General features: G+C 47.9%; 2 protein-coding genes across 2 annotated transcripts; both read right to left on the bottom strand.

Moving 5' to 3' along the window:
- Positions 1–23,029: 23,029 nt before the first annotated feature.
- On the bottom strand, positions 23,030–84,963 carry LOC132578240 (solute carrier family 22 member 13-like). Its single transcript, XM_060248151.1, has 10 exons — positions 84,604–84,963; positions 80,581–80,684; positions 79,611–79,765; positions 77,131–77,299; positions 74,573–74,693; positions 69,365–69,459; positions 64,075–64,289; positions 62,234–62,342; positions 59,345–59,554; positions 23,030–23,105 (listed from the first exon to the last, which is right to left on the bottom strand). Coding segments are annotated over exons 1-10 (1,539 nt in total). The 3' UTR covers positions 23,030–23,104.
- Positions 84,964–94,459: 9,496 nt separating this feature from the next.
- Positions 94,460–139,550, bottom strand: LOC132578239 (solute carrier family 22 member 13-like). Its single transcript, XM_060248150.1, has 10 exons — positions 139,119–139,550; positions 132,188–132,291; positions 127,145–127,299; positions 120,424–120,592; positions 113,003–113,123; positions 109,333–109,427; positions 105,414–105,628; positions 103,362–103,470; positions 98,587–98,796; positions 94,460–94,870 (listed from the first exon to the last, which is right to left on the bottom strand). The coding sequence occupies exons 1-10, from the start codon at positions 139,500–139,502 to the stop codon at positions 94,774–94,776; spliced, it is 1,659 nt and encodes a 552-aa protein (XP_060104133.1). The 5' UTR covers positions 139,503–139,550; the 3' UTR covers positions 94,460–94,773.
- Between the last annotated feature and the right edge of the window lie 3,911 nt (positions 139,551–143,461).

The following is a 143,461-nucleotide window of genomic DNA, read 5'->3' as shown; positions in this document are numbered from 1 at the left end:
CAACATAAGATGTGTCTTGGGGAAAGATCATTTAGGGGACAGACAGCTCTGAGTTGGGTGTGTGACTTCAATGCCATAGAGTCCATCTCCCAAAGCAGCCGTTTTCTCCAGTGAACTGATCTCTGTCATCTGGAGATCCGTTGTAATCCCAGGGGACCTCCAGCCACAGCCAGGAACAGATCTTAAACATGTATATATCTCATTTCAGTCTCAGCACATTCAACCTGTTCTCCCCCCCCCCCCCATCACATGCTGCTGCGGCTGGATACATATGGACCCTGTCTTTTGAAGCATCATCACTCAGGCTTCCATTCACCTCTGCCCCTCATCCTCCTTTGCCTCAGGTTCTGCCTGGCAGCAAGGCCCAGTTTCAGCCCAACATAGGTCACTATGGCAACACTGCCTCTAAGGCTCCAGGCCTAGGATTTCACAGAAGAGTTTGAATCCAGAGATCAGTTGCACTAGAGAAAATGGCTGCTTCGGAAGGTGGACTCTACAGCATTGTACCCCACTGAGGGCCCTCCCCAAATACTGTCTTCTCCAGGCTCCACCCCACCCTCCCAAAAAAAATCCTCCAAGAATTCCCATCCTGAAGCTGGCAGCCCTAAGTGAGATGTTCTGTTTTTCTTCAACGCCATATTTTTGCTCCTCCCTGCCAATTCACAATTTTGATACACTGAAGTCGGTCATTGTTTCTGCCCCTATTGAGGAGGTTCAGTGGCTTAAGAATCGCATCAAGGCAGAGAGAGTCAACAGGTACAGCTTTTCCTCACCCCAATGTGAACTACACATGTTGTATTTCCTTTTGCCCCCTGTTAAAAGGCACAGAGTCTTTATGGGGGGAAACAAATGGCAGCTTGACCTGGTAGGGTGCATGACTGGTAAGGTGCTTGAAATGGGAGGGTTTAACTACAAATTATATTTTTTCCTCTATCCCCCTCCCCCAGGGTTGCCAAGTCCCCCCGGCCTCCAGCAGGAGACTTGTTTCACATGCTCTGTGCGTGTGTGGCACGATGTCATCGCTCTGGCAAAGCGATGTCACCCGCAAGCGATGTCATCGCTCTGGCAAAGTCACACGTCGGCTGCTCTTGGTATTTCCGGGAAAACTGTATAGTTTTCCTGGACACTCTAGCGTTTCGGGAGGGAAAAAAGCTATGGTACCTATTGTACCATAGAGTTTTCCTCTCCCAAATTGCTAGAGCATCCGGGAAAACCATAGAGTTTTCCCGGAAACACCTAGAGCAGCCAGTGATGTCAGGGGAGGCTGCCCCCACCAGCCCAATGTGGGCCTGCAGGTTGGGAACCTCCCAGGCGGGAGAACCACCGCCCCGTCTGGGGACTTGACAGCCCTACCCCTACCCCCCGCCACACAGGCCATCCTGAGGATCAGATGTGCACTTTAAGCTTCCTGCTTGGAAGTCGATTCTCAAACTTGCAAGGGCTGATTCAGAGTAAGATCATGACACACACACACATAAAGGGGGGATGCCAGCCTCCAGGTGGGACCTGGGGATCTCCTGGAATTATAGCTCATGCCCAGACTACAGAGCTCCAGTCCCTTGGAAAAAATAGATGATTTGGAGAGTGGATTTTATGGCATTGTGCCCCACTGAGGTCCCTGCTGACCCCAAACTCCATCCCCAAATCATCAGGAGTTTCCCAACCTGAGATATTTTAACTCTACCATCCCCATCACCTGCCAGGGACCAGGGGGAACCTGGCAATCCTGATTCCCAGGGCGTTTATGGCAGGGAAAAGCCCATCAGGAACTCATTTGCATATTAGGCCACACCCCTGACATCACCATTGTTTCGCGCAGGGCTTTTTTGTTGAAAACGCCCAGCAGGAACTCATTTGCACATTAGGCCACACCCCCTGACATCACCATTGTTTCACACAGGGCTTTTTGGGAAGAAAAAGCCCAGTAGCAACTAATTTGCATATTAGGCTACACCCCCTGATGTCACCATTGTTTCACACAGAGCTTTTTTGATAGAAAAAGCCCAGCAGGAACTCATTTGCACATTAGGCCACACCCCCTGATGTCACCATTGTTTCACGCAGGGCTTTTTTGGTAGAAAGAGCCAGGCAGGAACTCATTTGCACGTTAGGTCATACCCCCTGATGTCACCATTGTTTCACGCAGGGTTTTTTTGGTAGAAAGAGCCAGGCAGGAACTCATTTGCATGTTAGGTCATACCCCCTGACACCAAGCCAGCCGGAACTGAGTTCCTGTGCGTTCCTGCTCAAAAAAAGCCCTGCTGATTCCCAACCACAGCCTGAGAAATTCTTTGTGGTTTGGGGCTGAGGCCTGTGGAGGGGGAACTGGGAAAGGAGTTTTGCCTAGGCTCTATGGCAGGGGTGGCCAAACTGTGGCTTGAAATGCACAGGAACGCAATTCCAGCTGGCTTGGGGTCAGGAGATGTGGCCTAATATCCAAATGAGTCCCTGCTGGGCTTCTTCTACAAAAAGCCCCGTGTGGAACAATGGCGACGTCAGAGGGTGTGGCCTAATATGCAAATGAGTTCCTGTTGGGCTTCTCCTACAAGGAAGGCCCTGCCAGTAGCTCTCTCGCCAACTTTTGAAGCCGGTAGACTATGGTTGTCAGTTCTGAGTTAGGAAATACCTGGAGATTTGGGGAGTGCAGCCTGAGGAAGGTGGGGCTGGGTAAGGAGAGGAACTTCAATGAGGTGCAATGCCACAGAGTCCACCCTCCGAAGTGACCATTGTCTCCAGGGGAACTGATCTCTGCCACCTGGAGTTCAGTTGTCATTTCAAAAAATCTCTGGCCACCAACTGGAACTGGCAATGGCAACCCTAGAACAGGCCCACGATGATACAGTACATCACAGCAGATTTCTTTTTGAAGAGAGCTGCCAAATTATTTCAGGGAAGCTTGCGCTCATTGCTGGGGATTAAAATTCTGGTTTCAGGGAAATTTTGCTGACACTCTTTCTCTCTCTTCCGCTCACACCGCCAACAATAACTTCATTGTTTGTGTCATGGGCATAGCCTCATGCCTCAGGGAGCCATTTACGGCCAATGAACGGGAGCAGATATCCTCTCTTCAGGAACCACCACGGCCCATCAGGAACTGAAGTGCTCATGATGTCTTCCATCTTGGGGTTCAAATTCATGACTCTTTCTAGTAGCAAAACTCTCCTGCCAGGAAACCACTGGTGAAGGGACCTAAGATGGAACTCAAAAATCAAGGAACCAGCAGAAACGGCTTTTATGATCCGTGGCTGCGCATTACTTCAGAGAAGCCAAACCAGATGCTGAATTTATGATCTCCCAAGATATACAGTATTTTTTGCACCATAAGACTCACTTTCCCCCCCAAAAAAAGTGGAGGGAAAAGTGTGTGCGTCTTAAGGAGCGAATACTGCAAAAAATTCACACAAATGCCTCTAAATTCACACAAACGGCTCTAAAAACTAGGTGCGTCTTATGTTCAGGTGCGTCTTATGGAGCGAAAAATACGGTAAATTCGATAGCCTGCTCACCTTTTTCAGCAAGTCACACTTAAAAGAAAGGAAAGGCCCCCTGTGCAAGCACCAGTCGTTTCCGACACTGGGGTGACGTTGTTTTCACAGCAGACTTTGTACGGGGTGGTTTGCCATTGCCTTCCCCAGTCATCTACACTTTATTCCCAGCAAGCTGGGTACTCATTTTACCGACCTCAGAAGGATGGAAGGCTGAGTCAACCTTGAGCCGGCTACCTGAAAACCCTGCTTCCGCCAGGGATCGAACTCAGGTCGTGAGCAGAGAGTTCAGATCACAGTACTGCTGCTTTACCACTCTGCGCCACGGGGCCACTTAAAGCATCCAGATTTTAAAAAATCCAGACTCCACATGAGTTAGGGTTCAATCCAGGTCTCTTTTTTTTGGGGGGGGGGGGTAGAAAAAGCACAGCTGCTCATTTGCATATTAGGCCACACCTCCTAACACCAAGCCAATTGGAACTGCATTCCTGTGCGTTCCTGCTAAAAGAAAAAAAAAAAGCCAGGGTTCAATCATATAAGGCAGTGGTTCCCAACCTTTTTGGCCTCAGGGCCCCGACAGGGTGGGGACACCAAATTCGGCCTCCCCCCGCCCCTGCTGCGCCTCCTCCTCCCCATCCCCACACAAGATGCCTCCTCCTCTCCATCCCTTTCCATGACGCCTTCTCCTTCCTCCATTTGTACAAATTTAAGGCCGGGGATGGCGGCACTGAAGTGCCTTCCCGGCTCTTTAAAGGCCGGCTCCTCCTTCCCTCCCCCCCGCCGATCACCTGATCAGTGGGGAAACCATGGCAGCAGCATGAGCGACGTGCTAACAAAGCCGCGCTGCCCTTGCCTCCTTCCCACCTCCTTCCTGAGCGTGGGAAGGAGGCAGGGATAGCGTGGCTTTTGCAGCTGGTCGCTCATGCTGCTGCCACGGTTTCCCCACCGATCAGGTGATCAGCGGGGGGAGGAGGGATTGGCATTTAAAGAGCCAGAGAGGCATTTCACCGCCATCTTCCCCAGCCATGAAGCGCCATGAAGTCAGTTGTTTTGAAAGTATCTTTGCAGGGGTCATTCCGTAGAAAAAGAGGTGCCGGAGCTCATTGGCAGAACTCATTTGCATATACCACACACCCCTGACATCACCATAGAATCATAGAGTTGGAAGGGACCTCCAGGGTCATCTAGTCCAACCCCCTGCACAACGCAGGACGTTCACAAACACTTCCCCCCCCCAATTTACAGGATCCGCATTGCTATCAGATGGCCGTCCAGCCTCTGTTGAAAAACCTCCAAAGAAGGAGAGCCCGCCACCTCCCGAGGAACCAGAAGGCGTACTAAATTATGTCAGCTCAGCATCTATTTTAGTATGCTTCTGGAATGAGAGTTGTCATCATGAAAACTTCCTCCCATCATACTTTTTAAATGACTTTTTTCCTGTGTGGCCGCAGTGGCAGGAAGCAGATTGCCATCTGTCTGCATTATATGTTTTGGTTATTTCCCCATCTTTTGGTGGGGAAAAATATTAGAAAGTTTGTGAAATCTTCAAGTTCAGGAACATTCCCACAGGGTGGGGTTGAACAATGGAGCCCAGAAGCAAATTCTTCGGGGGAGGAGGTAAGAAAGAGAGAGCACAATAACATTTAGAGTTTCCAAAGCTTTGCTCCTGTGAGTTTCTGCCCCCAAATGAGGTCTGTATCTTTGTATAAAAACATTTCTATCATGGGTTTGAATGCATACATGATATAGGCCAGGGGTGGCCAAGGGTAGCTCTCCAGATGTTTTTTTGCCTACAACTCCCATCAGCCCCAGCCATTGGCCATGCTGGCTGGGGCTGATGGGAGTTGTAGGCAAAAAACATCTGGAGACCTACCCTTGGCCACCCCTGATGTAGGCAATAGGAGACTTAGGGTTGCCAGGGCTGTGTTGGAAAATACCTGGAAACCTTGGGATAAATCCAAGAGAGGGCACAATTTGGGGGTGGGAGGGGCCTCAGCATGGTACAATGCCATAGAATCCACCCTTCTAAGCCGCCATTTTCTCTGGGGGAGCTGATCTCTGCCAGCTGGAGATCAGTTGTAAAAGTGGGAGATCTCCAGGCCCCACCTGGAGGCTGGCAACCCTAATTAGGAAAACCATTCCACTCCTCCTCCTCCTCCTGCCTTTCTAAAATCAAAATCCCTGATGCCATTTGCATCCCATATTTTCCTCCAAAGACCTGCCTTGCTGGCCCTCAGCAAAATCCAACAGACCATGCACACCCATTGAGCACATTGGCTGGTCGCTGCTTTGTTCTTTTAGGCTGTGGTGAAGGAAGCGCGTGTGCCGTGCGCCGAGCCTGTCTCTCCGGTGGAATGCCTGGCCGTGCAGAAGAGCCCTCTGCCGTGTTTCTACTGCAAATACTGTGGGAAGAAATCAAGGTGAATAATGAAAGGCTGGCAGAACAAACACTGCCCCTAAAAAGGAGTTTTCAGCAAACAAAAATTGGTTCCGATTGAAAGAGCCGGTGGGGGAAGCCGAAAGCGCTATCAATTTGCAGCCAACTCAAGGCAACTCCGTAGAGTTTTCAAGGCTAGAGATGTTCATGAAAGATTATTTGGGTTAGCAGAGTGCATAAGCCACTTAACGATGCGGAGTTGATCCGGTTCGTGTGTGCTGACGACAAAGTCACAGACAGAGCCTCTTTTATCTTTGCAAAAAGCGTATAGGAGTCCTTTACGGTAAGGAATTCTATTCTAGGCAGAAGAGAGCAAAGACAGGATTCTAATCCAACCTCACTAGCTAGATAGAAATGCAACAGACGTTTCCTGCCCTCATAGTGCCAAGATGGAGAAAGCTAGTATAGCGTGGCAAGAAGATGTCAGACTGGAAGGAAAGTTCCCCGAGAGTAGTAGGGTTGCCAAGTCCCCTGTGTTCTCCAGTGTTCACCTATTGTACCATAGGGTTTTCCCTCCCAAAGCATCCGAGAAGACCGTAGAGTTTTCCTGGAAATGCCTAGAGCGACTGCGAGCAACATCGCTGGCGTGATGATGTCACTTCCAGGTGATGTCATCGCACCAACAATGTTGGGGGAAGTCCCCCCTGCTGGCCCAATGTGGGCCGGCGGGTTGGGAACCTCCTGGGAGAGGGAAACCCCACTCGGACCGGGGGTTGGCAGCCCTAGAAAGTATCAATCTACACATCAAAGGAATAGCATCAGAGTAGTAGAAGGGGAGGAGTCCTGACCTATTTCTTTGACTCTCTATAGTCCCTCTCTGAAGTCTGAGGCTAAGAGACATTAGAACATAAGAACATAAGAGAAGCCATGTTGGATCAGGCCAAGGGCCCATCCAGTCCAACACTCTGTGTCACATAAGAACAGAAGAGAAGCCATGTTGGATCAGGCCAATGGCCTATCCAGTCCAACACTCTGTGTCACATAAGAACAGAAGAGAAGCCATGTTGGATCAGGCCAATGGCCCATCCAGTCCAACACTCTATGTCACATAAGAACAGAAGAGAAGCCATGTTGGATCAGGCCAATGGCCCATCCAGTCCAACACTCTGTGTCACATAAGAACAGAAGAGAAGCCATGTTGGATCAGGCCAATGGCCTATCCAGTCCAACACTCTGTGTCACATAAGAACAGAAGAGAAGCCATGTTGGATCAGGCCAATGGCCCATCCAGTCCAACACTCTGTGTCACATAAGAACAGAAGAGAAGCCATGTTGGATCAGGCCAATGGCCCATCCAGTCCAACACTCTGTGTCACATAAGAACAGAAGAGAAGCCATGTTGGATCAGGCCAATGGCCCATCCAGTCCAACACTCTGTGTCACATAAGAACAGAAGAGAAGCCATGTTGGATCAGGCCAATGGCCCATCTAGTCTGACACTCTGTGTCACATAAGAACAGAAGAGAAGCCATGTTGGATCAGGCCAATGGCCCATTCAGTCCAACACTCTGTGTCACATAAGAACATAAGGGAAGCCATGTTGGGTCAGGCCAATGGTCCATCCAGTCCAACACTCTGTGTCACATAAGAACAGAAGAGAAGCCATGTTGGATCAGGCCAATGGCCCATCTAGTCTGACACTCTGTGTCACATAAGAACAGAAGAGAAGCCATGTTGGATCAGGCCAATGGCCCATCCAGTCCAACACTCTGTGTCTCATAAGAACATAAGAGAAGCCATGTTGGATCAGGCCAATGGCCCATCCAGTCTGACACCCTGTTTCACACAGAGTGGCCAAAAACCCCCACTCCCAAGTACCGTCAGGAGGTTCATGAGTGGGGCTAGAAGCCCTTCCACTTTGCACCACCTCCCCCCCCCCCCAAGCACCAAGAATACAGAGCATCACTGCCCCAGTCAGAGAGTTTATTTATTTCCGTAGATTTCTAGGCCACCCTTTCCCATAGTGGGCTCAGGGCGGCTTCCAACACAACAAAACAATCAAACCAATTTAAAACAATTAAAACAGTTTAAACAGTTTAAAATTAAGACAAATAAGCCACAGCTCACATTAGGTCAGGCGGCATAGATGGTATAAACAGATCCATTAGGCTTACTTGTCCCAACTTAGGTGTTCAAATCCCGGCTATATTGGTTCCAAGGAATCACCGCAGTGCAATCAGTGCAGGGAGAGCCATTTACATGATAGGACGCCCGCCTGCCTGCCTCAGCCATAGGCCCGGCGGAACAGCTCTGTCTTACAGGCCCTCCGGAATGGTAGCAAATCCTGGAGGGTCCAAAGCTCCACCGGGAGCTGATTCCACCAGGTCGGGGCCAGGGCCGAAAAAGCCCTGGCCCTGGTCGAAGCAAGCCGGACATCCTTTGGGCCAGGGATGATCAGAAGATGTTGGCTGGCTGATGGTAGCGACCTCCAGGGCTCATATGGGGACAGACGGTCCCACAGGTATGCCTAGGGTTGCCAAGTCCAATTCAAGAAATATCGGGGGACTTTGGGGATGGAGCAAGGAGAGTTTGGGGGTGGAGCCAGGAGACATTAGGGGTGGAGCCAAGATCAAGGCTGTGACAAGCATAATTGAACTCCAAAGGGAGTTCTGGCCATCATATTTAAAGGGACAGCACACCTTTCAATTCCTTCCTTCCATAGGAAATAATGAAGGATAGGGGCACCTTCTTTGGGGGCTCATAGAATTGGACCCCCTGATCCAATCTTTTTGAAACTTGGGGGGTATTTTGGGAAGAAGCACTAGATGCTATACTGAAAATTTGGTGCCTCTACCCCAAAAAACAGCCCCTCCAGAGCCCCAGATACCCACGGATCAATTCTCCATGATTTTCTATGGGAATAAATCTCCATAGGGAATAATAGAGTTCCCAGCAGACATTTCCCTCCCCTCCCCCCGCTTGCTTATGACCCTGAAGCGGGGGGAGGGTCTCCAAACCGGGGGATCCCCTTACCCCACCTGGGGACTGGCCGGTGTAGTGTATCAGTAACAACATGGCCGCACAAGGCTTTGAATGTCAATAGTAAAACCTTAAAGCAGATCCGGTGCTCAGTTCCAGCAATACGCTGTGGCTAATAGCCGCTGATGGACCTCTGCTCCATATGCAAAGTCCTTCACTTCCAGCAGTTCAGAGGTGGCTTCCCGTTGTCTGCTTCTGCATTAGCGATCCTGGACTTCACTTCTCCCATCCAAATATGAACCAAGGCTGATCCTGCTTGGTTTCTGAGACTCGACACAATCAGCCTAACCTGGGCCATCCTGCTGCGTGGGTCATTTATCCCACTGCATAGGTATTTAGCCTGCCCCTCAGCAAACTGTTCCAGCCTAAGAAGTCTTCCTCCAATGGCCTTGGGCAGAAGAGCCGCCTAAGTAGGAGAAAATCTTCAGACTGACATGAATGACTCAAACTAGGGTTGCCAATCCCCAGGTGGGCAAAAAAATCAAAGGCACATAACCCACCGTAAAAACCAGCTTCTATTATTAAATTATACAAGGTCAACAAAAATAAACACAAATTCCACCATCATAAATTACAAAACAACCATAACTTTTAGTCCTTAACAGAAAAGGAAGCAATAGCACCAAGAGTCCTCCTTTTCATCCTATGGTAAAACTTCCCATCTCATTCCATGCAATCCTGGTGTAGTACTCCAGATGTTTAATGTCTGTCCAAAGATGCAGCCAATAATCCAAGTTTCCAAAAACAAGGTCGTACTGAACCCTTGTTTCGCGTGAGCTTCTTCAAGCTGCAACGGTCCTGAATAACATGAATAATATACAATGATACAATAAAACCATATGCACATAAGAACATAAGAGAAGCCATGTTAGATCAGGCCAATGGCCCATCCAGTCCAACACTCTGGGTCACATAAGAACATAAGAGAAGCCATGTTGGGTCAGGCCAATGGCCCATCCAGTCCAACACTTTGTGTCACATAAGAACATAAGAGAAGCCATGTTGGATCAGGCCAATGGCCCATCCAGTCCAACACTCTGTGTCTCATAAGAACATAAGAGAAGCCATGTTGGATCAGGCCAATGGCCCATCCAGTCCAACACTCTGTGTCACATAAGAACATAAGAGAAGCCATGTTGGATCAGGCCAATGGCCCATCCAGTCCAACACTCTGTGTCACGTAAGAACATAAGAGAAGCCATGTTGGATCAGGTCAATGGCCCATCCAGTCCAACACTCTGTGTCACACAGTGGCAAAAAAAAAAAAATTATATACATACATACACTGTGACTAATAGCCACTGATGGACCTCTGCTCCATATTTTTATTTAAACCCCTCTTGAAGGTGGCTATGCTTGTGGCCGCCACCACCTCCTGTGGCAGTGAATTCCACATGTTAATCACCCTTTGGGTGAAGAAGTACTTCCTTCTATCCATTTTAACCTGTCTGCTCAGCAATTTCATCGAATGCCCACGAGTTCTTGTGTTGTGAGAAAGGGAGAAAAGGACTTCTTTCTCTACTTTCTCCATCCCATGCATTATCTTGTAAACCTCTATCATAAGCCATAAAAACATTTTAAACCCTGAATAAAATCAACAAACCTCTTAGCAATTTCTCTTAAGTATTAGGCCAAACAGCCAGCATATTTGAAGGAACACCTACAAGGTGCTACAGTGCTAAATGGCTTATATGCAGCAGGTGCAACAATTCAAAAAGTTCCTTAAAGCTACAGAGCACCCAGCTACAGTAATGCTAAAAACTTATTATAACAAATATCCAAAGCACATGCCAATAAATTATTTTATAAACAGTATATTTTTATAAAAAACATGCCAAATCCCAATCACTATTTAGACCACGAGGAAACATCATCCCTAATTTAACATTGTCCCTAATCGTGTGGTAGATGCTCCTTTGGTGGAGCACTTCATTCAGATTAATCGTGATCCAGACTCTATGTTTTTGTGTACTTCTTAAGTTTCCAATGCGTTTGCAAGGTAGGATGGATTGTAGCAGATGGTTACATCAGCAGGAGATGCACGTGATCTTTAAATTTTGGCCCGAAATGTCCAACTGTACTGTTAGAGTTACATTTAACCTCACTCCCTAACATTTTGTGTTGTTCTTACGGCAGCCATTTTGTGGTTGGCTTCATCTCCTGCGGCAGCCATTTTGTGGTTGTGCCCTCCAGCCTGTGTCAGAATTCCAAAGAGGTTCAAAGAGGTCGGGAACCTCTCTGCTAGACGGTACACTCGTCGCCTTCCTGGCTGACGGGCCCTACGGGACCTTAGCCAATTCCGTAGGGCGTGTAAAACTGCCCTCTTTCGGCTAGCCTTTCAAGATGGAGCCTGAAATAAACATCATGCCATCACTAATACTAATAACTGAGATAGCAGCGAGTTGAGATTATTTTAGACTGTTTTTAGATTGTTTTAGATTATGTAAAATTTAATGGTAAACTGTAAATTAAATCGAATTGTATAACTGTTTTATTGTTGGTTTAACATGGCTCTTGCCATTCCTTGTAAGCCGCCCTGAGCCTGCCTCGGCGGGGAGGGCGGGGTATAAATAAAATTTTATTATTATTATTATTATTATTATTATTATTATGCCATGAGGTCTCACAGAATCCCTTGTCATCAATGTTCCTCATCAGTTGCATTACATGGAGTAAAGGATTTTTTTAAAAAAAATACTCTGGAGCTCAGGAAAACTTGTCCCATAAATCAATGCAAGCTTCTGAAAGGAAGTGGTAGAATACCATAGACACAAGGCCTAGATAGTCCCCATTTTTCCAGACAGTGTGGAATTAGAACCCTATGGCCAAGTGATCCTCCCTTGGGAGTATTGGGATATTTGGTTATCGTAGCAGAGTTTTCCCCAGTCATACTGATAAAGAGTGAAATACATAAAACTCCCAAGAAGTATATTGAAGGAGGGGGGAAGGGCGAACTTATATGTATTCAAGAAGGTCCAGTTTACATTGAGGGTGCAATCGAAAGGAAGGGAAAGAAGCCTAACCTAAAGAGTATTTTTCAGTATTTTTCTCAGGGCTTCTTCTCAGGCAGAAACTCCTTTGTATATTAGGCCACACCTCCCTGATGTAGCCAATCCTCCAGGAGCTTACAGGGCTCTTCGTACAGGGCCTACTGCAAGCTCCAAGAGGATTGGCTACATCAGGGGCCTGAGACCTAATATGCAAAGGAATTCCTGCTACAAAAAGAGCCCCGATTATCACAAATGGCCAGCTTGTCTGGCATCATGTGTGTGGGAGTATGAGGGCTTAGAGGGCATTGCATATGCAAGAGAGACCCGTGGAGATCTGTTTCAATGGAAGGCTATGTGAGAGGAGGGAGAGGACAATGAGGGAGACATCTCATTCTAGGAGACAACATCTATACACACTTAGTGATATAGCATTTCCTCCCCCCATGTTCTGGCATGCTCCAGCAATTACAGTCCATGAAAGTAAATAGAAGAAGCTAAAAAAGAGGGCTGATCTCTACCTGCTTAGTTTCCCTTTCTCCACATAGCTGTAACCTGAGAGTTTTGTTTTTCTTTGTGGGTTGGCAGTCGTCATGTACATCTACAACTGACAGTATTCTTTCTGCTGTATATTTGACAGCTTGCTCAACTACGCTGTCTTGCATGGCGCATTCTACTGTCAAGTCCACTATAAACTGCTTGCGAAAGGAGGGAGTCGAGAGGAAAAGACCAACATCAAACAGAAGCGCCAGCCGTGCCAAACGGCAGTGTTTCTCGGTCCGGGATTGGAACCCAAGACTCAAAACAACCCGACAGGAAAGATTCTGAGGAGAGAGAAAATTCAGCCGAGGCTTTGTCGCTTATCCTCAGAAGAGGGTCTGAGATCGGCTACGCAAACAAAGCGAATGGTCTCCCAGAACAAGCTCAGAATAAGTTGGCCGCCTTTGAAGGACGTGGCCGTTCCAGGGGATGCCGGCAGAAACCTCAGCAAATTTGGAACAAGCAAGAAGGTACCACAAGACAGTGCCCTGTTCCAACACAGCAGACCAGGTGGATTCACTCACCAGGTTCCTGGACACCACTCAATAGTTGAAACTTCTTGTACGGAAAAGAAGCAGAGACTCTTCCCCAAAGTTGCATTTCCAAAAGGAAGGAACTGTGTTTCATGTTGGTTTAAACCAGAGGGTGGGAAGGAAGACCTAGAAGTGATAGAAAATAGGGTGTCATCCATGGATCGGAAAATTCAAGGTTCTCAAGCGAGGAAATCACAGGGTGGCATCTCAGAAAAGGCCAAGACGTGCCAACTTGCCAACATGCTTCAACAGAAAGGAAGTATTCCCACCGTCTCGCCTTTAACACCAATCTCTGCCAAGCCTTTGGTGGTTGCTTCATCCCCCTTCTGCCTGAAAGCTCTCCAGACTGCCAAAACCACTCAAAGTGCAGGAACAGTCGTCGTATTACCTCATGGTTCTAACTTGGCAAAAGTCTCTTTCAAGGGTTACGGACTCAGTGGGCGTCCCTCTGGCGAGGAGGCATCCAAAGAAGGGAATGGAAAAGAGATTCTGCAAAACACAGAAGCCCTTCTCAAAGCCAGGATTAAGTTGCCTGTATTGACAAAAATGGACAGCGGACAGAACAGAAAGGCTCCCAAAGACAGTAAGGTGAACCCGTCAATCGCTCTTGTACCGGAAGAGTCCAAACAATTTGGTCATGTTGGCCCTAAACCGAAGCCCGAAATGGAGGACCACAAACCATTCCACACTAAGTCAGACGCTTTGGTATATCCAACCAAGCACAAAGATGAGGAAAGCAAGGAAACGAAAGGCCATATCAACTGGATATCAGCTTCTTACCCTGATTCTCTGGAGATGCCCGGTACGCCCAATCAACAAGGATTTTCAGGTCAACAGGTCAACAAGGATTTTCAGCTGGGCAAAAACAAGTCCCCTGGGAACATAGTGGAAAGCACACGCTTAGTAAGTCCTCAAGGACCTGGGAGACTACCTTGTCCTGAAACCCTCAGTGAGGAGGTCGAAAAGGAGAACGAAATGAACCCAGAGGGAAAAACAGAACTCTCTTGCACTCTATACTACAATCCTAATCAGGCCTCTAAGGATGCTAAACTAGAGGCTGAACCATCCGTCCTAGAAGGTATAGCGGAAGAAGATGGTCATTCAATATTCCGCTCACGAGCAGGTGACTCTAGAAACTTTCTACTGAGCAGTGACCCACAAAATGCCACTCTGTTTTGCCACCTAACATCATTGGCTAATAAAAGTCTAGAACCTGTCATGGTGCCCAACAAGAATGAAGATCTGCCAGGGCAGGCTAGCAGTGAAAACGCTTTTCATCTTCTGTCCCAGAGCGATACTGTTGAAGGCACTGTTGTTCAGGCTTCTGAGGTAAAGAAGACTGAGACGGTCAGCTCCGGAGAAGCCACAAATGGAACTGATAACCAACCAACAGGAAACGTGAATGTGAAGTACCAGAATCCTGATGGATCTACTCTACAGGACAACAAAGGGAAAGATATCCCAGGCGATTCTGCCAAAAAGCCACCGTTGAAGAAAGAAAGGAACCCCCTTGCTAGAGTTTTTGCTTCTAAAAATCAAAGAAGCTCACCCCAAAAGAAGCAAACAGGAACCAAGAACGTGAGCATGAAACAATCTGCCTTAGTTACGTTGTTTGGCTATTCTTCGGATAAAGACAAGAATAAAAAGGAACAGCCAAGAAAAACAACAACAAAGTCCTTAATGGGGAGCAGAAGTGGTGAAAAATGGTCGCAGGTCGAGAATTTCTCAAGCCCGCCGAACACAGAAGAAAATTCCCAAGTTGTTGTTCAGTCTGTGAATTCAGAAGCAACTCTATTGGATTTGGGGGGGAATTCTCAAAGCTGCTCAAGAGAAGAGCAGAGGGAAATTTCTTCTTCTCTGGTCAATACTAAGGTTTGTGGTACCAAAATACTTCCTGAGGCCCTGGACACAGATACTTCAAGCAGCGCTGCAGTGTTATCCGGAACAATGAACCTTGAAATTCCCACACCATCTGCTTCAAACAAGGCAGCTATACCACCTCACGATGCCGAATCTTCCGCATTTGCCAGTTTTCAAAATCCCTTTGCGACTACTGAGAAAATGCTCCAATCTTGTGAGAGTTCTTTGGCGGAAACACAGTCAATGGCGAATATTGCCTCCAGCGGAGATCTTCACAATGAACAATTGTCTAACCTGACCCATTTGGACAGTCAAGATTTAAAGCAAAAAACCAGAAACATTTCTTTTTCACGGGCTTCAAGCAAAGTGGATGCTCATTTCATTGACAGAGGCCATCAAGTTCCCGACATGCTTCTGTTTTCTGTGAAGAACAACAGATCGGTGAATACTCAAGACAGACCTCCTCAGTTCACCCCTGATTTGGACCTGGGAGGTCTGCAAACGAAATATAAACCTGACTGTGCTATGAGCTCTTCAGGTGAAAGTATTTTGCAGAGAAACACTTTGCACCAGTTATTAGAATGTGCCACTGATAGCCTTATTAATGAAGACAGTGTAGGAACAGGGGATGCTGGGATAGTTCAGCACAGTGACCAGCAAATGTACTTTCATGTCAGTGCAGATGATGCTTTTGCATTAGACCCCCATGATAACCAAGCCGCCATTGATAGTGACCCCTCTCGCAGAGAAAACTTACCCCTCCTGCAGCCATCCCTGCAGTGTATACCGGAGCTTCTCCAAGATACCATCCAAGGACAGGCTGAAAAAAGAATCGCTGCAGCAGAAAGATACCATAAAGAGCACGCGGCTGTGGAAGAAAGCCATGAATCGCCAGGAAGCATCAAGTTAACTCCAGATAGATCTCCTTCCCCCACAGTTATTGAAGAAGAAGACATTGGATTTATATCCTGCCCTATACCCTGAATCTCAGAGCGGCTCACAATCTCCTTTACCTTCCCCTCCCCCACAACAGACACCCTGTGAGGTAGATGAAGATATTGGATTTATATCCCGCCCTCCACTCCGAAGAGTCTCAGAGCGGCTCACAATCTCCTTTACCTCCCCCCCCCCCCACAACAGACACCCTGTGAGGTAGATGAAGATATTGGATTTATATCCCGCCCTCCACTCCGAAAAGTCTCAGAGCGGCTCACAATCTCCTTTACCTCCCCCCCCCCCCACAACAGACACCCTGTGAGGTAGATGAAGATATTGGATTTATATCCCGCCCTCCACTCCGAAAAGTCTCAGAGCGGTTCACAATCTCCTTTACCTCCCCCCCCCCCCACAACAGACACCCTGTGAGGTAGATGAAGATATTGGATTTATATCCCGCCCTCCACTCCGAAGAGTCTCAGAGCGGCTCACAATCTCCTTTACCTCCCCCCACCCCCACAACAGACACCCTGTGAGGTAGATGAAGATATTGGATTTATATCCCGCCCTCCACTCCAAAAAGTCTCAGAGCGGTTCACAATCTCCTTTACCTCCCCCCCCCCCACAACAGACACCCTGTGAGGTAGATGAAGATATTGGATTTATATCCTGCCCTCCACTCCGAAGAGTCTCAGAGCGGCTCACAATCTCCTTTACCTTCCTCCCCCACAACAGACACCCTGTGAGGTAGATGAAGATATTGGATTTATATCCCGCCCTCCACTCTGAAGAGTCTCAGAGCGGCTCACAATCTCCTTTACCTTCCTCCCCCACAACAGACACCCTGTGAGGTAGATGAAGATATTGGATTTATATCCCGCCCTCTACTCCGAAGAGTCTCAGAGCGGCTCACAATCTCCTTTCCCTTCCTCCCCCACAACAGACACCCTGTGAGGTAGATGAAGATATTGGATTTATATCCCGCCCTCCACTCTGAAGAGTCTCAGAGCGGCTCACAATCTCTTTTCCCTTCCTCCCCCACAACAGACACCCTGTGAGGTAGATGAAGATATTGGATTTACATCCCGCCCTCCACTCTGAAGAGTCTCAGAGGGGCTCACAATCTCCTTTCCCTTCCTCCCCCCCCCCCCACAACAGACACCCTGTGAGGTAGATGAAGATATTGGATTTATATCCCGCCCTCCACTCTGAAGAGTCTCAGAGCGGCTCACAATCTCCTTTCCCTTCTTCCCCCACAACAGACACCCTGTGAGGTAGATGAAAATATTGAATTTATATCCCGCCCTCCACTCTGAAAAGTCTCAGAGCGGCTCACAATCTCCTTTCCCTTCCTCCCCCACAACAGACACCCTGTGAGGTAGATGAAGATATTGGATTTACATCCCGCCCTCCACTCTGAAGAGTCTCAGAGCGGCTCACAATCTCCTTTCCCTTCCTCCCCCCCCCCCCACAACAGACACCCTGTGAGGTAGATGAAGATATTGGATTTACATCCCGCCCTCCACTCTGAAAAGTCTCAGAGGGGCTCACAATCTCCTTTCCCTTCCTCCCCCCCCCCACAACAGACCCCCTGTGAGGTAGATGAAGATATTGGATTTATAGTCTCAGAGCGGCTCACAATCTCCTTTCCCTTCTTCCCCCACAACAGACACCCTGTGAGGTAGATGAAAATATTGAATTTATATCCCGCCCTCCACTCCAAAGAGTCTCAGAGCGGCTCACAATCTCCTTTCCCTTCCTCCCCCACAACAGACACCCTGTGAGGTAGATGAAGATATTGGATTTATATCCCGCCCTCCACTCCAAAGAGTCTCAGAGCGGCTCACAATCTCCTTTCCCTTCCTCCCCCACAACAGACACCCTGTGAGGTAGATGAAAATATTGAATTTATATCCCGCCCTCCACTCCAAAGAGTCTCAGAGCGGCTCACAATCTCCTTTCCCTTCCTCCCCCACAACAGACTCCCTGTGAGGTAGATGAAGATATTGGATTTATATCCCGCCCTCCACTCCGAAGAGTCTCAGAGCGGCTCACAGTCTCCTTTACCTTCCTCCCCCACAACAGACACCCTGTGAGGTGGGTGGGGCTGAGAGAGTTCTCCCAGAAGCTGCTTTTTCAAAGACAACTCCTGCAAGAGCTATGGCTGACCTAAGGCCATTCTAGCAGCTGCAAGAGGAGGAGTGGGGGACAAACCCGGTTCTCCCAGATAAGAGTCCACACACTTAACCATTTCCCCAAACTGGAGACGTGATTAACCCCAGCAGTAGAATTCTAGCAGGAGCTCCTTTGCATATTAGGCCACGCACCGCTGATGTAACCAGTCCTCCTGGAGCTTACAAAAAAAGAGCCTTGTAAGCTCTTGGAGGATTGGCTACATCAGGTATGTGTGGCCTAATATGCAAAGGAGCTCCTGCTAGAATTCCACCCCTGCTTAACCTTAATCAACAACTTGAAAAATTTAATCTTGTGGGGAAAACACCATAAGATAAAAATTAGATTGTTAACAATCACCCAGCAAGTCACAAACACGCTTTTATCAATGACTTCACATCAGAAATTTATTAAACATATGGTAGGGGAACTTCACTTGACTGGAGAACCTATAGAATTTGAAAAATTAATAAACACACAGTGGAAAGATACCAGGCTGGATCCGCAGAACTGTGAGCATAGCAGAGTTCGTGGATTGGATCTTTATTGTTTTCCCTTCCATACTGTAGTTCCTGCACTTCTATAATCAACCACTCTTAACAGTCAAAGGATTCACAGTCTTGTGGTCTATGCTAGGAAGAAAGAAGCAGGACAAATGTCGCCTTTTTGCATGAGTAAAGGCAGGGGTGGCATTCTAGCAGGAGCTCCTTTGCATATTAGGCCACACACCCTTGACGTAGCCAATCCTCCAAGAGCTTACAAGGCACATTTTTGTAAGCTCTTGGAGGATTGGCTACATCGGGGTGTGTGGCCTAATATGCAAAGGAGCTCCTGCTAGAATTCCACCCGTGGCCACAGTGTAAAACAAGATGCTGGACTCAAAGTACAATTGATCTGATCCAGCAGGGCTCTTCCTACGTTGTTAGTTGCAGATACAGGTATGGAATGGATCCAGCCCATTATTACCCATTGTTTGTAACAACAATAAGGAACCTTAGAACAATCATGTACTCAATGATGAATCATAGAATCATAGAGTTGGAAGGGACCTCCAGGGTCACCTAGTCCAACCCCCTGCACAATGCAGGAAACTCACAAACACCTTCCCCTAAATTCACAGGATCTTCATCGCTGCCAGATGGCCATCTAGCCTCTGTTTAAAAACCTCCAAGGAAGGAGAGCCCACCACCTCCCGAGGAAGCCTGTTCCACTGAGGAATTGCTCTAACGCTCAGGAAGTTCTTCCTAATATTAAGCTGGAAACTCCTTAAAATTCCTAGTATGTCATTCCATTGTCTAGGATCATGTGACCAAGAAAACCATTGTCCCGTTGAGCTCAGTAGCAGACAGGCAGTGATTTTCTAGGGCTTCAAGTAGAGAAGGGCCTTTCCCAACATCTCTATAATTAGAGATCTTTTTTCTGGAAATGCCAGGAATTAAACATACACATACACATGAAGCCGCCTTATACCGAATCAAGCCACTAATTCACCAAGGTCTAGTCAGACTGGCAGTGGCTCCCCAGGGTTTCAGGCAGAGACAAATCTTTCGCATGATCTATGACCTGGCCTTTTCAAATGCAGAGGCCAAGGACTGATCTGAGGACCTTCTGCGTGCAAAGCAGATGCTCTACCACTGAACTATGGCCTTTGCAGGACTTGCTGCAGGGCCACACCTGCTAGTCCATCTACCCTAACATCACAGTCTTTCTCAGCCATGCATAGATCTGCCAGATTCCAGTTTGGTGCCAGTTTGGTGTAGTGGTTAAGTGTGTGAAGGAGAGCCCCTGAATAATTAATTAATAATTAATTATTTGTCATATTGAGTAAAAATATGCTTTGTCTTCAAACAGGAGTCTGTTGTAAAACTGCCATTAGGAGCACAGACAGCCTTCAGTGGGTGTGTGTTCACAGATGTGTATTAGGATAAGACAAAGGGGCCTCATTGAGAAGCCTCTTGCTGGAGCGGATAAAGGAAGGAGACGGGAGGAATGGAAAAGTACTAGAAGGAGTTGCAAGGGGGTGGGGAATGTTGAATCAGATAAGCCTGGGTGCCTGCCTGCTTGTTTTCGGTGTGAATAAAACTGGCTATATGTAGAATGATTTTAACTCAGTCATTTTAGGGGCCCATGCCCGACTGGGTTCTGCTTATGGTACCATAAAGTAAACCTCGCTTCAAACCAGTAAGTCTGTGCGGACCTCGTTATTTCTCTGCTTCATGTGTGGACTCTTATCTGGGAGAAGTGGGTTTGATTCCCCACTCCTCCACCTGCAGCTGCTGGAATGGCCTTGGGTCAGCCATAGCACTCGCAGGAGTTGTCCTTGAAAGAACCCTCTCAGCCCCACCCACCTCACAGGGTGTCTGTTGCGGGGGGAGAAGATATAGGTGATTGTAAGCTGCTCTGTGACTCTGATTCAGAGAGAAGGCAGAATATAAATCTGCAATCTTCTTCCTAGCCACTGACAAGGGGCCTGAGGGGGGTAAGATCCCCAGACCCAGGTTGGGAAACTCTTGGCAATTTGGGGATGGAGCATGAGAAGGATAGGGACCTCAGTGGGGCATAGGGTTGCCAGATCCTCTCTGACCACTGGTGGGAGAGGGGTGGAGATGGAGTTACCAGGTCCAAGTTGGGAAACTCTTGGAGATTTGGGACGGAGCCTAGAGAGAACAGGGGCCACAGCGAGGTACAATGGCATTTAGTGCCCCCTCCAAGGCATCCATTTTTTCCAGGGAACTGATCTCTCTAGTCTGGAGTAATTCCAGAGGATTTCCAACTGGAGGCTGTCATCCTTACTCTCCAGGGTCATTAGGAAGAGGTCTTTCGCACCACCTGCTTCCTGGTCCCTTTAACTTGAGATGCCCAAGGCTGACCCCTGACGAGACCTTCTGCATGTCAAACAGATGCTTTCCCCCGTTGCCAGCAGTTCCAAGACCCACCATGGACCCTTTGCCTTGTCATTTTTCCTCTTGTTCAACACTATCCATAAAGTAGCCACCAACTTGGCCTTGTTTATTCCAAGTACTTATATACCACCTTTAACATTACAAAGCCTTTTGGTTCCTCATCTTAGTAACTCGCTGGCATGCCTTCGCAATCTTCTGAAGTTCGCTGAAGAGCGCTGAACATCAAAAAGAAGGACCAGTGCTTGACTCAATACCACAGTCTTCGTCAAGAAATGGCCACCCTGACACTGCCTGCCTGGCAACCATTGTTTGAAGCCTGGAATGTTTAAGGGACAGTCTCTTAAACGGCTTCAGAGAAAATGCAGGAGGAAAGTCCTTCCCTGTGGTTCTCCTGCTGTAGACTTCTGTCCTTGATGAAATCGATTTTAAAAATGCAGGCGTTCAACAACAGGACAAAAACCTGAACTGCTCCTGTCACAATCCTGGTCCTAGTGAGGCCTATAGGCTCCAGAGAAGCCTGCCTAGAAGTATTACAGAAATTGTACATTTCCCAGGATCCCTTTTGTCCCTCTGATTGGGTGGCAATCTGTCCCTCTGATTGGGAGGGAAACTAGCCCAGAGAGTGGTGGGACCTGGGAGGAGCATAAAAGGCCAAGGCGCAGATAGGGTGCGTTCTCTCTGGGAAAGGCTGCAGGAGAGAAGGAAGCAGGAGAGATCCCTTACCCAAGGTGGCGAGTTTTGGTATCAGAGCAGGGAATGTCTAGCTAAACGCATCAGGGCTGCTATTTATTTGCACCAACCTTTACTGTGTTCATCTTCACTATAGCGCTAAATTTTATCACCCACATTGTTTTAGAGCACTAATAATAAACTTCTTTTTGTTGTTATTATGCCTGGGTTGTTATTATGCACCTGTCGCATCAACCATCACCAGTGGTCTGACCTAGCCTCAGATCGCAAAGCATGGAGGGACACCATCCACCAGGCTGTCTCTTCCTTTGAGAACGCACGCATAGCTGGTCTTGAGGACAAAAGGAGATTGAGGAAGAATCGCACTGCTACAGCACCAACCCCAAATCAGACTTTTCCCTGCAGCCACTGTGGCCGGATCTGCCTGTCCCGCATTGGTCTTGTCAGCCACCAGCGAGCCTGCAGCAGACGTGGACTATTGCACCCTTCTTAAATCTTCGTTCGCGAAGCCAAGCCGAGAGAGAGAGATGCCTGGGTCCTCATGTCTCCTTGGTCACAGTTAAGAGAATTTACTAATAAGGAAGACAGGGGTGGTTGTGTGCTCTGGGTTCTCCCATGTTGACCCTGACCAGAGTGGTGGCAGCCAGCAGAAGGCCCTCCTAGGCTCCTGCTGTGTGACAACTCCTAAGAAACCAAAGAGTTCGGACACAAAATTTGAACGTGGCCCTTCAGCACTCCAAGTGATAGGGGAAGCGTTAGGAAAAATGGTTGCTGGTAACCACGAGCCAGCTGTTTCTGTACAACCAAGGAGCTCGAGGTTCTTCCCCCCCTTCCCCGGCACCTGAAATTACGTCATCCCAATCCCCTGGATGTGGGTCATCCAGTTTAAGGGCACAACTCAAAGAACGCTCCAACTTTAAAAGGGGCCCCCAAAAACATCCAGTGGAAGTAGACTGCAGAGGACACTGCCAGCAGGCCTGGCTTTTATTGCCATGGATACCAAAGAAATACCACAGATTCTGCAACAGATTTTCACTTCTACCATGGTCTCCGGCACCTAGAAATAATTCGATGTGGAACGAAGCTCAAAATTATCCAGAAGATGATCGAACAATAGGAGGATGAATGTTATATTGTTTGATACAGAAGTAAATATTGTACTTGAATTAACTTGTAAAAAAGAAAAGAAAAAAACATGGTCACCCTGATTTTTCAGGGAGGGGTGGGTGAAAGAGGGCAGAAATTATAAATTGTTTGGGAAATAATGGGATTGGAGAGTTGCCCAGGGATGACCTGGGCTAATCCAGGCCAGCTGGGCTGTGCGTTTGCTTGTAAAATAACCAGGTCAGACATGGTTGGGAGATCTACCATTTGGTACAAGAGAATCAAAAAAGAGAGAACGTCATAACATTCGCCCATGACAGTTTTCCGTAGAAAACTGGATATTCCGAAATTCCTTCAACGCCAGGGGGATTTACTTTTGTTGCTACAGAAATGTACTCTTCATGGTTTCCCTAATCCAGTTTCTATCTTCCTCTTCCACTGGTCCATTTTCAAAGACATCATAGACTGTCTTGCTGGATCTAAAGAAAAGGAATATTATAAAATATCAGATAGGGCTCCCCCACCCCCAATATCCTTATCCTGCGATGGCATTTCATCAATGCAAGATTTCATATCTCCTCTTCCTTGGTTGTCTTTGGTGAGTGAAAACAGCCATCGAATGACCAAGGAACGGCACCGTTGCCTGATGAAAAAGAGTTGGTTCTTCTCTTTCGTGCCCCCACCCCCCACGTGTCGCAAATAAGCTTGTCCTCTTTGTGGCAACTGGGCTAGTAACAGTTACCCTTAGAAAAGAAACATGGCCAAGCAGTTGTGAACTCTAACAAAGCCTTTGAAGGAGAAGAGATTTGATTTGTACCCCACCCTTCACTTGGAGTCTCAGAAGGGCTTACAATCTCCTTTTCCCTTCCTCTACCCACAACAAGCACCCTGTGAGGTAGGTGGGGCTGAGAGAACTCGGAGAGAACTGTGGCTGACCCATGGTCACAATTCATGTGGAAGAGTGGGGAATCAAACCCAGTTCTGCTGGATTAGAGTCCACGCTCTTAACCATGACATCAGACTGGCTTTGTCAGCATCATTCCTCAACTGGTAATGCAAAGGTAGGGGTGTGTAATTTTTTTTAAAAATTCGTTATTTTCCAGTTATCGTCTATTGGACTCAGAAAAAAAATTTGGTACTTCCAAAAAAATCCCAGATCCCAATACTGGAATGGTATTCAGATTCAGGATTTTTCAGAAATCCCAAATGGGGGGCGGGGAAGGGTCTCCAATAAACCAAAGAAGGAAAATGCCTTTAAAAAAAAAAAAAAGGATCTTGGTCGAAAGTTTCCTCTAAGCTGCAAAATCTTGTGGCAAAAAGTCTACTTTGTGAGCTACTGGCATTGAAATTGTGAGCCACTGCATCAATTATTGTGAGCCACTGCATCAACTGAAATTGTGAGCCACTGCATCGAGAGCCAGTTTGGTGTAGTGGTTAAGTGTGCGGACTCTTATCTGGGAGAACAGGGTTTGATTCCCCACTCCTCCGCTTGCAGCTGCTGGAATGGCCTTGGGTCAGCCATAGATCTCCAAGAGCTGTCCTTGAAAGGGCAGCTGCTGTGAAAGCCCTCTCAGCCCCACCCACCTCACAGGGTGTTTGTTGTGGGGAGTGGGGAAGGTAAAGGAGATTGTGAGCCGCTCTGAGACTCTTTGGAGTGGAGGGTGGGATGTAAATCCAATATCTTCATCTACCTCACAGGGTGTCTGTTGTGGGGGAGGAAGGTAAAGGAGATTGTGAGCCGCTCTGAGACTCTTCGGAGTGGAGGGCGGGATATAAATCCAGTATCTTCATCTACCTCACAGGGTGTCTTCTGGGAGAGGAAGGTAAAGGAGATTGTGAGCCGCTCTGAGACTCTTCGGAGTGGAGGGCAGGATATAAATCCAATATCTTCATCTACCTCACAGAGTGTCTGTTGTGGGGGAGGAAGGGAAAGGAGATTGTGAGCCGCTCTGAGACTCTTCGGAGTGGAGGGCAGGATATAAATCCAATATCTTCATCTACCTCACAGAGTGTCTGTTGTGGGGGAGGAAGGGAAAGGAGATTGTGAGCCGCTCTGAGACTCTTTGGAGTGGAGGGCGGGATATTAATCCAATATCTTCTTCTTCTTCTTCAATTAGTGTGCTCTGGGGTCATCCTTCCTGAGCTAAGACAAAAATGTGTGAGCTGGAGGCTAAAAACGTGTGAGCTAGCTCACGCTAACTCAGTTTAGAGGGATTGCTGTCCTGGTGCTGGCTTGGCTTCTCTTGCTACCTACTTCAAACTGCAGTGCAGCGGACACCAGCTCCAGGACTTGCATGCTGTGGGGAGATTGCTCTTCGAGACATGCAAATCCTGGATGAGATGTCTTCTCCTGTGGCACAGTTTAAACCAGACTGTGGGAGGAGCCAGTTCCTGGAGCAGGGTGCTGTGGGAAAATTTCTCCCTGAGCCGTATAGATCCAGGCTGGCAGGGGTCGTTTGGTAGAAAAAAATAGGTGGTGGAACTCATTAGCATAACTCATTAAAATATGCTCTCCCCCCCCACCAGCCAAAAGCAACCTGACGCAAGAAAGGAGCGCCCCGGGCAAGCCTGGTCCCCCCACCCAGTCAAAAGGCCAGCAAGCCACCTGCCACCCAAAATCACATAAGACATGGAGAAATGGTGGTGCAGGCTTCTCCAAGGGTTAAAGACGGCTGCTGGGGTGTGGCAAAGCCCCTGGTGGCTGGCTGGTTGCCCGCTCTCCTGATCCAGGGATTGTTATGCAGCTGCACCTACTATTCAGTGGACAAGGCAGGTCAGGAGGAAGAGGGGGAACCCTCAGAAAGATTCAGGAGCTGCACTCCTGTTGAATCCAAGGCCTGCTGGCTGGGATGGTTTCTCGCACCACCCGGTTTAAACCTCTGTTTTAAACCTCTCCTCAGTTTAAACCTCTCCTCTGTTTTTGCAACTACTGGTAATTCCCAAATATATCCGGGATTTTTTTCAGGATTTTGTCTTGCTTTGAAAACCCAGATGCACTTGGGAAGCTGAAATTGACCTGAAAAATGCCAGGTGGACCCAAATGCATACTTCCAATCAGCAGCAGAGAGAGCCAGGCAAACCATCATGCTAAGTACCTCACAAGTATAAGTCCTTTGCTGGAGCTTCCTGGTGTGGAAAAGATGGGGATCCATGCTCCTTGCCCAGGGCGTTTTAAGAATTCTCTTCAGTTGACTGACGCCTCGATGAAGATGGAGTCGTGTCATCCGGAATATCCGTCGTGTCATCCTGAAGATCTTTGTTCTGTGTTTCATGAAGGAAGAAGCAGAGAAGTCCCCCAGCCAACGCAGTGCTGCCAAATACCATCATTGAAATCGCCGGGTAAAAATCATCCAGGATTTTGGCCAAGGGAGCGATGATGCCGCCAATTCTGGCAGACACGGAGCATAACCCTAAGCAGGTCTGCCTGATAAAGGAAACACATCACAGGAAGTTGTGGCTGAGACTAGGAGGGCATGCAGTTGTCAGTCCTCTCCAGGAATTGCCAGAAACTCTGTGGTTTTACCATAGAGTTTCAGGCAATTCCCAGAGAGGTGTGACATCACTTCCAGGTCTTCCCCCGGAAGTGACAATGTGGTATAGGCCTGACAGTCATTTCTTATTTAGAGGATGCCCAGGGGATCTGGCAACCATAGATGAGCATGCTGACACAAAAACACAGAGGCGGGGATTCAGGGGCTGGCCTTGCAATGGCTTTCCTCTTTCCTCGACGGTCGGGGACAAAGGGTGGCAATTGGGGATGAACTGTCCCAGAGACACATGCTTGATTGCGGAGTGCCTCAAGGGGCGGTACTCTCCCCGATGTTATTTAACATCTATATGCGCCCCCTTGCCCAGATTGCCCGAAGGTATGGGTTGGGTTGTCATCAGTATGCTGATGACACCCAGCTCTATCTACTTATGGACGGCCGGCCTGCCTGCGCCTCAGAAAATCTGGACCGGGCGTTACAGGCAGTGGCTAGGTGGCTTAGGCTGAGCGGGCTGAAGCTGAATCCGGTGAAGACAGAGGTCCTTTGCTTGGGTCGTTGTGGCCCGGGAAGGGAAATCCCCCTGCCAGATTTTGACGGGGCGCCGTTGACAGCGGCGCACAGGGTCAAAAGTTTGGGGGTACTATTGGAGCCTTCATTGACAATGGAGGCTCAGATAGCAGCCACTGCCAAGTCCGCATTTTTTCATCTTAGGCGGGCGAGGCAGTTGGCCCCTTTCCTGGAGCACGACGACCTAGCAATGGTGATTCATGCCACGGTCACCTCGAGGTTGGACTACTGTAATGCCCTCTACATGGGGATACCCCTGTGCCGAACCCAGAAACTGCAGTTAGTGCAGAATGCCGCTGCCCGGCTGTTACTAGGGCTCCCAAGATGGGAGCACATTCGGTCGGGGCTTCGGGATCTGCACTGGCTGCCAATAACATTCCGAGTCTGATACAAGGTGTTGGTCATTACCTTTAAAGCCCTATATGGCCTAGGACCTGCCTACCTTAGGGACCGTCTCTCCCCACACGTTCCCCAGAGAGTACTACGATCGGGCTCACAAAATCTGCTAGTAATCCCCGGGCCAAAGGAGGCCCGTCTTAAATCCACCAGGGATCGGGCCTTCTCGGTAACGGCGCCTTACTGGTGGAACCAGCTGCCGGAAGAGGTGAGGGCCCTGCGGGACCTAGGGCAGTTCCGCAGGGCCTGTAAAACAGTCCTCTTCCGGCTGGCCTACAACAACTAACTGACACTGAGAATTTCTGGATGGAATTAGAATGCATTTAACAGACCGCTGGTTTTTATGTCTTATGTTTTATTAATTTATTGTTTTAATCCTTACTATGTAAATGTTTTTAAGATAAACTTATGTAAGTTTATGTGTTGTGAGCCGCCCTGAGCCACTTCGGTGGGAAGGGCGGGATATAAGTCAAAATATAAATAAATAAATACATACATACACATTAAGGAGACATATCAGTCAAGAATATTTCTGAATTTGACCACACATGTCCAGAAATAATTGCCCCCTTCCTCTTTGCAGCTATCAATCTTTGTAGATGTTTTCCAAATTCCTGGGCTCAATGTAAGATTATAGTAATCCCAAAACTTGGGAAAGATCATAACCTTGTTAAGTAATAGTGCCCTATATTTCTGTTAAGTTATGACTATAGAATTTTAAATACAACGTTGGCATATAAAAAAAAAGATAACAGGGGTGTATATTGATCCTGACTGATCAGGCTTTATCCCATCACTCTATAATTGCAAATATTAGAAAAGCAATTCACTCCATTGATTTTGCTAAAAAATATATATATTTAAATTTTGTTCTTAGATGCTTGAAAAGGCCTTTGACCGGGTAGAACACCCTCACCTCTTGAAGAACTTGATTGATTTTGCTTCTGGTCAGTTCTTCATAGATTGGTCAAAAATAATCTATTTTAGAACCACTATGAGCCTGTTAAAAGAGCCCGGTGGCGCAGAATGGTAAAGCTGCAGTACTACAGTCTGAGCTTTTTGCTCACGACCTGAGTTCGATCCCGGCAGAAGTTGGGTTCAGGTAGCCAACTCCAGGTTGACTCAACCTTCCATCCTTCTGAGGTCGGTAAAATGAGTACCCAGCTTGCTGGGGGGAAAGTGTAGATGACTAGGGAAGGCAAGGGCAAACCACCCCGTAAAAAGTCTGCCGTGAAAACGTGAAAGCAACATCACCCCAGAGTTGAAAACGACCGGTGCTTGCACAGGGGTACTACCTACTACCTACCTTTGAGCCTGTTAATAAATAACACACTTTCCTCTCCAATTGTAGTAAACAGAAGAGTTAAGCAAGTCATATTTCCCTGCAGTTTAAGTCTACTTCCATGGTAGTGAAACTCCTTACATTGACATTTTTAAGACTTCATATTATGTGAAATTTTCCACAGTGGAGTTTTCCTCACCAGGTGCAAATGCAAAGTTTTTTTCCTTCTTACCCCACATTTTTTTTAATTCCCAGCTTTAGCAAGTTCCCCCCCCCCCCAAAAAAAAAACCCCAGGGTGAGAAGAAGAAAACTTTGGGTTTGCACCTGGTGTGGAAGAACCTACCATGTAAAATTTCATATAACAGGCAGCTTTAAAACTGTCGATGCAGCCAGTAAAATGAGAATGTGGAAAAGCCCCTTGCAAGATCAGCAAACATCGATTAACAGTTTTATTTATTTATTTCTGTTAATTTATAGTCCGCCCTTTCCCATGGTGGGCTCAGGGTGGATTCCAACATAGTAAACCATTAAAACTAACGATACGCAATCTCACAGATAAAAAGTAAAACCATCAAACAGTTAAAACAGATTAAAATAAAACAGTTAAGCCGCAGCTCAGAGTGAGTTCAAGGCCGCGTGGATGGCAGTTCAGTCATCGAAGGTGTGGACATATCACTTAACGCATTCTTGTCCCGGCCTAGGTGTCCAAAAGCATCAGCTGTATCAGCCCGATTTTAGGCAATCAGTGAAGGGAGGCCAATTTAGATGGATAAGGATAAGGACGCCCGCCCACCTCAGCCATAGGCCTGGCGGAACAGCTCCGTCTTACAGGCCCTCCGGAATGGTCACAAATCCGGTAGGGCCCGCACCACCACAGGGAGCTGATTTCACCAGGTCAGGGCCAGGCCCTGGTCAAGGCAAACTGGACGTCCCTTGGGCCAGGGATGGTCAGGAGATGTCGGCTGGTCGAGCGCAATGACCTCCGGGGCTCATATGGGGAGAGGCGGTCCCACAGGTATGCCGGTCCCAGGCCACGTAAGGCTTTAAATGTCAATACTTTATATAAGAGAACAAAAAACTTAAAGCTCAGGGGCTGGTTGCTTAGATGAATGGACCTTGCAATGGTTTAGGTAACACAAATATTCAATCTGTCGTGATGCCCCAGAGCTAAAATGGATTTTGAGTTGGCTTCTGGCCAATAGTGCTACTGCTGAAATTGTTGTAGAGCAGCCGTGTGTTGAGAACATTTCTATGGCTTAAAATGAGTTGATAGGAAAAGGATACATGGATACAACGACACTTTCCTAATTAACAATCTGAAGTCTGTAGGGGGTTTATACCAGGGGGGGGGGGGAATGTATCACCAGACATATCATCTTGGGCTTCAGCAGTGAGTAAGGTTTTCCAGGCTCCAGGTGGATATGCCAGACTCCAGGAAGGACCTGGAGATCCCACAGAATTGCATCTCATCTCCCAAAAAATGGAGGTCAATTCCTCTGGAGAAAATAGATGTCTGGGGGGGGGGGGGGTGGACTGCATAGCTGTGGTCTCTCTGTTCCCCAGGCACCATGCCCAAATATCTAGGAGTTTCTCTGCCTGGATCTGGGAACCCTAGCCCCCCACCATCCCCTGACAGTGGCCAGGGTGACCTGGCAACCCCACACCCAGGTAGTGGCTGGAGTTTTCCTAGTATTACAACTGTAATCTAGGCAACTGAGATCAGTTCACCTGGAGAAGATGGCCACTTTGGAAGGTAGATTGTATGGCATTATACCCCATCGAAGTTCCTCTTCTCCCGAAACCCCAACCTCTTCAGGCTCCGCTTCCAAAATCGTCAGGTATTTCCCTACCAGGTGCAGGTAGACCTAGCGGTGAGGGACTCAGGCTAAGTCATGTCTGGTTTGGAGGTGTGGCCAGGGCTCTTTTTCTAGCAGGAGCTCCTCTGCATATTAGGCCACACACCCCTGATGTAGCCAATCCTCCTGGAGCTTACAGTAGGCCCTGTACTAAGAGCCCTGTAAGGAATTCTAGCAGGACCTCCTTTGCATATTAGGCCACACACCCCTGATGTAGCCAATCCTCCTGGAGCTTACAGCAGGCCCTGTACGAAGAGCCCTGTAAGGAATTCTAGCAGGACCTCCTTTGCATATTAGGCCACACACCCCTGATGTAGCCAATCCTCCTGGAGCTTCCAGAAGGCCCTGTACTAAGAGCCCTGTAAGGAATTCTAGCAGGACCTCCTTTGCATATTAGGCCACACACCCCTGATGTAGCCAATCCTCCTGGAGCTTCCAGAAGGCTCTGTATGAAGAGCCCTGTAAGGAATTCTAGCAGGACCTCCTTTGCATATTAGGCCACACACCCCTGATGTAGCCAATCCTCCTGGAGCTTACAGTAGGCCCTGTACGAAGAGCTCTGTAAACTCTTGGAGGATTGGCTACCTCAGGGGGGCATGGCCTAATATGCAGAGGAGCTCCTGCTAGAAAAAGAGCCCTGGGTGTGGCCTTCATGCCTACAGCTTCTGCCCCGCCTCACCAGCCATATTCTGAGATGATGTCAACTGAAGCCAGAAGGAGACTCTCACCTGACAACTGTGGGAAATACCTCCACAGACCACACGTAGGTGGTTGAAAAGGAGGCTCCAAGAGAGGCCTTGTTGATAACAGCCAGGACGGTCACGACGATGGGGAGAGCTGTGCAAAGAGATTAGAGACATTAGAAAGGAAAGAAAGTGAAGATAAACAGGGCTTTTTTTTTTTTTTAGCAGGAGCTCCTTTGCATATTAGGCCACACACCCCTGATGTAGCCAATCCTCCAAGAGCTTACAGGGCTCTTAGCACAGGGCCTACTGTAAACTCCAGGAGGATTGGCTACATTGGGGTGTGTGGCCTAATATGCAAAGGAGTGCCTGCTATAGGGTTGCCAATCCCCAGTTGAGTATTGCACAAAACAAGGGGTCTCAGCGTTAAAGCAGTCAGACAGAAATCCGCTAGGTAACAATTTGATATTACACTCAAACAAATGCATATATTTTACGGCATTGCATGCAATCTTAAACCAGTGTGTGCAATTGCAGCATCACTTGTCTGTTGCTTCCCTCCAAAAAAATAAAGTCCATAACACGGTCAATAGCGCGTCCAGAAATCCTTTCCAATAGAGGGATCAGACAATCTTTACAGCCTTCATAAGACGCCCCTTCTAGATTCCAAGACGTTTCAATGCTGTCCTTCAGGCTGTTAAATGGAACCCGATCTCAATGGACTTCGCATACAAAAACAAAGTTCATAGCTTACAACCGTGAATCAATGGGTTCTCAACCAATAGGTTATCCATATATAACAGTTATTCTGTTCTTCCTTTTTCAGCTAGAATGCAGCAGCCAGCCTGTTAATGGGCCTCCCCTTATGGAAGCACATTCACCCTGTGCTGAAAACACTGCACTGGTTGTCCATCGCATACGGTGTTCGTTTCAAGGTGCTGGCTCTTACCTTTAAAGCCCTATAGGGCCAGGGGCCTGCATACCTTAGGGACTGCCTTTCCTCACATGTTCCCTGGAGAGCACTTCGGTCAGGCTCACAAAACCTGATGTCAATCCCTGACCTCAGAGGCCAGGCTCATGACGGCCAGAGCCAGGGCCTTCTCTGTTGTAGCTCCGAGCTGGTGGAATGAGCTCCCTGAGGAGATTAGGGCCCTGCGAGAGCTCACACAGTTCCGCAGGTCCTGCAAGACAGTGCTCTTCCACCAGGCATTTGTTAATTAAGATCACAGGCTACAACAGACTTTGAAACATCTGGACCGCCTCTAGCATGAACCTAAGATCTGTTTTTATACAGAACATCCAGCTGGAACAGCAAAATACTTAAACTTAATATAAGAAGAAGATATTGGATTTATATCCTGCCCTCCGCTCTGAATCTCAGAGCGGTCACAATCTCCTTTCTCTTCCTCCCCCACCACAGACACCCTGTGAGGTAGAAGAAGATATTGGATTTATATCCCGCCCTCTACTGTGGATCTCAGAGTCTCAGAGCGGTCACAATCTCCTTTACTTCCGCCCCTCCAACAACAGACACCCTGTGAGGTGGATGGGGCTGAGAGGACTCTCACAGCAGCTGCCCTTTCAAGGACAACTCCTACAAGAGCTATGGCTGACCCAAGGCCATTCCAGCAGCTGCAAGTGGAAGAGTGGGAAATCAAACCCGGTTCTTCCAGATAAAGAGTCCGCGCACTTAATCACGACACCAAACAGGCTCTAAAACAGAATAGGCAGCTATCCATTTTATTAAACCGATTACCATCTAAAGATCAAGAGCACCTGGAATGTTTTTTAATATTTTTATGGTTTTTATACCTTAATTGTATTTTTGTGTTTATATCTTAATTGTATTTTTTTGTGTTTCATGTTTATACACGACTATTTATCTCTTATTTATTTTTGTTTATTTTATTTTTGCCGGTGTCTAGTCCGCCCTTTCCCAGGTCGGGCTCAGGGCAGATTACAACATAATAAAATAATTAAAATCACATTATAAAACAATTAAATTGAAACAATTAAAACCATTAAAATAAAAAAAGGCAGCGTCCGTGTACAGATATGTACATCCTTCACAGACTGAAACTCAGGATGCGGTCAGAGCTGGGAGGCCGATTAGCTGGTGTGAGGACGCCCGCCTGCCTCAGCCAAAAGCCTGGCGGAAGAGCTCCGTTTTACAGGCCCTCCAGAATAGCAGTAAATCTGGTAGGGCCCGCATCTCCTTGGGGAGCTGATTCCACCAGGTTGGGGCCAGGACCGAAAAGGCCCTGGCCTTGGTCGAGGCAAGCCGGATGTCCTGTGTATGTAAGCCGCCCTGAGCCTGCTTTGGTAGGAAAGGCGGGATATAAATTTAAATAAATAAATAGAAACCCAGACCCCATTTCCTGCCCTGCCAACTATATCTTGAAGTACACCTAGCCCCTCCTTCCATCTACCTTGTACATTATAAATCTGAAAACGCTGAGACTGATTTCCCACTAACCTTCTGCCGCTCTCACTCTCCTTTTCTCCGCGGGGTTTCGATCAGATTTCACACTATCTGCCCGGGGGCTGCAACTCGCTCTGCCTCTTTTACGCAGCAAACGAGACCAGTTTCTGTTTGCCATGGGAAAAAGGCAAAGCAAGTTGCAGCCCTGGAGGCAGATAGTGTGAAATCTAACGGAAGCCCCGCTGAGAAGAGAAGCGTCAGAGCGGCATAGGGCGAGTGGGAAATCGATCAGACTCATTTTATCCTCCACAAACAGCCTGTGAGTTACGGTCAAAAGAGCACGAGGCTACTTCACGGCAGAGTGAGGATTTGCATCCAGATCTCTCAGATGCTAGTCAAGCTCTCTTAACTCCTACAACCACACTCTCGTAAGGTGCCCCACACCTGCCAAGGTTTGCATTTTACTTCAAAGGGGACTGTACTTTTGGGAACAGCAGGGATGATCAGGCACACGACTCCACCCAGGATAAGCCAACCAGCCTGGCATTTCTTCCTCCCCAGCCACTGCAGCAGAAAGATACAGGAGACCCGAGCCGGTATTTCAGCCACTCCGGACACCAGCTGGGTCATGTAGATGTCCAGGCCAAAATTCCCAACTTGATGGCTCATCCCATAGTACACCAGACTGTCCGCAAACCTGAGAGGAAAAAGCAAAATACGGTTTGGTCCTCCTGGAGGCATTCTTAGTACCCACTGGGGTTGCCAGCCTCCAGGTGGGGCTGGAGAACAAGCCAAAAGCACCGTGTGCAACAGACTCCTGAAGCAAAAAATAACACTTAAAGATGTATAACTCAATAAACGTTCCAGTTGTGAAATGTCCAGGGCCGGCACGTGGGAGTAGGCCAAGTAGGCAGTTGCCTAGGCCGCCACCTGGCCTAGGGATACCATGAGGTGCACCCTCTCCTCATGCGCCATGCCTTGGTGACGTCAGGGGGGCATGCCAGCAAGTGCTCTCAGAGCCCGATTGTAAGCAAAGCAGGGAAGTAGACCGGTTTTGCCTGTCGCTTTGCGTTTGAGAGAGTACTGTTACGTGTTGAAGCGATTCCACTTACAGTCGTCCCTTATGAATTCAAGATGCATATTATGGATTGGATTTCCACACTCCTTTGTTGACGCAAGTCGCATTTATTAAACGAAGTGAGACACTTGAGACATTTCACAACTGGAATGTTCATCGAGTTATACATCTTGAAGTGTTATTTTTGCTTCGGGAGTCCGCTGTGCACGGTGCTTTCGGCTTGTTCTCCAGCTCCACATCCCGTGAGACTCCTTTTCGGTTGCTTAACCTCCAGGTGGGGCCTGGAGATCTCCTGGAATTACAACTCATCTCCAGGTGACAGAGGTCAGTTCCCCTGGAGAAAAGGGACTCATTCGGAGGGCGAAGTCTCCAGCCTCCAGAAGCAATCTGGGGACCCCCCAAAATTACAGCTCATCTCCAAGGCTTCACAGATCAGTCCCCCTGTAGTAAATCAATGCTTTGGAGGGTGGACTCTATGGTATTATCTCTGCCCCACCCCCGTCATGGACTCTGCTGAGGGGCCTGTCCAGGAAGAACTGACAGGGTTAACAGACTTGGCAGAGCTGAGAGCAGGGCCATCTCACTGTGTAATTTATTGATTGCCGCCAGCTGGTGCTTCAGCTGATGAGGCAGAGACACCTCCCAGCTCACCACCTTGTCTTGAACGACATGACTTAGAGCTGAGACGGAAAGAGGCCAGATGAAGGGCAAGACAATCTCTCGGTCCTGAGTTTTAGCAGAAGCTAGGCTGGGGGGAAGAGCCCCACGGTGCAGAGTGGTAAAGCTGCAGTACTGCATTTGGAGCCCTCTGCTCACGATCTGAGTTCGATCCTAGCAGAAGCTGGTTCAGGTAGCCGGCTCGAGGTTGACTCAGCCTTCCATCCTTCCGAGGTCGGTAAAATGAGTCCCCGGCTTGCTGGAGGGAAAGTGTAGATGACCGGGGAAGGAGATGGCAAACCACCCCGTAAAAAGTCTGCCATGAAAACTGTGACGGAACCGGCCCGATTCTGCCTTCTGACCCGGTCCCGTCTGCTCCCTATGGAGTCGCCAACTCCTGGAGGGAGCTATTTCTCCTCCTGCCCCTTGGGCTCGCTGCCACCACCTGCTCAGTCCCGGGGTTCAGATTGAGAGGAACAGGACTCCCAATCCCCCTTTCCAGCTGTGAGGCCAGGCCTCAGGGTCCTCTGCCACCCTGCACTTGGGTTTCACAGAGACCTCAGCGCTTCTTTGGGGCACCCCTGGAGGATTGGCACCTTATCCAACTGCATGCCTTCCCCCTTCCCCAGGGCCCCCTTCTCAACACAGCGTGGTCCAAAGCGGTTTGGGGATCTATGTGGTCCAGAGTTTGACTGCCAGCATTTAAAACAGAAAAACTATTTATTTTAAAGAGAAAAATATATGGAAAGAAAAACAAAACAAAAACAGTTGCATCTACAAAATTAGCACAGCCCAGCACAGCACAGCAAACAGCATGACAAAGGAAAGGTGTTTATAAACGCTTTCTACTGTCCCTGGTCTACACTTGTCCTGTCTTGAGAATTACTTACTTGGTCTGCCTGCCTGGGGGCCCCCCAGGCAGGAGCCTCCATTGCTCACCACATGCTTGCTCGAGCGCTGGCTTCCAACTCCCCTTCTCTTCCTGCTAACACACATGCCAAGAACAAAAGCACTTCCTGCCTCTCTAGGAGATTTTCCCCCTAGCGTTGTTGGTTTGCCTCTGGAAGGGAGGGGGGGAGTGAGGGGAAGGCTACAAAGCCGGCTGAGGGATTTACTGACCCCTGCCAAATGAAGCACCACCACTGACTAAAATGGCGTTTCTCCACAAAAACGTTGTGAAAGCAACGTCACCCCAGAGTCGGAAACGACTGGTGCTTGCGCAGGGGACTACCTTTGCCTTTTTTTTTAGGCTGGGACACTGCCGACTGATTGGAAACTGTTGCATAAAGCTTCCACTTCAGACGACATGGAAGCAAGGAGCCCATTCGGTGATTTGCAGCCACTCCAGCTTCCGCGTTCCTTGACTCTGTTCCTGCTCTGTTTTCTCCGGTTACCTGACTTCTGGCTTGAACAACCTTGCTATTGGACCGTGATTTAGACTGAGGCTTTCGGTTCCCGCAACGCTCCCACAGTTCTGACACGGACTACTCTCGGACTACTCCCTTGCCGGCACCCCAGTGCGTGACATCCCCCCCAGCCTCCATCCCCAATTTCCAGGCATTTCTCAACCTAGATCTGACAACTTTGCTCCCCCATTCCCTGCCAGTGGTCGGGGGGAACGGGCAACCTTCAGCCTTATTGTACCCAACCCTAAGCACTATACCCCACTGAAGTCCCTCCCCTCCCCAAACTCCACCCCCAGACTCCACCTTCCGAAATCTCCTGGGATTTCCCTAACCAGAGCAGCCAATCCCAGAGTAATGAATCACTCACATTCGAACCCCTACAAAGCTTCATGAAGCGGGCCGAACTTCATGAGGGTCCTCAGGACTCTTTTGGTAGCAGGAGCTCCTTTGCATATTAGGCCACACGCCCCTGATGTAGCCAATCCTCCAAGAGCTTACAGGGCTCTTCGTACAGGGCCTACTGTAAGCTCCAGAAGGCTTGGCTACATCAGGGGTGTGTGGCCTAATATGCAAAAGGAGGTCCTGCTAGAATTCCTTACAGGGCTCTTAGCACAGGGCATGCGTTAAGCTCCAGGAGGATTGGCTACATCAGGGGGGTGTGGCCTAATATGCAAAGGAGGTCCTGCTAGAATTCCTTACAGGGCTCTTAGCACAGGGCATGCGTTAAGCTCCAGGAGGATTGGCTACATCAGGGGGGTGTGGCCTAATATGCAAAGGAGGTCCTGCTAGAATTCCTTACAGGGCTCTTCGTACAGGGCCTACTGTAAGCTCCAGGAGGATTGGCTACATCAGGGGGGTGTGGCCTAATATGCAAAGGAGGTCCTGCTAGAATTCCTTACAGGGCTCTTAGCACAGGGCATGCTTTAAGCTCCAGGAGGATTGGCTACATCAGGGGGGTGTGGCCTAATATGCAAAGGAGGTCCTGCTAGAATTCCTTACAGGGCTCTTAGCACAGGGCATGCGTTAAGCTCCAGGAGGATTGGCTACATCAGGGGGGTGTGGCCTAATATGCAAAGGAGGTCCTGCTAGAATTCCTTACAGGGCTCTTCGTACAGGGCCTACTGTAAGCTCCAGGAGGATTGGCTACATCAGGGGGGTGTGGCCTAATATGCAAAGGAGGTCCTGCTAGAATTCCTTACAGGGCTCTTAGCACAGGGCATGCGTTAAGCTCCAGGAGGATTGGCTACATCAGGGGGGTGTGGCCTAATATGCAAAAGGAGGTCCTGCTAGAATTCCTTACAGGGCTCTTAGCACAGGGCATGCGTTAAGCTCCAGGAGGATTGGCTACATCAGGGGGGTGTGGCCTAATATGCAAAGGAGGTCCTGCTAGAATTCCTTACAGGGCTCTTAGCACAGGGCATGCGTTAAGCTCCAGGAGGATTGGCTACATCAGGGGGGTGTGGCCTAATATGCAAAGGAGGTCCTGCTAGAATTCCTTACAGGGCTCTTCGTACAGGGCCTACTGTAAGCTCCAGGAGGATTGGCTACATCAGGGGGGTGTGGCCTAATATGCAAAGGAGGTCCTGCTAGAATTCCTTACAGGGCTCTTAGCACAGGGCATGCTTTAAGCTCCAGGAGGATTGGCTGCATCAGGGGTGTGTGGCCTAATAGGCAAAGGAGGTCCTGCTAGAATTCCTTACAGGGCTCTTCGTACAGGGCCTACTGGAAGCTCCAGGAGGACTGGCTACATCAGGGGTGTGTGGCCCAATATGCAAAGGAGGTCCTGCTAGAATTCCTTACAGGGCTCTTAGCACAGGTCCTGCTGTAAGCTCCAGAAGGCTTGGCTACATCAGGGGTGTGTGGCCTAATATGCAAAAGGAGTTCCTGCTACAAAAAAAAGAAAAAGCCCTGAGGGTCCTTACAGATACCAACATCAAGAACAGTTATGACAGTGTCCCTTTCACAGACCGGCATGGCAGTTGTGGGTTGCTACTGACCTCTTGCCATCTACGTGACTTACCAGACCCAGGCCATGATCAAAGTAATTTTCCTCAGATGCGGCATCCTGAAAATATCCAGGACGCTTCCAGATTTGGCATTCTTTTGGGAAGACAGCTTCGAAATTTACAAAACGAGAGAGAAAGAAAACGTCAGCCACAAACTGAAAGCGTGCGATGCAGGCCTAGCAGAAGCATTCGTACTATTGCCCTCGGCATATTTTGCTGAAGAGTTTGTTTAAGAACTTGTCTTTGCTCCTGGATTCACTGAAACGATGCTCCAAAACCCTACTTGGCAGCTCACCTGGATCACCTGGATCTTGGCATCATAGTAGACAGCTCAATGAAAGTGTCGACCCAGTGTGCTGCAGCAGTGAAAAAGGCAAACTCTGAGGGGTTTTTTACATTCAGTTTGATCCAGAGTTTTAGAGTCTTCAAATTGCCTGCCACTGTTCCGCTTTAATTATTTTCCTTTTACATTTAAGTGTTTCAATTGGGGGGGGGGGGTGTCTTTGATCAGAGGGCAGCCAGAATACCAGTGCTTCGTTAAATGTATACAATTGCTTGGAAATCGTGTCAACACTGCAAAAACGATACGAATTTAAATTACTAGATGAGGCAAGCAATGATATGTGAACATTTCAAGTGCTGTCCGTTCTCATGCAAATGACTGCACCTTGTGGCGGCTTTTGGAGGAGTCTTTTAAAACGCATGGAAACTTCTACAATACAAGTTTGAAACGCCTGTAGAGAAAAGACCAGATCAAAACTAGTGTGGAGAAAAACGTTGCAGCAGCGGCTCCGAAACTCATCTCACCGAAACAAATGTTGATGCTTCAGGCAGCAACAATGCAAAACAGTTGTGAGAACGTTAGGTAATGTAAAAGGTGAGTTTCCAATGCGGTGATAGAGAGTCACAAACTGTCAGTGTAAAAACACTGGGTTAGGGATTATTAGGAAAGGGCAGAGCTTTTTTTGAGCAGGAACACACAGGGATGCCATTCTGGCTGGCTTGGTGCCACGGAGTGTGGCCTAATATGCAAATGAGTTCCTGCTGGGCTTTTTCTACAAAAAAAAAACACTGGGAAAGGGATAGAAAATTTTAAAAGCTAGCTAATATCATAATGCCCCGGTGCAGCCTTTTCTGGAATATTGTGTATAGTTCTGGTCCCCAAATCTCCAAAAGTATATTGCAGAGCTAGAAAAAGTACATAGAAGGGGATGGAGATGATTAAGGGGATGGAGCACCTTCCCTAGGAGAAAAGGCTGAAGACTCTGAGACCGATTCCCCACTAGCCTTATGCCTCTCTCACTCTCCTCTTCTCCGCGGGGCTTCCACCGGATTTCACACTATTTGCCCTGGGGCTGCAACCCATTCCACCCATTCGGAGTGGAGGGCGGGATAGAAATCCAATATCTTCTTTTGTGCAGCAAAGAAGATCCTCTAAAAACCAGTTTCCATTTGCCATGAAGCGAATCGCAGCCCCGGGGCAGATAGTGTGAAGCCCTGCAAAGAAGAGGAGCATGAGAGTGGCATAAGGTGAGTGGGGAATAGGTATGGGGTTTTCAGTTTAAAAAAGAAATGACTAAGGTGGGGGACATGATAGAGGTTTATACAATTATGCATGGGTTGGAGAGAGTTGGCAAAGAGCACTTTTTCTTCCTCTCCCAAAAGACTAGAACTCAAGGGCATCCGATGAAGCTGATGGGCAGTAGGTTCAGGACAGACAAAAGGAAACACTTCTTTACACACAGAATGATTAAAATGTGGAATTTGCTTCCAGAGAATGTAACGACGGCCATATGAACATATGAACATATGCAGCTGCCTTATACTGAATCAGACCTTTGGTCCATCAAAGTCAGTATTGTCTTCTCAGACTGGCAGTGGCTCTCCAGGGTCTCAAGCTGAGGGTTTTCACACCTATTTGCCTGGACCCTTTTTTGGAGATGCCAGAGGTTGAACCTGGGACCTTCTGCTTCCCAAGCAGATGCTCTACCACTGAGCCACCATCCCTCCCCGAATAAACAGCATAAAGTGAGGATTAGACATATTCATGGAGGATAAGTTTGGCAATGGCTACTAGTTATGGTAACAGAGGGAAATCTCCACATTCAGAGGTACTAGTCCTCTGAATCCCAGAGCCAGGAGGCAACATCACGGGAAGGCCTCAGCCTCTCTGCCCTGTTGTTGGCCCTGCAGAGGCACTGGTTGGCCACTGCGTGGGATAGGATGCTGGACCAGATGGACCACTACTCTGATCCAACAGGGCTCTTCTGATGTTCTTATGTCACATCTATTCTATTCCAAATCTTTTTGGAAAATAGGAAATCTCAGCTTTTGACACCTGACTGAGCAATTCTTCTGGGACACTTTGCTTGTTGACCAACGCTGCCCATAGGATCTCTCTTGTTGCGTCTTCCACTCTCCCTCTCGTCAGAAGCCATCGGGCAGAACTGGGAAGGACCCTGCAAGGAGAAGAAGAAGAAGAAGAAGAAGAAGATGATGATATTGGATTTATATCCCACCCTCCACTCCGAAGAGTCTCAGAGTGGCTCACAATCTCCTTTCCCTTCCTCCCCCACAACAGAAACCCTGTGAGGTGGGTGGGGCTGGAGAGAGCTCTCACAGCAGCTGCCCTTTCAAGGACAACCTCTGCCAGAGCTATGGCTGACCCAAGGCCATGCTAGCAGGTGCAAGTGGAGGAGTGGGGAATCAAACCCGGTTCTCCCAGATAAGAGTCCGCACACTTAACCACTACACCAAACCGGCTCTCCGGATTGGCTGAAACTCTGCAGGTCAATCGGCTTAGTTAATTCATTTGCTGTGTCTTTAGGGACTAATAATTTGGTAAAGGGAATCTTGGAAGATCTGGATTCCCCAGAACAAAGACACAAGAAGATGAAGGTAGAGAGTTGATTTTATACTCCACTCTTCACCACCCAAAGGAGTCTTGGAGTGGCTGACAATCGCCTTCCCTTCCAAAGCCAAACTATTATCAGCACTTAGGGTTGCCAAGTCCCTCCACCACTGTGGCGGGGGACTGTTCTCTCTCACCTGAGAAGTGCATGTGGCGTGATGACATCACCCTGAAATGATGTCATCATGCTGTGGACATTATGCCAGGGACACTCTAGGACTTGTGATAAAACTCTATGGTACCCACAGAGTTTTGCCACAAGTCCTAGAGCGTCCCCCGGTATGATGTCCCTGGTGCAATGACATCACTTCTGGGTGATGCTATTGTACCGGGGACAAAAACCAATGCAAAAATGCTCACAGTCACAAAAGCTGAAAATATGAAAAATCTATTAAATATGATAAAGAACTGTACATGAAAATATGACACTATTAACAATGGGTTACAATTTCAATCCCACATACAAATTTCTTGCAGACTCGACAAAGTTCATCAAAGAGACAATGTCCTTATAGCCAACTTTTTCTGTTTTGAGGGAACTCCTGTTCCTTTTCATATGATGGAATGGAATTGATGAACTGAATTGATGAAGAGTTACGGGTGGGTTACAGCTGCTGCCAATTTACTGTATTCGAATGGAAGCGCCGCGATCACTTGGTCTGAGCATTTCCACGGACGCCAGCAATTTGCATGACTCGAAGTGACTGTGATGTTGAGAAATGGTAAGAGAGCAGTGTATTGTGGTGGTGGGAAACAGAATGGAACCAGATATTGATATATTGTGGATTTATTGTACAGCATCCCAAAAGCATGGATGCCTGAAGAAGCCTATCTGGGAAATGGCTTGGTTTTGCTAGTTCCTCCGTCGTGGCAATCTTGCGTGCGGGTATCCTGTTCCTGTTTTGCTGACAAAGAATGTGTTAACTATGGCATTCCCGCTATTATGCGAGAAAATTAGAGAAAGCTAGGAATTCTGGATTGACCCGGATGATGATTGTGTAATTTTTGGCACTACTGGACCTAGAAAATTGCACATATTATACAAGATTGGTCCCCAGAAGAAGGACTTGAGATCCAAAACAGCTTGGTAAGCGGACCGGTTCTCCGTTGGACCTTTTCTGAAATATAGCACTAGAATACAATATAGTGGCTCTGTGCCATAAAAGGACAGTAGTAGCATTGTGGAACTAATGAGGTTTTAACTTTCTATACGATTGATATCTTGTGTATTGACGATACTCATTTTGTATTTTGATACTACATACTCATTAGTCAGAATTGTGTTTTAACACAGAGAGTTTTATCTTCGTTATGCTTCAGACCAACACGGCTGCCCGCCTGGAACTTTGTATAAACCAAATCTCCATCAGAGACTTCCGTCCACTCACCAGACGTAGAAAAAGAGACACAGCGCAGGGATGGAGCCAACGATCTGGTAGAGCCTCCAACCCCGAATTTTGTAGGCAAAAGCGGTCAAGCCGATCTGCCCCGCAGCGTGGAAACACTGGGTGAAGATCATTGCAAAGGGGCGCTGGGATGCCCCAACCCACTCAGAAGCTAGAAGGGTTCAGAGAAGAGGAAACACTCCTAGGTGGATTGTAAAGTTGCATTCTGTAACTACGTTTCCATTGTGGGGGGAGTTATGGGTTTAGAATCTTGTGAGCATAAGTCTGCGTATGCTGTATATCTTGTTATAATCCAATAAAAACTGAGAACTGAAATAAAGTCATTTCAGTTTGCAGCCAAGGATGTAATTCTGAATGAAGATGAAGAAGATAAGATACTAGATTTATATCCCGCCCTCCACTCCAAATCTCAGAGTCTCAAAGTGGCTCACAATCTCTTTTATCTTCCTCTCCCACAACAGACACCCTGTGAGGTGGGTGGGGCTGAGAGAGCTCTCACAGCAGCTGACCTTTCAAGGACAACCTCTGCCAGAGCTATGGCTGACCCAAGGCCATTCCAGCAGCTGCAAGTGGAGGAGCGGGGAATCAAACCCGGTTCTTCCAGATAAGAGTCTGCGCACTTAACCACCACACCATACTGGCTCTGAATAAATAACTGGATTTAGGACTGCACTGCAAATAGTAAAGGTAGCTACCCTGAGTCTGTTCACAGAGAGGGCGGGATAGAAATGTTAAATAAATAAATAAATCAGTTGTTAATATTTGCAACATGTTGCTAATATGGCATCTTACAATCCTCACTTACAAGTTTGCCAGTTTTGGGTTGGGAAATACATGGAGATTTTGGGGGCTGGATCCAGGGGAGAGTGGGGTTTGAGGACGGAAGGGACCACACCAAGGTATAATGTCATGACGTCCATCCCCCAAAGCGGTCGTTTTCTCCAGGGGTACCGCTGGAGATCAACTGTAATACTGAGAGGTCTCCAGGTACCACCTGGAGGTTGGCAGCCCTACTTACAAATGAGAGAAACTGCTTCCCCTTGCTTTACCTTTTCAGTAAAACAAGTACAGACTTGGAACTGTGTATAAATTTGGGATGGAAGATATTGAAAAACAGCAAAAGAGAGCATAAATTGGATTCTCAGAGGCTGATGCATTTGACTACAAGAAGAAGAAGATATTGGATTTATATCCCACCCTTCACTCTGAATCTCAGAGTCTCAGAGCGGCTCACAATCTCCTTTACCTTCCTCCCCCACAACAGACACCCTGTGAGGTAGTTGGGGAGGAGAGAGCTCTGACAAAAAAACTGGTCTTGAGAGGAACAGCTCTGTGAAAACTGTGGCTGACCCAAGGCAATTCCAGCAGCTGCAAGTGGAGGAGTGGGGAAGCAAACCCGATTCTCTCAGATAAGAGTCCGCATACTTAACCACTACACCAAACTGGCTTTCGAGGCCAAACCTTTCCCAAAGAAGCTCAAATATGGGGACTCTTACTTAAAGCAGCCATGCCTATACTGATTCCAGCAAAAGCAGAACCCACAATGAACCTCATGGCGATGTAGCCGTTCAGACTGCTTACTAAGCCTGCCCCGACGCCAAAGGAACCCATCATGAGTAGTGTGTGCACGATCATGTTTCGGCTCCCAATCCTGCAGGGAAGAAATGCAAGGCAGTCAGTAGAGAAAGCGCAAACATTTGCCTAAATTCATCATTACAAAGTCACAACTACATATGACATGCACTGGCATGTCTCAAAGGAAGGGTAGCTGCTTTTTAGCTTCAGGAAAAGAAGATATTGGATTTATATCCCGCCCTCCACTCCGAAGAGTCTCAGAGCGGCTAACAATCTCCTTTACCTTCCTCCCCCACAACAGACACCCTGTGAGGTGGGTGGGGCTGGAGAGGGCTCTCACAGCAGCTGCCCTTTCAAAGACAGAGTCTCAGAGAGGCCTACAATCTCCTTTACCTTCCTCCCCCACAACAGACACCCTGTGAGGTGGGTGGGGCTGGAGAGGGCTCTCACAGCAGCTGCCCTTTCAAGGACAACCTCTGCCAGGGCTATGGCTGACCCAAGGCCATTCCAGCAGGTGCAAGTGGAGGAGTGGGGAATCAAACCCGGTTCTCCCAGATAAGAGTCCGCACACTTAACCACTACACCAAACTGGTCATTTAATGCCCTGCACAGCCTTTGAGCTTTTCTTCATTCTCATTTTCCTCACTTGTAAGTTCGTGATTCTCTGGCAGGAGGCTGTTCCGCACATTTCACGCCTCCTAGTAGTCAATTTGATACTACATCAGTTTATGTCTGGCATCAAAACCTGTAGTTTAAATCTTCTGGGATATATGCCTGACATAACGCGATGTAATATTGAATCAACCACTAGAGGGAGCAAAACATATGCAGAATATGAAGAAACAGGAACTTACAAATGAGTATGCTGAAAAGCCCTTTGTCTAGTCCAATGCAGTCAATCCAAACTAGAACATTTCTGAAAGATGGCTGCCCATCCTGTGGCATTGAGAAGTGCAATGTGATGAAGTGATTTGTGGCAGAAAAGCTATGGCTCCTTCTCACCCTTTCCCAAAGCTACTTTGCCCATGGAAAAGCAAACTGCTGGGCTTTTGTGATGTATACAAAATGTAGGTCCGTGGTTCAGTGACAGAGTCGATTCTATGCATACAGAAGGTCACCCAATTCAAGCCTTTAAGAGGGTATCCAAGGATCATGCATAGCATAACAGAAAGTGGAGTTTCTTGCTTGGCAAGATTTTGCAGCTGTCAAGCATCGATATTTCGCAATAATCAAGTGTTTGTTCTTTAATCAAAAACTTGTTTTATTGTAAAACTCCATAGCTTGCTCCAAGGATGGATTCCTTGGAAGTAATGGCATACATAGTATTGAATAGTATCTTATAGGCAAACTTCAAAAGGCAGGGTTACAGATAACTTCAAAAGACTAACATAAAGATGCAAATTGAGTTGAGGGTTCAAAGGCTACTTTCTAGTATCTCTTTTATGGCTAAGGAATGTTAGTTAATGACAACATCTCCATTTCTCACACATTGGCTGTTTTCCCACTGACCTTACTCCGGAGCGACGTCCCTCTTCACCGCGCAGCGTCTGCGCGGATTTCCCACCAACTGCTGCGCACAACCAGGAAGTGCCGTGGCTTTTGCGTCGCAGATGTAAACCGCTAAAAACCAGTTTACATCTGCGACGCAAAAGCCACGGCTCTTCCCGGTTGTGCGCAGCAGTTGGTGGGAAATTCGCGCAGATGCTGCACGGTGAAGAGGGACGTCGCTCCGGAGTAATGTCAGTGGGAAAACAGCCATTCTCTGCGAGCTGATAAGATATGGCTGTGTGAATCTGGGGGAGAAGCATTTTACACTGTTAATACAAGGTTACACTAAACATCCTGGATCCAGATGGATTTATTATGCACCTAAGGGGGAAAGAGAGAAGGGGGGGGAAGAAGAAAGGGGAAAAGCCAAAGGTAATACTTTACTGTATCTCTGGCCTGTTTACTAGGTACAAGTAAAACCAGCATTTAGAAATAGCATGCTTGACAGCAGCCCCCCGTAATACTGAAAATGGCAGAACTTTCTCTTATAGGGGAGAAAATAAAGAGGTTATTCAAGATCCTTTTGTGGGTGTGGCTCAAATCTTATTAACCCCAATTTTGGAGGAAGGTTCTGTCCTTCCTTCCACGGGTCAAATTGCAGAGATTGTACAGAGCTGAATGGAAGCTGTTGAGAAGCAAGCCGTATCTGTTTAAGCATCCAGCAGTGCTTGGGGGGCACCACATAGCAAGATACTCTAAGAATTCCTCCAATCTCCATGGTCAAGATCATAGAGACTGGGGAAAATCCTAGAACATCAGTGACCAGAAATAAAGCACAGCCAAATTGTTGCAGAGCTGCATATCTACTTACCTGTCACCCAGCGGCCCAAAGACCAGGGCTCCGGCAAGAATGCCAGCCATGAAAATGGACTGAGAGAAGTCATTTAAGTTTTTTCGCTCACAGACCATGTTAAACTAGAAGGGAAAGAACACACATTTCTTCTGTTGAGCCGCCTGCCAATTTTCCTTACATAAGAATATAAGAGAAGCCAAACTGGATCAGGCCAGTGGCCCATCCAGTCCAACACTCTGCGTCACACAGTAGCCAAAACCCTGAAGCCATCAGGAGGGCCACCAGCAGTGCCAGCCCCCCTACTGTTGCCCCCAAGCACCAAAAAGACAGAGCATCACTGCCTCAGACATAAGAACATCAGAGAATACATGTTGGATCAGGCCAATGGCCCATCCAGGCCAACCCTCTGTGTCACAGAAGAACATAAGAGAAGCCATGATGGATCAGGCCAATGACCCATCCAGTCCAACACTCTGTGTCACATAAGAACATAAGAGAAGCCATGTTGGATCAGGCCAATGGCCCCTCCAGTCCAGCACTCTGTGTCACATAGTGGCCAAAACCCTGGAACCATCAGGAGGCCCACCAGTGGAGCCAGAACTCCAGAAGCCCTTCTGCTGTGCCCCCCTAAGTGCCAAGAATATGGAGCATCACTGATCCAGATACAGTGTTTCATCTATACCAAGGGTGTCAAAGGTGTGGCCCGTGGGCCAGATCAGCCCCCCAAAAGGCTCCGATCAGTCCTACGAGCAAATGTGCTTCCTTCTCCCTCTCTCTTGTGTCACAGCTTCATTTGCCAGGATTTCTCAATCGCACAGGAGCTGCAGAGCAAAGCCTCTATTTTTTCCATTGGCTGAGGCTCCTCTCTTGGGGAGTGAGAGGGGGTGGAGGGAGAGCTTGTTTCGATACTGGCCACAACATTGCAAGAGTGCTAACACTTTAAGCATGTTTTATTTTATTTTTGTTTTTTTTAAAAAAAAAAATCTTTAATAGGGTTTGTATCTTTTATAATGTTTATAACTCCACTATCTGGCTTTACATTTTATGACACGTATAACCCTGCCCGACAAGGTCTAATATATGTCAAATCCGGTCCTCATAATAAATGAGTTTGACACCCCTGATCTATACCTTATGGCAGGGGTGGCCAACGGTAGCTCTCCAGATGTTTTTTGCCTACAACTCCCATCAGCTCCAGTCAGCATGGCCAATGGCTGGGGCTAATGGGAGTTGTAGGCAAAAAACATCTGGAGAGCTACCGTTGGCCACCCCTGCCTTATGTCTAAGAACATAAGGGAAGCCATGTTGGCTCAGGCCAGTGACCCACCTAGTCCAACGCTTTGTGTCACATAGGGTCCAAGACCCAGGTGCCATCAGGAGGTCCATCAGCAGGGCCAGAACTCCAGAAGCTCTCCCACTGGTTGGTACTACATGAGGCAGGACACTGGGCTAGACAGTCCCCTGAGTCTGATCCAAGAGGGCTCTTCTTATGTTTTTTATCAGGGGAAAGCCTTCACCTCTCTGCCCTGTTGTTGGACCTCCACTGTCTGCAACTGACTAGCTGCTGTGTGAGACAGGATGCTGGACAAGATTGGAACACTGGTCTGATCCAGCAGGGCTCTTCTTATGTTCTGATCAGGAGAAGGCTTCAGGCTTTATGCCCTGTTGTTGGTCCTCCAGAGGAACTAGTCACAAATGTTGGGTAACACCTTCCAGTGCCTGAGAACCATTCCAGGTCAGCAGAGACAGATCTGACCAAAAGTATAATGTAGCTCAGGGGTGTCGAACTCATTTGTTAAGAGGGCCGGATCTGACATAAATGAGACTTTGTTGGGCTGGGCCATGTCCGGTTGGGCCATGTGTGCACAAGGGGTGGAATTCTAGCAGGAGCTCCTTTGCATATTAGGCCACACCTCCTGATGTAGCCAATCCTTCAAGAGCTTACAAGGCTTTTTTTTTATAAGCTTTTGGAGGATTAGCTACATCGGGGGGGGGGGGGGTGTAGCCTAATATGCAAAGGAGCACCTGCTAGAATTCCACCCCTGTGTGTACCTATTTAAGATTCAGGGGCAGAGATATCAACTTTATAAAGGACCCAGACAAAAACAATTAAATATATATTTTAAAAACCTTAAAACATGCTTAAAATGTTAGCACTCATTGGTCTTAAATGTGCTTTCTTCGTATCTCCCATGGGATCCAGGGAACTGGGCAAAGGAAGTTCTGGCTCTTTCCTTCCTTCCCCAGGGGACGGTGGGGGGGGGGGGGAGTCTCAGCCAATAGAAGGGAGAGAGACTTGACTCAGTAGCTCTGCTGTGTGATTGGAAAAGCCTGGAAAAAACTTGCTCTGCCTCCCCCACTTCCTCCCCAAGGAAGGAGCCTCAGCCAATGGAGAAAATAGAGATTTTGCTCTGTAGCGCCTGTGCGATTGAGCAAGCCTTGCAAAGCAAGTTGTGATGCAGAAGGAAGCAAGATATAGGGAGAAGGAAGCAGATGACAACCAGTTGCTCGGGGTTCTGATAGGAGCCCTGCATGTTTGACCCCCCCCCCCCCCCGATGTAGCTTCTTAAATTAACAGCAAAAGTAAAGTCCACACCTCAGTTAGCAGTGTTGGCTGTTGGTTTTCAGGATACACCCAGCCATCTCGGCACCGTTCTGTGGAATTGAGTTGAAGTGATTGAAGAGACCCTTGCACGGGAGTCAGCCTCCGGCATTCTTCAAGAAATCCATCCGGCTTCCTAGGAATTGTCAAGTTCAGCTCCTGGTCTTTGGTTAGGTTCAAGCCCAACCTGCGGATCCAGCTTGTGTTGCAATAGTGAGGCACATCCATGGCAATGAACGCTTGGCTGAACAAGTGAAAGGCAACGAAGAACTGTGGGAAGCAGAGCAGAAGCACCAGCCGTTTCTGGAAGTTCCCAAATTCCCCGATGACCACCAAAATGTCTCCAAAATCCACATTAGCTTCACTGTCGGCTGCCATTTCGGGTCACATTTGGGAGGGGCTGAAATTAATATTGAAACATAAATATGGTTGGTAACGAAATGATCAGAAAGGAAAAGAATCAGATTTTATTCTTAAGGTTGCCAAGTCCAATCCAAGAAATATCTGGGGACTTTGGGGGTGGAGCCAGGAAACATTGCGGGTAGAGCCAGGAGCAAGGGTGTGACAAGCATCATTGAACTCCGAAGGGATTTCTGGCCGTCACACTTAAAGGGACCGCACACCTTTTAAATGCCTCCCCTCCATTGGAAATAATGAAGGATGGGGCACATTTTGGGGGGACTCATAGAATTGGGCCTCCAGGTCCCATCTTTTTGAAACATGGAGGGTATTTTGGGGAGAGGTGCTGGATGCTATGCTGAAAAACTGGTGCATCTACCTCAAAAAACAGCACCCCCCCCCCAGTGCCCCAGATACCCACAGATCAATTCTCCATTATACCCTATGGGAATCGGTCTCCCTGGGGAATAATGGAGTGCCCAGCAGACATTTCCTCCCCCCCTTGCTTTGTGATGACCATGAATCTGGAGGAGGGCCTCCAAACTGGGGATCCCCTGCCCCCACCTGGGGGTTGGCAACCCAATCCCCAGGCCCGGGGGCTCACCTACCCCCAATCCCCTGCCAATGGCCACGGGTACCTGGCAACCCTACCTAGACTCAAACTTGGTTCTGCTGCTTCACACCAACATGGCTACCCACCTGACTCTACCTTCTAAGAAGAGAATCCAAGAAGAGAGAGTTTTAGAAAGGAAAGAACTTGGATGGCAGTTACTGGCAGTTACAGAGAGAATGACCCCATGTACCTTGGCGGGGAGGTTTGAGCAATGCAGGGGTGGCCAACGGTAACTCTCCAGATGTTTTTTGCCTACAACTCCCACCAGCCCCAGCCAGCATGGCCAATGGCTGGGGCTGATGGGAGTTGTAGGCAAAAAACATCTGGAGAGCTACCGCTGGCCACCCCTGAATTAGGGAAAGTTGTGTTGTCCTATTAAACCGATAGCAATCTTCTCGGAGAAATAATTCACCTTGGCAAGCTGTTGGAAGTAGGGGGGGAAACTACGACAGGCCGGAGGCAGCAGGTATAAATGGAGGAAATGGCTGATGAATAGGGTTGCCAAGTCCAATTCAAGAAATATCTGGGGGCTTTGGGAGTGGAGCCAGGAGACATTGGGGGTGGAGCCAGGAGCAAGGTTGTGACAAGCACAATTGAACTCCAAAGGGAGTTCTGGCCATCACATTTCAAGGGACTGCACACCTTTTAAATGCCTTCCTTCCATAGGAAATAATGGATAGGGGCACCTTCTTTTGGGGCACATAGAATTGGATCCCCTAGTTCAATCTTTCTGAAACTTGGAGGGTATTTTGGGGAGAGGCACCAGATGCTACGCTGCAAATTTGGGGCCTCTACCTCAAAAAGCAGCCCCCCCCAGAGCCCCAGATACCCGTGGATCCATTCTCCATTATTTCCTACGGGAATACATCTCCATAGGTAATAATAAACTTCCCAGCAGATATTTCCCTCCCCTCCCCCCGCTTTCTGATGACCCTGAAGCGGGGGGAGGGCCTCTAAACCGGGGGATCCCCTGCCCCCACCTGGGGATTGGCAACCCTACTGATGAAAGCAGAGGGGGTAGGGTTGCCAAGTCCAATTCAAAAAATATCTGGGGACTTTGGGGGTGGAGCCAGGAGACATTAGGGGTGGAGCCAAGATCAAGGCTGTGACAAGCATAATTGAACTCCAAAGGGAGTTCTGGCCATCACATTTAAAGAGACAGCACACCTTTTCAATTCCTTCCTTCCATAGGAAATAATGAAGGATAGGGGAACCTTCTTTTGGGGCTCATAGAATTGGACCCCCTGGTCCAATCTTTTTGAAACTTGGGGGGGGGGGTATTTTGGGGAGAGGCACTAGATGCTATACTGAAAATTTGTTGCCTCTACCCAAAAAAAACAGCCCCCCCCCCAGAGCCCCAGATACCCGCAGATCAATTCTCCATGATTTTCTATGGGAATAAATCTCCATAGGGAATAATAGAGTTCCCAGAAGACATTTCCCTCCCCTCCCCCCGCTTTATGATGACCCTGAAGCGGAGGGAGGGCCTCCAAACCGGGGGATCCCCTGCCCCCACCTGGGGATTGGCAACCCTAGGAGGGGGAGAGACTGAACGTTCCACAGCAATGAAAGATGGTAGGCCAAGACCAGAGCCGGATTTAAGCATAAGCTGTGTAAACTATAGGACCTCTGCTTCTTTGGGGCCTCTACATTTTTGAAAGCCCACTAAATTATCACATTTGTAAAGCTAAGGAGCCTCTTATAGTCTAGGTCAGGGGTGGCCAAACTTGCATAACGTAAGAGCCACATAGAATAAACATCAGATGTTTGAGAGCCACAAGGAAGGGAGGGAGGGGATATAGATGGGGAGAGGTGAAAAGAAAGCAACTTTAACTTTAAATGGATCCTCCAAGCTGGCCAACGGGGTGGCGGAGGCTTCAAGAGCCACATAATATGTATGAAAGAGCCACATTTGGCTCCTGAGCCACAGTTTGGCCACCCCGATCTAGGTCCTCAGCGTGTCTAATTGCAGCCTTGGCCACGACGCTGTCTTTTATGTCGGGACCATTTTCAGGGAATGAGAAAGGGCTAGAGTTCCCGGATTGGCCATTTTTTAATGCATTGTCAAGTTGGGATTCCAGTCTCCAGGTGGGACCTGAGGATCCCCCAGAAATACACCTCACCTCCAGACTACGGAGGTCGCTTCCCCTGGGGAAAAAATGGATGCTTTGGAGGCCTGGTACCCCACTGAGGTCCCTGTTCTCTCCAGGCTCCATTCCCAAACTTCCAGGAGTTTCCCAACCTGGAGTTGGCAACACCCCTACCCGCCATCCCCCACTGATGGCCAGGGAAGACCTGGCAACTCCAAGCTGTTCGGATAGGCCTCTGGGAAAGTGAGAAGAAACAGATTTTCTTGGTTAGGACTGCTAGTTTTGGGTTTGGAAATACCTGGAGATTTTGGAGGTGGAACTTGGGGCAGGTGGGGTTTGGGGAGGGGTGAGACCTCAGCAGGGTGTGATGCCATATAGCCTACCTAAGGTTGCCAGCTCAGGGTTGGGGGATACCTGGAGATTTGGGGGTGGAGCCTGAGGCAGGTGGGATTAGGAAAGGGGAGGGACTTCAGTGGGATATAATGCTATAGCAGGGCTGGAATTCTAGCGGGAGCTACTTTGTATATTAGGCCACACACCCCTGATGTAGCCAGTCCTCCAAGAGCTTACAAGGCTATTTTCTGTAAGCTCTTGGAGGATTGGCTACATCAGGGGTGTGTGGCCTAATATGCAAAGGAGCTCCTGCTAGTATTCCGCCCCTGTGCTATAGAGTCTAACTTCCAAAGCAGCCAGGCGGGGGGCAGGAGGTCCCTCAGTTTGGAGACCCTCCCCACACTTCAGGGTCATCAGAAAGTGGGAGGAAGGGAAATGTCTGCTGGGCACTCCATTATACCCTATGGAGATCAATTCCCATAGGGTGTAATGAAGAATTGATCTGTGAGTATCTGGGGCTCCGGAGGGGGGCTGTTTTTCTTAGGTTGGGACACCAAATGTGTAGCATAGCATCCAGTGTCTCTCCTCAAAACACTCCCCAAGTTTCAAAAGGATTGGACCAGGGGGTCCAATTCTATGAGCCCCCAAGGAATGTGCCCCTATCCTTCATTATTCCCAATGGAGGGAAGGCATTCGAAAGGTGTGCATTTAAATACGATGGACAGGACTCCCTTTGGAGTGCAATTGTGCTTGTCACAACCTTGCTCCTAGCTCAACCCCCAAAGTCCCCAGACATTTCTTGAATTCAACCTGGCAACCCTAACGTACTCCAGGTGAAGTGATGGATCTCTCTCTCACTCCCTGGAGATCAGTTGTAACAGATCACCAGCTCAAACCTGCCTACCTCCCAAAGAAGCCATTTTCTCCAGGGGAATTGGGGCTGCCAGACAGTGGCAAATAGTGGGAGGCAACTAGAAGGAGCGATATGAACCTGCCTATAACTGATGTGGTAGCACCATTGTGATTTTATTTGAATGCTTTATTGTTTTAACAGTTTACTGATGTTTTCCTCTGTTTATTTTTATGCTGTTCGCCGCCTTGAGTTTTTTGCAGAATGGGTGGGATATAAATCTAACGCAATCAATCCAGGCTTCGGATTCAGCAGGAGCTCACAGGAGCACAGCTCCTGAACCTTTCCGAGGGTTCCTCCTTCTCCTCCCCACCTACCTTGTCCATTGAATAGTAGGTGCAGCTGCATAACAATCCCTGGATGAGCTCCACTACCTATTTTTCTACAAAACGACCCCTGAATCAATCAGTCAGTCAGTCAATAAAGAGCAGCTCTAGGAATCACTGGTCTATGGTAAGATCATAGAGCAAAGCCATGGAGTTCCCAACAGTTCCTAGAGCTACTTATTACTTAAAACATTGTTATTCCCCCTTTCCATCCAAGGATCTACAAGGTGGTGAAAGCTAACTTTTGTTACTCCGGGCAAGAATTTCTAGGAGGTACACAAGGCAGGAATTTTTTAAAAAAATTCTGGGTTTTTTTCACTCGCTGCCCCTCAGACCAGGGGTAGGCAACAGGACTTGTGGGTGAGGGAGCCCTCAGAGGAACTGTTACTGACCTCTGTCACATGGAAGCAGAAGAAGACTGCAGATTTATACCCCGCCCTTCTCTCTGAATCAGAGACTCAGAGCGGCTTACAATCTCCTGTATCTTCGCCCCCCACAACGGACACCCAGTGAGGTAGATGAAGATATTGGATTTATACCCTGCCCTCCACTCCGAAGAGTCTCAGAGCAGCTCACAATCTCCTTTACCTTCCTCCCCCACAACAGACACCCTGTGAGGTAGAAGAAGATATTGGATTTATATCCCGCCCTCCACTCCGAAGAGTCTCAGAGCGGCTCACAATCTCCTTTCCCTTCCTCCCCCACAACAGACACTCTGTGAGGTAGATGAAGATATTGGATTTATATCCCGCCCTCCACTCCGAAGAGTCTCAGAGCGGCTCACAACCTCCTTTCCCTTCCTTCCCCACAACAGACACCCTGTGAGGTAGATGAAGATATTGGATTTATATCCCGCCCTCCACTCCGAAGAGTCTCAGAGCGGCTCACAACCTCCTTTCCCTTCCTCCCCCGCAACAGACACCCTGTGAGGTAGATGAAGATATTGGATTTATATCCCGCCCTCCACTCCGAAGAGTCTCATAGCGGCTCACAATCTCCTTTCCCTTCCTCCCCCGCAACAGAGGCCCTGTGAGGTGGGTGGGGCTGGAGAGGGCTCTCACAGCAACTGTCATTTCAAGGACAACTCTGCAAGAGCTCTGGCTGACCCAAGGCCATTCCAGCAGCTGCCATTGGAGGAGTGGGGAATCAAACTCAGTTCTCTCAGATAAGAGTCCGCACACTTCACCACTACACCAAACTGGAGACCCGTTGTAATTCCAGGAGATATCCAGGCCCTACCTGGAGGTTGGTTATCCTGTTTCCTGATCTCAGTCGTACCCCTGGCTCTTCAATAAACAGTCCGTTTAGCTTCAAAGTGGTTGCGTTTATTAAGACATCAGGTGAAGTGTTTATTCAACTGGGGGGTTGAGTCAAATCTACCCCCATCAGAAGAATTTTGGACTTTATAGTATGCAAAAAGCACACGCAAGCTCAGAGGATTCCTCACTTCCCACAGTCCAGTACGTTCTCACATTCTCTTTCCAGGTGCCAGCATCTTTGATAACAGGGAGTCAAATAACTTGCCTCCTGGTGAAGGCATCTCACTTAACTATTCACAACATTTTCCGCAAGCTGGCAAGCCCTTCTTCTCCCCTCCGGTTCCCGTGCAAAATGAAAGCGTAACATGTACAGTACAATGAACAGAGAGCATTAAAAGGGAACACAGGCAGTGGCAAATCAAATGCAAGACTGTGATCAGGCAGGCAAAAAGGGACTATGAGGAGCATATTGCAAAAAATATAAAGACCAACAATAAAAATTTCTTCAAATATATTAGAAGCAGGAAACCAGCCAGGGAGGCAGTGGGGCTTACCAAAATTATTACCAAAATTATTTATAATATTTTAAACATTCTAAACATTCACATAACCTTATTAACCGACATACCCTGATAAACAGAACACCTAAAGTGAAAAAGAAGGACAAAGTCTTAAGCTTTATGATGTACAGTCGCATGTAGATGAAATGTCCTTCCAACTCAAGAGAAATCCTCAGTCTGCTTGCTCTTGAGGTGACCCTACAAGATCCTTCTGAGTTGTTCCAATTCCAGAAATGTAGAATGTACACGGCATAACACAGCGACGAGGTTGTACTTTGCATCCCCTTGTTTCACTAGAAGCTTTAGCCAGCTTTTCTCAATTTTCATCAGAGCACAGCAAGATTCCACTTCTTCATTTACAACAAAGCTGCAATCCTCGAAAGGTCTTTCGAACCTTCGGGTTAATTTCTGCTACCTTTCGCTACGATTCTCTATAGATGGATCCAAGAGGGCAGCCGTGTTGGTCTGAAGCAGTTGAACAAAGCGGGAGTCAAGTGGGACCTTTAAGACCAACCCATTTTTATTTAGAACGTCAGCTTTCGTGTGCTCTTAAGCACACTTCATCAGACGAGGAAGACCTGGTTTCCTCATCTGATGAAGTGTGCTTAAGAGCACATGAAAGGTTACGTGCTAAATAAAAATGGGTTGGTCTTAAAGGTCCCACTTCACTCCTGCTGTAATTCTCTATGCGTTGCTCAGCTTCCAGGTGGGGCCTGGAGATCTCCTGCTTTTACAACTGATCTCCAGCTGGCAGAGATCAGCTCCTCTGGAGAAAATGGCTGCTTTGAAGGGTGGACTCTAGGGCACTGTATCCTGCGGAGGTCTGTCCCCAAACTCTGCACTCTACTGGATCCAGCCCCCAAGATCTCTAGGTATTTGCCAACATACACCCGGCAAACCTTATAGATTTAACTTTTTAAAAAAATGAGAGTGGCAATCTCTAATCTGGAGAATCAAGTTTGATTCCCCACTCCTCCACATGCGGTTGCTGGGTGATCTTGGGTCAGCTTCAGTTCTCTCAGAGCTGTTCTCTCAGAACTCTCTGGGCCCCATCTGCCTCACAGAGTGCTGGTTGTGGGGAGGGGAAGGGTAGGGTTGCCAATTCCCAGGTGGGGGCAGGGGATCCCCCGGTTTGGAGGCCCTCCCCCCGCTTCAGGGTCATCAGAAAGCGGGGGGAGGGGAGGGAAATGTCTGCTGAGAACTCATGATTCCCTAAGGAGGCTTATTCCCATAGAAAATAATGGAGAATTGATCTGCGGGTATCTGGGGCTCTGGGGGCCCTGTTTTTTGAGGTAGAGGCACCAGATTTTCAGTACAGCATCCAGTGGCTCTCTCCAATATACTCCCTAAGTTTCAAAAAGATTGGACCGGGGGTCCAATTCTATGAGCCCCCAAAGAAGGTGCCCCTATCCTTCATTATTTCCTATGGAAGGAAGGCATTTAAAAGATGTGCTGTCCCTTTAAATGTGATGGCCAGAACTCCCTTTGGAGTTCAATTATGCTTGTCACCCTTGCTCCTGGCTCCACCCCAGTGTCTCCTGGCTCCACCCCCAAAGTCTCCTGGCTCTACCCCCCAAAGTCTCCTGGCTCCACCCCCAAAGTCCCCAGCTATTTCATGAATTGGACCTGGCAACCCTAGGGAAGGGGAAGGAGATTGTAAGCTGCTCTGAAACTCTGAGTGAAGGGCAGGGTATAAATCCAGTCTCCTCCTCCTCTTCCCCTCATTAAAGTTGCCATTCAAACACTTCCTTAGAAAACCGGGCATGCTGATGCTCCTGTCGAAAGCAAGGGGATTTACTCTTGTTGCTACAGAAATGTGCTCTTTGTGGTTTCCCTAACTGAGCTTCTATCTTTCTCTTCCGCCGCTGGATTCACGAAGACACCATTTACTGTCTTGCTGGACCTAAGAAAAGGAACATTGTTATATATTAGAGAAGGTATTTTTTAAATTTTTATTAGAATCTAATTTCCTTTCCCAGCACTGACCCAACTTCAGTGCAGGATTTCAGGCAGGAAGCCGCCAAGCTGCATTTAGTGACGGGAAATTGCCCTTTAAGCGGTATCTTTGCCCCCTGAAAAAAAAAGTTGGTTCTACTTTCTCAGGATGTTCACTTGCCACAAAAAAATAAGTGTGGCCGCACGGGTGGAGTTGAGCTACTAAATATGCGCATGGCTAAAAATATGACATTTAGAAAAGCCGGACGTTAATTGCACAAAGGCTCCGTCTGTATCACACATTAACTGCAAATGTGTTGTTAACATCAGCAGTAGAGGAAGCCATATTAATGTGAAGTACTCTACAGATTCCTGGTTGTGCTTGTTGGAGTGAGTATGCCTGGACACTGGGGGGCGCTACATCACTCTTAAGTGCATATAGGTGTTATCTCCTTGAATAGGATGCCTCTCTTTGTCTTAACCTGGGAGCTGCCCTGTATGGTTGCCAGCCTCCAGGTGGGGCCTGGAGAAGTCCCACTTTTACAACTGATCTTCAGCTGGCAGAGATCAGCTCCCCTGGAGAAAATGGCTGCTTGGAAGGGTGGACTCTAGAGCATTGTATCATGCTGAGGCCCCTCCCCTCCCCTCCCCAAACCTCATCCTCTCCCAGCTCCACCCCCAAAGTTTCTGGGTATTTCCCAACACAGATCTGGCAACCTTATCTCTGACTCCTCCTTCATCCTCTCCCTCTCACTTCACATGGCCTTCCATAGGGGAACCCATGTCTCTATAGATCTCTCTTGTAAAAGAAAATGCACACGTACTCCCCCACACACAGTGCCTGGCAAGATGGCCCTTTGGGATAGGGAAAGTGCTCTTTAGAGTAGGCTTGACTGCTCTAGAGTAGGCTAGACTCTCTTCCCTTGACTGCAACCTGAATGTGAATGAGACCTACTTGAATAAATGTAAGTCTTTAACTTTTGCAATATACTTCTTGGGAGATTCATTCACTGCACTCAGCAGGCCTTGAATTCAGCAGGAGCTCACAGGAGCACAGCTCCTGAACCTTTCTGATGCCCCCCCTCCTCCTCTTCACCTACCTTGTCCGTTGAATAGGAGGTGCAGCTGCATAACAATCCCTGGATTAGGAGAGCGGGCAGCCAGCCAGCCCCCAGGAGCTAGCCACGCCCCCAGAAGCCCTCATTAACCCCTGGAGAAGCCCATGCCACCCTTTCTCCTTTGCCACCATTTGCTGGCCTTTTGACTGGGAGGGGGGAGCGGCCAAGGAGAGCCCCAGGTGAGCGAGGTCTGCTTGGGCTGGGTGGATCTCTAGCCATCCCAAGCAGGGTTCGCTCGCCCGGGGCTCTCCTTTCTTGCATCGGGTTGCTTTTGGCTGGTGGGGGGGCAGCATATGCTAATGAGTTATGCTAATGAGCTCCACCACCTATTTTTTTACAAAACGACCCCTGGCACTCAGTATCACACTTCTTTGACTGGGGAAGACTCTGCTATATTAACCAAATAGCCGAATGGTGCTCTCATTAAATGGAATTTCCCCATATGAAACGGAGGAGAGCCTTTGCTTCGTACATAGTTCATTTTTCTCCACAACTCACCACTGGTTCGATGGAGATACCGTGGTGTCATCCTGAAGATCTCTGCCCCGTGTCTCAGGGAGAAAGAAGCAGAGGATCCCTCCAGCCAATGCCGTACTTCCAAACAGTACCATTGAAATTGCAGGGTGGATCTCATCCCCAAGACCGGCCAATGGGGCAAGGATGCCGCCAATTCTGGATGACACGGAGCACAAACCTAAACAGGTCTGCCTGAGGGAGGAAGCAATGTAAAGAAAGGTGTGGCTGAGACCGGGTGGGCATCATGGGAGAGGAACAGAGACACTCCATGACACACATACACCCCAAGAAGACAAATTAGAATATTCCTCATGTGAAACTTGACAGGGCAAAAATCAGATCTTCAGCACACTTGGTAAGAACATAAGAAAACCCCTGCTGGATCAGACCAGTGGTCCATCTAGTCTCGTCTCACACAATGACCAACCAGTTCCTCAGAAAGGACAACAACAGGGCATCGAGGCTGAGGCCTGCCCCAGTGTTGCCTCCTGGCTCTGGGATAGAAGAAGAAGAAGAAGAAGAAGAAGAAGAAGAAGAAGAAGAAGAAGAAGAAGAAGAAGAAGAAGAAGAAGAAGAAGAAGAAGAAGAAGAAGATGATGATGATGATGATGATGATGATGATGATGATGATGATGATGATTGATGATGAAGAAGATTGATGATGATGATTGATGATGATGATTGATGATGAAGAAGATTGATGATGGTGGTGCAGGTGCTGGTGATGATGATGATGAGTATGAGTATGATTATGATGATATTGGATTTATATCCCACTCTTCGCTCTGAATCTCAGAGTGGCTTACAATCTCCGTTACCTTCTCCCCCCACCACAGACACCCTGTGAGGTAAGTGGGGCTGAGAGAGCTCTCCCAGGACAGCTCTGTGAGAGCTACGGCTGACCCAAGGCCCTTCCAGCAGCTGCAAGCGGAGGAGTGGGGAATCAAGCCCGCTTCTCCCAAATAAGAGTCTGCACGCTTAACCACTACACCAAACTGGCTTAGTGCCTCTGAATGTGGAGTTTCCCCGCAGTCCCCTTGACTAGTAGCTACTGTTACTTATCTTCCATGAATCTATCAAATCCCCTTTGAAAACTGTTTATTCCTGTGGCCGTCACATTCGCAACATCCCCTGGCAGTGGATTCTCCATTTTAATCATTCACTGCATAAAGCAGAGCCCATAAGTCCAGCCCACAGAGTTGCCAGTTCTTCCCAGCCATCAGCGGACAAGGTGGTGGTGGTGGAGGAGATATGGTGGCCAGATTCAGGTTGGGAAACTTCTACATAGATGAAGCCTGGGGAGGACGGAGACCTCAGTGAAGGACAATGCCATAGAGCAGGGGTGATTTTTTTACCTACAACTCCCATCAGCCCCAGCCGTTGGCCATGCTGGCTGGGGCTGATGGGAGTTGTAGGCAAAAAACATCTGGAGAGCTACCGTTGGCCACCCCTGCCATAGAGCCCACCCTCCAAAGCATCTGTTTCCCACCCCCCACCCCCCAGGAGAACTGGCCTCTATAGTCTGGAGATGAGCTGTAATTCTGTGGGATCCCCAGTTACAACCTGGAGGCTGGCATCCCTTTCTACACAAAAACTTAAATTGTTGTATACATCTGATCTGGAACTGTTTCCCTCAGGCTTTTGAATACCTACCATTCCCCCAACCCACCCAACCCTCCATAGTCAATCTCTAACTTCAAGAGGGGATTGGAGCAGAGGTCCATCAGTGGCTATTAGCCACGGGGTTTTGATGGAACTCTCTGTTTGGGACAGTGATGCTCTGTATTCTTTGTGCCTGAGGGGAAACAGTGGGAGGGCTTCTAGTGTCCTGGCCCCACTGATGGACCTCCTGATGGCACCTGGGTTTTTTTGGCCACTGTGTGACACAGAGTGTTGGAATGGATGGGCCATTGGCCTGATCCAACATGGCTTCTCTTATGTTCTTCTGTGACACAGAGCCCCTTTCTGGAGCGCGACGACCTAGCAACAGTGATCCATGCTACGGTCACCTCAAGGTTGGACTACTGCAATGCCCTCTACATGGGGCTGCCCTTGTCTCGGACCCGGAAACTGCAGCTGGTGCAGAATGCCGCGGCCCGGCTGTTATTGGGTCTCCCAAAGTGGGGACACATCCAGCCGGGTCTTCGGACTCTGCACTGGCTTCCAGTGATATACCGAGTCCGGTACAAGGTGCTGGTTATTACCTTTAAAGCCCTATATGGCCTGGGACCTGCCTACCTGAAGGACCGTCTCTCCCCACATGTTCCCCAGAGAGCACTGAGGTCAGGAACACAAAATCTCCTAACTATCCCTGGGCCAAAAGAAGCCCGTCTGAAAGCCACCAGGGAAAGGGCTTTCTCCGTTATGGCCCCCGTATGGTGGAATCAGCTGCCGGAAGAGGTGAGGGCCCTGCGGGACTTGGCGCAGTTCCGCAGGGCCTGTAAGACGACCCTCTTCCGGCTAGCCTATACCTAACTGGCCAGCCATCTGTTTACAGGAAACTGATTTACTCTGTTTTTAATGTTTTAATCTGTTTAAATATTTAATTGTTTTATATTTGAAATTGTTTAAATTTTATGTTGATTACCTGTTGGAAGCCGCCCTGAGCCATTTGTGGGAAGGGCGGGATATAAATCCCAAATAAATAAATAAATAAATAAATAAATGGATGGGCCATCGGCCTGATCCAACATGGCTTCTCTTATGTTCTTCTGTGACACAGAGTGTTGGAATGGATGGGTCATCGGCCTGATCCAACATGGCTTCTCTTATGTTCTTCTGTGACACAGAGTGTTGGAATGGATGGGCCATCAGCCTGATCCAACGTGGCTTCTCTTATGTTCTTAACTGAGGCCAGAATGAGATCCTCACCTGAGAACTGTGGGAAATATCTCTGCAGAGAACACATAAGTGGTCGAAAAGGAAGCCGAAAGTGCGGCCTTGCCGATAACAGCCAGCACAGTCACGACGACGGGAAAAGCTGGGAAAAGACAGATCACGGGGGAAGAAATTAGAGATAAACCAAGATCACCTTCCTGAAAGAAGAAAAGCTCTACATTGTTTAAAGTCAGTTTTGTTCTTAAAAATTTGTCCACCTGATGAATTTGTATGGCCATTAGTTTTGAGATGTGGTGGCTTAAGAATCAGAGCTCAGGGGGTATAAAAATTTATTTATGACTACTGGATCCACATACATTATACCAGGGGTGTCAAACTCATGAGGGCCAGATCTGACATAAATGAGACCTTGTTGGGCCAGGCCGGGCATGTCATAAAATGTAATGCCAAGTAGCAGAGCTATAAACTTCATAAAGGACATAGACAAACACAATTAAAGGTCTTTTAAAAACTTGAAACATGCTTAAAAGATGAGCACTCTTACACTATTTTGTTTATTTAACAGTCTCTTGCCATGCCCCTGCTGCCCCCTTGAGGGTCCTGGCTTGTCCAGAACCTCCCGACGCCCCCCGGGTTCTGGGCGCCCCTGTTGGTTTGCCCCTGAGGTCTCAGAATCAGGAAGGGGCTGGGTTGCGCCACCCAAAACCTCCTCTCCCCGGCGGTGCTTTGGGCTCCGAACTCTCTCTCTGGTCTGGCGTCCCTTCCGTAGCACCTGTCTGCTTCCTCCCCGACCTCACTGTGTGGCTGCCTTTTATCCACCCCCCGGCTCCTCCCTTCCCTCTCATTGCCCACCCCGGGCTGGCTCCACTCTCCTTCATAAGCCCTGACGCCGAGCAGGGGCGTCCTCAGGCGTCCCCCCCCCCCCGGGGCTGCTGGGTCGCCTCTGCGTTGGATGGGGGTGTTGGGCATGGTGGCATGTCTCTTCACGGGCCTCCAGATCTTGCAGCTGCTGCAGCCTCGGCCCGCTGGTGATGGGAGCAGGGCCACGCCACCCCAGGCGTGCTCAGGGCCTGGCGTGGCTGCCTCCCTGCTCCTCGGACTCCCTCATTGGCTGCCTTCTCCACCCCGGTGGCCAGGTAGGGCGGGGTGCATCGGGCTGACCCAGCATCAACTGGAGGGGGGTCTTCTGTGGGTTGGGCTGGGCTCTGCTGGTGGTCGTTGGGGCAGGGGGCCCCCTCTGACCAAGTCCCGGCTCGGGTGAGGCGGGACATCTCTAATAACTGTCACTTCTTGCTCTGAAATATTGCATCAAAATCTGGAGGAAAATGTCTGTGCTGTAGCAATCCTCAGTATGCTGTTCAGGTGTTATTTAGGTGTGTGTTTGTAAGTTGCAAACCTACTTTTGATTTATTGGCATTCATTACAAAAATCTCATGGTCAACGCTTTGAGTCTAAGACCCAGGGGAAAACATGAAATGGCCAAGCATTGTGAACTTTTGTACATAAGTTGCTTCAGCCAATGGAGAAAATAGAGGCTTTGCTCTGTAGCTCTTGTTGTGATTGAGCAAGCCTGGCAAAGCAGCTGTGATGCAGAAAGAAGTAGAGAGAGAAGGAAGCAGATGACAGTGAGGTGCTCGCGGCCCGATAAGAGCCCTCCAGGGGCCTGATTTGGCCCTCAGGCCGCAGGTTTGACACCCCTGCATTATACTGAATCATCAAACCATTGGTCCATTTGGGTCAGTATTTCCTACTCAGACTGGCAGCAGCTCTCCAAGGTCTCAAGCAGAGGTCTTTCACAACACCTATTGCCTGGTCCTTTTTTAACTGGAGATTCCATGGATCGAACCAGGGATTTTCTGGAAGGAGAACTGTACTTGTGGGGATAGCAGGGATGATCAGGCATACGATGCCTGCCAGGAGAAGCCAACCAGCCTGGCACTTCTTCCTCCCCAGCCGCTCCATCAGGAAGATACAGGAGGCCCGGGCTGGTAGTTCAACGGCTCCAAACACCAGCTGGGTCCTGTAGATGTCCAGGCCGAAATCTCCAACTTGGAGGCTCACTCCGTAGTACACCAGACTGTCCACAAACCTGAGAGGGAAGCAAAGCGTAATTGGGCCTGGGTTCATTTTCCTGTGCGCTTGCCAACCTCCAGGTGGGGCCTGGAAATTGCTCAGAATTGCCACTGATCTGCAGGCTGCAGAGATCAGTTCTCAGAGAAAATGGCTTCTTTGGAGGATACACTGTATAGACATTATGCTACACTAGGGATGCCAAGTCCAATTCAAGAAATATCTGGGGACTTTGGGGTGGAGCCAGGAGACATTGGGGGCGGAGCCAGGAGCAAGGGTGTGACAAGCATAATTGAACTCCAAGGGAGTTCTGGCCATCATATTTAAAGGGACAGCACACCTTTTAAAATGCCTTCCTTCCATAGAAAACAATGAAGGATAGGGGCACCTTCTTTTGGGGCGCATAGAATTGGACCCCCTGGTCCAATCCTTTTGAAACTTGGGAGGTATTTTGGGGAGAGGCACTAGATGCTATACTGAAAATTTGGCGCCTCTACCTCAAAAAACAGCCCCCCCAGAGCCGCAGATCAATTCCCCATCATTCCCTATGGGAATCGTTCATGGAGGTGCATAATGGGTATGGGGGTGGGGCTTCCCCCACCGGCCAGCTGGCTGGGGGACGGGGGAAGCCTGTAAAACCGGGGGATCCCCCGCTGGGACCTGGGGATTGGGAAGCCTATGCTACACTGAGATCCCTCTCCTCCCCAAAGCCCATCCTCCCCAAGGTTCACCCCCAAATCTCCAGGAATTTTCCAACCCAAAGCTAGCAAACCAAGAGTACAATGAGGTTCCAAAGAAGGAGAAGGGATGGGGGGACAAAATTCAGCTTAGAATAGAAGAAGAGCCCTGATAGATCATCTCAGTGGTTCATCTAGTCCAGCATCCTGTCTCACACAACCAGTTCCTCTGGAGGGCCAACAACAGGGCAGAGAGGCTGAGGCCTTTCCCTGAGAAGAACATCAGAAGAGCACTGCTGGATCAGAACAGTTATCTATCCAGTCCAGCCTCCTGTCTCACACAATGGCCAGCCAGTTTCTCTGGAGGGCCAACAACAGGGCATAAAGGCCGAGGCCTTCCCCTGAGAAGAACATCAAAAGAGCGCTGCTGGATCAGAACAGTTATCTATCCAGTCCAGCCTCCTGTCTCACACAATGGCCAGCCAGTTTCTCTGGAGGGCCAACAACAGGGCATAAAGGCCGAGGCCTTCCCCTGAGAAGAACATCAAAAGAGCGCTGCTGGATCAGAACAGTTATCTATCCAGTCCAGCCTCCTGTCTCACACAATGGCCAGCCAGTTTCTCTGGAGGGCCAACAACAGGGCATAAAGGCCGAGGCCTTCCCCTGAGAAGAACATCAAAAGAGCGCTGCTGGATCAGAACAGTTATCTATCCAGTCCAGCCTCCTGTCTCACACAATGGCCAGCCAGTTTCTCTGGAGGGCCAACAACAGGGCAGAGAGGCTGAGGCCTTCCCCTGATCTGAACATTAGAAGAATCCTGCTGAATCAGACCAGCGGTCCATCTAGTTCAGCATCCTGCTTCATGCGGTGACCAACCAGGTTCTCTGAAGAGCCATCCACCAGTGCTCCCTCTAAGCTGTGGAGTCTTGTGAGCAAAAAATTCCGCTTTGTGAGCTACTGGCATCCATGTTGAGAGTGAGCGTTTTGGGTATTACATAAATTAGTTTCCTCTGGGCCCATCCTTCCTGAGCTAAGACAAGAATATGAGCCAGAGGCTAAAAAAAACTGTGTGTTAGCTCACACTAACTCAGCTCAGAGGGGACACTGCCAACATCAGGAGTAGAGGCCCAGGCCTTCCCCTGTTGTTGCTTCCTGGCACTGGGATTCAGAGGATTAGAGCCTCTGAATGAGGAGGTTCCCCTCAGCCACCATGGCTGGTAGCCACTGACCGATCTCTCCTCCATGAATCTAATAAGAACGCAGCTTCTGTGAGAAACTCATTGAATAGAAAATATGTGAGTGCTTTTGATTGCTACTTTGGAAACATGGCCAGATTAACAATTAGGCAAGTAGGCACTGGTTTATGGGTGCTGGGCCAGCTTCCCCCCCATCCCCGCCCCGGTTTCCCCCCTTGTGTATGTGGACTCAAGTGAGAACTGAATTGGATGCTCCTGCCTGACTCATTGGAGCCGTACGAACGGAGTTTGGGGACTTGGGAACAACGGGCAGCAGGATCCAAATACCTGCTTCCCTGCACCAATCACAGACCCCCTGCTGGTTTGAATGAGCCAATAACGTGCTTGCGAGTTGTATCTAGTTGACCCCATTGGCCCAGTTTCTCAGCCTTTTAGTGCTAATCATAAAAATACATGAATACTTCCGTTATGTATTGAACATAAGCAGATATGCCGCATGTCGATCGCTACTAAAGGCGACCCCTGGGTCCCCGGATGGAGCTCGCCAGACGCCCCGCCCTTCAAGATCTGTGGCGGGAAGTTTGACTGACCAGGATTGGCCTGGTCAGATGAGGGGGCAGTTCTGGGTAATGTATATAAGCAGGGCCCGGCCCGCGTGTTCTCTCTCTTGTGATGTGCGCCTGAATAAACCATGTTGCCTTCAAACCGTCTCGGTTCTCAGTACATTACAACTTCCAATAATTATAAAACTACTTACAAACCTTCAAGAGTACATTACTGAAATTCTTTCCTAGGAGAGCAACGCTTCGATATTCTTAGGGATGTAATCGACACTGATTACAAGAAATCACATGATTATATGTAAAACATTACAGTGTTTTTTAAAGTTACAGACATCCAACAAAATGGTACAAAAAAATCTTTAATGCATGACAGTTTAAAGAAAACACGAAAGGTCCCGATCGTTATTTAACCCATTTGGCATTAAGGTTTTGAGTTTAAAAATCCAGCGCATTTCTTGTCTAAGAAGCCGCTTGTTCATATCTGTTTTTCCTTGCAGCCGATTGGGGAACCTTTCAATTACAAAAAAAATCTCAGGGTCTCAGGATCATGTGCAAATTTGCAAAAATGGTCAACAAGAGGCGCCTCAGGCACAAAAGTCTTGATGTGAGATTTCTGCTCCAAGACGCGTGTCCTAATGACACGCGTCGTACTTCCCGAGTAGATTTTTAAACAAGGGCATAAAATCGCGTAAAGAGCCAGTTTGGTGTAGTGGTTAAGTGTGCGGACTCTTATCTGGGAGAACCGGGTTTGATTCCCCACTCCTCCACTTGCACCTGCTGGAATGGCCTTGGGTCAGCCATAGCTCTGGCAGAGGTTGTCCTTGAAAGGGCAGCTGCTGTGAGAGCCCTCTTCAGCCCCACCCACCTCACAGGGTGTCTGTTGTGGGGGAGGAAGGGAAAGGAGATTGTGAGCCGCTCTGAGACTCTTCGGAGTGGAGGGCGGGATATAAATCCAATATCTTCATCTACCTCACAGAGTGTCTGTTGTGGGGGAGGAAGGGACAGGAGATTGTGAGCCGCTCTGAGACTCTTCGGAGTGGAGGGCGGGATATAAATCCAATATCTAAATGCAATGTCAGGTCGAACAAGGAGTAGTGTCTCTCAAAGTAATTTTATAGCCAGAATGGATGAACTCTTTCAGACCGAGGGACAAACCACAAGTGGAGCGTGTCATGCATTAAGGATTTTTTGTACCATTTCATTGGATGTCTGTAACTTTAAAGAGCACCGTAACGTTTTACATGTAATCATGCGATTTCTTGTAATCAGTGTCGATTACATCTCTAAGAATATCGAAGCGTTGCTCTCCTAGGAAAGAATTTTAGTAATGTCCTCTTGAAGGTTTGTAAGTAGATTTATAATTATTGGAAGCATTCATGTATTTTTATGAATGATGTTTAAAGCTTATCGTTGTTTATGCAGCTCGTTGAAGCACTATGTGAAACAGAGAGAACAGCGCAACTCTGTCGCGTTCTGATGCCTTGCTGCGTTACATCGTTCCGCTCATCTGTTCACCAAAAAGATTGGAACGTTGCACTCCGTTTGAACATTGACCTCCGTTTGAACACTGACAGCGTGGATCTTCAGTTCAAGAAATTTCATGCTTAAAGAAATTTAATGGATACGGGTGTGGTCAGTGTTCTTTCACTTTAAATTGCGATTTACTTCACTTTTGATATGTTTAGTTGTGTTATAAGTATTTGGTAAATGACACTCAAATTCCTTTATTGTTGAAGCTGGTTTTCGCGGAGGTTTTTGTACCTTTACCCTGCTGCACATATCCGCCTTTCTCTGTTGTGTTGCTAAATCCTCAGGTGGGGGCAGGGGATCCCCCGGTTTGGAGACCCTTCTCCTGCTTCAGGGACATCAGAAATCAGGGGGAGGGGAGGGATATGTCTGCTGGGAACTCTATTATTCCCTATGGAGACTTATTCCCATAGGAAATAATGGAGAATTGATCCACGGGTATCTGAGGCTGGGAGGGTCTGTTTTATAGGCAGAGGCACCAAATTTTCAGTATAGCATGCAGTGCCTCTCCCCAAAATAGCCCTTAAATTTCAAAAAGATTGGACCAGGGGTCCAATTCTATGAGCCCCAAAAGAAAGTGCCCCTATCCTCCTATTATTTCCTATAGAAGGAAGGCATTGAAAAGGCGTGAAGTCCCTTTAAATGTGATGACCAGAACTCCCTTTGGAGTGCCATTATGCTTGTCACACCCTTGCTCCTGGCTCCACCCCCAAAGTCCCCAGATATTTCTCGAATTAGACTTGGCAGCCCTATTCAGTGCAGCCACCAACCACGCTTTATCTAATGAAGAGCTGACGTTTCACTACCCCCTTGCTTCTTCAGTGCATCGAACCCGCTATATGACACCCCTGCTTGCAGCCCTCGCAGCCTGCACGCACGGCCGGCAACTGAGCTGCTCTTTGCCCTACTGCCCTGTTGCGGCTGCTGCTGGTGTCGTTGCCAAGTGTGCCTCCACCTCTCCCCCGTAGCTTTGTCTAAAGGGCTTTTGAGGAGGTGCCTTCAGGCTGCACCAGGGGCTGTGGGCAGTGGGGTGGGGGCTCCAATTCTGAGATAATTTGTGAGGGCCCCCCAGGATTTCGACTGCACTGGAGCCTCCGCAGGGTTTAATCCGGCACTGTTTGGGAAACTTACCATAACCAAGCCATGATCAAAGTAATTTTCCTGAGATACGGCTTCTTTAGAAGATCCACGATCCTTCCAGAGCTGCCTTTCTTTGGGCCAGCCAGCTTGGAAATCGACAAAGCGAGAGAGAAACAAAACGTCAGCTGAATTCGAGAAACCCGCTCGGCGTCGCTGATATGGCATTATCTGTGCTCTTGGCCCTGACAGATTTTATTCTCGTTCTTATACATTTATTTAGCTTTTTATCAGTGGCAAATACATTCTTAGTATGTTGCACACTCAGGCTTCACTTTGGGCAGGAGCTCACAGAAGCAGAGCTCTGGAAGCTCTAACTCAGGGGTGTCAAACATGCGGCCCAGGAGCCAAATCAGGCCCCTGGAGGGCTCCTATCGGGGCCCCGAGCAACTGGCTGTCCTCTGCTTCCTTCTCCCTCTCTCTTGCTTCCTTCTGCATGGCAGCTTGCTTTGCCAGACTCGCTCAATTGCACAGGACTTACAGAGCAAAACCTCTATTTTCTCTATTGGCTGAGGCTCCTCCCCCGGGGAGGAAGAAGGGGAGGGAGAGCTTGTTTTGCCAGGCTCTTTGAATTGCCCAGCAGAGCTACTGAGTCAAGCCTCTCCTCCTTCTATTGGCTGAGGCTCCTCCCCCTCCTGGTCTCCTGGGGAAGGAAGGAAAGAGCCAGAGCTTCTTTTGCCCAGTTCCCTGGATCCCATGGGAGAGATACAAAGAAAGCACCTTTAAGACCAACGAGTGCTAATGTTTTAAGCATGTTTTATTGTAAGGTTTTTTTTAAAAAAATCTTTAATTGTGTTTGTCTGGGTCCTTTATAAAGTTTCTATCTCTGCCAGGCATTATATTTTATGACACACATGGCCTGGCCCGACAAGGTCTCATTTATGTCAGATTCGGCCCTCATAACAAATGAGTTTGACACCCCTGCTCTAAATTTTATTGATGATGATGATGATGATGATGATGATGATGATGATGATGATGATGATGATGATATTGGATTTATATCCCACCCTATACTCTGCATCTCAGAGTCTCAGAGCGGTCACAATCTCCTTTACTTCCCCCTCCACACACAATAACACCCTGTGAGGTGGGTGGGGCTGAGAGAGCTCTTACAGCAGCTGCCCTTTCAAGGACAACTCTGCGAGAGTCATGGCTAACTCAAGGCCATTCCAGCAGCTGCAAGCGGAGAAGTGAGGAATCGAACTCGGTTCTCCCAGATAAGAGTCCATGCACTTAACCACTACACCAAACTGGCTCTATTGTGCTCTTTCTTTTTTACCCTCCCCCTCCCAAAAATATACTTGTTTCTGGGCTCCTTGCTCAAACCCCCTGTGTGAACTTTGCCGAACTTTGCCAAGCTTTCTAATATTTCCCCCCACAAAACATGAAACGGAAGGAAAGGGAAACTGGAAGGGAGGGGGAACCGGAATGGAGGGGGGAACCGGAAGGGAGGGGAGAACCGGAAGGGTGGGGATTCAAAGCCTCGTCCTGCTCTCTATTAAGAGAGAATGCTCTACCACAATGCCCGCCAAAGCGGGTAAGGATGAGGCTGGCATTGCTCCTCTGAGTGCACCAGGGGGGCGAAGAGTGGGGCTGCAGAGAAGAGGGAGGGAGTGGCCCGGGGGTGCCACTGTGCAGGGGGGCAGCCCGGGGGTGCTGCTGCAAAGGGGGGCAGCTGGCAGTAAGTCTGCCTGGGACACCACGCATCCAAGGGCCTGGGGATCAGTTGTAATAGTGGGAGATCTCCAGTCATCACATGGTGGTTAAAAATTACAAGAGAGAATCGCAGAAAAGGAATCCTAAAGTAAATGAACAAGACCGTGACCGTTTACTAAATTGTACTGCTTTGCACGCAATGTGAACTTATGCATGAGCTTTTCTTCTGAGTTGGAACGGTATTTATTTGGTTGAGTGCACATGGTTGGGCCCAGCAAGAACATGAGGGTGACAGAACTGTCTTTCCGCGATGAGTCAGTTTTATATTAACGACATTCTGTATATATAATCATGACTCGTGTTAAGCTGTTAGTGTAGTAAAATTAGACTTAGTAATATGTCATGGTTTTGTTTAAGGGCCCTTTCAAAAGAAGCTAAGGACAAAGAGAAATGCGGAGCCGGGCTTGATCCCTGGAGATAAGCAGAGCAGAGCCAAATTGAAACTGTCTCCCTTGGTGAGCTGCATGAAGGAGGATTCTCTTAAAGCGGACAGAAGCAACCGTCCAGTTGCAGCCATACCAGTTTGGGAACCGCAATCACACCTGCATTGGTGAACTGGACTTCGGGAAGTCCCACAAACGAAGAAAAAACATTGTCTATTGCATAACGGATTGTGAAATAATTTCAAATTAATGTGGAAAATATCGTGCTTTAAAATATTGTTTTCAATGTATATCAATTAAAGCTCTCACGGAGTGTTCTCTTATATTGTTTTCAATATATATTAATTAAAGCTCCCACGGAGTGAGAGCCAGTTTGGTGTAGTGGTTAAGTGCGCGGACTCTTATCTGGGAGAACCGGGTTTGATTCCCCACTCCTCCACTTGCACCTGCTGAGATGGTCTTGGGTCAGCCATAGCTTTCATAGAAGCTATCCTTGAAAGGGCAGCTGCTGTGAGAGCTCTCTCAGCCCCACCTACCTCACAGGGTGTTTGTTGTGGGCGGGGGAAGGTAGAGGAGATTGTGACCACTCTGAGACTCTGAGTATAGGGCGGGATATAAATCCAAAATCTTCTTCTACCTCACAGGGTGCCTGTTGTGGAGGGGGGGGGGGAGTAAAGGAGATTGTGACCGCTCTGAGACTCTGAGACTCAGAGTATAGGGCAGGATATAAATCCAAAATCTTCTATATACCAATTTTCTCCAGGGGAGCTGATCTCTGCCAGCTGGAGATCAGTTGTCAAAGCAGGAGATCTCCAGGCCCCACCTGGAGTCTGGCAACTCTGCCTGAGCTTCGGCAACCCTTGGCACAGTCTGTCTCCTTGGAGGCAAGGGCAGGGGCAGGAGTCTGAACCCAGACACATTCTTAGGCCTCCCAACTAATTTTTTTTAAAAAAATATTTACTGCCTTGTTATATATTTCCTGACTTTGCTCCCAGTGAAGGACCCAAAGCAACCGACATCATTCTCCTCCTTTCCTCCGTGTTATCCTCACCACAAACAGGGCTTTTCTTGTAGAAAAAGCTCAGCAGGGACTCATTTACATATTAGTCCACACCCCCTGGCATCACCGGAAGCCACATCCTCCATTCAGTAGGTTACTTCCCGCAAATTGACATAGAACAGTACAGTGCCAGAGGCTGCGTTTCGTGGATGTGTGTTCTCACGCAGCCCAATGAGAGACCTTATGTCATCCCCCCAAAAAAATGGCTGGAAAGAGGAAAACAGGCAGCGGGAGGCCTAGCATGTCCCAGGAGGGGGCGCTTGTGGGCAACTCTGCATCTCTTGCTCTCTTTGCAAGCCTGTTGGAGTCTGGAGAATGTATGGCTGTCCGGAGCCTTCCCTCTGCCGGAGACCTTTTTTCAACCCAGAGCCCTGGCCAAGCCGGCTGGAACTGTGTTCCTGTGCGTTCCTGCTCCAAAAAAAAAAAAAAAAGCCCTGACCACAACCCAGCGATGTAAGTGAGGCTGAGAGTATGTGACTGGCCCCAGATCACCCAGCGAGCTGCCGCAGCGCAAGTGGGAATTCAAACCTGAGTCTGCAACTTTAACCGCTGCGCCATGCTGGCTAACAGCCAGAATGTTTTGCGATTTGGGGGAGTTGCTTTCGAAAGCAAGAGTCCGGGCCTTTATTCTTCTTCCCACTGTACGTTCTAGACAGGAAAAGCCCAACTTTTGAACTTGATCGAAACAACTGGAACCGCTGTAATCATCGGAAATAACGGAAAAACCACCGGAAGCAATGAAATTTCCACGGAAATGTGTATAAATACGTTTTAGTGCAAGCTTAAATGAAACTTCGAGCGGTAAAGCAGCAGTATTGCAGTGCTGTGGTCTGAACTCTTTGCTCACAACTTGTGTTCGATTCCAGCGGAAGCTGGTTCAGGTAGCCGGCCCAAGGTTGACTCAGCCTTCCATCCTTCTGAGGTCGATCAAATGAGTCCCCAGCTTGCGGAGGGGGGCGGGGAGTGTAAAAGACTGGGAAGGCAATGGCAAACCACCCCGTAAAAAGTCTGCCGTGAAAACGTTGTGAAAGCAACATCACCCCAGAGTCAGAAACGACTGGTGCTTGCACAGGGGACCTTTTCTTTCCTAGAGGAATGAATCAAAGGTTGTTTTTCTGTTGATTGTCCACATGTATAGATTCAATATGAGCCCCATAGCACAGAGTGGTAAAGCTGCAGTACTGCAGTCAGAGCCCTCTGCTCACGACCTGAGTTCGATCCCAGCGAAAGCTGGTTCAGGTAGCCGACTCGAAGTTGACTCAGCCTTCCATCCTTCTGAGGTCGGTAAAAAGAGTATCCAGCTTGCTAGAGGGAAAGTGTAGATGAAGATGGCTGGGGAAGGCAATGGCAAACCACCCCGTAAAAAGTCTGCTGTGAAAACGTCGTGAAAGCAACGTCACCCCAGAGTCGGAAACGACTGGTGCTTGCACAGGAGACCTTTCCTTTCCTAAATGAAACTTAAACAAAACAAAACTTAAGGAACACTGAGCTTTCGACATATGAATGTTTCCACAATCTTTCAGTAGCCTTTCAAATTGGCTTCCATCGAGTAGACTCAGTTGTGGGTGAAGGCTTTTTTCCTCAGTGCCCGACTCCTAACGATGTGGAGAGAATAAGGAAGGCACCGCTTATGAAAGGACTCCCTTACTCTCTCCACATCGTTAGGAGTCGGGCACTGAGGAAAAAAGCCTTCACCCACAAATGAGTCTACTCGATGGAAGCCAATTTACAGGGCTACCGAAAGACTGTGTGGGAAAATTCATATGTTGAAAGCTCAGGGTTCCTTAGTTTTGTTTTGCTTAAGTTTCATTTAAGCTTGCACTAAAATGTATTTATACATATTTCCGTGTAAATTTCATTGCTTCTGGTGGTTTTTCTGTTATTTCCATCTTTTGAACTTGGCTTGGCCTCCAGATCCAGTAAAAAGTGCCCCAAACTTCAAAACGCTCAACTTGGGGCATCCCACTGAAGTCTCACCAAAGCATCCCCACCCATCCAAAATCTTTTTCAGGAAACAAGCATTAACAACTCCATTGATACCTGAAGGAGTAATTCTTCTGGGATGTTTCGTTTGTTGATCGAGGCGGCCCTTTTGATCTCCTTTTTGGCTCCCTCCACGTTCCCTCTTGTCAGAAGCCATCGAGCAGAGCTGGGAAGGGCCCTGCAAAGGTGGGGAGACCATGAAGCACTGCAGGTTAATGCACTCAGTTAATTAGCTGGCTGGGCATTTTGGCAGGAGCCAATACAACCGCGAGGGGCATTTCAGTAAATGTGGGTTTGCACAGAAAAAGGCACATTTTAATTCAGTTGTTAAGCCAAATTACGGTTGACTGGGGAAGGCAGTGGCAAACCATCCCGTAAGAAGGTCTGCCGTGAAAACGTTGTGAGAGTAACATCACCCAAGAGTCAGAAATGACTGGTGTTTGCACAGGAGACTACCGTTACCTTAGAAGAGCCCCGTGGCGCAGAGCGTTAAAGCTGCAGTACTGCAGTCCTAAGCTCTGCTCATGTCCTGAGTTCGATCCCCGGTGGAAGCTGGGTTTTCAGGGAGCCAGCTCCAGGCTGACTTAGCCTTCCATCCTTCTGAGGTTGGCAAAATGAGTCCCCACCTTGCTGGGGGGAAAGCGTAGATGATCGGGGAAGGCAATGGCAAACCACCCTGTAAAAAGTCTGCCATGAAACCCTGTGAAAGCAAAGTCACCCCAGAGGACTGGTGCTTGCACAGGGGACCTTTCCTTTCCTTTCCATGGAGAATGAGTCCAGCAGGAACCTGGGAAGGAGGCTCAACTGCTAGGGGTGCCAAGCTCCCGCCAGGGATGGGGGATCCCCTGGTTTGGGTGGCCCCAACCCGCTGGCATGGAGCAGGCCGCTGGGCAGTCGCCTGACCCAAAGAGCCCCATCATTGCACAGTGTGCCCTGCATGGTGACATCACCCAGAAGTGATGTCATTTCATCTTGAGGACAAAAGGAGATTGAGGAAGAATCGCACTGCTACAGGACCAACCCTAAATCAGACTTTTCCCTGCAGCCGCTGTGGCCGGACCTGCCTGTCCCACATTGGTCTTGTCAGCCACCAGCGAGCCTGCAGCAAACGTGGACTATTGCACCCTTCTTAAATCTTCGTTTGCGAAGCCAAGCCGAGAGAGAGAGAGAGTTGGAAGGGACCTCTAGGGTCATCTGGTCCAACCCCCTGCACAATGCAGGAAACCTACAAATAACTACCCCAAATTCACAGGATCTTCATCGCTATCAGATGGCCATCTAGCCTCTGTTGAAAAACCTCCAAGGAAGGAGAGCCCACCACCTCCCAAGGAAGCCTGTTCCACTGAGGAACTGCTCTAATGGTCAGGAAGTTCTTCCTAATGTTGAGCTGGAAACTCTTGATTTAATTTCAACCCATTGGTTCTGGTCCAACCTTCTGGGGCCATAGAAAACAATTCTGCACCATCCTCTATATGACAGCCCTTCAAGTACTTGAAGATGGTGATCATATCACCTCTCAGCTGCCTCCTCTCCAGGCTAAACATGCCCAGATCCTTCAAACTTTCTTCATAGGACTTGGTCTCTAGACCCCTCACCATCTTCGTCGCCCTCCTCTGGATCCCCTGCCCCCACCTGAGGATTGGCAACCCTATCCTTTGATAAGAACATAAAAAGAACCCTGCTGTATCAGACCAGTGGTCCATCTAGTCCAGCATCCTGTCTCACACAGAGGCCAACCAGTTCCTCTGGAGGGCCAACAACAGGGCAGAGAGGCTGAGGCCTTCCCCTGAGAAGAACATCAGAAGAGCCCTGCTGGATCAGACCAGTGAGGGTCCATCCATTCCAGCCTCCTGTCTCACACACTGGCCAACCAGTTCCTCTGCAGGCCCAGCAACATAGCATAGAGGCTGAGGCCTTTCCATGATGTTGCCTCCTGGCACTGTTACTCAGAGGCTGACTTCCTCTGAAGGTGGAAGTTCCCCTTTAGTCTCCCACCCAATTAAAACTACATGTCTTCATACTATATCCCAGTTACTGCCAGACTTAAATGACACAAAGTGCCGGCCCAAGGACATGTGGTGCCCCAGGCAGGCTCCCTGTGCAGCGCCTCCACCGGTGCCCCCGTCCACCCTCCCTCCCTCCGCAGCGCTGCAAGGCAACATCGTGCTCCGTCGCTGCCCTCCCCCATCAGAGTGCTCAGAGACAGGCTCGGCCCTACCAGCGTCAATGCAGCCAGCATCTGATCCTTCTTTGAACAGAGCACTGGAGGAGGCTTCTCCCCCCTCCTTCCCGGAACTGGAAGTGTGAGGGAGTGAAGCCTCCTCCAGCGCTCTGTTCAAAGAAGGACCAGATGCTGGCTGCATTGAAGCTGGTAGGGCCAAGCCTGTCACGGTGCATTCCTCTGATCACACCAGGGGGTTGTGGGCGGGGGGGGAGGGGGGTGGAGCTCAGTGCAGAGCACTGTGGAAGAGAAGGGAGGGGGTGGTGATAGCGGGGGGGCAGCCCAATTTGGTGCCTGGCACCCTAGGCAACCGCTTAGCTTGCCTAGTGGGCGAGACGGCCCTGATGACACCGTGTCATCCATCCAGATAGATCACCGGCCTTCCTGCACTTACCAGATATAAAAGAAGAGACATAAAGCAGGGGCAGAGCCGACAACCTGATAGTGCCTCCAGTCCCGAACGCCGTACGCCAAGCCGGCCAAGGCCATCTGCCCCATGCCGTTGCAGCACTGAGCCACGACTATTGCAAAGGGGCGGTAGGAAGCCCCGACCCACTCCGAAGCTGTAGGGGTACAGAGAGTGCCAGACCGAGGGACAAGGGTGTGCAACCAGTAGATTATATTGATTCAATAACAGCCAAAGATTTAGTCTTTTAAATGAGTGCATTGATGCGTTATTTTTAAATAAATGAAAGATAAGATCTCGATGAAGGGAGTATTTGATACCAAAGCCCACGGCTTGACTTCTGTTGCTAACAGGTATCACATAATGTTTTAAATGGCACAGTCACTTCAGCTGTGTTCTGTCTGTCTGTCTGTCTATCTATCATCTGTCTGTCCCTCCGTCCATCCGTCCATCTATCTCTCTATCCATCTATTTATCCATCCATCACCCATCCACCATCTATCTATCTATCTATCTATCTATCTATCTATCTATCTATCTATCTATCTATCTATCTATCTATCTATCTATCTATCTATCTATCTATCTATCTATCTATCTATCCATCCATCCATCCATCCATCCATCCATCCATCCATCTATCCATCTATCCATCTATCCATCTATCTATCTATCTATCATCTATCTATCATCACCAGTTTGGTGTAGTGGTTAAGTGCACAGACTCTTATCTGGGAGAACTTGGTTTTATTCCCCATTCCTCCACTTGCAGCTGCTGGAATGGTCTTGGGTTAGCCGTGGGTCTCGCAGAACTGTCCATGAAAGGGCAGCTTCTGTGAGAGCTCTCTCAGCCACACCTACCTCACAGGTGTCTGTTGTGGGGGAGGAAGGTGAAGGAGATTGTAAGCCACTCTGAGATTCAGAGTGAAGGGCAGGATATAAATCCAATATCTTTAATCAATCAATCCCTCCCTCCCTCCCTTCCTACTCCACAAGTGATTTGACTGTAGTAACTGCCATCTCAGCATAAGGATCTTCATATGTTTGACTGTAGGAAAGCTGTGTCAGCCATTTTGCATCTGCAGCACTCATTTTGTGGCAGCCATTTTGTAGCTCAGCCCACCACACCATCTCAGAATTCCAAGGTGCCTTTACACTCAAAAGGTTGGCTCTAGCATTTGGGTCTAGCATTTCAAAACAAGGAGGTGGCTTAGCAATGGGGCCAAGTAATTCCTGTCAGAAGAAAATGCCTACAGCAGTGGTAGCCCTGCCCATATCACAAATGGGGCTTCCCATCTCATGAGCAGTTTTGGGATATGCAGGAGCAAACACCTGATAACCCTTGTTTCTACACACCCAACATTGACTGATCCACCATATGAACTCTATTATCCACCTTGCCTCATGCAAGGATAATCTCTGGACCAGGGGTGGAATTCTAGCAGGAGCTCCTTTGCATATTAGGCCGCACACCCCTGATGTAGCCAGTCCTCCAAAAGCTTACAAGGCTCTTTTTTGTAAGCTCTTGGAGGATTGGCTACATCAGGGGTGTGTGGCCTAATTAGGCTTGCCAATCCCCAGGTCCCAGCGGGGGTTCTTCCGCTTTCCCAGACTCCTTCCTGCCCCCAGTCAGCTGGCTGGCGGGGGGAAGCCCCGTCCCCAGAGGACCATGTGCCTTTGGAGGCTTCAGTCTTCAATTGAAAGGCTTCCTCTTGGGATGGTGTGTCTGTGTTACTTTGAAGAAGCTGGCATCAACTCGTAAGTAGAAAGGCCAATCCCTCGCTTCAGAGTCGCCAGAAACGGGGTGGAGGGGAAGGGAAATGTCTGCTGAGCACTTCATTATTCCCTATGTGGAGATCGATTCTCATAGGGTATAATGAGGAATTGATCTGGAGGTTTCAGGGGCTCTGGGGGAGCTGTTTTTTGAGGTAGAGGCACCAAATTTTTATAGTATCTAGTGCCTCTCCCCAAAGTACCCCACAAGTTTCAAAACGATTGGACCAAGGGGTCCAATTCTATGAGCCCCAAGAAAAGGTGCCCCTTTCCTTCATTATTTCCTATGGAAGGAAGACATTTTAAAAGGTGTGCTGTGCCTTTAAAGTTGATGGCCAGACCTCCCTTGGAGTTCAATGATGCTTGTCACACCCTTGTTCCTGGCTCTGCCCCCAAAGTCTCCTGGCTCCACCCCCAAAGTCCCCAGATATTTCTTGAATTGGACTGGGCAACCCTGGGCCTAATATGCAAAGGAGCTCCTGCTAGAATTCCACCCCTGCTCTGGACCATGACGCTTCACATCCTAGCAATTAGCTTTGCGGGGGCTGAAGTACTACCTCGCAACCATATACAAATCTAGGATCAAAGATGCTTGAAAACCACAAAACACAATACCAACTAGACTCCCCGAGGCTGTCGTTTTTGAAAGCAAGGCCAATCCCTCTGCCAAGAAGCTGTGGTCAGCGGGATCTTACCTAAAGCCGCCATGCTTATACTGAAGCCAGCAAAAGCAGAACCCACAGCTGCCCTCAAGGCGATGTAGATGTACAGATTGGGTGCAAAGCCGGCCCCAATGCCAAAGAAGCCCATCAAGAGGACGGTGAGCGAGATCATGTTTCGGCTCCCGATCCTGGGGGGATGAAAAGCAGAGAAGTCAGTGGAGAAGGGTCATGACTTGGACCAAGGGTGGAATTTTAGCAGGAGCTCCTTTGCCTATTAGGCAACACACCCCTGATGTAGCCAATCCTCCAAGAGCTTACAGTAGGCCCTGTATGAAGAGCCCTGTAAGGAATTCTAGCAGGACCTCCTTTGCATATGAGGCCACACACCCCTGATGTAGCCAATCCTCCTGGAGCTTACAGCAGGCCCTGTACGAAGAGCCCTGTAAGGAATTCTAGCAGGACCTCCTTTGCATATGAGGCCACACACCCCTGATGTAGCCAATCCTCCTGGAGCTCTCAGTAGGCCCTGTATGAAGAGCCCTGTAAGGAATTCTAGCAGGACCTCCTTTGCATATGAGGCCACACACCCCTGATGTAGCCAATCCTCCTGGAGCTTTCAGTAGGCCCTGTACGAAGAGCCCTGTCAGGAATTCTAGCAGGACCTCCTTTGCATATGAGGCCACACATCCCTGATGTAGCCAATCCTCCTGGAGCTTACAGCAGGCCCTGTATGAAGAGCCCTGTAAGGAATTCTAGCAGGACCTCCTTTGCCTATTAGGCCACACACCCCTGATGTAGCCAATCCTCCAAGAGCTTACAAGGCTCTGGCTCTAGTTGTCATGAGTCTGGCCTCCTTAGGGCCGGGGATTGTAAGTAGATTTAGCCCAGCTCAAGTGACAATGTATATGAGGATGGAGCAAATTGCCCAAATTCGTAACAGCAAGAGGCTTCCTTCAGGACAACAGCTGCATCCCAGTCGCTACGGAGATGCTCCTCAGCTTACCTGTCGCTCAGCGGGCCGAAGACCAGGGCTCCAACGAGAACGCCCGCCATGAAAATGGACTGAGAGATGTCGTTTAACTTCTTTCGCTCACAGACCAAGTCAAACTGGAGGGAGAAGAGCGGACAATCCCTTCATTGAGCCATTTGACAGTAGCTGTTGGACCTACCTCTGGCAGCGTAAACAAAGAAATACAGAGGGACACACCACCAGCATATCGATGACACCCAACCACAAAACTGTGGATATGAGCAACTCAGCATGCCTGGATATTGTGGGGGGGGGGGGGTGCTAAATCACTTTAAGGGTGCATATGTGTTATCTTCTTGAATGGGATGTCTTTCTTTGTCTTAACTGGGGAGCTGCCCTTTGACCTCCCCTCTCTCTTTTTCTTTCTCCCCTCTCACTTCACATGGCTTTGTATGGAGATACACATCTCTGCAGGTCTCTGAGAGCCAGTTTGGTGTAGTGATTAAGTGCGCGGACTCTCATCTGGGAGAACCGGGTTGATTCCCCACTCCTCCACTTGCAGCTGCTGGAATGGCCTTGGGTCAGCCATAGTGGTTAAACGTGCGGACTCTTATCTGGGAGAACTGGGTTTGATTCCCCACTCCTCCATTTGCACCTGCTGGAATGGCCTTGGGTCAGCCATAGTGGTTAAGCGTGCGGACTCTTATCTGGGAGAACCAGGTTTGATTCCCCACTCCTCCATTTGCAGCTGCTGGAATGGCCTTGGGTCAGCCATAGTGGTTAAACGTGCGGACTCTTATCTGGGAGAACCGGGTTTGATTCCCCACTCCTCCATTTGCAGCTGCTGGAATGGCCTTGGGTCAGCCATAGTGGTTAAACGTGCGGACTCTTATCTGGGAGAACCAGGTTTGATTCCCCACTCCTCCACTTGCAGCTGCTGGAATGGCCTTGGGTCAGCCATAGTGGTTAAACGTGCAGACTCTTATCTGGGAGAACCAGGTTTGATTCCCCACTCCTCCGCTTGCAGCTGCTGGGATGGCTTTGGGTCAGCCATAGTGGTTAAGCGTGCAGACTCTTATCTGGGAGAACCGGGTTTGATTCCCCACTCCTCCGCTTGCAGCTGCTGGAATGACCTTGGGTCAGCCATAGTGGTTAAGCGTGCAGACTCTTATCTGGGAGAACCGGGTTTGATTCCCCACTCCTCCTCTTGCAGCTGCTGGAATGACCTTGGGTCAGCCATAGTGGTTAAGCGTGCAGACTCTTATCTGGGAGAACCGGGTTTGATTCCCCACTCCTCCACTTGCAGCTGCTGGAATGGCCTTGGGTCAGCCATAGTGGTTAAGCGTGCAGACTCTTATCTGGGAGAACCGGGTTTGATTCCCCACTCCTCCACTTGCAGCTGCTGGAATGGCCTTGGGTCAGCCATAGTGGTTAAGCGTGCAGACTCTTATCTGGGAGAACCGGGTTTGATTCCCCACTCCTCCACTTGCAGCTGCTGGAATGGCCTTGGGTCAGCCATAGTGGTTAAGCGTGCAGACTCTTATCTGGGAGAACCGGGTTTGATTCCCCACTCCTCCACTTGCAGCTGCTGGAATGGCCTTGGGTCAGCCATAGTGGTTAAGCGTGCAGACTCTTATCTGGGAGAACCAGGTTTGATTCCCCACTCCTCCGCTTGCAGCTGCTGGGATGGCTTTGGGTCAGCCATAGTGGTTAAGCGTGCAGACTCTTATCTGGGAGAACCAGGTTTGATTCCGCACACCTCCAGTTGCAGCTGCTGGGATGGCTTTGGGTCAGCCATAGCTCTGGCAGAGGTTGTCCTTGAAAGGGCAGCTGATGTGAGAGCCCTCTCAGCCCCACCCACCTCACATGGTGTCTGTTGTGGGGGGAGAAGATATAGGAGACCGTAAGCCGCTCTGAGTCTCTGATTCAGAGAGAAGGGCGGGGTATAAATCTGCAATTCTTCTTCTTTCTCCACTTTTGGGCAGTGGGTGGCTTGTCTTCACCCCCTCGAGAGCCAGTTTGGTGTAGTGGTTAAGTGCACAGACTCTTATCTGGGAGAACTGGGTTCAATTCCCCACTCCTCCACTTGCGGCTGTTGGAATGGCCTTGGGTCAGCCATAGCTGTGACAGAGTTGTCCTTGAAAGGGCAGCTGCTGTGAGAGCCCTCTCAGCCCCACCCACCTCACAGGATGTCTGTTGTGGGGTAGGAAGGTAAAGGAGATTGTGAGCTGCTCTGAGACGCTGAGTTTTTTGCAATCCACTTATTGAGAGATTTATTTACTGAATGCAGTATCATGCTTCTGTGACTGAGCAAACTGGTACAGTATATTAACCAAATATCCCAATAAAAACTATGGAGCATTCCCCTCAAGAGCTGCACCTATGGATTCAACCAGCACGAGAGATAGGACAGAGCCTGGTGGAAACCCCCATAGAAAGAAAAATTACCACGCATATACACATTTCAAGACAGAATCATGAAATTCCAGAAGGGTCATGGGTTTGGGGCAGCACTCTGGCTTTGTATGCAAGGAAGTTACAGGTTCGGTGTTCAGCATCTGAGGAATTGGAAAAAAAACACCGTTCTCAGTCTGAGAGCGCTTGCCAGAATCCCTATTCTGTCATGGAAGTTTGCTGGACAGCCTTGGGCTGGTCACACACTCTCAACCAAGCCTACCTCACAAGGCTGTTGTGAGGAGAAAATGAAACAGAAGGAGGAAATGAAGCAGAAGAGACTGATGTAAGGCATTTGGGTCTGCACTGAGGAAAAAAGGGGGATAAGAATATCTATATCTAGCTAACTATCCAGGGCTTTTTTGTAGCAGGAACTCTTTTGCATATTAAGCCACACACCCCTGATGTAGCCAATCCTCCTGGAACTTACAGTAGGCCCAGTACTAAGAGCCCTCTAAGATTTTGGAGGATTGGCTACATCAGGGAGGTGTGGTGTGGCCTAATATGCATTATCTATCTATCTATCTATCTATCTATCTATCTATCTATCTATCTATCTATCTATCTATCTATCTATCATCTATCTGAGAGCCAGTTTGGTGTAGTGGTTAAGTGTGCGGACTCTTATCTGGGAGAACCAGGTTTGATTCCCCCAGGACCGAATCTACATTTTTTTGAGGGGGGGGGGGAATTAAAAAATGGCACCCCCTTATGGGCCATTCTATCTTATGGTCCCATAGAATACAATGGACTCCATACCCGATTTGGCGCCCCCCCCCTCTGTCGGCGCCCAGGGCAAGCACCCCCCTCTGCCCCCCTTAAATCCGGCCCTGGATTCCCCACTCCTCCACTTGCACCTGCTGGAATGGCCTTGGGTGAGTCACAGGTATCGCAGGACTTGTCCTTGAAAGGGCAGCTGCTGTGAGAGCCCTCTCAGCCCCACCCACCTCACAGGGTGTCTGTTGTGGGGGGAGAAGACACAGGAGATTGTAAGCCGCTCTGAGTCTCTGATTCACAGAGAAGGGCGGGGTATAAATCTGCAATTCTTCTTCTTCTTCTTCTTATCTATCTATCTATCTATCTATCTATCTATCTATCTATCTATCTATCTATCTATCTATCTATCTATCTATCTATCTATCTATCTATCTATCTATCTATCTATCTATCTATCTATCTATCTATCTATCATCTACCTACCTACCTGGAAAGGAAAGGTCCCCTATGCAAGCACCAGTCGTTTCTGACTCTGGGGTGATGTTGCTTTCACAATGTTTTCACGGCAGACTTTTTTACGGGGTGGTTTGCCATTGCCTTCCCCAGTCTTTTCCCCCAGCAAGCTGGGTCCTCATTTGACCGACCTTGGAAGGATGGAAGGCTGAGTCAACCTTGGGCCGGCTACCTGAATCCAGCTTCCGCCGGAATCGAACTCAGGTCGTGAGCAGAGAGTTCAGACCACAGTACTGCAGTAATGCTGCTTTACCACTCTGCTCCACGCAGCTGCTCCCTACCTACCTACATGTAAAATAAAATCTGAGGTAGATGGGCTGAATTCAATCGAAGGCAACCTCTTGCGTGAATGACTAAATGAAAAGAACACACCTCAGTAAGCAATGTCGGCGGCTGCTTTTCAGGATACACCCAGCCATCTCGGCATTTTTCTGTGGAATTGAGTTGAATCGATTGAAGAGTCCCTTGCACAGGAGTAAACATATGGCACTTCTCAAGAGAGCCATCAGGCCTTCTAGGAATGGTCAAATTCAGCTCCTGCTCTTCGGTCAGGTTCAAGTTCAGCTTGTGGACCCAGCTGGTGTTGCAATAGTGAGGGATGTCGGTCACCACGAACACTTGGCCAAACAAGTGGAAGGCTGTGAGGAAGTTCGGAACACAGAGGAGGAGAACCAGCCGTTTCTGAAGCCGCCCGAATTCTCCGATCGCCTTCAAGAGGTCTCCAAATTCCATCACGCTCTGACTTCGCCGGTCGCTGCTGTGTATCGTTGTCGCATCCGGCGACTCTAACGGATCGTTGGGCACAATCAGGTCCGCAAAGAAATAATTTTGAAAAGGGGCAAGGTGAAAAATTAATCAGGGCTTGTCGTCTCTTAAACAAATGGAATCTATCCTGCCACAGCAGCTGCCAAGAGTTAATATTTATTTCTTGGAAACACTGATTATCCTGAGAACAGGGAAATTAAGATACTCCTTGCTGCTTAAAAGATCCCAAGTAAAAGGTGAAACCTCTCTTCTGATTCTTACCTGTTGTTTGAGTTATGGCGGGGGGGGGGGAGTCAAACAAATCCCAAGGGCATAAATACTCAGGGCTTATCTTGTAACAGGAACTCCTTTGCATATTAGGCCACACACTCCTGATGTAGCCAATCCTCTTGGAGCTTACAGTAGGCCCTGTAAGAAGTGCCCTGTAAGCTCTTGGAGGATTGGCTACATCAGAGGTGTGTGGCCTAATATGCAAAGGAGTTCCTGTTAAAAAAAAAAAAGCCCTGTAAAGAAGAAGAAGAAGAATTGCAGATTTATATCCCGCCCTTCTCCCTGAATCAGAGACTCAGAGCGGCTTACAATCTCCTATGTCTTCTCCCCTCACAACAGACACCCTGTGAGGTGGGTGGGGCTGGAGAGGGCTCTCACAGCAGCTGCCCTTTCAAGGACAACCTCTGCCAGAGCTATGGCTGACCCAAGGCCATTCCAGCAGTGGCAAGTGGAGGAGTGGGGAATCAAACCTGGTTCTCCCAGATAAGAGTCCGCACACTTAACCACTACACCAAACTGGCTGAGGATTGAATTCAATCGAAGGCAAACTCTTGCGTGAATGACTAAATGAAAAGAACACACCTCAGTAAGCAGGTGCTGCACTTCATCTTATGGCCTGTCTTGTATCTACGAGACGGAACCTCAAATTCAGGGGTGGCCCAACTTGCTTAATGTAAGAGCCGCACAGAATAAATGGTGTATGTCCAAGAGCTGCAAGACTTGATTGTCAGATGTTTGGGAACAGGAAGGAAGGAAGGAAAATAGATGAGGGAGGGAGAGGTGGAAATAAAGCAACTTAAAAATGCATTTGCCAAGCTGCCATCTGGCTTGGCAAAGTGGTTTAAAGAGACAAACGCCTTCTCTAAGTCAGCCAGTGGGGTGGGGGGTGCTTTGAGAGCCACACAATATGTATGAAAGAGCCACGTGTGGCTCCCGAGCCACAGTTTGGCCACCCCTGCTCAAATTCCGCAATAGCTTTTAGAAGGTGTCCACTTGCCTAGAGCAGCTTCAGTTCCTGGATAAATCTTAAAATTAAATCTTGGCAAGCTTAAGCTCTGCATATTAATGGAACAAGCTCTGTTTCCTTTTTGTGTTCATTGATGACTATTAGGTAACATTTCAGATAACAATTGGGTTTTTATGCATGTATAAATGGTATGTGTTGATCTGGGTACATTTTTAAGCCACAAAATACATTAGGAAGGAAATGTTATTCCCCCCTCCCCGCATCTATGAGATACATGTAGGCAACTCTGTATGAAATGGAGACTTTCAAAATGATGATGATGATATTGGATTTATATCCCACCCTCCACTCCAAATCTCAACGTCTCAGAGCGGTTTACAATCTCCTTTATCTTCCTCCCTCACAACAGACACCCTGTGAGGTGGGTGAGGCTGAGAAGGCTCTCCCAGCAGCTCCTCTTTCAAGGACCACCTCTGCCAAAGCTATGGCTGACCCAAAGCCATTCCAGCAGGTGCAAGTAGAAAAGTGGGGAATCAAACTTGGTTATCCCAGATAGGAGTCTGCACACTTTACCACTACACCAAATGTGACTCTCCTTACCTTCAGTCTGACCCAGTCCAGTCCAGAGTTCCATAACCTTATTCTGAGTAACACGTAGATGAGCTATATGTATTCAAAATGCCATTCCCTGGGAAACAATGATTTTTATAGTACTGCCATACATTACCCACTCCTCCACTTGCACCTGCCAGCATGGCCTTGGGTCAGCCAGAGCTCTGGCAGAGGTTGTCCTTGAAAGGGCAGCTGCTGGGAGAGCCCTCTCCAACCCCACCCACCTCACAGGGGGTCTGTTGTGGGGGAGGAAGGTAAAGGAGATTGTGAGCCGCTCTGAGGCTCTTCGGAGTGGAGGGCGGGATATAAATCCAATATCTTCATCTACCTCACAGGGTGTCTGTTGTGGGGGAGGAAGGTAAAGGATATTGTGAACCGCTCTGAGACTCTTCGGAGTGGAGGGCGGGATATAAATCCAATATCTTCATCTACCTCACAGGGTGTCTGTTGGTGGGGGAGGAAGGTAAAGGATATTGTGAACCGCTCTGAGACTCTTCGGAGTGGAGGGCGGGATATAAATCCAATATCTTCATCTACCTCACAGGGTGTCTGTTGTGGGGGAGGAAGGGAAAGGAGATTGTGAGCCGCTCTGAGGCTCTTCGGAGTGGAGGGCGGGATATAAATCCAATATCATCATCTTCTTCTTCTAAGGAAGAGATTCTCCTGAAATACAGTTATGTGTGGCCTGTTCTTAGTTGTTATTCTTGGTCCTTTCCACACACATACAGCATATGCTCATTGACGAGTGCCTGTCATGTCAGAGGAATAAACTAAGCTTGTTATTCCTGCTTGGTCCTTGTATCTGTTAAACATCTTCATTATGATGTATGCCTTGGGTGTCAAACATGCAGCCCAAGGGCCGGATCAGGCCCCAGAGGGGTCCTATCAGGCCCCCGAGCAACTGGCTGTCATCTGCTTCCTTCTCCCTCTCTTTTGCTTCCTTCTGCATCACAGCTTGCTTTGCAAGGCTTGCTCAATCACAAAGGAGCTATGGAGCAATACCTCTATTTTCTGCATTGGCTGGGGCTCCTTCCTTGGAGGGGGGAGAGAGAGCTTGCTTTGCCAGGCTCTCTCAATTGCACAGCACAGCAGAGCTACTGAGCCTATCCTCTCTGCCATCTATTGGCCGAGGCTCCTCAGAGCAAGAGTTGTCAGTTATCAGACTGTTAAATAAACAAAACGTTGCAAGAGTGCTAATGTGTTAAGCATGTTTTATTTTTCAGTTTTTTAAAAATATATATATTTTAACTGGGTCTTTGCCTGTGTCCTGTATAAAGTTAATATCTCCACTTCCTAGCATTACATTTTATGAACACATGGCCTGGCATCACAAAATCCCATTTATGTCAAATCCGGCCCACATAACAAATGACTTTGACACCCCTGCAGGCTAATTTACTGCTCACCCTCTACCTATACGTTTTGTTGTTCAGTTGCACAGTTGAGTCCGACTCTTTGTGACCCCATGGCCCAAGATCCTCCTGTCTTCCACCATCCTCCGAAGTCTGCTCAAATTTGTGTTAGTTCCATCAATAACGCTGTCCAGCCATCTCCTCTTTTGCCATCCCCTTCTCCTTCCGCCTTCTGTCTTTCCCAGCATCAGGGTCTTCTCCAGGGAGTGCTCCCTTCTCATTGGGTGGCCAAAGTATTTGAGCTTCAGCTTCGTATATGTACGGAATGGTAATTTCCATTTCATTGTCTCTGAAGCAGTGCCCGTGCAAATGAAAGCTCATACCCGGAATAAAATAGAACAAAGTAGGAGATAAGTTCACCTTTAAGACCAACAAAAAGAAAGCTTACATTCTGAATAAAACTTCATTGGTTTTAAAGGCGATACTTGACTCCTGCTTTGTTCTACTGCTTCAGACCAACACGGCTGCCCAGTTGGATCTACCCAGAATAAAACTTTGTTGGCCTTATAGGCGCCGTGAGACTCATACCTCACGCTTTGTTTCACTTTACAGCAGTCAGTGACGGAGGTGGTGCTCTGCAGCAGAAAGGGCTGTCCTTCTGGATCACCCACGTTTCTTAGTCCAGGTTATGCATTAACTCCGGTGCTGGGAGTCTACAGGAGATCACACAGGTCGTTGATGGAATGCCTCTCTTGGCAGCATCCTCACGCCCAGCTGGCACAGTGACGATCCTTCCTTGTGACTTCGGAACCCGGAAAAATCGCTTTCTGCTGAGTCACAGATGCAAATAGCCCCCCCGTCCTGGTTAGGCTGTCTGTCAGAGAGAATGAACCTAGGGCCCTCTGCGTGTGTGTATGTGGGGCTTCTAGTAGTCCTGGCCCCACTGATGGACCTCCTGATGGCACCTGGGGGGGGTTTTTTGCCACTGTGTGGCACAGAAGGTTGGACTGGATGGGCCATTGGCATGATCCAACATGGCTTCTCTTATGTTCTTATGTGACACAGAGTGTTGGACTGGATGGGCCACTGGCCTGATCCAACAGGGCTTCTCTTATGTTCTTATGTGACACAGAGTGTTGGACTGGATGGGCCACTGGCCTGATCCAACATGGCTTCTCTTATGTTCTTATGTGACCCAGAGTGTTGGACTGGAGGGGCCATTGGCCTGATCCAACACGGCTTCTCTTATGTTCTTATGTGACACAGAGTGTTGGACTGGATGGGCCATTGGCCTGATCCAACGTGGTTTCTCTTATGTTCTTATGTGACACAGGGTGTTGGACTGGATGGGCCATTGGCCTGATCCAACGTGGCTTCTCTTATGTTCTTATGTGACACAGAGTGTTGGACTGGATGGGCCACTGGCCTGATCCAACGTGGCTTCTCTTTTGTTCATATGTTCTCTTATGTGTGTGCGCGCACTCTGCCCCTGAGAAACTGCCCCTCCCCAATCTCAGTGGCCAAGGAACATACTCCTTCCCAGCGAATTCCAGGAGCCACCTGAGGTCACTTCTTGTAGGGCTCTGAGTTATTTCTTTAATATTTGTTTGTTAAAAGACTTTTGGGCTGCCCTGCTCTGAAAAACAGGGCTCAGGGCTGTGTACGGCACAATAAAATCCCAATACAGTTTATAAATTACAGTTCAAGTTCCAGAATTTAAAATATACCTAAAACATTTAACATAGTTCAGTTAGGGTTGCCAATCACCAGGTGGGTGGAAGGAAAGCAATCGCTCCGCGTATAAAGTACCTCTTATCCGATGTCCAGTATTCACTCAGGTTCTATAATTCCCAAACAATACAGAAATTCCAATTTCTTTACTGGTATCAAAAATTCATAGGAAGTTCCAGATTTGCAATGTATGCAGAGGATACTTAAACCATAATCCAAGTACCAACATCAGTTTACAGCAGGGGTGGGGAACCTTTTTTCTGCCAAGGGCCATTTGGATATTTATAACATCGTTTGCAGGCCATACAAAATTAGCAACTTAAAAAACAGTGCTCTGCCGAGGGAGAACAATTGAGGCCGACAAAATTAATGCAAATAATTGTTTTTCTATTTGAAGTCATGTGGAAAGAGCCTAGTTCAGCACGCACACACACACAGAGACACCAGCCTGCTGCCCTAAGCAAATACCTAGGTCCAGGCATATTAGACCACATCCCCTAATAATAGCATAGAAGGTCACACACTCATTAGCATATTAGGCCACACCATCTGGGATAATCATGTGCAAATTGAACCGGTGGTAGCAGGCTCCCATCCCCACCCCTGCCAGCCCTCCCTCCCTCTCTTTAGCTGCTCCCAGCAGACCTTTAAAAGCACCCACATACCCCAGCAGCAGTCCTTCATAATGCCCATGAAAGAGAGCGAGTGAGAGAGAGAGGCTTGGCCCAGAAATCCCCAAGGGCCAGACCAAGTGATCTCGAGGGCCACAAATGGCCCACGGGCCTGACATTTCCCACCCCTAGTTTGCAGGCATAACCGGTCTGTGTTCCTGTTTCGCATTACTGCTTTATCCAAGCTACAGTTTTATGCCACTGTTTTGCTTCACTCTTTCACACTAATATTCAGTTCCTATTGCATTTATTCCAACACTCGCTGGTCTGATCTGGCAGAATGCTTCGGAAAAGGGGGCAATCAGGATGAACCAGCCTTTCATGACTGTTGTGTATGTGGACTAATGTTGCATTTATCCGTGTTCCTGCCTGGCTCATTGGAACCTTTAGGAGTGAGCTTGGGGCACTCAGGAACAATGGGAAGAAGGATCCGAATCCCTGCTGCTCTGCACCAATCACAAGCCCCCTGCTGGTTCGAGCGACCCAATGGCATGCTAGCACGGGAAGCTTGAACTGTATATAGTTGGCCCCGTTAGGCTAGTTCATCTTCTAGTTCAGCCGTTACCCATGGCATGACTGAATAAAGAGAGCTACGATCACTGCGACCACGTCTCCTTTATGCATCGAGCCCACTATATTATGGTTTATTAAATTTATACCCTGCCCCCCGCTCCGCCAAGGCAAGCTCAAGGCGGCTTACGATAGTCATAAAACAAACAGTCATAAAACAAAGTGCACCTCAGTAATAAAACCAGTTAAGTTTAAGCAGTTCAAAACAATTGGTGCTAATACATGCCTATCGTTTTCAAATTCAGCGATGTCAATATTCTTGGATTCCTCCTGCTGTTATAAGACTCAAGACCAGCTGAAAGCCAGCCGGAAGAGCGTGGTCTTACAGGTCTTGCAGGACTGGGCGAGGTCCCGCAAGGCCCTAACCCAGGGGTCCTCAAACTACGGCCCGCGGGCCAGATGCAGCCCGCTGAGAACGTTTATGCGGCCCGCCGGGTTATGGCAAAATCAGACCGGAAGTGACGTTCGACCTAAACTCGCGTTAGCAACGCAAACTTCCGGCACTGGGCTGAGGCGGCGGAGACAGAGTGTGAGGTGATACCGAGGTGAGGTGAGTTCCCAGGCCAGGGTGTGTGGTGTGGGGAAGGGAGAGAGATGCAGAAGACGGAGAACTGACGGCCCGCGGCCTTGTACAGTAACGGCAGTCCAGCCCTCCAACGGTCTGAGGGACAGTGAACTGACCCCCTATTTAAAAAGTTTGAGGACCCCTGCCCTAACCTCTTCTGGCAGCTGGTTCCACCAGTAGGGGGCTGCTACTGAGAAGGTGCAATCCCTGGTAGCCGTCAGTCTAGTCTCTCTCGGCTCAGGGATCACTAAAAGATGTTGAGTTCCCGATCTTAGTACCCTCTGCGGAACGTGTGGGGACAGACGGTCCCTCAGGTACACAGGTCCTCGGCTGTAAAGGGCTTTGAAGGTAATGACCAGCACTTTGTAGCGAATCCGGTATACTATTGGCAGCCAGCGCAGTCCTTGCAGCGCCGGCTGTATGCGCTCCCACCTGGGCAGCCCCAATAGGAGCCTGGCTGCCATGTTCTGCACTAGCTGTAGTTTCCGGGTTCGTGACGAGGGCAGCCCCATGTAGAGGGCATTACAGTAGTCCAGTCTTGAGGTGACGGTTGCATGGATCACAGTTGCCAGGTCACTACGGTCAAGGAAGGGAGCCAATTGTTTCGAATACAGCATCTTCAAATCAGACTGGCTTTCTTGAGAAGCCATGAGTGACCTGGGTTTCCTGTCTCGTTTGCCACTGCTGATTTCTCCACGCCCATTACCCCTCTGCAGATCGCACTTAATCCAAGTGTGCCTGCTATTGCTGTTCACTGCTATTGTCATTTCCCTGTTAAGATCGTTGGGCATCTGAAATTGCTCCTCTCTTCAGAGAATAGGACAGATGGACTCACAGTCATGGCGCCCACAGAAGAGTGCACCAGCTCCGACTCTAGTGCGGGGTCAGATTCACCATGTGATTCAAGCCATTCTTGATTCTAAGTGGAAGAGGGGAGAACTCTACTATCTCACCAAATGGACTCATTTCCCCATCAGCCAGGCTGAATGGGTAAAGGCTTCAGATATGAATGCCCCAAAATTGACTAAAGGGCAACAAAGATCATGAGGGGTCTGGAGACCGTCCTATGAGGAAAAGTTGAAGGAGCTGGGCACGTTTAGCCTGGAGAGGAGGCGGCTGAGAGGTGATCTGATCACCATCTTCAAGTACTTGAAGGGTTGTCCTATAGGGGATGGTGTGGAATTGTTTTCAGTGGCCCCAGAAGGTAAGACCAAAACCTATGGGTTGAAATAAAATCAGAAGTGTTTCCGGCTCAACATTAGGAAGAACTTTCTGACAGAGCGATTCCTCAGTGGAACAGGCTTCCTCCTTGGGAGGTGGTGGGCTCTCTTTCCTTGGAAGTTTTGAAACAGAGGCTGGATGGCCATCTGACAGCAATGAAGATCCTATGAATTTAGGTGGTGGTATTTGTAAGTTTCCTGCATTGTGCAGGGGGTTGGACTAGATGACCCTGAAGGAGGTTGAGAGTTTGGGGGTGGGGGGGCAGTATAACAAGTGCCTTGCCATTTTTTTACTATGAATAAGTTCTGCTGTTTCCCTGCCTGCTGCTCCTATGCTTATCTTTTTGTAACAGTTATCCAAATTCCTCACACTGGCCTGCAGGGTTGCTATGGGAGACCAAGGTCACGCCAACCACCAAGATACACCTGTGGAGAGGACCAGGGATATCTTAGTGGGGAGGGATGACGCTTCGCGCTTTCGGCTTCCCGCTTTTCTTTAAATTGTAACGGACTTACGTAACCTATATAAGGTGCCAATTAGCCGGCCATTTCTGGTCTTCGCAAAGGCAGTCATGAGAGCCAGTTTGGTGTAGTGGGGAAGTGTGCGGACTCTTATCTGGGAGAACCGGGTTTGATTCCCCACTCCTCCACTTACACCTGCTGGAATGGCCTTGGGTCAGCCATAGCTCTGGCAGAGGTTGTCCTTGAAAGGGCAGCTGCTGTGAGAGCCCTCTCAGCCCAACCCAGCTCACAGAGTGTCTGTTGTGGGGGGAGAAGTTATAGGAGATTGCAAGCCACTCTGTCTCTGATTCAGAGAGAAGGGCAGGGTATAAATCTGCAATTCTTCTTCTATGATCTGCTGTCGAGTGTCCATAAACAATCATTTATAAAGTGGAACATTTGTGCTCTTTGAACTGTGGGGGTCTTGACATCTACCTGTATCTGAAGAAGTGAACAGTGGCTCCCTGCCACAAATTTTGTTGGGGAGGGAAGGTGGCTCAGTGGTAGAGCATCTGCTTGGTAAGCCTAAGGTCTCAGATTCAATCCCCATCAACTCCAACTAAAAAGGGTCCAGGCAAGTAAGCGTGAAAAACTTCAGCTTGAGACCCTGGAGAGCCACTGCCAGTCTGAGAAGACAATACTGACTTTGATGGACCGAGGGTCTGATTCAGTATAAGGCAGCTTCATATGTTCATATGTTAGTCTTTAGTATCATAATGCTCCTATAAGGCAGCTTCATATGTTCATATGTTCAAGTACTTCACCCAAAGGTGAATCTATGCATGGGATAGAGAAGGTAGAGAAAGAAGTCCTTTCCTCCCTTTCTCACAATACGAGAACTCGTGGACATTCAATGAAATTGCTGAGCAGTCGGGTTAGAACTGAAAAAGGAAGTCCTTCACCCAAAGGCTGATTCATGCGTGGAATTCACTGCCACAAGAGGTGGCATGCTTCAGAGATTCCTGAACCGCACAGACCCAGCACCAAAGCACACCAAATGTCAGGAAGAGGAAATATTACTTTATTGAACTCCATTCCGAGGGACTCTTCATGAAGGAACAGCAGTCATGATTTGGGAACTGGGGGATGTGCAAAGCAAAGAGGGCTGAAAACGTTGTGGGATTCAAGGATCTCCCAAGTATAATCTGGCTGAATCCAGACCTGCTGGACTGTACCTAGGCTTCCAAAAATCCTGGGGAGATCTACCTTTTTGTACACGAATCGAGAAGGATACCCAGAATATTTGCCAATAAAGTTCTTGATTTTCTACAAAAAAGTTCGATCTTTCTTTTCAAAGCCAGGAGATTTGATCGCGTCGCTAGAAGTATGTACTCGTGGCCGTCTCTGCAATCCGGTTTCCATCGTTCTCTTCCACGGGTCTGTTTTCTACACCGTTATGGACTGCCTTCTTGGACCTAAGAAAAGAAAAGGGTTGTTCCCTATAGTCAATATTATTTACTGCACTGCGGTGTTATTGACATCCTTGTTCCTTTGCATCCTTGTTTGTTTTTTTTGTATCGGAAAACGCCAATAAAATGTTAATTACCAAGAAAAGGGCTTTCCCCCCGAATCCAATATTTAATATTCAAGCCTGAATTCTCCTCAACTTTTGGCCACATCAATAGGAGACAAGGATCCACTGGAAACAACAACAGCGCTAGGAAAAGTCAAAGGCAGTAGGAAAAGACAAAGACCCAACTTGGAATGGATTGACCCGATCAAGGAAGCCACTCCCCTCAGTAAGAAGAAGAAGACAATGATGACATTGACATTGGATTTATACCCCACCCTCCACTCTGAAACTCAGAGGCTTACAATCTCCTCTATCTTCCTCCCCGCCCCCCAACAGACACCCTGTGAGGTAAGTGAGGCTGAGAGAGCTCTCCCAGAAGCTGCTCTTTCAAGGACAGCTCTGCGAGAGCTATGGCTGACCCAAGGCCATTCCAGCAGCTGCAGGTGGAGGAGTGGGGAGTCAAACCTGGTTCTCCAAAACAGGGCTTTTTTTGTAGCAGGAACTCCTTTGCATATTAGGCCACACCCCATGATGTAGCCAATCCTCCTGGGACTTACAGTAGGCCCTGTCCTAAGAGCCCTGTAAGCTCTTGGAGGATTAGCCACATCAGGGATGTGTGGCCTGATATGCAAAGGAGTTCCTGCTGCAAAGAAAGCCCTGCTCCAAGGTAAGAGTCCGCACACTTAACCACTGCACCAAACTGGCTACACCAAACTGGGAAGATCTGAGCAAGGCTGTTAATGGTAGGATATTTTGGAGGTCATTCATTCATCGAGTCTGCATCGATCAAAAGCGACTTGACCCGGATAACACGCAATCAGAGTTTCACTTAGCCATTCCTGAAGGTGCCTTCCTCTCTTTCGATCCTAGAAGCTCATAGATATAGAACCTTTTTAAAAAAAATTATTTTAGTATTTTGTGTATGCGTGTGCTAGAGTTGCCAGGCCTGACTCAAGAAAAATCTGGGGTCTTTGTGGGTGGAGCCAGGAGTAAGGGAGTTCTGGCAAACACGTTTAAAGGGACCACGTGCCTTTTAAATGTCTTCCCTCCGTTTTGAAATAATGAAGGAGAGTGACGCTGGGCACTGCTAAAACACTGCACTATTCAGAGACTTCCAAGGAAGCCTCTAAACAGCATGGTGGCCGCTTTTGGCTTGATAGCGGCCAGGCGGCGCTAAAACACTGTTCTTTGGAGGATTCTAAGGAGGCCTCCAAAGAGCAGGGCGGCCAAGCAGCACCTTCTAGCCGGTGAAGGGGCAAGGGGAGTAAGGGGGTGCCTGGTGGCATCCCCAGGCAGGGTAGCACCCTAAGCAGCCACCTACCCCGCCTGCTTCCACGCGCCGGCCCTCGTAAAGTGAAAGAGAGTTGGTTCTTGATTTTCATGCGCCATTGAGCCTGGCCACGTGGCTGCAGCTAAGCTAGCAAAAATTGCAGCAGCTATAAGCATGACAGTTTCGGTGGGGGAAGGTTGTCCACCAAACCTCTCTCCACATCACTCATCAGTTGCCAATATGAAACAGAAGAGAGGGCCCGATTCACCACTATGCTAAGTACCTCCCAGTGCAGTCCCTGGCTGTGTTCTCATTTGCTGAAATTTCCCACTGTAAAAAAGTTGAGGATCCTTGGCCAGCTGCCAGGTCCCAGAGGTGGAGATCCCCCAGTTTTGGAGGCTCTTCTTTGCTGGCCGGCATGGCAACCCCCCCCCCCCCTCTAAACAGGGATATCACCACGCAGGGCTCTTTTTCTAGCAGGAGCTCCTCTGCATATTAAGCCACACACCCCTGATGTAGCCAATCCTCCTGGAGCTTACAGTAGGCCCTTACTAAGAGCCCTCTAAGCTCTTGGAGGACTGGCTACATCAGGGGGGCGTGGCCTAATATGCAGAGGAGCTCCTGCTAGGAAAAAGAGCCCTGTGATATCTACGACATGATGACATCACCCGGAAGAGACTCTCAAGAAACTGACTTTCATTCGGTGTATGTAAGTCTTTGCGTTAATCGACGTCATCTTATTTGAGTTGTATCAGAATTTGTACTTGTAAGTGTGCTATGTCAGTAGGCAATTACTTAGTTAGACTTCAGGGTAATTAGTGACACCTTTCTGCATGTCTGGTATCCATTTGACAAGTAGCTCATCTAGATCTAACTCTGACAGCATGTCGTCAAGATCAGAGTTGGACGACAGCTCTTAATTAGATCAGGTTCAGGATTGGCTAGTCAATCCGCCAATTATGTAACAGCTAGGATATCATCTGGCTAGAAGCCACACCAAATCATGACATGATATACCAGGATGACAAGAACGCAGAATCAGCAAGACGGGCAGTGAGAAGCAATGACGTCTGACTGTGTTACGGTGGCTGACCAAGAGAGCGTCAAGTGATTAAGGCTTAGGGCAAGTAGCCAAGGAATGCTGCATGGTCTAGTGTAGGAGATAACATAAGAGCCACATAGAAAAAATGTCAGATGTTTGAGAGCCGCAAGATGGAAGGAAGGAAGGAAGGAAGGAAGGAAGGAAGGAAGGAAGGAAGGAAGGAAGGAAGGAAGGAAGGAAGGAAGGAAGGAAGGAAGGAAGGAAGAAATAGATGGGGGGTCGAGGGAGAAGTGCAAAGAAAGCAACTTCAACTTTAAATGCATTCTCCAAGCCACTGGCAGGCTTGGCTTGGAGAAGTGATTTAAAGAGAGAAATGTCTTCTCCAAGCCAGCTGACAGGGTGGTGGGGGCTTCAAGCGCCACAAAATATGTGTGAAAGAGCCACATGTGGCTCCTGAGCCACAGTTTGGCCACCCCTGCCATAGTCTTTTATTTTAGTGTGTTCCTCTGTGCACACTGTATTTTCTCTGTTTGGTTTTAATGTCCATTTTATGTTTCCCTTTCCCTTCTTGTAAATAAACCCTTGTATATATTTTTTTCTATAATTTGGCTTTGTATTTTGTAGACCTGTGACCAGGCAAACCACTAGACCACAAGAACCCATAATGAAACAGTTTTGTAGTTTATAAAGAAGGAGTCAAGTGGCACCTTTAAGACCAACAAAGTTTTATTCAGAATGTAAGCTTTTGTGTTCTAAAAGCACACTTCTTCAGGCACGGGGAACAGGTGCAGTGAGCTGAAGCAGATGTAGTTGGTGGGTTAATACTGCTTGTATTTCAGTCCACTGTACCCGATCCCCTTGTCTGAAGAAGTGTGCTTTTAGTACACGAAAGCTTACATTCTGAATAAAACTTTGCTGGCCTTAAAGGTGCACCTTGACTCCTGCTTTGTTCAACTGCTTCAGACCAACACGGCTGCCCAGTTGTAGTTTATGTTATCTTTCTCCCCTCCTCCTTGCAGGTCTGAAGGGGCGTAGCCTAAACCCCCTAGACTTAGACATGTGTATTTGACAGTGATGTCATCATGTTGGGGATGTCACATCGGGGTGCTCTGGAATTTGGGCAAGCTGTATGGTTTTGAGGGTGAAATAACCATAGAGTTTTGCCTGAAAACCAGAGCATCCCTGCACGATGTCCTCGCCCATCCCTAGAACGCCCCTCGAATCCTTCTGCCGGACAGGCAAAGGGACCTGGCAACCATATACTTGCTTCTAACAAATAGCTTTTTGATAACGTTTGACCACTCACAGCTGGTTAGGTGGTGATTCCGATGTGTCATCCAGAAGATCTCGGTTCCGCGTCTCAGGAAGGAAGAAGCAGAGGATCCCCCCAGTCAGTGCCATGCCACCGAGTAGCACCATCGGAATTGCAGGGTGGATCTTGTCCAAAAGACCAACCAGTGGAGCTAGGATGCCACCGATTCTGGACGACATGGAGCACAAACCTAAGCTGGTCTGCCTAAGAGAGGAAGCAAAGCACAGAGAGACTGAGACTGGATGGACATCATGGCAGAGGAACCGACAATTTTATTTTATTCGTTTTATATATGTACATGTCCGCTTTTCTCCTGGTCATCTCAGGGCCAAGGAAGGTAACAGCAATATACAAAACGAGTAGACCAAAACCGGCAAGAACATTAAAAGCCAATCTAGCTGAGTGTCTAATTTGGAACAATTCTGAGAGATTGTGTTGGCAAAGAACTGCGCAAAAACATCACCCGCTAAAAGCCAAATCACTAGCATTTGGAGACTCCCTCCTGGGAGTTGTCAGCCGACTAATTAATCTAAATTACTGGGCTGGATGCGACTCAGCTGATGCAATGGCAGGAGAGAAATAAGGCTTGGCCCCCATCTCTGCCACTTCAGAAGCTTCCCAATGGACTCTACAGCGTGCTCTGAAAGTTGTCCCTAGATTTCTGTCACTCCAAATGTCTACACGCCCAACGATGGCCCTACTGATGGACCTTCTGAGGGCACCTGGGGTTTTTTTGGCCACTGTGTGACAGTGTTGGACTGGATGGGCCATTGGCCTGAACCAACATGGCTTCTCTTACATTTTCTTATGTTCTTAGAAATTAGCAAAAATAAATGAAATAAATAAATTCAATAATTCAATAAAATATATAAATATATATATACCAGTTTGGTGTAGTGGTTAAGTGTGCAGACTCTTATCGGGGAGAACCGGGTTTGATTCCCCACTCCTCCACTTGCACCTGCTGGAATGGCCTTGGGTCAGCCATACCTCTCATGGGAGTTGTCCTTGAAAGGGCAGCTGCTGTGAGAGCCCTCTCAGCCCCACCCACCTCACAAGGTGTCTATTGTGCGGGGAGAAGATATAGGAGATTGTAAGCCGCTCTGAGTCTCTGATTCAGAGAGAAGGGCAGGGTATAAATCTACAATTCTTCTTCTTCCATATATTAGCCTAACCTAATCAGTTCACCCTGCTGGGGCGCTCTCATAAACCAAACCTTCAGGAGACATTTCCCTCTCCCCCCTCCACTCCCGCTTTCTGATGACCCTGAAGCGGGGGGAGGGCCTCCAAACCGGGGGATTCCCTGCCCCCACCTGGGGATTGGCATCTCGGCTGACCTGAATGGCCCCACCTAGCCCAAACTCATCAGCAGGGTGTGTTTCTTTGTAGCAGGAACTCCTTTGCATATTAGGCTACACCCCTCCTGATGAAGCCAGTCCTCCAAGAGCTTACAGTAGGCCCTGTAAGAAAAGGCCTGTAAGCTCCAGGAGGACTGGCTACATCAGGGGTGTGTGGCCTATTATGCAAAGGAGTTCCTGCTACTAAAAAAAAGCCCTGCTTATCAGATCTCAGAAGCTAAGAAGGGTCGGCCCTGATTAACACCTGGATGGGACACCACCAAGGAAGTCCAAGGTCACTATGGCAGATTCAGGGACCTCTGCTCATTTCTTGCCTTTACACAGAGACAGGGCCGGATTAACAATTAGGCCAAGTAGGCACTGGCCTATGGGCCCCCATGTCTTTAAGGGCCCTGGGCTGGCTTCCCCCACCCCCATTTCCCCCCCTGCCTGTAGCCCCCAGCCTGCACGTGCAGCCAGCAACTGAGCTGCTTTTTGCCCAACTTGCTTGAAGAAGACGAAAAAGAAGATATTGGATTTATATCCCGCCCTCCACTCCAAAGAGTCTCAGAGGAGCTCACAGTCTCCTTTATCTTCCTCCCCCCCACAACAGACACCCTGTAAGGTAGATGAAGATATTGGATTTATATCCCACCCTCCACTCCAAAGAGTCTCAGAGCAGCTCACAATCTCCTTTACCTTCCTCCCTCCCACAACAGACACCCTGTGAGGTAGATGAAGATGTTGGATTTATATCCCGCCCTCCACTCCGAAGAGTCTCAGAGGGGCTCACAATCTCCTTTACCTTCCTCCCCCACAACAGACACCCTGTGAGGTAGATGAAGATATTGGATTTATATCCCGCCCTCCACTCCGAAGAGTCTCAGAGTGGCTCACAATCTCCTTTACCTTCCCCACCCCCCACAACAGACACCCTGTGAGGTAGATGAAGATATTGGATTTATATCCCGCCCTCCACTCCGAAGAGTCTCAGAGGGGCTCACAATCTCCTTTACCTTCCTCCCCCACAACAGACACCCTGTGAGGTAGATGAAGATATTGGATTTATATCCCGCCCTCCACTCCAAAGAGTCTCAGAGGGGCTCACAATCTCCTTTCCCTTCCTCCCCCACAACAGACACCCTGTGAGGTAGATGAAGATATTGGATTTATATCCCGCCCTCCACTCCAAAGAGTCTCAGAGGGGCTCACAATCTCCTTTACCTTCCTCCCCCACAACAGACACCCTGTGAGGTGGGTGGGGCTGAGAGGGCTCTCACAGAAAGCTGCCCTTTCACGGAAAACTCTGTCAGAGCTATGGCTGACCCAAGGCCATTCCAGCAGCTGCAAGTGGAGGAGTGGGGAATCAAACCCGGTTCTCCCAGATAAGAGGCCGCACACTTAACCACTACACCAAACTGGCTGTCTTGGTGCGGCTGCTGCTGGCGTCATCACCAAGTTTGCCTCTCTCTGCCTCTTCCCTCGCAGCTTTGTCAAAGGGGCTTTTGAGAAGGTGCCTGCAGGCTGCAGCAGGGCGGTCAGGTCCGTACCTACAGGGGGGGCCTGGGAGGGACCAGGCCCATCCTTTCAACCCCCCCCTTCCAACTATATGGCCCCTCCATCGGAGGGCCCCCAATCCGTCCCCTTTGCTCACTGCCACTCTGAACAAGTAGTAGCATCGCTGATGGTCTTTTTGCTTTTTTTCTCTCCCCTTCCCTAATATACCTTGCAGACCAAAGCAGGGGTGGGGGGGGAGAGTCAAGAGGTCTCTGTCTGCCTGAGAGAGGGGCACATAAGAAAGGGGTGGGAGGAGCAGAGCTGCTGTGACTGCCCAGGCGAAGGGGGTTGTTAACTTGTGGAACTCAAGGCAGCTTACAGTGCTAAGAGATCTGGGCCACCAAAACGGGTGGCCCCTGCCCCCCCAACCAACAAATCCCGCTGTGAGCCTCACCAAACACGAAATCCTGGCTACAGCCCATGGGGCGGGTGCTCCAACTCTGAGATAATTTGCAAGGGGGCCCCTGAGATTTTAATCCGGCACTGCACCGAGAGTGATTACAATGTGGAGTTTGCTCCCAGAGGATGTAGTGATGGCCCCGGGAATAAACAGCTGTAAAGGGGGATTAGATAGATTTGTGATGGATAAGTCAACTAGCCATGGTGACTGAGGGGAACCTTCGCCTTCAGAGGAACTAAGCCTCTGGATCCCAGAGCCAGGTCTTGCACCTTAAACTCTGTCGATAGCTTCCAGAGGAACTGGTTGGCCACCTTGTGAGACAGGATGCTGGACTAGATGGACCACTGGTCTGATCCAGCAGGACATAAGAACGTCAGAGAAGGCATGTTGGATCAGGCCAGTGGCCCATCCAGTCCAACACTCTGTGTCACATAAGAACGTAAGAGAAGCCATGTTGGATCAGGCCAATGGCCCATCCAGTCCAACACTCTGTGTCACATAAGAACGTAAGAGAAGCCATGTTGGATCAGGCCAGTGGCCCATCCAGTTCAACACTTTGTGTCACACAGTGGCCAAAAAAACCCCAGGTGCAATCAGGAGGTCCACCAATGGGGCTAGAAGCCCTCCCACTGTGCCCCCCCGCAAACACCAAGAATACAGAGCATCACTGCCCCAGACAGAAAGTTCCAACAATATGCTGTGGCTAATAGCCACTGATGGACCTGTGCTCTTCTGATGTTCTTATATCCTGAAAACTCTTCTGATGTTCTTATATCCTGAAAACCCTATGGCATCATGTAATGTTATTTTATATAAAAAAGAACCATAAACTGGCAATGTACCGCTTGCAGCCTGTGTAGTATAACATTTACAGCAGGGATCATAGAGTCATAGAATCATAGAGCTGAAAGGGACCTCCAGGGTCATCCAGTCCAACCCCCTGCGTAATGCAGGAAATTCACAAACACCTCCCTTTAAGTTCACGGGATCAGCCTTTTTGAGCGTGTGGGCACATCTGAAATTCTGACATGGCATGAGGATTGCAGCAAAAAAAAAAATGGCTACCACAAAATGGCTGCTTTAGGAGGCGGAGCTAGCCACAAAATGACTACCGCCGCTGAACTTCAGCAACACAGTGTAGATCTTTGTGCTGTGGAGGCAGCTGCTGCCAAAGCAATGTTAAAAAAATATATATATGCACAGCCAATCAAGTCTCCAGTGGCCAGTCGAAAGCCTTGCTGGGCAAAAGCCTCACCTGACCCCGCCCACTTCCTAAAAACACTTGGTGGGCACCAGAAAAGGTGTTGGTGGGCACCGTGGTGTTCAAGGCACCAAGTTGGGAATTCCGGAGCTAGAGTAATCCAAAATGTGTTTCATGCCTGGTTGGGAGCTTTTCCCGTCATGTTGCTGGAGAAGTCTCCCCTGCCCAGCAATTTCTGAATCAATATGAACTGAAACCGGAACGAGATCCTCACCTGACAACTGTGGGAAAGACTTCTGCAGAGAAGACGTAGGTGGTTGAAAAGGAGGCCCCAAGTGAGGCCTTTCCGATAACAGCCAGCACAGTTACGGCAACAGGGACAGCTGGACAAAGACAGACCACAGGGAAAGAAATTAGAGATAAACCACAATTGCCTTCCTGAAAAGCTGCCACCATTTCACAAGGATTTGGCACAAAAGTACTTCCACATAGCCAATGAGCCGTATACCTGCAGAACAAATATAACCTTCTGGTCTTTGCTGCTTGCCCAGAGAACAAAAACAGGGAAGATGTCGAACACCTGAAAGGCTGGGATAGAACACTAATCCAGGGGTGGCCAAGGGTAGCTCTCCAGATGTTTTTTGCCTACAACTCCCATCAGCCCCAGCCATTGGCCATGCTGGCTGGGGCTAATGGGAGTTGTAGGCAAAAAACATCTGGAGAGCTACCCTTGGCCACCCCTGCACTGATCGATTTGGTCAGCCTGGTTCTGTCCCCTGCTGCCAAGCTGGGATTTACCAAGAGCAGGAAGAAGAAGAAGACTGCACACTTATACCCCGCCCTTCTCTCTGAATCAGAGACTCAGAGCGGCTTACAATCTCCTATATCTTCTCCCCCCACAACAGACACCATGTGAGGTGGATGGGACTGAGAGAGCTCTGACAGAAGCTGCCCTTTCAAGGACAACTCCTGTAAGAGCTATGACTGACCCAAGGCCATTCCAGCAGCTGCAAGTGGAGAATCAAAGGAAGGAGGGCCTGTGCTGCATCACTGGTAACGTGGTGATACTACTTCCAGCATGTACAGGAAGTGACATCGCATTGGTGACATCGCAGTGACATTCTGGCACTTGGGCAAAAACTCTATTGCAGAAGCCATTTCTACCATAAAGTTTTTGCCCAATGCCAGCGGTTTCTGATTGGCTGCTGGAGATTTGATGGGCTGTGCAGATTTGAGAATAAAAGCTTGTTCGCCGTTAAGGTTTCTCAAGAGTCCCATGGGAAACCAACTGGCAGCTTCAGGGCAGTGGGACCTGGGGGGGCCTCCAGAATTACAGCTCATCACCACACTACAAAGATCAGTTCTCTTGGAGAAAATGGCTGCTTTGGAGATAAGTTAGGCTGAAAAAGTCGCCGGCAAACCCCCGCAACCAGCAAGTCCTTGGGACCAGTTGGCACCACGCCAGGGCATTGACAGCATTACCAATAAAAACAAGAAGTGACATCAGAAGATACTCTATAACTCCCCCCCTCCTAGAGCATCTTTGACATCATTTCCAGTTTTTAGAAGAGGAGTAGGAGGAGATTTGATTTATACCCCACCTTTTACTGCCTGAAGGAGTCTCAAAGCAGCTTACAATCTCCTTTACCTTCCCTCCCCCCAAAGGTAGGTGAGGTAGGTGGAGCTGAGAGAGCTCTGACAGAAACTGCTCTTGAGCGAAACAGGTCACAACAGCAGGTGCATACGGAGGAGTGGGGAATCAAACCTGGTTCTCCCAGATAAGAGTCTTCTGACTGACCCAAGGTCACATCTGCAGGTGCATGTGAAGGAGTGGGGAATCGAACCCGGTTCTCCCAGATAAGAGTCAGCACACTTAACCACTACACCAAATACTGGTTAACCATTACACCAAACTGGCTCTGGCTCCAGAGGGGCTGTTTTTTGAGGTAGAGGCACCAAAACTTCAGCATAACAACTGGTGTCTTTCCTCAAAACACTCCCCAAGTTTCAAAAATATTGGCCCAATTCTATGAGCCCCCAAACAAGATGCCCCTAGCCTCCATTATTTCCTACGGAGGGATGGCATTTAAAAGGAGCCCAGTCCCTTTAAATGTGATGGCCAGAACTCCTTTTGGAGTTCAATCATGCTTGCCACACCCCTGCCATTGGCTCCACCCACCAAAGTCTCCTGACTCCAGCCCCAAAGTCCCCAGGTGTTTCTTGAGTCGGACTTGGCAACCCTACCCACTCCTCTAGCCATTATCACCACACATTCCTATTGGACTTCATCTGCCAAATTTGTACTTTGTGCAAAGAGTGACTGTACTTTTGGGGATAGCAGGGATGATCAGGCATACGATGCCTGCCAGGAGAAGCCAACCAGCCTGGCACTTCTTCCTCCCCAGCCGCTCCATCAGGAAGATACAGGAGGCCCGGGCTGGTAGTTCAACGGCTCCAAACACCAGCTGGGTCCTGTAGATGTCCAGGCCGAAATCTCCAACTTGGAGGCTCACTCCATAGTACACCAAACTGTCCACAAACCTGAGAGGGAAGCAAAATGCAGTGTGGGTCTGAGTTCATTTTTTAATGTATTCTGCAGCTTTTTTGTTTTTGTTTTTTTAAAAAAGCTAACAGGAACTCATTTACGTATTAGACCATACCCCCTGATGGCACCATTGTTTCACACGGGACCTCTTTGTGGAGAAAGCCCAGCAGGAACTCATTTGCATATTAGACCACACCCCCTGATGGCACCATTGTTTCACACAGGACTTCTTTGTGGAGGAAGCCCAGCAGGAGCTCATTTGCATATTAGGCCACACCCCCTGATGGCACCATTGTTTCACGCGGGGTCTCTTTGTGGGGGGAGCCCAGCAGGAACTCATTTGCATATTAGGCCACACCCCCTGATGGTGCCATTGTTCCGCGCAGGATTTCTTTGTGGAGAGAGCCCAGCAGGAACTCATTTGCATATTAGACCACGCCCCCTGATGGCGCCATTGTTTTACATGGGGCCTCTTTGTGGAGAAAGCCCAGCAGGAACTCATTTGCATATTAGACCACACCGCCTGATGGCACCATTGTTTCACACGGGACCTCTGTGGGAAAAGTCCAGCAGGAACTCATTTGCATATTAGACCACACCCCCTGATGGTGCCCTTGTTTCACACGGGACCTCTGTGGGAAAAGCCCAGCAGGAACTCATTTGCATATTAGGCCACACCCTCCTGAATTTAAATTTGCTGTGTCCTTCATACAACTGAACCCTAATTTATCACAACTATTCTGTATTCTGATTGTCTGAAACTCTCCAAGGTCTCAGGTAAGAAGGGCCTTTACCAACAAAAGGTATTACTTCTTCACCAAAGGGTGATTAACGTGTGGAATTCACTGCCGCAGGAGGTGGTGGCAGCTACAGGCATAGCCAGCTTCAAAAGGGGCTTAGATAAACATATGGAGCAGAGGTCCATCAGTGGCTCTTAGCCACAGCTTATCATCGGAACTCTCTGTCTGGGGCAGCGATGCTCTGTATTCTTGGTGCTTGGGGGGCAATAATGTGAGGACTTCTAGTGTCCTGGCCCCACTGATGGACTTCCTGATTGCGTCTGGGTTTTTTGGCCACTGTGTGACACACAGTGTTGGACTGGATGGGCCACTGGCCTGATCCAACATGGCTCCTCTTATGTTCTTCTGTGACTCAGAGTGTTGGACTGGATGGGCCATTGGCCTGATCCAGCATGGCTTCTCTTAAGTTCTTATGTGACACACAGTGTTGGACTGGATGGGCCATTGGCCTGATCCAACATGGCTTCTCTTATGTTCTTATGTGACACACAGTGTTGGACTGGATGGGCCATTGGCCTGATCCAACACGGCTTCTCTTATGTTCTTATGTGACACACAGTGTTGGACTGGATGGGCCATTGGCCTGATCCAACATGGCTTCTCTTATGTTCCTCTGTGACACAGAGTGTTGGACTGGATGGGCCATTGGCCTGATCCAACACGGCTTCTCTTATGTTCTTATGTGACACAGAGTGTTGGACTGGATGGGCCATTGGCCTGATCCAACATGGCTTCTCTTACGTTCTTATGTGACCCAGAGCGTTGGACTGGATGGGCCATTGGCCTGATCCAACATGGCTTCTCTTATGTTCTTATGTGACACACAGTGTTGGACTGGATGGGCCATTGGCCTGATCCAACATGGCTTCTCTTATGTCCTTATGTGACACACAGTGTTGGACTGGATGGGCCATTGGCCTGATCCAACATGGCTTCTCTTATGTTCTTATGTGACACACAGTGTTGGACTGGATGGGCCATTGGCCTGATCCAACATGGCTTCTCTTATGTTCCTCTGTGACACAGAGTGTTGGACTGGATGGGCCATTGGCCTGATCCAACACGGCTTCTCTTATGTTCTTATGTGACACACAGTGTTGGACTGGATGGGCCATTGGCCTGATCCAACATGGCTTCTCTTAAGTTCTTATGTGACACACAGTGTTGGACTGGATGGGCCATTGGCCTGATCCAACATGGCTTCTCTTATGTTCTTAACACCTCCCGCCACGGACTCTTAAACTGGAACCAAGGTACTGCCCCATATAATAAAATGCAAAAAGGAAATGCTGGGTATGGCAAAACACTAATTTCCAGCACAGATGGGCTCCAAGAGTTTGGAGTTCTGTTATGCCATTAACATTTACAGTGCTGCATAATCCCCGTGTGACCATCTTCTTGGCTCTCTAAGACATTTCTTGGATTTTTATTTATTTTTTTTGCATGAAGCGGAAAAAACTGTTCAACAGGATGCAGCAGAAACTGCTCCACATCATAAGAGACCACTCTTCTCCCAACTTATGCACGTTTGCGGGCTGAAGTTAGGGATATAGTTCATTAAGGCCTTTTTATTAAGCCCATAAGAGTTAGAAGCAGGGACAGATAAGAGACTCGAGACAAACCTTTCACACATAATGTGGTTTCAATCCACCTCACCAACCATTTGCAAGGGGGCTTTGCCATTTTAAGAAGACTAGATTTATACCCCACCCTTCTCTCTGAATCAGAGAGGCTTACAATCTCCTATATCTTCTCCCCCACAACAGACACCCTGGGTGGGGCTGAGAGGCCTCTCACAGCAGCTGCCCTTTCAAGGACAACTCCTGCCATAGCTATGGCTGACCCAAGGCCATCCCAGCAGGTGCAAGTGGAGGAGTGGGGAATCAAACCCATTCTCCCAGATAAGAGTCCGCATACTTAACCACTACACCAAACTGGCTCCCACAGTAAAAACCAGTTGCAAAGTGAACACATATGAAGCTGCCTTATACTGAATCAGACCCTCTGTCAATCAAAGTCAGTACTGTCTACTCAGACTGGCAGCAGCTCTCCAGGGTCTCAAGCTGAGGTTTTTCACGCCTATTTGGTCTGGACCCTTTTTAGTTGGGAGATGCCGGGGATTGAACTTGGGACCTTCTGCTTACGAAGCAGATGCTCTACCACTGAGCCACAGCCTCATTCATGGCTCTCCAGGGTCTCCAGCTGAGGTTTTTCATGCCTACTTGCCTGGATCCTTTTCAATTGGAGATGCCGGGGATTGAACCTGGGATCTTCTGCTTACCAAGCAGATGCTCTACCACTGAGCCACAGCCCCATTCATGTCTCTCCAGGGTCTCCAGCTGAAGTTTTTCACGCCTACTTGCCTGGGCCCTTTTCAGTTGGAGATGCCGGGGATTGAACCTGGAACCTTCTGCTTACCAAGCAGATGTTCTACCACTGAGCCGCAGCCCCATTCATGGCTCTCCAGGGTCTCCAGCTGAGGTTTTTCACGCCTATTTGCCTGGACCCTTTTTAGTTGAAGATGCTGGGGATTAAACCCGGGACCTTCTGCTTACCAAGCAGAAGCTCTACCACTGAGCCACCGTCCCTCCCCGAGTGTACTGAAAGTGCATTGTTTAGTATGTGAAGTACCCCAACAACCACCAACCCTAAATCAGACTTTTCCCTGCAGCCACTGTGGCCGGACCTGCCTGTCCCGCATTGGTCTTGTCAGCCACCAGCGAGCCTGCAGCAGACGTGGACTACTGCACCTTTCTTAAATCTTCGTTCGCGAAGCCAAGCCGAGAGAGAGAGAGAGAAGTACCCCAAGAACAATAATGGTAGCAGCCCTTCCTCACATCAAATAGAAAGTGCATCTGTGTTTTTAGGGCTACTGATTTAGCGCAGTTTGGACAGCTTACCAGATCCAGGCCATAATCAAAATTGGTTTCCTTAGGTGTGCCTTCCTAAAAAGATCCAGGATATTTCCAGATGTGGCCTTCTTTTCAGGAGCCAGCTTCCGGTTATACAAAATGAGAAAGAGAACAATGTCAGCCAGAATCTAAAGCAGGGGTGACCAAACTGTGGCTCAGGAGCCACATGTGGCTCTTTCACACATATTGTGTGGCTCTCAAAGCCCCACTGCTGTCTCAGCCAGCTTGGAAAAGGCATTTCTCTCTTTAAATCACTTCTCCAAGCCAAGCCAGCTGGCAGCTTGGAGAATGCATTTATAATTAATTGCTTTCTTTCCACCTCTTCCCTCCCACCCATCCATCCATCCATCCACCCACCCACCCACCCACCCATCCATCCATCCATCCATCCATCCATCCATCCATCCATCCATCCATCCATCCATCCAGGGATCACTTTGTAGAAAAACAGGTGGTGGAGCTCATCCAGGAATTGTTATGCAACTGCACATACTATTCAATGGACAAGGAGGTGGAACTCTCAGAAAGGTTCAGGAGCTGTGCTTCTGTGAGCTCCCACTGAATCCAAGGTCTCTATCTATCTACCCATCCATCCATCCATCCATCCACCCATCCATCCATCCATCTCTCCCTCCCTCCCTTCCTTCCTTCCTTCCTTCCTTCCTTCCTTCCTTCCTTCCTTCCTTCCTTCCTTCCTTCCTTCCTTCCTTCCTCCCTCCCTCCCTCCCTCCCTCCCTTCCTTCCTTCCTTCCTCCCTCCCTCCCTCCCTCCCTCCCTTCCACCCTCCGATGTTCATGCCTTGTGGCTCTCAAACATCTGACATTTTATGTGGCTCTTACATTAAGCAAGTTTGGCCATCCCTGCCCTAGAGATTTGGGTGGGCAGAATCTAGGAAGAGAGAGGTTTGGAGAGGAGAAGGACTTATGTGGGGCATCATGCCATAGAGGCCTCCCTCCACCACAGCCGGTTTCTCCTGGGGAACGGAACTCTGCTGCCTGGAGGTCACCACTTGTAATAGCGGGAAAACTCCATGCACCACCTGGAGGTTGGCAACCCTATTTGGAGATCAGTCATAATTCCAGGAGATCTCCAGGCCCCACCTCAAGGTTAGGCAACCAAAAAAGAGTCTCATGGGATGTGGAGCTGGAGAACAAGCAAAAAGCACCGTGTGCAGAAGACTCCTGAAGCAAAATAGAAGAAGACCACCACAGATTTATACCCCGCCCTTCTCTCTAAATCAGAGTCTCAGAGGCTTACAATCTCCTTTATCTTCTTCCCCCACAACAGATCCCCTGTGAGGTGGCTGGGGCTGAGAGAGATCTTACAGCACCTGTCCTTTCAAAGACAACTCCTACGAGAGCTATGGCTGACCCAAGGCCATTCCAGCAGCTGCAAGTAGAGGAGTGGGGAATCAAACCCGGTTCTCCCAGGTAAGAGTCCACCCACTTAACCACTATGGCTGACCCAAGGCCATTCCAGCAGCTGCAAGTAGAGGAGTGGGGAATCAAACCCGGTTCTCCCAGGTAAGAGTCCACACACTTAACCACTACACCCAACTGGTTCTCTTAAAGAATAAACACTTAAAGAAGTACAACTCAATAAACATTCAAGTTGTGAAATGTCTCCTTAACCAGTTCCGTAGGGCTTGTAAAACCGCCCTCTTCCAACTGGCTTTCTAAGGTGGAATCTTGGTAATGACATCCAGCCATCCTTATATATGTACTGAACTGTAGCACCATTAATTTATATTGGTTTTAACTTATTTACTCAATTTAAACTCATGAATTTGTAATTTAACTGTATTTTAACTGTATTTTATTGTATTAATTGTATTTTATTGTAATATCATGGTATATGTACCATGTCTTGTGAGCCGCCCTGAGCCTGCCTTGGCGGGGAGGGCGGGATATAAATAAAAATGTATTATTATTATTAATTCATTGAATGTGACTTGCGTCAATAAAGAGGTGTGGAACTTCAGTCCATAATATGCATTATAAGTTCATGACTGCAAGTGGAACCGCTTCAATACATAAGCAGCACCTATAAAAACACACAGCAACAGGCAAAGTCGGTCTACTTCCCTGTTTTGCCGTAAGTTTTGTAATTCATGGAGGAATAAGAGTGAAGCGTTGTATGCGAATGGAAGCGAATTGTACTGATTGAACAAGCTACGGCTTAGACAAAGCTTACAGCAAAACAGGGAAGTAGACCGGTTTTGCCTGTCGCTTTGCGGTTTTGGGGGTGCTGTTTATGCGCTGAAGTGGTTCCACTTTACAGTCACCCCACGTGAACTTATGATGCATATGACGGATTGAAGTTCCACACCTCTTTATTGACGCAAGTCACATTCAGTGAATTAATACACTTTGAGACATTTCACAACTTGAACGTTTATTGAGCAGGGCCGGATTAACAATTAGGCCAACTAGGCACTGACCCAGGGGCCCCCACAACTTTGGGGGGCCCCAGGCTGGCTCCCCACCCCCAGCCCCACACCAGTTTTCTCCCTGATTGCAACCCTCCCAGCCTGCATGTCCAGCCACCAACTGAGCTGCTCTTTGCCTGACTTGCCTGGAAATGCTTCTGGGCTCCATTGTTCAAACCCCCTGCAACCTGGAAATCTAGCAGACACGTTCTGAACCTTATTGGTCTTCTGTGAATGTATTGTAAAGAGTGGGTTCCAGTGATAAATAAGCCTCCAAACTGAAGAAAGACGGATGAAACGTCTTGATTATCCAGAACGGACGTCTTTGGAAGAGCTTCCTTTAGTTCTATGAACTAAATACTGGAATATTGTTACTCCTTTCTGATTGGAAAGACTGTTTTTGAACTGTCTTCTGTGAATGTCTTTTTGCTACATGCTATGGCTATTGGAAGTCCTCTGTGCAAGCTTGATCAGAATCCCACTGACCTCTACATCACACTGTCTTGTTCCTTAAAATGTATGAGGTCTCTTAATCTACACAACTTGCCTGGTGCGGCTGCTGCTGGCGTCCTTGCCAAGTTTGTCTCTCTCTGCCTCTCCCCTGCAGCTTTGTCAAAGGGGCTTTTGAGAAGGTACCTGCTGCAGTGGGGGCTGTGGGTGGTGGGGTGGGTGCTCCAACTCTGAGATAATTTGCAAGCCTCCCCCCCCCCTCCCTGAGATTTTGACTGCCTAGGGGCCTCCACAGGGTTTCATCAGGCACTGTTCTTGAGTTGCATAGAACATGAGAGAAGCCATGTTGGATCAGGCCAATGGCCCATCCAGTCCAACACTCTGTGTCACACAGTGGCCAATATATATATACTCTGTGGCTAATAGCCTTTGATGAACCTCTGCTCCATATTTTTATCCAATCCCCTATTGAAGCTGGCTATGCTCGTAGCCGCCACCACCTCCTGTGGCAGTGAGCTCCACATGTTAATCACCCTTTGGGTGAAGAAGGACTTCCTTTTATCCGTTCTAACCTGACTGCTCAGCAATTTCATTGCATGCCCACGAGTTCTCATATTGTGAGAAAGAGAGAAAAGTACTTCTTTCTCTACTTTCTCATCCCACGCATAAGTGTTTATTTTGCTTCAGGAGTCTGCTGCCCACAGTGCTTTTGGCTTGTTCTCCAGCCCCACCTGGAGGCTGGCAAACCTACGAGAATTAGAAATCTCAGCCTTTTGACACCTTGTTGAGGAATTCTTCTGAGACGCTTCGGTTGTTGATCGAGGCTGCCCTTCGAATGATCTTTTTGGCTTCCTCTATCTTCCCTCTTGTCAGGAGCCATCGAGCAGAACTGGGAAGGACCCTGCAAAGGATGGGGGGATATCATGAAGTGCCACAAGGAAACTTAGGTAGACCAGGGGTGTGGTCACACCTCACATTAAAAGATGGCGTGCAGTGCTCCAGTTTGAACCGCTGAATATTGATTCAACGCAGGGCTGATCAAATGAGCATCTAAGAATGCGACTCGTCCCGATATCGTCCTGTTGTTGAACAATCAGACACATGGAATGCTATCGTGGTCTTTTCCTGGAGCATGCGCACAACCGATCAAGCAGATTCAAAGTTGTCTCGCTCTCGTTCGGTTGCTGAGCAATCATATGGTGATCCCCGCTGTGGCGTTTTCACGAAATGTGCACCCAAATGTTGGGAGGTGGGGAATCAAACATTGCTTCAAAGGGAGAGGGGAGTTCCTGAAATTAATTTTGCCTCTTCAAACTAGGGGACTGCCAGGAACTACTTTTCCGAAAATGGGCAGTGACAACGATATCTGGAAATCCTCCACATTGAAAAAGATCCCCCCCACCACTTTTCTTTCACTCACGTGGATTCCGTGTTGCTCGGAGAAGCAGAAGCCTCACCTCAGATTCCCGATGATCTGGTTGTGCGCATGCCTCCTGGGACTTTTTTTTAAAAAAAAAGTTGGGAGGGGTAGAAGGCGGATGCCAACATCCCGAGGGGCAGTATCCTGCATGAGATGTCCAAACAGGAAAAATCTGAATGTGTGCCGCTTCTGCAGAAAAGGACCGGACCGGACTTTCTCCAGTGTCTAAACATCAAAACCGGGATGCTTATGAGTTGCATTCAAGGGACAGATGTGGTTATCTGGAAATGCTAATAAAATCCGAATGGGAACTGTGGGTAAGACGGAGCTAAAGGCGCATGTGAACACACCCCAGGAGAGGGCAAGCAGTATCCTGCATGGGCTGTCCAAACAGGAAAAACCCAAATGTGTGCCACTTCTGCGGAAAAGGACCGGACTTTCTCTTATGAATAAACAATTTTATTAGTAACATATGGTAGTAGAACTATAACTACAACTTATAAAAAGCTTAATATATATTAAGAAAAAGACCATCATTCTACCCCACATCTTACTTTCTCCCACCCCTCCCCCAATTACTTGACCCCCGCCAGTGTTATTTTCTTTAAAAAAACAGATATTAAAGGTACCCTTAACTATCAAGAAAAAAAACGAAACAAAAAAGAAACATAGGGAAGAAGAACCCCCTTCAAGAGTTATATTGTTATCTTAAAAATCTTAATCCTCAAAAATTGTCCAATGTCCTTTTATTTTCCACTCTTTCTCTACATATCTTCTGAATTTCTTCCACTCTTGGTTAAAAAGTTCTAAATCACAGTCTCTTAATTTTCTTGTTAATTTGTCCATTTCACTCCATGACATAACTTTCATAATCCAGTCCCATTTTTCTGGTATTTTTTCTTGCTTCCACAACTGCGCATACAATGTCCTAGCAGCTGAGAGCAAGTACCATATTAATGTTCTATCTTCTTTTGGAAATTTTTCCATTTGTAATCCCAGCAGAAAAGTCTCTGCCTCTTTATTGAATTCATATCCCAGGATCTTAGATATCTCTTGTTGAATCATTTGCCAAAACATTTTAGCTCTTTCACAAGTCCACCACATATGGTAGAAAGAACCTTCATGCTTTTTACATTTCCAGCACCTATCTGGCATCTTATTGTTCATCTTTGCTAATTTTTTTGGAGTCATATACCATCTATACATCATCTTAAAACAGTTCTCTTTAATACTATGACATGTTGCGAGTTTCATGGAATTTTTCCACAGATATTCCCAAGATTCCATCTTTATTTCTTTATTTACATTAATTGCCCATTTTATCATTTGAGATTTCACTACTTCATCTTCTGTAGCCCATTGTAAAAGTAATTTGTACACTTTTGAAATTAATTTCTCATTATCTCCAAGCAGAACTCTTTCCATTTCTGTTTGTTCTTTCCTTATTCCTTCAGCTTTGATATCATTCTCCATCAAACTTTTTATTTGTTGCATTTGAAACCAATCATATTTATAGTTTAGTTCTTCTGCAGTTTTCAATTCTATTTTCCCGCTTTGTATTTTTAGTAACTGGTTGTATGATAGTTGTTTTTCCTTGACTGTTTTGGCCGTTAACTTTATCACTTCAGCCGGCACTATCCATAAAGGTCTCCTCTCATCACCATATTTCTTGTACTTTATCCACACATTTAATAAGCTACTCCTTATATAATGGTGAGAGAAAAGACCGTCCATCTTCTTTTTTTCATAGTACAAATATGCATGCCAGCCGAATTTTTTTCCATGGCCTTCTAACATTAGAAGTTTTTTATTTAATAACGTTATCCATTCTTTTAACCATACTAAACAAATTGCTTCATGATACAGTTTCAAATCTGGTAATTGGAATCCACCTCTCTCTTTCGCATCTATCAGGACTTTCATTTTAATTCTAGATTTCCTCCCGGCCCACACGAATTCCAAAATTTTTCTTCGCCATTTATCAAATTGCTTAGCATCTTTCACAATGGGGATGGTTTGAAACAGATACATAATCCTTGGTAAAATATTCATTTTTACTGCAGCTATTCTACCCAACAGTGACAAATTGAGCTTGTTCCACTTTAGCATATCTTCTTCTATTTTACGCCATAGCTTTTCATAATTGTTCTTAAACAAATCAATATTTTTCATTGTTATCTCTACCCCTAGGTATTTTACCTTAGAGGTAACTTCACAACCCGTTAGTCTTTGTAGTTCTTGTTGTCTATTTTTCTGCATATTCTTACATAAGATTTTTGATTTTTCTTTGTTTATATAAAGTCCCGCCAACTCCCCAAACTCTTGTATTCTCATTAACAACAAAGGTGTAACTTGTAAAGGATTTTCATTTATAAACATTATATCATCTGCAAATGCTCTGTATTTATAGGTAAATCCTTTTATTTGTAGTCCTTCTAAATCTTTTTCTTCTTGAATCTGCATTAGTAAAATTTCAAGAGTCATTATAAACAGCAATGGCGAAAGCGGGCAGCCTTGTCTGGTACCTTTACTAATTTTCATTTCATCTGTAAGATCTGCGTTGATGCACAGCCTTGCACTTTGTTCAGAATATATTGCCTTTATCATTCTTATAAAACTTTCTCCAAGCTCCATTTTTTCCATCACTGCAAACATAAAGTCCCAATTTAAATTGTCAAATGCTTTTTCTGCATCCGCAAAGAATAGCGCTACTTCCTTTTCTGGATGTCTTTCATAATATTCTACAATATTTACAACAGTTCTAATATTGTCTCTTATTTGTCTTTTGGGAAGAAAACCGGCTTGGTCCTCTTTTATAAAATTTATCAAATATTGCTTAAGACGTTCTGCCAGAATTCTTGTAAATATTTTATAATCATTGTTCAAAAGTGAAATTGGTCTGTAATTTTTCACATTTGTAACATCTCTTTCTTCTTTAGGTATCAAAGAAATAACAGCTTCTTTCCATGTATTTGGTACCTTCCCTTTGACTCTTATTGCATTCATCAGCTTCTGTAATTTTGGTATTAATTCATCTTTAAACATTTTAAAATACTTGGCTGTATAACCGTCTGGCCCGGGAGCTTTATCATTTTTCATCACGTTGATTGCTGCCTCAATTTCTATTTTTTCAATTGGGTCATTCAAAATTTTTCTCATATTCTCAGTTAATGGCTCAATTTTTATTTTCTGTAGATATTCATCTATCTTTTTTCTCTTTACTTCAGCACCTTTAAACAGCTTGGCATAATACTTAAAAAATTCTCTTTTTATTCCCTCTTGAGTAACTACGTCTCTTTCATCTATCACAATTCTATTAATTATTTTATTTTCCCTCTTTTTTTTCAGCTGCCACGCCAAGTATTTCCCCGTCTTATTTGCTCCTTCAAACGATTTTTGCTGGAGCCTTTTCAAATTCCATTCTACTTCTTTGTTTAATAAATGTCTTAGTTGCGTTTGCAATATTGAAATTTCCCTTAGAATTTTCTTTTTCCCTGGTCTTTTCCTCAGCTCTCTTTCTTTTTTCTTTATTTCATTTTGAATATCCAGTAGTTGTTTTTCTTTTTCCCTTTTATCTTTATTGTTCAAAGTAATCAGCAACCCTCTCATTACTGCTTTATAAGCATCCCAGACCGTCTGAAAATCGATATCTTCTTTATCATTCACTTGGAAAAATTCTTTAGTTTCTTTTCCTAGGAAAGTCACTGTTTCTTTGTTCTGTAGCAAGTCTTCATTCAATCTCCATCTTCTCAATCTTTTGGACAGTTTTGTAATCCACATTATTGGGTTATGGTCAGTGCCAATTTTAGGCAAAATCTCTATCTTTCTTGTTATGAGGCCTAAATCTCTGGTTCCCCATAGCATGTCAATTCTAGAAAATGTCTTATGTCTTGCAGAAAAAAAAGTATAGTCCCGCACTTCAGGGTTAAACTTTCTCCATATGTCCTCCAAATTTTCCTGTTTTACTAATTCAAAAAAAGACTTTGGCCATTTTCCTTCTTTTCCACTATTTTTTTCCCCTCCGGATCTATCCAATGAGTTCTCAACTGTTCCATTAAAATCTCCCATTAAGAGTATTTGATCGTAGGTCAACTCATCTAGTTGTTGTGTAATGTCTTTAAAAAAAACATCTTTTGCACCATTAGGTGCATATAGTCCCAATAACAGCGTTTTTTTCCCATTTGATGTTATTTCCACTGCTACAAATCTTCCATCCTTATCTTTAAATACCAATTTTGGCTCCAGGTCTTGTTTAATATAAAAAACTACTCCCCTTTTTTTCTGGTCAGCTAACGAAAAAAATTCCCTTCCCAATTGTTTGTTCCATAAAAATTTATAATCCTTTTGTTTAATGTGGACTTCTTGCAAACAAATTATATTACAATTTTGCTTTTTAATCCAATGAAAAGTTGCCCTTCTTTTTTGTGGTGAATTTAGTCCATTAACATTCCAAGACAATAGTTTGTAATCCATCATGGTGCAAATTCTTTATTTTCTTCAAAAAATCTCCTCAGTTCTCGGGCATTTGTGATCGTGACTCTCTTCCCCTGAAGTTCAAAGCTCACACCCTCGGGGATTATCCATCTATACCTTGTGCCATTGTCTTTCAATTTTTCTGTCAACTTTTTATATGTTCTCCTGTCATTTATCACTTCTTTCGGTAGCTCCTTCATAATTCTCACTCTGCTACCTCTTACTATCAATGATTGTTCAAAGTTTCTCTTCATAATCCTTCCCACCATTTCCTTTGTCATGAATCTTACAACCACATCTCTTGGTAAGTTATTTTTTTTGGCATATAACGAGTTGACTCTATACATGTGATCATACATGCTTTTAGTCTTATCAGGGTCTTCTTCTAAGAATTCTGCGATTATGTTTGTTATATATCCTTTCAAATCATCATTCTCTTCCTCAGGTACTCCTCTCAAACGTAGCTGATTTTCCATTAATTTGCAGTCGTGAATCGTCACTTTTTCTTGTACTTTCAGCAAGGTGGTATCATGTGTTTTAACTTTCTCCTCCACCTCCTGTACTTTCTTGTCTATTTTCCCAATTTGGTTTTTGAGGTCATCCACTTCTTTTTTAATCACTGTAGTAAGTTCTTCCTTCAACTCTTCCATCATTTTCTTAACTCCTTTCATAATCCTGGCTTCCATAGCCTCCATTTGGTCTTGCATTTTTTCTAATGAAAGGGTTCTTGTTCGGAGCTGCCTGGGCTCTGACATTTAAGCAAAGAGCAAGGGGGATGCAATTAAAATACCAAAAATTTCCGTCGCACAATTTGCAAGTTTGACTACCAAGTTCAGAAGGTCTAAATTTTCTCTCTCAATTAAACTTTGTTCTGTTTTCTTCTGAGCTTCCCAGGCCCAGATATAAATTTTTGAAGAATTTTTCCCCTTTAAAAAAATGACGAAATTTTTGACCTCACCAATTTAAAATCTGACAGTCAGGTTCAATAGAGCAGGGCTTGCCCTTTCCAGCAAGCCCAATTTCGCTGGTTTCTGAGCCCCCAAAGCAAAGATATTTAACAAAAAAGTCTTTAAAAAATCCAAAATGGCGGCCGCGATTTTTTCTCCTTTTAAAGATTTTTTTCCCCTTTTAAAATCACCCCAGGAGCCCACCAATAATGTAGTCAATAGTTCTTATCTTCTTACCCTTTTCCCTGTCGTTTCTGTCACTTTTTAAAGTCCCAAATCTTTTTAAAACGATGTTTTAAATTGGACCTCCCAGCAATGGCTGCCGATGTTTCTCTATGATGTAGAGTAGGCTTTTTTCTTTACTGCTTCCTGTCTCTGTCACCTTCAACCTTATAGATTGCTTGACGCACTTCCTGTCTTGCTCAGTAGAGTTAGAGGACTGTTCCAGTATATTCCTGCGCAGTATGGTTGTTTACATTCCACAAATCGTAAGTAGACACAACAATGATTTCTCTTCAATTTTTAGCAGTTTTTAACACTGTCTTTTATGTCAAAATAGTCCAAACTTCACCCTTCCCTTCTTCTACTTGCAAGTTTTATATTTTCCCCTTATTTCCACCTTTAAAACGTCTCTTTAGTCTGTAAATAGCTCCGGAGTGAAAGAAGAGTTTCTGTACCTTTTTTCCTCTGTTTATCCAAGTTCCACTGGTCTTCCAAGACTTTAGTTGTTTAAAAATGTCCCAGAAGGTTAGGATCGTGACGAGCTTATGCCAAATCCATGGCTCTGAGAGATCTTGCAGACGATAATTTTGCAAACTTCTGAGACTCCTCAAAGCCTCAAAGGACCCTTCTCCAAAGCTCCTTTTCAGCCAAGGTAAATCTCTTCTAAAGTTTTTAGTGCAAGTCTTGGACCTTTCTCTCACTGAGAAAGGTAGGCAGTGGGCTTTGGTTTGCCCTCCACTACCCCGAACAAGACCTTCAGCTTGCTCCCGTTACGAGAGACAACTCAGCTCGCCATTTTCCTCCCCGGACTTTCTCCAGTGTCTAATAACCCCAACATCAAAACCGGGGCAAGTCGGGATGCTTATGAGTTGCATTCGAGGGACAGATGTGGTTATCTGGAAATGCTAATAAAATCCGAATGGGAACTGTGGGTAAGACGGAGCTAAAGGCGCATGTGAACGCACCCCAGGAGAGGGAGAGCAGGAAGGGGTGAGCCATTGCTTGGCTTTCGTGGCCCTTTCTTGCATGCCCGGGGGAATGCTGATTGCCACTTTGGGGTCAGAAAAGACTTTTCCTCCAGGAAAGGATTGAGTATTAACCCTAAAATTAACCCACTTCCCATATTTGCACGCGCTCACCATATGTAGAAGAAGAGACATAACGCAGGGGCGGAGCCAACGATCTGGTACAGCCTCCAGTCCCGAATGCCGTACGCCAAGCCGGCCAGGGTCATCTGCCCCATTGCATTGCAACAGTGAGTAACGATCATCGCCAGGGGGCGATAGGAAGCCCCAACCCACTCAGAACCTAGAAGGGTACAGAGACAGTCAAACTCTTAAAAGACAAAGATACAGGGCAGGCGGCGTTCACCCTGGCAGACCAACTCTCTGACTAGGGTTGTCAATCCCCAGGTGGGGGCAGGGAAATGTCTGCTGGGCACTCCATTGTTCCCTATGGAGACCGATTCCCCTAGGGCATAATGGAGAATTGATCAGCAGGTATCTGGGGCTCTGGAGGGGCTGTTTTTTGAGGTAGAGGCACCAAATCTGCAGCATAGAATCCAGTGCCTCTCCCCAAAATACCTTCCATGTTTCAAAAGGATTAGACCAGAGTGTCCAATTCTATGAGCCCTCAAAGAAGGTGCCCCTATCCTTCGTCATTCCCAATGGAGGGAAGGCATTGAAAAGGTGTGCAGTCCCTTTAAATGTGATGGCCAGAACTCCCTTTTGGAGTTCACTTATGCTTGTCACAACCTTGCTCCCGGTTCCACCCCAAAGTCTCCTGGCTCCACCCCCAAAGTCTCCTGGCTCCACCCCCCAAAGTTTCCTGGCTCCACCCCAAAGTCTCCTGGCTCCACCCCCAAAGTCCTCAGATATTTCTTGAATTGGACTTGGCAACCCTATCTCTGCCTCAGCGTAAGGCAGTTTAATGTGTTCTACATGGAACAGTCCCTGTCACCTTCCTAATAGGGTTGCTGTGATTATAAATGGGGAGTGGAGAATCAATAGAGTTGCCAAGTCCAATTCAAGAAATATCTGGGGACTTTGGGGGTGGAGCCAGGAGACTTTGGGGGTGGAGCCAGGAGACACTGGGGGCGGAGCCAGGAGCAAGGGTATGACAAGCATAATTGAACTCCAAGGGAGTTCTGGCCATCACATTTAAAGGGACAGCACACCTTTTAGAATGCCTTCCTTCCATAGAAAATGGGCACCTTCTTTTGGGGCTCATAGAATTGGACCCCCTGGTCCAATCGTTTTGAAACTTGGAAGGTATCTTGGGGAGAGGCACTAGATGCTATACTGAAAATTTGGCGCCTCTACCCCAAAAAACAGCCCCCCCAGAGCCCCTGACACCCGCGGATCAATTCCCCATAATTCCCTATGGGAATCGTTCCTGGAGGTGCATAATGGCTATGGGGGTGGAGCTTCCCCCGCCGGCCAGCTGGCTGGGGGAGGGGGGAAGCCTGTAAAACCAGGGGATCCCACGCTGAGACCTGGGGATTGGGAAGCCTAAGAATCAAGCATCTTTGGAGGAGAGAGGGGAACAAAATGCAGGGCTCTTTTTGCAGCAGGAACTCCTTTGCATATTAAATCACACACCACTTATGTAGCCTGTTAAGTACTGGGTTCGATGCACTGATATTCAAACAGGAACATGCTTTATTAATAACTCTGGGACAAGACAAAATGGCGGGGCCGCGACCCCGCTTATATTCATGCACAGGAACCACCCGCCAGATCCCCTACCAAATTACAACAGTCAGGGGTTGTTTTGTAGAAAAATAGGTGGCGGAGCTCAGTAGCATAACTCATTAGCATATGCCCCCCCCAGCCAAAAGCAACCCGATGCAAGAAAGGAGAGCCCTAGGCAAGCGAGGCCTGCTTGGGCTGGCTAGAGATCCAGCCAGCCCAAGCAGGCCTCGTTCGCCTGGGGCTCTCCTGGGCCACCCCCGCCCCAGTCAAAAGGCCAGCAAGCCACCCACCACCCAAAATCACATAAAACGTGGAGAAAGGGTGACACAGGCTTCTCCAGCGGTTAATGAGGGCTGCTGGGGGCGTGGCAAAACCCCTGGTGGCTAGCTGGCTGGCTGCCTGCTCTCCTAATCCAGGGATTGTTATGCAGCTGCACCTACTATTCATTGGACAAAGTAGGTGGGGAGGAAGAGGGGGAACCCTCAGAAAGGTTCGGGAGCTGCGCTGAATCAGGCCTGATGACAGTTAAGCTTCGCACCAAATAGGGTTGCCAATCCCCAGGTGGGGGCAGGGGATCCCCCGGTTTGGAGGGCCCCCCCCCACTTCAGGGTCATCAGAAAGTGGGGGGAGGGGAGGGAAATGCCTGCTGGGAATTCTATCATTCCCTATGGAGATTTGTTCCCATACAAAATCATGGAGAATTGATCTGCAGATATCTGGGGCTCTGGGGGGGGGGCTGTGTTTTGAGGTAGAGGCACCAAATTTTCAGTATAGCATCTAGTGCCTCTCCCCAAAATACCCCCCAAGTTTCAAAAGGATTGGACCTTGGGGTCCAATTCTTTGAGCCCCAAAAGAAGGTGCCCCTATCCTTCATTTTTTCCTATGGAAGGAAGGCATTGAAAAGGTGTGCCGTCCCTTTAAATGTGATGGCCAGAACTCCCTTTGGAGTTCAATTATGCTTGCCACAGCCTTGATCTTGGCTCCACCCCTAATGTCTCCTGGCCCCACCCCCAAAGTCTCTTGGTTCCACCCCCAAAGTTCCCAGATATTTCTTGAATTGGACTTTGCAACCCTAGCGCCAAACCTGCTCATTGGTCCCATTTAGAGTCCAGGTCTCTAATTTAGCAAAGAGTCTCTAGTGCCCTGCTACTGCCGGGCACACAAAAACTTCCTGCCAAACACAGAACTCAGTACATAACACAGCCAATCCTTCTGGAGCTTACAGTAGGCCCTGTACGAAGAGCCCTGTAAGCTCTTGGAGGATTAGCTACATCAGGGAGATGTGGCCTAATATATGAAGGGGTTCCTGCTACAAAAAAAAAAAAAAGCCCTGTTGAGATGTATAGAAAGAACCTTTAGGGCCAGTGTCTGAATAATTTCAAGGCAAACCAAAATAGCTTATTTCTTTATTCTACAAATCCATCAGATGCTACCCTGAAGAATCAGCAGAATGCAGTACTTATCCTTGCAGGAATTGCTGGGCACTGCCCCTGCTTCACCAAGCTCCATAAACTTATTTACAAGGCTCTACCCCTAACCGCTTAATTCCAGGGCCTCTGAAGAGGTGGTGACCCTGGTTTCTACACATTCCCCCCACACACACCGAAAATGGTACCATAATATCCAAATGAAGGAGGATTCTTCACCTCATCCAGGGGTGGAATTCTAGCAGGAGCTCCTTTGCACATTAAGCCACACCTCCTGATGTAGCCAATCCTCCAAGAGCTTACAAGGCTATTTTTTGTAAGCTCTTGGAGGGTTGGCTACATCAGAGGGTGTGGCCTAATATGCAAAGCAGCGCCTGCTAGAATTCCACCCCTGACCTCATTTCATAGAAAGCTCCCCCTTTACATTTTAACATTCCTCTTTTCAGATAACAGGTATAACCTGAAAGCATATATATTAGGGGTGTGGAAAAATGCAGTCCTTGAGCCAAAAAAATTACGCAATTCTTTCAGGTCATTACAGTGGTTTCCCAGAACAGTATCAGGATTCCAAGATTCTTAGCAAATCAAAACTATTCTCCCTGCGGGCCAAAAATTCTACGTTGTTTTCAAGTTCCGTTGCTTAGCAAGCCAGCAGCAGCTTGTTGTGTTGTTCTTTGATTCCACTTGTTTTCCTGGCCAGTTGCATCCTTCCTACCAATCAGATCCTAGCAAGGGAGGGGCACAGTCTAGCACTCCCAACCAATCACCTTTGCTGCCTGTCATTTCCTGCCATAGACGTCTATAGAGAGGTGAACGTATGCAGGAAGTGAGTCACTTCTAGAGTTGCCAGGTCTGCGTTGGAAAATACTTGGAGACTTTGGGGGTGGATCTGGGAGAGGGCAGGGGCCTCAGCATGGTACAATGCCATAGAGTCCACTCTTGAAAGCAGCCATTTTCTCTAGGGGAGCTGATCTCTGCCAGCTGGAGATCAGCTGTGAAAGCAGGAGATCTCCAGCCCCCCCCCACACACACACACACACACACCAACCCCTTGGGAAACAAAATGAGATTCACAGTAGGCACTGCCTCTGTGGAAAAACTGTTCACACTATTCTCTTAAAGTACTAACAAAACTGGTATTATTCCAAACATACAGAACTTCAAAACACAGAGCACAAAACAGAAGGTCGGACATCACAATAGCTCCAGTTACAGTTCAGTGTGTAAATAACACAAAAATATTTCTTCCTCTTCCTTAGGCTCCGGTAATTCAGCAAAAAAAAAAACTTCCAAAAGGACACCGGTCCTGATCCACTCTCAAATGCAGTTCAAAAACTTTTCTTTGTGTAAAAAAAAGGTAAAGGTAGTCCCCTGTGCAAGCACCAGTCGTTTCCGACTCTGGGGTGACGTTGCTTTCACAATGTTTTCACGGCAGACTTGTTACGGGGTGGTTTGCCATCGCCTTCCCCAGTCATCTACACTTACCCCCAGCAAGCTGGGTACTCATTTGACCGACCTCGGAAGGATGGAAGGCTGAGTCAACCTGGAGCCGGCTACCTGAACCAGCTTCCGCCGGGATCGAACTCAGGTCATGAGCAGAGGGCTCTGACTGCAGTACTGCAGCTTTATTTATTTATATTGGGATTTATATTGGGATTTACCACTTTACCACTCTGCGCCACGGGGCTCTTTGTGTAGCTAATAGCTAAACGGGCTTGGAATCTATTGAAAAAGTAAGAGTTTGGATCTGAAAAAAGCCTTGTCTTCAATACAGAGCTCAGAGGAAGCTTTTGGCAAAAAACGCAATTGGAAAAGTTCCAGAAATGCCTGTGTTAGTACTTTAAGAGAATAGCGTGAACAGCTTTTTCACGGCGGCAGTACCAGGGCTTTTTTTGAGCAGGAACGCAGTCCCGGCTGGCTTGGTGTCAGGGGGTGTGGCTTAATATGCAAATGAGTTCCTGCTGGGCTTTTTCCTGCAAAAAGCTCCTCGCACAACAATGGTGCCATTACGGGTGTGGCCTAATATGCAAATGAGTTCCTGCTGGGCTTTTACTGCAAAAGGCCTTCGCACAACAATGGTGACATTAGGAGGTGTATGCAAATGAGTTCCTGCTGGGCTTTTTCTACCAAAAAAGCCCTGGAGTCCCTGTCTCTCCTCCCCACCTGGAAGTTGGCAACCTTGGTTACTTTTGGGGGTGTGGTAAAATGGAGCTCTTTTGTTGTGTGTGCTCGAAATTTGGCAGGTTTTGGAGAGGAGTGAAGACTGCGTTCAACACAATTTATGTGCCATTATCCTTAATATCTGCTGCCCTAGACCCTGGAATTGACTGCCCATTGAAAAGAATGGTGACTGCGGTGAATGGGTACAGAAAATGGTCCCAGAACTTCAGAACCCCAAGATAATATATGGATTTCTAACCCAGACCTGTAATACTCTACCCAGGGGTGGAATTCTAGGGGAGGGACGGTGGCTCAGTGATAGAGCATAAGCAGATGGTCCCAGGTTCAATCCCCGGCATCTCCAACTAAAAAAGAGTCCAGGCAAGGAGGCATGAAAAACCTCAGATTGAGACCCTGGAGAGCCGCTGCCAGTCTGAGTAGATAATACTGACTTTGATGGACCCAGGGTCTGATTCAGTATAAGGCAGCTTCGTATGTTCATATGTAGGAGCTCCTTTGCATATTAGGCCACACACCCCTGATGTAGCCAATCCTCCAAGAGCTTACAAGCCTCTTTTTTGTAAGCTCTTGAAGGATTGACTACATCAGGGGGTGTGTTCTAATGCCAGTTTGGTGTAGTGGTTAAGTGTGCAGACTCTTATCTGGGAGAACCGGGTTTGATTCCCCACTCCTCCACTTGCACCTGCTAGCATGGCCTTGGGTCAGCCATAGCTCTGGCAGAGGTTGTCCTTGAAAGGGCAGCTGCTGTGAGAGCCCTCTCCAGCCCCACCCACCTCACAGGGTGTCTGTTGTGGGGGAGGAAGGTAAAGGAGATTGTGAGCCGCTTTGAGACTCTTTGGAGTGGAGGGCAGAATATAAATCCAATATCTTCATCTACCTCAAAGGGTGTCTGTTGTGGGGGGGGGAGAGGTAAAGGAGATTGTGAGCCGCTCTGAGACTCTTCGGAGTGGAGGGCGGGATATAAATCCAATATCTTAATCTACCTCACAGGGTGTCTGTTGTGGGGGAGGAAGGGAAAGGAGATTGTGACCCGCTCTGAGACTCTTCGGAGTGGAGGGCGGGATATAAATCCAATATCTTCATCTACCTCACAGGGTGTCTGTTGTGGGGGGAGGAAGGGAAAGGAGATTGTGAGCCGCTCTGAGACTCTTCGGAGTGGAGGGCGGGATATAAATCCAATATCTTCATCTACCTCACAGGGTGTCTGTTGTGGGGGGAGGAAGGGAAAGGAGATTGTGAGCCGCTCTGAGACTCTTCGGAGTGGAGGGCGGGATATAAATCCAATATCATCTTCTTCTTCTAATATTCAAAGGAACTCCTGCTAGAATTCCACTCCTGACTCTACCCAAAACTAAGCAATCATGGTAAATATATATATCCCTCCCTAAGCCCGGATCCGAAATTGTAATGAAATTTTTCTTGGCCCACACCTCTAATATATTAGGGTGAAAGATTCTTACAAACAGGAGGGAGCGTACACTGAATCCCCAGGAGCTGTCACTTTTGAATGCAAGCTCAAGCAGCCCTTCCCAAAGAAGCTCAGAAATGGAGGGTCTTACTTAAAGCCGCCATGCTGATACTGATTCCAGCAAAAGCAGAACCCACAACGAATCTCAAGGCGATGTAGACGTACAAATTGGGCGCAAAGCCGGCCCCGATGCCAAAGGAACCCATCAAGAGAAGAGCGAGCAAGATCATGTTTCGGCTCCCGATCCTGGGGTGAAGAAATGCAAGGAGTTCTGTAGCGGAAGGTCATTTCTTAGACACAAGCACACATGGCATGCGCACAGGTACATTTCAGCTTTCTAGCTTTAGAAAGGGGCAATGGAAGGACACGTGGAATCAAAGGGGAGGGATGGTGGCTCAGTGGTAGAGCATCTGCTTGGTAAGCAGAAGGTCCCAGGTTCAATCCCCGGCATTGCCAACTAAAAAGAGTCCTGTCAAATAGGCATGAAAAGCCTCAGCTTGAGACCCTGGAGAGCCGCTGCCAGTCTGAGTAGACAATACTGACTTTGATGGACTGAGGGTCTGATTCAGTAGAAGGCAGCTTCATGTGTTCATAAAGAGGCAGCACAAGGTCCCCCCTCAGTTTCATAGCTCTTGTAGGAGCTTTATTTACTAACTTTGGTGTCAAGGCAAGGCAAGGCAAGGAAAGGTCCCCTGTGCAAGCACCAGTCGTTTTCAACTCGAGGGTGACGTTGCTTTCACAACATTTTCACGGCAGACTTTTTACGCGGTGGTTTTGCCATTGTCTTCTCCAGTCATCTACACTTTCCTCCCAGCAAGCTGGGGACTCATTTTACTGACCTCGGAAGGATGGAAGGCTGAGTCAACCTCGAGCCGGCTACCTGAAAATCCAGCTTCCGCCGGGGATCGAACTCAGGTCGTGAGCAGAGCTTAGGACTGCACTACTGCAGCATTAACACTCTGCTCTTTGTATAAGAGAGATGCAAATGATGGTCAGTGATTTATATGGCTTTTTTCGAGCAGGAACACACAGGGACACAGTTCTGGCTGGCTTGGCATCAGGGGTATGGCCTAATATGCAACTAAGTTCCTGCTGGGCTTTTCTACAAAAAAAAGTCTTAATGGTACATGTGTATTGCAAGGCATGAACATGGTACATGCTGCAAGACATGAACAAATATTATACACATATCTTTTTTGAAACTCGTAATACTTTCTTTGCACAGAAAGATAAGATACATATGTATGCACTTTACGACACGACCGTGCTAGAAGGAGACTTTTTTTAAAAAAATAAAAGCTGGGAATAACAGCCCCCATAAGACCAGCGCAGGGAAAAGTTAAGGAATTGGTTTTTTATACCAGTGGGAGAAGGAAACACGCATGCACCATATAAATCACCGACTACCGTTTGCATCCTTATGCATCTCTCTTTGCCTTGACAGCAAGGTTAGTAAGTACAGCTCCTACAACAGCTATGAAACTAAGGGGGAACCCCCTCTTTAATTTTGTCCCTCCTTCCTCAGCTCCTGTGCTCTCTTTCCCTGCTCTCAGTCTCTGGGTGACCTCTGTGGTGGAGTAGAAGAGCTTGCAAGCTTGCCTATTTCCCCCTTCTTCCCCACTTCACACATAGTAGAAATGGCCACCTGCCTATGGGTCAGCATTCAGAGGCTGACTGAGGTCCAGATGCTAAACATGCTTACTTGAGAGTAAGCCTGCATTAAGTTCCCCCTCGACCTCCGGGAGCCACATAATATGCGTGAAAGAGCTACAGGGGACTCCTGAGCTCCAGTTTGGCCACCCCTGCTATACATTAAAACACTAAATGGACCCCTGCTAACTTCATATGCTTCCTAAGACAGAAAGATCCATAATTACGACCATTTTGTAGAAAAATAGATGGTGGAACTCATTAGCATAACTCATTAGCATATGCCCCCCCACCAGGCAAAAGCAACCTGATGAAAGAAAAGAGAGCCCTGGGCAAGCAAGGCCTGCTTGGACTAGCTAGAGATCCAACCAGCCCAAGCAGGCCTCGCTCACCTGGGGCTCTCCTTGACCACACACCCCCAGTCAAAAGACCAGCAAGCCACCCACTACCCAAAATCACATAAGAAGTAGAGAATGGGTGGCACGGGCTTCTCCAGAGGTTCATGAGGGCTGTAGGGGGCGTGGCAAAGCTCCTGGTGGCTGGCTGGCTGCCCGCTCTCCTAATCCAGGGATTGTTATGCAGCTGCACCTCCTATTCAATGGACAAGGTGGGTGGGGAAAAGGAGGGGGAACCGTCAGAAAGGGTCAGGAGCTGCGCTCCTGTGAGCTCCTGCTGAATCTGAGGCCCGATTATGACAACCCAATGCAGGATTCTACATTTCAGGAGGACCGCTTGGAGAATGCAGTGAGTCTTTTGAACAGTGATAATTGCCCACATGCAGCAAAAATTAATTTAGGGAAGGTAAGCCAGTCAACAATGGGGGATGGTCCGAATGGGAGACCCTCGGAGAAGCCCCCATGAATTGCTTGGGTGCCACGAAAGAAAAGCTGGAGACAGTCATAGCTCAACTAAAGGCTGGCTCGTGCGGGGTCCAGTCCACGCAAGAAGAGGAGAGATTCCTTTTCGGTCGGGTTCTTGGTCGCAGTAGCACGCTTCTGCTTTTAAGGCACACCCATAGAACACAGCCCTCAATGCGTGTTTTCGTGTGCAACCAGAAGAACAGGAAAGGTTCCTAGGAAAGGAACCTTTTGCATTATTTATTCCACCCCCTTGCAAAGGATGAAGTGAGCTAGAAACTCAAGATTCTTTGGCAGATGCAGCCTGTGCTTGGAACAGTAAGGACGCCTGTGGCAGAACAAGTGTGGAAACAGGGAGGGCACCAGGCCAGGGCCATAGCCAGGATTTCATGTTTGGTGCGGCCCACAGCAAGATTCGTTGTTTGCGGGGTGGGGGGGCAGTGGCCATTTTACATTCTAAACCACTGCCTACCAGATAATGTTACTTCGCTGTCATTGGATCTTAAATCTGTACCATGTTGCATTCTGGGCCACTGCCTCCCAGCTATGTATGGCTCTGCTCAGCTCTGTATAGCTTTGCTCCCTGTGCCGGATTCCTTGTTTGATGAAGTGTGCTTAAGAGCACACGAAAGCTGACGTTCTCAATAAAAACTGGTCGGTCTTAAAGGTGCAACTTGACTCCTGCTTTGTTCAGCTGCTTCCAATGGAGGGGCCGTGCAGTTGGAAGGGGGGATTGAAAGGATGAGCCTCCTCCCTGGACCCCACTTTAGCTACAGGCCTGCACAAGGCCAAACCTGAAGTGCTACTAGGGTTGCCAATCCCCAGGTGGAAGCAGGGGATCACCTGGTTTGGAGACCTTCCCCCCCCCCCCCGCTTCAGGGTCATCAGAAAGCGGGGGGAGGGGAGGGAAATGTCTGCTGGGAACTCAATTATTCCCTATGGAGATTTATTCCCATAGAAAATCATGGAGAATTGATCTGCGGGTATCTGGGGCTCTGGGGGGGCTGTAATTTGGGGTAGAGGCACCAAATTTTCAATATAGTATCTAGTGCCTCTCCCCAAAATACCCCCCACGTTTCAGAAAGATTGGACCAGGGGGTCCAATTCTATGAGCCCCAAAAGAAGGTGCCGCCATCCTTCATTATTTCCTATGGAAGGAAGGTACTGAAAAGGCGTGCCGTCCCTTTCAATGTGATGGCCAGAACTCCCTTTGGAGTTCAATGATGCTTGTCACAGCCTTGATCTTGGCTCCACCCCAATGTCTCCTGGCTCCACCCCCAAAGTCTCCTGGCTCCACCCCCAAAGTCCCCAGATATTTATTGAATTGGACTTGGCATGTGAAAACCCTGACACAACAGATTCATTTCAGGGTAGCAGGAGCAGGGACCAGGCTGGCCCTCGACTGTCCGCCCCCTAGGCAAGGCTAGCTTCTGGTGCCCTCCCCAGCAGTGATAATGTCACATGGGGGGCATCCCCAGGGCTTTTTTTGTAGCAGGAACTCCCTTGCATATTAGGCCACACCCCACTGATGTAGCCAATTCTCCTGGAGCTTACAGAAGGACCTGTAAGAAGAGCCCTGTAAGCCCTTGGAGGATTGGAGACATCAGTGGGGGTGTGGCCTAATATGCAAAGGAGTTCCTGCTACAAAAAAAGCCCTGGGGATGCCCAATTTGGCACCCCAGAAGGCCGGTGCCCTAGGCATTTGCCTCTGTGGAGAAACGCCATCTTAGTTGGGAGGGAACATGAAACTGCTAAGCAGGCTTTGGCCTAGCCTCCCTCCAACCCCCCTCCCTTCCAGAGTTAAACCATCAACACTAGGGGGAAAACCTCCTAGAGAGGCAGGAAGTTCTTTTGTTCTTGGTATTGGAGTTAGCAGGAAGAGAAGCAGTCCTCAACTGGCGCTGGAAGGAGGAGGTTGTAAGCATGGGGGCTCCTGCATGTGGGATAGGCCTACTCAGGAAAAGGAGGCTCCCAGGCAGTCAGACCAAGTAAGTCACCCACAAGGCAGGCCAAGTTTAGACCAGGGACAGTAGGATGCGTTTATAACCACCTTTTCTTTGTCATGCTGTTTGCTGTGCGGGTGCTGTGCTGTGTTAACCTCTTACATGCAACTGTTTTTGTTTTGTTCTTCTTTTCTTTTCTTCTTTTCTTTTAATTAAATATTTTTACTGTTTTGAATGCTGGCAGTCGAACTCTGTACCACATAGATCCCGACCGCTTAGACCACGCTGCTTTATGAAGGGGGCCCCAGGGAAGGGGGAAGGCATGCAGTTGGATAAGGTGCCAATCCTCCAGGGGTTCCCCAAAGAAGTGCTGAGGTCTCTGTGATACCCAAGTACAGGGTGGCAGAGGACCTTGAGGCCTGGCCTCAGAGCTGTAGAGGGGGATTGGGAGTCCTGTTCCTCTCAATCTGAACCCCTAGACTGAGCAGGTGGTGGCAGCGAGCCCAAGTGGCCGGAGGAGAAATAGCTCCCTCCAGGAGTTGGCGACTCAGCAAGGAGTTGACAGGACTGGGTCTGAAGGCAGAATCGGGCCGGTTCCGTCACAGCCTCGTTTACCTAGTGGCAGGGCCAGCCCTGAGTGGGGAAAGCGCAGTCAAATTGTCGCAGAGATGTGTGCGTCCTTACCTGTCGCTCAGCGGCCCAAAGATCACAGCTCCAGCGAGAACACCTGCCATGAGAATGGACTGAGAAATGCTGTTCAAGTTTTCTCGCTCACAGACCAAGTTAAACTAGCAAAAGAAAGACATGCAGAACTGAGCCTCCTATCGGCACCAACATTATATTTTTCCTTCAGCATACAGCAACTCCCTTTTCTCCTTTGGCTCACCTTTTCATCTTGGAGGGCAAACCATTCCCCTTAATGTGTTTCAATATCATTGGAAGCCGGATAACTCCCTAGACTGGTGGAGCTTAGCCTCAGTTGGAATGGCTATAAAACGGCTGTTTCTGTTTCCCTGAACTGAATTTCTAGTAGCCATTGATAAAAGCTGGGAATAACAGTCCCCATAAGACCAGCATAAGATTCTCCTCTGTGAATCTCTCTAATCCTCTTTTAAAGCTGTCTGTGCCTGTCACCATCATGACATCCTCTGGCAGAGAATTCCACATTTTAATCACTCTGTGTCAAGGGGTATTTCCTTTTGTATGTCCTGAACCTTTTGCCCATCAGCTTCATTGGGTGCCTTTGATTTCCAGTCTTTCAAGAGAGGGAGAAAAAGTGCTCTTTGTCAATTCTCTCCACCCAATGCACAATCTTATAAGCCTCTATCATCTGCCCACCCACCCCCTGCCCCAGCCATCTCTTTTCTAAACTGAAAAGTCCCAGACTCTTAAACCTTTCTTCATAGGGAAGGGGCTCCAACCCCTCATTATCTTGGTTGCCCTCCTCTGTACTTTTTCCAGCTCTGCCATGTCCTTCTGGAGATCTGGTAACAAGAACTGTACACACTATTCTGAATGATGCTGTGCCATAGTCTAGATCAGGAGTGTCAAACGTTCACCCGGGGGCCAAATCAGGTCCCTGAAGGGGGTCCTATCAGGCCTGCAAGCAACTCACTGTCGTCTGATTCCTTCTCCCTCTCTTGCTTCCTTCTGCATCACAGCTTGCTTTGCCAGGCTTGCTCTATCCCACAGGGAGCTACAGAACAATGCTCCTCCCTTGGGGAGGAAGTGGGGGAAGGATAGCTTGCTTTGCCAGGCTCTCTCAGTTGAACAGCAGAGCTACTGAGCCAAGCCTCTCTTCCTTCTGTTGGGTGAGGTTCAACAAGCTAGTGAGGTGGATTAGGCTGAGTCTGTGTGTTTGTCTGTGTCCTTTATAAAGTTTATATCTCTACTACCTGGCATTACATTTTATGACACACACGGCACAGCCCAAAAAGGTCATATTTATGTCAGATCAGGCCCTCATAACAAATGAGTTTGACACCCCTGGTCTAGATCTACACAATGGCATTATAATCCATCAAAATGAAGGCTTTTGTGGACGCCAGAAGGGCTAAGAAATTTCCCAGTTGGTTAGATAGCTGAAACCTCAACATAGTCATAAGAACATAAGAGAAGCCATGTTAGATCAGGACAATGGCCCATCCAGTCCAACACTCTGTGTCACACAGTGGCAAAAAAAAAAAATTTATACACACACACACACACTGTGGCTAATAGCCACTGATGGACCTCTGCTCCATATTTTTATCTAAACCCCTCTTGAAGGTGGCTATGCTTGTGGCCGCCACCACCTCCTGTGGCAGTGAATTCCACATGTTAATCACCCTTTGGGTGAAGAAGTACTTCCTTTTATCCGTTTTAACCTGTCTGCTCAGCAATTTCATCGAATGCCCACGAGTTTTTGTATTGTGAAGTATTGCGAAGTCCTGGAAGTTTTTTTTTTAATTATTTACCTCAATTTTTTTTTATATTTTACCTCAGACATTATATTTTTACCTCACATAAAGACAAGATTTACCTCATACGAGATGCCCCCATAACCCCTCAGAATTAGATGATTTAGCCAAATAGGACAGAATCAATTGATGGAGTTTAGCAGCATTAATACCAATATAGGTATGAAATGACAAAATTACTAGTTTAGTAGCAGACGAAAAGGCTGGTTGCAAGTGAACTTGATTCATCTTTTCTAGCTCTTATAACTGTGTATAAGGTAAGGTAACTGGAAAATTTTGCATGTGAAAGTGAATTAGTAAAAAGGGATGGTAAATTTAGTTTAACTGGTATTGTAGCAGTTACATGGCTACTGCGGGGGTTATATTTTTCAAGCTGCAGATTTCTGTCTGATTCCTGCATGGTCCAGTTTGCTAGAACGGAGTCCATTGGAAAAGAAGTGGATGAGAAGAGTCCTATACCTTGGTAGACCTGAGAAGTGGTAAGCAAGAACTCACCACAAAGAGATCCAAGGGAGAATTAATTGTTTAACTGAATGCAGACAGATTATGTGTAATCTGTTGCATTTCCTGCTCACCACTGCATTGATGGATTAATTTTATTGCATTGATCTATATGGCAGAAGAGTTGAGTTAAATATCTATTTTGAATTTTAAATCAACTTGTCCTTCAAGTTCTGTTCCCGAATTAGCACTGTGGAACTCATGCAGATACAGGTTATACAGCATTCCAGGTTGGCTTGCCGGGTACCTGCTGGAGGTGGGCAAACTCTGGCACTTACAGCTGCCACCCCCTGCTGCTTGGTTGGGCAGTGGGTGGAAGCAGGTTGGCCAACCTGGGGAAGGAGGGAGCAGCAATCATTGTTGCTGTACAATCTAGGGTTGCCAGCCTCCAGGCAGGGCCTGGAGATCCCCCACTTATATATAGGGTTGCCAAGTCCAATTCAAGAAATATCTGGGGACTTTGGGGGTGGAGCCAGGAGACATTGGGGGCAGAGCCAGGAACAAGGGTGTGACAAGCATAACTGAACTCTAAGGGAGTTCTGGCCATCACATTTAAAGGGACAGCACACCTTTTTAAAAGTCTTCCTTCCATAGGAAATAATGGATAGGGGCACCTTCTTTTGGGGCTCATAGAATTGGACCCCCTGGTCTCATCGTTTTGAAACTTGGGGGGTATTTTGGGGAGAGGCACCAGATACTATACTGAAAATTTGGTGCCTCTAACTTAAAAAACAGCTCCCCCAGAGCCCCTGAAACCACCCGATCAATTCACCATTATACCCTATGAGAATCGATCTCCACATAGGGAATAATGAAGTGCTCAGCAGACGTTTCCCTCCCCCCCACACACCCTATTTCTGGCGACTCTGAAGCGAGGGATTGGCCTCTCTACTCACGAGTTGCTGCCAACTTCTTCCAAGTAACACAGCCACCCCATCCCAAGAGGAAGCCTTTCCAATGGGAAACTGAAGCCTGCGGAGGTGGAAAGTCACATGGTGGCTTTGGGGGCGGGGCCTCCTCCCGCCGGCCAGCTGACTGGGGGTGGGAAGGAGCCTGGGAAAGCGGAAGAATCCCCGCTGGGACCTTGGGATTGGCAAGCCTACTTATATAGCTGATCTCCAGCTGGCAGAGATCAGCTCCCCGGGAGAAAATGGCTGCTTGGAAGGGTGGACTCTATGGCATTGCTCCATGCTGAGGCCCCTCTTCTCCCCAAACCCCGCCCTCTCCTGAATCCACCCCCCAAATCTCCAGGTATTTCCCAACACAGACTTGGCAACTTTGCTTTGAACTGGCTTTTGATGAAGTTGCCAGGAAGGGACTGGAATACTTATGTGGTAGTTTAACCCCCAAGGACTAGCTGGGAGTCACTGACTGGACGGTTACCAGGAGAGTTAGATAAAATGTTCTCAGCTCTTATCACCTTGTATAAAGGCTATGTTTTCCAAGCTGCAGACTGCTCTCTATTCACTTGTGCTATCCAGTTTGTTAGAACTGAATTACTTTTGCAAAAGGAATGCAGGAAAGGCACCTTGGTGGATTGGAAGAGAAGTTTGATTTGGCTCATTGAGAGTCAGCTTAGTGTAGTGGTTAAGTGTGCGGACTCATATCTAGAGAACTGGGTTTGATTCCCCACTCCTCCGCTTGCAGCTGCTGGAATGGCCTTAGGTCAGCCATAGTTGTGAAGTGAGCAGACTCTTATCTGGGAGAACCAGGTTTGATTCCCCACTCCTCCGCTTGCAGCTGCTGGAATGGCCTTGGGTCAGCCATAGTTGTGAAGTGAGCAGACTCTTATCTGGGAGAACCAGGTTTGATTCCCCACTCCTCCGCTTGCAGCTGCTGGAATGGCCTTGGGTCAGCCATAGTTGTGAAGTGAGCAGACTCTTATCTGGGAGAACCAGGTTTGATTCCCCACTCCTCCGCTTGCAGCTGCTGGAATGGCCTTGGGTCAGCCATAGTTGTGAAGTGAGCAGACTCTTATCTGGGAGAACCAGGTTTGATTCCCCACTCCTCCGCTTGCAGCTGCTGGAATGGCCTTGGGTCAGCCATAGGTAGCTGTCCTTGAAAGGGCAGCTTCTGGGAGAGTCCTCTCAGCACCACCCACCTCACAGAGTGTCTGTTGTGGGGTGGGAAGATAAAGGAGATTGTGACCCATTCTGAGATTCAGAGTGAAGGGTGGGATTTGAAACCAGTATCTTCTGAAGAAGTGTGTATGCATGTGAAAGCTTTCAGTTTGAATATAACTTTGTTGGTCATAAAGGTGCCACTGGATTCAGGCTTTGTCCTGCAAGAACCAATTATTTAATTGAAGTCAGTGGCACAGCTCCGTTCTCTGGTCTATCCATGTTTCTACCTACCAGGGCCCTGGTATTGTTCTATGCTGTGCTGAGTTTTGAATTAAAGAAATCCTGCTTAAATTAATTTCTCTTGCAAGTTTTATTCCTGATGTAGCTCAACAGAACCCACATGGACATAGCTTATAGTACTACCAAGATGCAAGGTCATTACAGAAAGCAGATAAAAATTCAAAATCATACTGGATATTACAAAATAGAGGTGGGGAGAGAGAGAAAAAGAGACGTTTCAGCCATGCTTTTAAAGGGGGGGGGGAGAAAAAGAGAAAGAAATAAGAGATGTTTCTGGGCATGATTTTTAGCAAGAATGGTAGAGACAATAAGCCTTAAAATCATGGCCTGAAATAGCTCTCTTTTTTTCCTCTCCTCTCTCCCTTTCCCTTTTGTAATATTTATCCTGATAAAGAGTTCAGTTGAATTTGAAAGTGTGCGTGTTATTTTGTGTCATTTTTTATTGGTCCTAATAAAAGGTGCACCCTTTGGCGCAGAGTGGTAAAGCTGTAGTACTACAGCCAACTCTCTCTGTTCACGACCTGAGTTCGATCCTGGCAGAAGCTGGGTTCAGGTAGTTGGCTCGAGATTGACTCAGCCTTCCATCCTTCGAGGTTGGTCAAATGAGTCCCCAGCTTGCTGGGGGGAAAGTGTAGATGACTGGGGAAGGCAATGGCAAACCACCCCGTAAAAAGTCTGCCATGAAAACGTCATGATGCGACGTCACCCCAGAGTCGGAAACGACTGGTGCTTGCACAGGGGACTACCTTGACCTTTTTAATAAAAGGTATTACATGGATTGTGCTTTATTTTTGCATTAAAGGCAGGCTAAGTGTTTCATTTTCCAGTAGCTTTAGCACCCTAGTGTCCCAATGTGATAGTTGAAAACAAATCAGCCAGTATCATAATGCCCCCATATAAATCAATGGTGTGGTCTCATTTGGAGTACTGTGTGCAATTCTGGTCACCGCATCTCAAAAAGGATATTATAGCATTGGAGAAAGTCCAGAAAAGGGCAACTAGAATTATTAAAGGTCTGGAACACTTTCCCTATGAAGAAAGGTTCAAACGCTTGGGGCTCTTTAGCTTGGAGAAACGTAGACTGCGGGGTGACATGAGAGAGGTTGACAAGATTATGCATGGGATGGAGAAAGCAGAGAAAGAAGTCCTTTTCTCCCTTTCTCACAATACAAGAACTCAATGAAATTGCTGAGCAGTCGCGTCAGAACTGATAAAAGGAAGTCCTTCTTCACCCAAAGGGTGATTAACATGTGGAATTCACTGTCACAGGAGGTGGTGGCGGCTACAAGCATAGCCAGTTTCAAGAGGCGATTGGATAAAAATATGGAGCAGAGGTCCATCAGTGGCTATTAGCCACAGTGTGTGTGTGTGTGTGTGTGTGTGTGTGTGTGTGTGTGTATTTTGGCTGCTGTGTGATACAGAGTGTTGGACTGGATGGGCCATTGGCCTGATCCAACATGGCTTCTCTTATGTTCTTATGTGTCACAGAGTGTTGGACTGAATGGGCCATTGGCCTGATCCAACATGGCTTCTCTTATGTTCTTATAATGTATCCCATGATGATGCACTGCATCTGTACTAAAAGAAAAGGAATTCTAGTTACGTTCCAGGTTTTTTTGTACCTTAAGGAAACTCCGGGCGTTTTTGCACTGACCTTAATCGGCAGCGACATCCCTCTTCACCGTGCAGCGTCTGCGCGGATTTCGCACTAATTGCTCCTCAGAACCCGGAAGAGCCGCAAAGTCCCGCGACTTTTGCGTCGCAAATGTAAACTGGCCAAAAACCAGCTTACATTTGCGATGCAGAAGCCACAGGACTTTGCGGCTCTTCCGGGTTCTGCGGAGCAATTAGTGCGAAATCCGCGCAGACGCTGCGCGGTGAAGAGGGAGGTCGCTCCCGATTAAGGTAAGTGCGAAAACGCTCTCCCTCTCACTGCTTCTATGTTCCCTGTTCAGTCTAGCTTTCCATCCAAAGTTTCTTTGGAACGGTATCAGGAGAACACTAATTTGAAATCTAAAACAATTCCCATGTGTAGGCTGCGTACGAATCACTGAATCATTTCAAAAGAGAATCTTGGAATTCAGGAAGGGCCGCAGCTCAGTCGCGCGGAACCTGCTTTGCAATGCAGAATGTCCCAGAGTCAATTTTTGGCATCCCCAGTTAAAGGTGAAAGTGTCAGGAAACACCTTTCCCTGCCTGAGAGCTGCGACCAGTCGGAATATGCAACCCCTGGACCAAAGGTCAAACGTCATATAAAGCAGCTTCTTAGATTAACAGATCTAAAGTACACACCTCTGTAAGCAACGTCGGCCGAACCGTTTCAGGATACACCCAGCCGTCTCGGCATTTTTCTGTGGAATTGAACTGAATCGACTGATTCGCTTGAACGGGAGAAAACATGTGGCAGGCGTCAAGAGATCCGTCGGGTTTCCTCGGGATTGTCAAGTTCACCTTCTGCTCTTGGGTTAAGTTCAAGTCGAGTTTGCTGATCCAGCTCGTGTTGCAATGGTGAGGCACTTCGGTGACAATGAACACTTGGCCAAACATGTGAAAGGGAGTGAGGAAATTGGGAATGCAGAGGAGGAACACCAGTAACTTCTGGAACCTCCCGAATTCCCCGATCGCCTTCAAGAGGTCTCCGAATTCCATCTTTCTGTTTTCACTGGGGACTGGCATCTGTCTTTGTCACATCCGAGTCCCAGAATTAATGGTTAAACACAATTACAGCTGTAAAGAAATCAAGAGGCAATAATTAATCAAGCTTTGCCTTCTGTTAAACTTATGGGGTCCAATCAGTGTTCCCTCTAAGCTGAGTTAGCGTGAGCTAGCTCACAGATTTTGAGCCTCCAGTTCACACATTTTTGTCTTGGCTCAGGAAGGAGGACCCCAGAGCGCAATAATTTATGCAGTAGCTCACAATTTTAATGCCAGTGGCTCACAAAGTAGAATTTTTGCTCATAAGACTCTGCAACTTAGAAGAAGAAGAAGATATTGAATTTATATCCCGCCCTCCACGCCGAAGAGTCTCAGAGCGGCTCACAATCTCCTTTCCCTTCCTCCCCCACAACAGACACCCTGTGAGGTGGGTGGGGCTGAGAGGGCTCTCACAGCAGCTGCCCTTTCAAGGACAACCTCTGCCAGAGTTATGGCTGACCCAAGGCCATGCTAGCAGATGCAAGTGGAGGAGTGGGGAATCAAACCCGGTTCTCCCAGATAAGAGTCCACACACTTAACCACTACACCAAACTGGCTCTCCACAAGGGAACATTAGAGGGAACATTGGATCCAACCTACCAAGATTAAACCATACTTTTCCTGCAAAGAAATCCTTTGCTTATTGAGCTAAGGCCCTTTTAAGTTTGACCATAGTGAAGCCCCAGATGAAAGAGTGGTCATTATAAGTAAGAAAGGGCGATATGTAACATTCCTAGGTACCTGAGCTACAAATCAGGTCAACAGCTGAAATAAAATAGCGAGTGGTTCAGTGCTTTCATGACTTTTCCTATGAATGTCCTCTTCCTAACCAAGTGTGTTCTTTCTCTGATGTCCTGACGGATTCAGCAGCTAGCACATATAAACAGGACAACCATCCTCTATCTTTTGTGGATTCACTGGATTATTGTGTTTGATTAGTGTTCAACCTTGAATCCAGGGCTTCTTAGGGCATAAGAACATAAGAGAAGCCATGTTGGATTAGGCCAATGGACCATCCAGTACAACACTCTTTGTCACACAGTGGCCAAAAAACCCAGGTGCTATTAGGAGGTCGACCAGTGGGGCCAGGACACTAGAAGCCCTCCCACTGTGCCCGCCCCAAGCACCAAGAATACAGAGCATCACTGCCCCAGACAGAGAGTTCCAACGATAAGCTGTGGCTAATAGCCACTGATGGACCTCTGCTCTATATGTTTATCTAATCCCCTCTTAAAGCTGGCTATGCTTGTAGCCGCCGCCACCTCCTGTGGCAGTAAATTCTATCAGTTAATCACCCTTTGGGTGAAGAAGTACTTCCTTTTTTCAGTTCTAACCTGACTGCTCAGCAATTTCATTGAATGTCCACGAGTTCTCGTATTGTGAGAAAGGGAGAAAAGCACTTCTTTCTCCGTCTTCTCTACCCCGTGCATAATCTTGTAAACTTCTGTCGTGTCATCCCGCAGTCAACGTTTCTCCAAGCTAAAAAGCCCCAAGCGTTTTAACCTTTCTTCACAGGGAAAGTGTTCCAACCCTTTAATCATTCCAGTTGCCCTTTTCTGGACTTTTTACAATGCTATAATTTCTTTTTTGAGGTGCGGTGACCAGAATTGTACACAATATTCCAAATGAGGCCACACCATCAATGTATACAGGGGCATTATGATACTGGCAGAGGAGTGGAGCTCCACTTGGGCTGGCCAGGGCTTTGCCTGGCATGCTGGGGAAGATGAGGGGGGGGGCATCTTTGAACATCTCCCTGATGGCTTCAGCCTTTTCTGGTGCGTGGGCTGCGGCAGGCATGCTGGGGAAGGTATGGAGGAGCTCCTGCTGGGCTTTTTCTACAAAACAAGGAAGGTGAGGGTTGCCAATCCCCAGGTGCGGAAGCAAAAACAAAGAGGGGACAGAGCCCTGATCAGGCTACCTCAAGTTAACCCGAACTCATCAGATCTTGGAAGCTAAGCAGAGTCCGTCATAGTTAGTCCTGGGATGGGAGACCACCCAAGATGTCCAGGGTCGCTACGCAGAAGCAGGCAACGACAACGGCCCCTTGTCTGGAAAACCCCACGAGGTTGTCATCCATCGTCTGCAACTTGACCGCACTTTCCGGCGTGGGGGCTGGTCTTTGGCAATGTGCTCTGCATGTCAACAGCTCCGTCTATCTGCCCATCTATCTAATTTTCATTCTGCCTTAGCATGCTGTTAGTCCTCAGCTGCGTGCTGTTTACCGCCGATGTCTGTAAGACTGTTGACTGGGCTGCTCCTGTTTCGCAACGTGTGTTTTTATGATATTATTTTAACTCTGTTGCTTTATTGTTGTAAGCCGCCCTGAGCCCGCTTGCGGGATAGGGTGGGATATAAATCTAAAAGATTAAATTAAAGGTAATAGGAAATTGCGGTTGTGGTGATAAGGGCCATTGTTAGATGCATCCTCTTACATTGGCTAAGGAATGGTAAGAACATAAGAGAAGCCATGTTGGATCAGACCAATGGCCCATGCAGCCCAACACTCTGTGTCACATAAGAACATAAGAGAAGCCATGCTGGATCAGGCCAGTGGCCCCTCCAGTCCAACACTCTGTGTCACATAAGAACATAAGAGAAGCCATGCTGGATCAGGCCAGTGGCCCCTCCAGTCCAACACTCTGTGTCACATAAGAACATAAGAGAAGCCATGTTGGATCAGGCCAATGGCCCATCCAGTCCAACACTCTGTGTCACATAAGAACATAAGAGAAGCCATGTTGGATCAGGCCAATGGCCCATCCATTACAACACTTTGTGTCACACAGTGGCTAAAAAACCCAAGTGCCTCAGGAGGTCCATCAGTGGGGCCAGGACACTAGAAGCCCTCACACTCTTGCCCCTCCCAAGCACCAAGAATGCAGAGCATCACTCGCCCCAACAATTCGCCGTAGCTAATAGCCACTGATGGACCTCTGCTCCAGAGGTTTATCCAATCCCCTCTTGACGCCGTCTATGCTTGTAGCCGCTGCCACCTCCTGTGGCAGTGAATTCCATGTGTTAATCACCCTTTAGGTGAAGAAATATTTCCTTTTATCCATTCTAACCTCAATTTCATGGAGTGCCCACAAGTTCTTGTATTGTGAGAAAGAGAGAAAAAGAGTTCTTTCTCTACCTTCTCTGTCCCATGTATAATCTTGTAAACCTCATGTCTATCACTTCTGAACATTACATGGGGTGGATTAGTTGAAAGAGGAGCCTGTAGAAACTGCTGGGTCATTCCAGAGATGGAAGTTGGGATCAGAAATTACCTTTGATTGTGGTCCTGGTTTGGCCTTGAGGGCCTTGTTGAACCCCCAATGATGTGCTCTATGGGTGCTAATGGTTCCCAGCAGATGGTCTCTTGATGGCCTCTGTATGCACTAGTTCTTTTAACCCTATACCCCCTTTATCTAAGTTCTCAAATTATTTCCTGCACATTTTTGTCATAATCCTGCAGTCCTGCTGTAAATTGGGCCTTCATGATTTTCATATTTACAGATGGGGAACTGAGGCTGTAAAGGATAAGAGCCAGTTTGGTGTAGTGATAAAGTGCGTGGACTCTTATCTGGGAGAACCAGGTTTGATTCCCCACTCCTCCACTTGCACCTGCTGGAATGGCCTTGGGTCAGCCATAGCTTTCGTAGGAGTTGTCCTTGAAAGGGCAGCTGCTGGGAGAGCTCTCTCAGCCCCACCCACCTCACAGGGTGCCTGTTGCAGGGGGGGAAAGGTAAAGTAGATTGTGACCGCTTTGAGACTCTGAGATTCAGAATATAGGGTGAGATATAAATCCAATGACGTCTTGTTCTTCTTCTTCTTCCCTAAACCTACTCAGGGGAGGGAAGGCAGCATGGTACAGCCTGATCTTGTCAGATCTCAGAAGCTAAGCAGGGTCAGCTCTGATTGGTATTTGGATGGAGGACTCTAAGGAAGACTCTGCA

This window comes from Heteronotia binoei, chromosome 10 (genome assembly GCF_032191835.1).
Source record: "Heteronotia binoei isolate CCM8104 ecotype False Entrance Well chromosome 10, APGP_CSIRO_Hbin_v1, whole genome shotgun sequence".
Classification (NCBI taxonomy): domain Eukaryota; kingdom Metazoa; phylum Chordata; class Lepidosauria; order Squamata; family Gekkonidae; genus Heteronotia; species Heteronotia binoei.
Note: the sequence above shows the minus strand (reverse complement) of the source record. Positions and strands in the feature narration are given on the sequence as shown.

Bases quoted from the DNA above. Each gene is read 5' to 3' on its own strand.
- LOC132578240 (XM_060248151.1), bottom strand. From the start codon at position 84,963: ATGGAATTTGGAGACCTCTTGAAGGCGATCGGAGAATTCGGGCGGCTT. The intron at 62,343-64,074 runs GTACAGTTCTCC...GTCTTTTCCCAG, and splicing joins CATCCCTGCTATCCCCACAA to CTTTTCCCGTCGTCGTGACT. The intron at 59,555-62,233 runs GTGAGGATCTCA...TTCCTCCCTCAG, and splicing joins ATATTTCCCACAGTTCTCAG to GCAGACCTGTTTAGGTTTGT.
- LOC132578239 (XM_060248150.1), bottom strand. From the start codon at position 139,502: ATGCCAGTCCCCAGTGAAAACAGAAAGATGGAATTCGGAGACCTCTTG. The intron at 109,428-113,002 runs GTGTCAAAAGGC...TATAACCGGAAG, and splicing joins CAGAAGAATTCCTCAACAAG to CTGGCTCCTGAAAAGAAGGC. The intron at 94,871-98,586 runs GTGAGTGGTCAA...TTCTTTTCTTAG, and splicing joins GAATCACCACCTAACCAGCT to GTCCAAGAAGGCAGTCCATA.